General features: G+C 45.2%; 1 protein-coding gene across 1 annotated transcript; it reads left to right on the forward strand.

The window, feature by feature from the left end:
* Positions 1–86,931: 86,931 nt before the first annotated feature.
* Positions 86,932–90,731, forward strand: LOC139372752 (transcriptional repressor scratch 1-like). The gene is made up of 2 exons (XM_071112553.1): positions 86,932–87,673; positions 88,651–90,731. The coding sequence occupies exons 1-2, from the start codon at positions 87,559–87,561 to the stop codon at positions 89,382–89,384; spliced, it is 849 nt and encodes a 282-aa protein (XP_070968654.1). The 5' UTR covers positions 86,932–87,558; the 3' UTR covers positions 89,385–90,731.
* The last annotated feature ends 53,448 nt before the right edge of the window (positions 90,732–144,179 follow it).

Genomic DNA, 144,179 nt, shown 5'->3' on the forward strand with positions numbered 1-144,179 from the left:
GCATTAACATGTAATAACAAGCATTAACATGTAATAACAAGCATTAACATGTAATAACATGCATTAACATGTAATAACAAACATTAACGTGTAATAACAAGCATTAACATGTAATAACATGCATTAACGTGTAATAACAAACATTAATGTGTAATAACAAGCATTAACATGTAATAACAAGCATTAACATGTAATAACATGCATTAACATGTAATAACAAATATTAACGTGTAATAACAAGCATTAACATGTAATAACATGCATTAACGTGTAATAACAAACATTAATGTGTAATAACATGCATTAACATGTAATAACAAACATTAACGTGTAATAACAAACATTAACGTGTAATAACATGCATTAACATGTAATAACAAACATTAACGTGTAATAACAAGCATTAACATGTAATAACATGCATTAACGTGTAATAACAAACATTAACGTGTAATAACAAGCATTAACATGTAATAAAATATGTTAACGTGTAATAACAAACATTAATGTGTAATAACAAGCATTAACATGTAATAACAAACATTAACGTGTAATAACAAACATTAACGTGTAATAACATGCATTAACATGTAATAACAAACATTAACGTGTAATAACAAACATTAACATGTATTAACAAACATGAATGTGTAATAACATATGTTAACGTGTAATAACAAACATTAATGTGTAATAGCAAACATTAACGGTAATAACAAACATTAACGTGTAACAACAAACATTAACGTGTAATAACAAACATTAACATGTATTAACAAACATGAATGTGTAATAACACACATTAACGTGTAATAACAAACATTAACGTGTAATAACAAACATTAACGTGTAATAACAAACATGAATTTGTAATAACACACATTAACGTGTATTAACAAACATTAATTTGTAATAACACACAACGTGTAATAACATAAATATTCATGTATAATAACAAACATTAACGTGTAATAACAAATATTCATGTGTAATAACAAACAACGTGTAATAACATAAATATGCATGTGTAATAACAAACATTAACATGTATTAACATAAATATTATTGTGTAATAACAAACATTAACGTGTAATAACATAAATATTTGTGTGTAATAAACATTTATGTGTATCTGAAGAGGTGGTGTATGTCTTTGAATGTGGTTCTAGGTTGAGATATTTAATGTGCCGGTACAGTATTATATATGTAATCAAAACCACAAGCAGTAAACAGTAATAATTCCGCTTTATAAAATAATTTAAGTTTCATGGCTTCTCGCACACATCCACTGGCTTCTTCCCTTCATTGGAGAGAGAAAATATATAATACGTCTATAAGTACCCCAGTATATTATGGTTAGCGTTGGGACTGTGTAGAAATATTTACTCCTGTTGAGATGATGGCTTTGTTAGTGTCTTTCTCCTTCAGACCACCATCCAGCTCCGTGTGTGTCTGCCTGGGGAACCTGCATGGAGGGCTACACACACCAGCCAGCAGGACCTCCTTAGCCCCAGCCAATGCTTTTGGCCTCATTGGGGTGTTCCCATTGGCTTATCTAGTTCTGTACGCGTTATGATAGAGTCTGACTCTGTGCTGGGTTGGGGTGTGTGGGAGGTTTAGGCTCCTCCCCTACCCTTGTCATAATCATGTGATTTATAGGGGGTGTTGTTGATGCACAAAAGTTTTACGAGATACTGTTGTCATCCAATGAATAGATGCATAGTCCTTGTCTCCTGAGTTTTGTTTCTCAGTTCAGTCTCAACTTAAACTTTTCTATTGAGTAGTGAAATTGGGGATGCTAGGGTCAAGAATTGACCTGTTTACAGAGAGCATCCTCTGTGGTTTAGACCACCAGTACCTAACTAATTCCCATAACACACTCTGATCTGTTCAAATTCTTGGGTGATTTCTTTCACTTTTGTGTTCTCCTTCTCCCTGGTCGTGTATGTTCTGTTGTTCTGCTGGCTGGTGGTTGCCGCAATCCTCAGTAGCAGCACCAATCCCTGTAGTATTCTTATTGAGTGAAGTTTCTCTTCCTCCACTTGCTGAATCTGTTTCAGGAGATTATCGAGTTTGCTATTTGGGTCACAGCTTGTTCTCTGTCTCCTGTGTCCATGTGCTAGCAACCATGTTCTATTTTACCCTGTGATATGACTGGCTGGATATAGAAAAGCTAGAAAGGAAAAGATTTAAATCAGGAGCAGGAAGGAAGCCAGCCAGACAGTGCAGTATTTACTACCATGTTTCTTCTCTCTTCAGAGCAGAACTATCCATCATATCAGACACCTTCAACCCTAAGAACCAGCGGGTTTCCTCTGACTGGAGGGAAATCATTACTTGGGTAAACAATCATTAATTGAGTGGTTACTGTTAACATAATAACGGGGAATCTACAAGGATTCGATGGCAGTATGGTTGCAAAGACACACACACACACACACACACACACACACACACACACACACACACACACACACACACACACACACACACACACACACACACACACAGCAGAGTTTGTTTGCTGTGTAGAAATAGCAGTTAATACTCCGGATCCTGGGAGAGACTATGGTTCTGTTTGGAGGATAGGATAGGAGAGACTATGGTTCTGTCTGGAGGATAGGATAGGAGAGACTATGGTTCTGTCTGGAGGATAGGATAGGAGAGACTATGGTTCTGTCTGGAGGATAGGATAGGAGAGACTATGGTTCTGTCTGGAGGAAAGGATAGGAGAGACTATGGTTCTGTCTGGAGGATAGGATAGGAGAGACTATGGTTCTGTCTGGAGGATAGGACTAGGAGAGACTATGGTTCTGTCTGGAGGATAGGACTAGAAGCGACTATGGTTTCGTCTGGAGGATAGGACTAGGAGAGACTATGGTTTTGTCTGGAGGATAGGACTGGGAGAGACTATGGTTCTGTCTGGATGATAAGATAGGTTAGACTATGGTTATGTCTGTAGGATAGGACAAGGAGAGACTATGGTTCTGTCTGGAGGATAGGATAGGAGAGACTATGGTTCTGTCTGGAGGATAGGACTAGGAGAGACTATGGTCCTGTCTGGAGGATAGGATAGGAGAGACTATAGTTCTGTCTGGAGGATAGTATAGGAGAGACTATGGTTCTGTCTGGAGGATAGGATAGGAGAGACTATGGTTCTGTCTGGAGGATAGGACTAGGAGAGACTATGGTTCTGTCTAGAGGATAGGACTAGGAGAGACAATGGTTCTGTCTGGAAGATAGGATAGGATAGACTATGGTTCTGTCTGGAGGATAGGACTAGGAGAGACTCTGGTTATGTCTGGAGGATAGGATAGGACTAGGAGATACTATGGTTCTGTCTGGAGGATAGGACTAGGAGAGACTATGGTTATGTCTGGAGGATAGGACTAGGAGAGACTATGGTTCTGTCTGGAGGATAGGACTAGGAGAGAGTATGGTTCTGTCTGGAGGATAGGACTAGGAGAGACTATTGTTATGTCTGGAGGATAGGACTAGGAGAGACTATGGCTCTGTCTGGAGGATAGGATAGGCGAGTCTATGGTTCTGTCTGGAGGATAGGATAGGAGAGACTATGGTTCTGTCTGGAGGATAGGATAGGAGAGACTATGGTTCTGTCTGGAGGATAGGACTAGGAGAGACTATGGTTCTGTCTAGAGGATAGGACTAGGAGAGACTATGGTTCTGTCTGGAGGATAGGATAGGAGAGACTATGGTTCTGTTTGGAGGATAGGATAGGAGAGACTATGGTGCTGTCTGGAGGATAGGACTAGGAGAGACTATGGTTCTGTCTGGAGGATAGGACTAGGAGAGACTATGGTTCTGTCTGTAGGATAGGACTAGGATAGACTATGGTTCTGTCTGGAGGATAGGACTAGGAGAGACTATGGTTCTGTCTGGAGGATAGGACTAGGAGAGACTATTGTTCTGTCTGGAGGATAGGACTAGGAGAGACTATGGCTCTGTCTGGAGGATATGATAGGAGAGACTATGGTTCTGTCTGGAGGATAGGATAGGAGAGACTATGGTTCTGTCTGGAGGATAGGATAGGACTAGGAGAGACTATGGTTCTGTCTGGAGGATCGGACTAGGAGAGACTATGGTTCTGTCTGGAGGATATGATAGGAGAGACTATGGTTCTGTCTGTAGGATAGGATAGGAGAGACTATGGTTCTGTCTGGAGGATAGGATAGGAGAGACTATGGTTCTGTCTGGAGGATAGGATAGGAGAGACTATGGTTCTGTCTGGAGGATAGGATAGGAGAGACTATGGTTCTGTCTGGAGGATAGGATAGGAGAGACTATGGTTCTGTCTAGAGCAGGGGTGTCAAAGTCAAATGGACGGAGGGCCAAATAAAAAAATCAGCTACAAGACGAGGGCCGGACTGTTCGAATGTTCATTGAAAAATTTTTAAATGACGCATATAGTCTAGTGAACCTAATTGAACCTACTGAAAACCTAACAAATATATTACAATATGATCAGATAAATAAAGCAATATTTTCTTATGGCTCTGTCAGTAATCTTTAATTTTCAACAGACACAAAAGACAAATTTCCTTTATATAAATATCCCCATAACATGAACATTAAATGAAAGAAACCGGTATTCAAGGCACCATCAGTAGACTATATTTTCTATTTTAGCAAAAGTGGGCTAAATTTACTTCAAAGAAAAAACAATAATAGCAATTTTCTATCATCCACTCAACTGAAATATTTTTAAAATATAATTGGATTGAAATACAAAAAAATAAAGTGCAAAAATCTATTAATCAAAAACAACACTTTGTTTAAGGAGAAGTAACATGCAGTGAAAACAAATATTAAATTTTAACTTTTAAACTTGAACTGAGTAAAAACTCTAAATATGTGATTGCACAGTAATGTTCACTTGTTTGAGGTTGAGGGTGATACTTGGTGGTGTCCCATCTTTTCCACAAGTTCATCAATGTTCGGGGTAAGGCTCTGAGCTGAAGAAATCCTCAGAATTGAGTGGAGGTGTTCAGCAGTAAGTCGACTTCTGTGTGATGTTTTGTTCAGGTTCATCAAAGAAAACAGTTGTTCACACAGGTATGTGCTGCCAAACATAGACAACGTTTGAGCAGCCTGGATGCGCAGCGGGGGCATTGTGCCGGGGAGGAAACGGGCAAACTCCGCAGCACCCACTGCCGCATATTTTTCCCTCAGTGCATCATTGCATTGGAGGTCAATCAACTCCATTTGGAGGTTTGGTGGTGAGCTTTCCACGTCAACAGCAAATGGGTTACCGAGCAGTTCCAACCTGCTTTTTTGTGCTTCAAAGTCAGCAAATCGGCGTCGAAAGTCAGTGGTAAGCATACCTATTTTATCAGCCAACTGTGTGCTCGGGAACGCACTGGTAGAGAGCTTCTCTTTCATGGTCTGGCAGCTGGGAAAGTGGCTCAAATTTTCTTTCCGCATCTGCGTCTCCCACAGAGTCAGTTTGGTTTTAAATGCCTTCACTGTACTGTACATATCAGAGATGACACGATCCCGACCCTGCAGCTGCAAGTTTATTGCATTCAGATGACTCGTAATGTCACACAGAAAAGCCATTTCACACAGAAACATTTCGTCTCGGAGTTGTGTTGTGTCTTTCCCTTTGCTGTCCAAGAATAGACAAATCTCCTCACGAAGCTCGAAACATCTTTGAAGCACCTTTCCCTGGCTTAGCCATCGCACCTCTGTGTGATAAGGCAAATCACCATGCTCCGTTTCTAACTCCGTCAGAAATGCCTTGAACTGGCGGTGATTCAAACCTTTGGCTCTGATAAAGTTAACTGTGCGCGTGATGATGCTCATTACATGCTCCATTTTCAAGGCTTTACCGCACAACGCTTCCTGGTGTATGATACAATGATAAGCTGTCAGCTCACCTGTCGCGTTTTCCTCTTGCATCTTTTCCCGTATCTTCGCCACCAGTCCGCTCCTGTGTCCACACATCGCAGGTGCTCCGTCGGTTGTCAAACCCACAAGTTTTTCCCAAGGCAGCTCCATCTCATTTACACATCTTGACACCTCTTCATACAAATCATGCCCCGTAGTTGTGCCATGCATAGGACGTAAAGCCAAAAACTCCTCTGTCACGCTTAGGCTGGAGTCCACTCCGCGGATGAAAATTGACAACTGGGCAATGTCAGAAATGTCGGTGCTCTCATCCACAGCCAAGGAATATGCAATAAAATCTTTTCCCTTTTTCACAAGCTGCTCTTTTAGATTGATGGACAACTGGTCTACTCTCTCGGCAATGGTGTTTCTGCTCAGACTCACATTTAAAAAGAGTTGCCTTTTTTCTGGGCAAACTTCGTCACAAACTTTAATCATGCAGTTTTTGATGAAATCCCCCTCCGTAAATGGCCGGGCTGATTTAGCGATCTCTTCTGCCAAAATAAAACTGGCCTTGACAGCAGCCTGGCCTTGTGATTTGGCTTTTTTGAACAGAGCCTGTCGAGATTTGAGGCCTCGTTTTAATTCCTCTGCCTTTTGTAGCCTTTGTTCCATGTCCATATTCTTGTTTTTGTCCGCGTGTTTCGTTTCATAATGTCGTCTCAGATTATACTCTTTCAGTACCGCCACACTTTCTCCACACAGAAGACACACAGGTTTTCCAGCTACCTTCGTGAACATATACTCCGACTCCCACCTTGTTTGAAACCCCCGGTTCTCAGTATCCACCTTCCGTTTTGCCATTTTTGATGGGTATCTGAAAGTTAATTTTACTGTGATGCTGACGACTGCTGTGCCAATAAATATTGAAATGAAGCAGCCTACTGCTCGGTGCGTCACCTTTGCATTGTGGGAAATGTAGTATTGGTGCGTGTAAAAGATCTGCGGGCTGCCGGCTTGCTGCGGGCCGGTTCTAATAATAAATCAAGATCATCCCAGGGGCCGTAAAAAACCTTCTTGCGGGCCGGATGTGGCCCGCGGGCCTTGACTCTGACATATGTGGTCTAGAGGATAGGACTAGGAGAGACTATGGTTCTGTCTGTAGGATATTTTTTATTTATTTTTATTTTACCTTTATTTAACCAGGTAGGCAAGTTGAGAACAAGTTCTCATTTACAATTGCGACCTGGCCAAGATAAAGCAAAGCAGTTCGACAGATACAACGACACAGAGTTACACATGGAGTAAAACAAACATACAGTCAATAATACAGTATAAACAAGTCTATATACAATGTGAGCAAATGAGGTGAGAAGGGAGGTAAAGGCAAAAAAAGGCCATGGTGGCAAGGTAAATACAATATAGCAAGTAAAACACTGGAATGGTAGTTTTGCAATGGAAGAATGTGCAAAGTAGAAATAAAAATAATGGGGTGCAAAGGAGCAAAATAAATAAATAAATTAAATACAGTTGGGAAAGAGGTAGTTGTTTGGGCTAAATTATAGGTGGGCTATGTACAGGTGCAGTAATCTGTGAGCTGCTCTGACAGTTGGTGCTTAAAGCTAGTGAGGGAGATAAGTGTTTCCAGTTTCAGAGATTTTTGTAGTTCGTTCCAGTCATTGGCAGCAGAGAACTGGAAAGAGAGGCGGCCAAAGAAAGAATTGGTTTTGGGGGTGACTAGAGAGATATACCTGCTGGAGCGTGTGCTACAGGTGGGAGATGCTATGGTGACCAGCGAGCTGAGATAAGGGGGGACTTTACCTAGCAGGGTCTTGTAGATGACATGGAGCCAGTGGGTTTGGCGACGAGTATGAAGCGAGGGCCAGCCAACGAGAGCGTACAGGTCGCAATGGTGGGTAGTATATGGGGCTTTGGTGACAAAACGGATTGCACTGTGATAGACTGCATCCAATTTGTTGAGTAGGGTATTGGAGGCTATTTTGTAAATGACATCGCCAAAGTCGAGGATTGGTAGGATGGTCAGTTTTACAAGGGTGTGTTTGGCAGTATGAGTGAAGGATGCTTTGTTGCGAAATAGGAAGCCAATTCTAGATTTAACTTTGGATTGGAGATGTTTGATATGGGTCTGGAAGGAGAGTTTACAGTCTAACCAGACACCTAAGTATTTGTAGTTGTCCACGTATTCTAAGTCAGAGCCGTCCAGAGTAGTGATGTTGGACAGGCGGGCAGGTGCAGGTAGCGATCGGTTGAAGAGCATGCATTTAGTTTTACTTGTATTTAAGAGCAATTGGAGGCCACGGAAGGAGAGTTGTATGACATTGAAGCTTGCCTGGAGGGTTGTTAACACAGTGTCCAAAGAAGGGCCGGAAGTATACAGAATGGTGTCGTCTGCGTAGAGGTGGATCAGAGACTCACCAGCAGCAAGAGCGACCTCATTGATGTATACAGAGAAGAGAGTCGGTCCAAAAATTGAACCCTGTGGCACCCCCATAGAGACTGCCAGAGGTCCGGACAACAGACCCTCCGATTTGACACACTGAACTCTATCAGAGAAGTAGTTGGTGAACCAGGCGAGGCAATCATTTGAGAAACCAAGGCTGTTGAGTCTGCCGATGAGGATGTGGTGATTGACAGAGTCGAAAGCCTTGGCCAGATCAATGAATACGGCTGCACAGTAATGTTTCTTATCGATGGCGATTAAGATATCGTTTAGGACCTTGAGCGTGGCTGAGGTGCACCCATGACCAGCTCTGAAACCAGATTGCATAGCAGAGAAGGTATGGTGAGATTCGAAATGGTCGGTAATCTGTTTGTTGACTTGGCTTTCGAAGACCTTAGAAAGGCATGGTAGGATAGATATAGGTCTGTAGCAGTTTGGGTCAAGAAGAGGGGGATGACCGCAGCTGCTTTCCAATCTTTGGGAATCTCTGTTCAACCTCTCTCAGAAAGAGAGGTTGAACAGGCTAGTAATAGGGGTGGCAACAATTTCGGCAGATAATTTTAGAAAGAAAGGGTCCAGATTGTCTAGCCCGGCTGATTTGTAGGGGTCCAGATTTTGCAGCTCTTTCAGAACATCAGCTGAATGGATTTGGGAGAAGGAGAAATGGGGAAGGCTTGGGCGAGTTGCTGTTGGGGGTGCAGTGCTGTTGACAGGGGTAGGAGTAGCCAGGTGGAAAGCATGGCCAGCCGTAGAAAAATGCTTATTGAAATTCTCAATTATGGTGGATTTATCAGTAGTGACAGTGTTTCCTATCTTCAGTGCAGTGGGCAGCTGGGAGGAGGTGTTCTTATTCTCCATGGACTTTACAGTGTCCCATAACTTTTTTGAGTTAGTGTTGCAAGAAGCAAATTTCTGCTTGAAAAAGCTAGCCTTGGCTTTTCTAACTGCCTGTGTATAATGGTTTCTAGCTTCCCTGAACAGCTGCATATCACGGGGGCTGTTCGATTATAATGCAGAACGCCATAGGATGTTTTTGTGTTGGTTAAGGGCAGTCAGGTCTGGGGAGAACCAAGGGCTTTATCTGTTCCTGGTTCTAAATTTCTTGAATGGGGCATGTTTATTTAAGATGGTTAGGAAGGCATTTTAAAAAAATATCCAGGCATCCTCTACTGACGGGATGAGGTCAATATCCTTCCAGGATACCCCGGCCAGGTTGATTAGAAAGGCCTGCTCGCTGAAGTGTTTCAGGGAGCGTTTTACAGTGATGAGTGAGACCCATTACGGATGCAGGCAATGAGGCAGTGATCGCTGAGATCTTGGTTGAAGACAGCAGAGGTGTATTTAGAGGGGAAGTTGGTTAGGATGATATCTATGAGGGTGCCCGTGTTTAAGGCTTTGGGGAGGTACCTGGTAGGTTCATTGATAATTTGTGTGAGATTGAGGGCATCAAGTTTAGATTGTAGGATGGCTGGGGTGTTAAGCATGTTCCAGTTTAGGTCGCCTAGCAGCACGAGCTCTGAAGATAGATGGGGGGCAATCAGTTCACATATGGTGTCCAGAGCACAGCTGGGGGCAGAGGGTGGTCTATAGCAGGCGGCAACAGTGAGAGACTTGTTTTTAGAGAGGTGGATTTTTAAAAGTAGAAGTTCAAATTGTTTGGGTACAGACCTGGAGTGTAGGACAGAACTCTGCAGGCTATCTTTGCAGTAGATTGCAACACCGCCCCCTTTGGCAGTTCTATCTTGTCTGAAAATGGTGTAGTTTGGAATTAAAATGTCTGAATTTTTGGTGGTTTTCCTAAGCCAGGATTCAGACACAGCTAGAACATCCGGGTTGGCAGAGTGTGCTAAAGCAGTGAATAGAACAAACTTAGGGAGGAGGCTTCTAATGTTAACATGCATGAAACCAAGGCTGTTACGGTTACAGAAGTCGTCAAAAGAGAGCGCCTGGGGAATAGGAGTGGAGCTAGGCACTGCAGGGCCTGGATTCACCTCTACATCGCCAGAGGAACATAGGAGGAGTAGAATAAGGGTGCGGCTAAAAGCAATAAGAATTGGTCGTCTAGAACGTCTGGAACAGAGAGTAAAAGGAGGTTTCTGGGGGCGATAAAATAGCATCAAGGTATAATGTACAGACAAAGGTAAGGTAGGATGTGAATACAGTGGAGGTAAACCTAGGTATTGAGTGATGAAGAGAGAGATATTGTCTCTAGAAACATCATTGAAACCAGGAGATGTCATTGCATGTGTGGGTGGTGGAACTAATAGGTTGGATAAGGTATAGTGAGCAGGACTAGAGGCTCTACAGTGAAATAAGCCAATAAACACTAACCAGAACAGCAATGGACAAGACATATTGACATTAAGGAGAGGCATGCTTAGTCGAGTGATCAAAAGGGTCCAGTGAGTGGAGAGGTTGGTTGAGGGTCACGGCGATTTAGACAGCTAGCCAGGCCATCGGTAGCAAGCTAGCATAGGATGGAGTCTGTTGTTAGCCACCTCTTGCGTTCGGTCAGTAGATTAGTGGGGTTCCGTGTGGTAGAGGGGATTAATCCAAATCACTATGATGGATGCAGAACCAGGCCAGTACAGTGCAGCTCAGCTTGAATCAGCTGGGCTCAGTAATGTGGATATGGTACTGTGGTGCTCACCATAGGCAGGAGGTGCAACAGGGCGTCCCCGGTGAGGGAGCCCACGGCCAGGCTGACACAGAACTGGATGACGAGCTGGAAGACACTGCTGCAGGAGGTACACAGCAGCACCATAACGCCAACCAGGGCGGCCAGACAGATCAGCAGATTGGCTATGGAGGCATACACAAACTCTGTGGGGAGAGAGAATTAACATTAAGAGGTTACAAATATAATAACAGTGCCAGACTCAAGCCAATCAGTCAGTCAGTCAGTCAAGCCACAAAAGGTCTGTTAGATAATACAGTAAACATTGTATGATTATGCTTGAAATAGGCTCTCGTCCTACCGAATGCATTAGGCTCTAGTCCTACCGAATGCAATATGCTCTAGTCCTACCGAATGCAATAGGCTCTAGTCCTACCGAATGCAATGGGCTCTAGTCCTACCGAATGCAATAGGCTCTAGTCCTACCGAATGCAATAGGCTCTAGTCCTACCGAATGCAATAGGCTCTAGTCCTTCCGAATGCAATAGGCTCTAGTCCTTCCGAATGCAATAGGCTCTAGTCCTTCCGAATGCAATAGGCTCTCGTCCTTCCGAATGCAATAGGCTCTAGTCCTACCGAATGCAATAGGCTCTAGTCCTACCGAATGCAATAGGCTCTCGTCCTACCGAATGCATTAGGCTCTAGTCCTACCGAATGCAATAGGCTCTAGTCCTACCGAATGCAATAGGCTCTAGTCCTACCGAATGCAATAGGCTCTAGTCCTACCGAATGCAATAGGCTCTAGTCCTACCGAATGCAATAGGCTCTCGTCCTACCGAATGCATTAGGCTCTAGTCCTACCGAATGCAATAGGCTCTAGTCCTACCGAATGCAATAGGCTCTAGTCCTACCGAATGCAATAGGCTCTAGTCCTTCCGAATGCAATAGGCTCTAGTCCTTCCGAATGCAATAGGCTCTAGTCCTACCGAATGCAATAGGCTCTAGTCCTTTCGAATGCAATAGGCTCTAGTCCTTCCGAATGCAATAGGCTCTAGTCTTTTTGGAGCATTCATATTTACAAACAGAGGAAATGTATTTCTGCATAGTCTCTCTATAATTCCTTTATCATTAAATCATTAAATCAGTAGATTAGTGGGGTTCCGTGTGGTAGAGGGGATTAATCCAAATCACACAACAACAACAAAAATAAGAACAATAGATATAGTTATAGAGGCCCGAGAAGAAAACATAATAATAATAAAAATAAATAAATTGTCCGATTGTCTATTCAGATAGCAACCGGTAAGACAGCTAACGGTTAGCGGGCCGCAGATGGGCGTTCAGGTAACGTCGCGACGGAGGAGCCAGCCGGATCTCCTTCAGGTAGATAACGTCGGCAGTCCAGTTGTGAAGGCCCGGTGGGGCTCCGCGTAGGCAGTAAAACGGGTCCGGATAGGTGACTGCAGCCCAGGAGTGAATGATGGAACTCAGGAGTGATTGACGGAGCTGGCTAGCACCGGAATAATTGATGTTTGCTCCGGAATCGACGAAAGCCGATTGTCACACGGATTGCAGCTAGCTAGCTGTGAGATCCGGGTATGAATGTCCAGAGAGCAGTTGAAATCCAGGGACATGGAAAGAAAAATTGGTCCGGTATGTTCCGTTCCGAGCCGCGCTGCGCCGTACAAAACTGGCGATAGATTTTCGATAGATTTTCGAGCTAAAGGATAGCTGATGACCACAAACCGTGGTTAGCTGAATACTAACGATTTGCCAGTAAAGAAGCTAACTAGCTTCTGATTTGCTTCTGGATTAGCTTCTGGGCTAGCTCCTGGCTAGCTTCTGGCTAGTTTCTGGCTAGCTTCTTGGAGTTTCTGGCTAGCTTCTTGGAGGATTACAGGAGAGACTATGGTTCTGTCTAGAAGATAGGACTAGGAGAGACTATGGCTCTGTCTGGAGGATATGATAGGAGAGACTATGGTTCTGTCTGGAGGATAGGATAGGACTAGGAGAGACTATGGTTCTGTCTGGAGGATAGGACTAGGAGAGACTATGGTTCTGTCTGGAGGAAAGGACTAGGAGAGACTATGGTTCTGTCTGGAGGATAGGACTAGGAGAGACTATGGTTCTGTCTGTAGGATAGGACTAGGAGAGACTATGGTTATGTCTGGAGGATAGGACTAGGAGAGACTATGGTTCTGTCTGGAGGATAGGACTAGGAGAGACTATGGTTCTGTCTGGAGGATAGGACTAGGAGAGACTATGGTTCTGTCTGGAGGATAGGATAGGACTAGGAGAGACTATGGTTCTGTCTGGAGGATAGGACTAGGAGAGACTATGGTTCTGTCTGGAGGAAAGGACTAGGAGAGACTATGGTTCTGTCTGGAGGATAGGACTAGGAGAGACTATGGTTCTGTCTGTAGGATAGGACTAGGAGAGACTATGGTTATGTCTGGAGGATAGGACTAGGAGAGACTATGGTTCTGTCTGGAGGATAGGACTAGGAGAGACTATGGTTCTGTCTGGAGGATAGGACTAGGAGAGACTATGGTTCTGTCTGTAGGATAGGACTAGGAGAGACTATGGTTCTGTCTGTAGGATAGGATAGGAGAGACTATGGTTCTGTCTGGAGGATAGGATAGGAGAGACTATGGTTCTGTCTGGAGGATAGGATAGGAGAGCCTATGGTTCTGTCTGGAGGATAGGATAGGAGAGCCTATGGTTCTGTCTGGAGGATAGGATAGGAGAGACTATGGTTCTGTCTAGAGGATAGGACTATGAGAGACTATGGTTCTGTCTGTAGGATATGATAGGATAGACTATGGTTCTGTCTAGAGGATAGGACTAGGAGAGACTATGGCTCTGTCTGGAGGATATGATAGGAGAGACTATGGTTCTGTCTGGAGGATAGGATAGGAGAGACTATGGTTCTGTCTGGAGGATAGGATAGGACTAGGAGAGACTATGGTTCTGTCTGGAGGAAAGGACTAGGAGAGACTATGGTTCTGTCTGGAGGATAGGACTAGGAGAGACTATGGTTCTGTCTGTAGGATAGGACTAGGAGAGACTATGGTTATGTCTGGAGGATAGGACTAGGAGAGACTATGGTTCTGTCTGGAGGATAGGACTAGGAGAGACTATGGTTCTGTCTGGAGGATAGGACTAGGAGAGACTATGGTTCTGTCTGTAGGATAGGACTAGGAGAGACTATGGTTCTGTCTGTAGGATAGGATAGGAGAGACTATGGTTCTGTCTGGAGGATAGGATAGGAGAGACTATGGTTCTGTCTGGAGGATAGGATAGGAGAGCCTATGGTTCTGTCTGGAGGATAGGATAGGAGAGCCTATGGTTCTGTCTGGAGGATAGGATAGGAGAGACTATGGTTCTGTCTAGAGGATAGGACTATGAGAGACTATGGTTCTGTCTGTAGGATATGATAGGATAGACTATGGTTCTGTCTAGAGGATAGGACTAGGAGAGACTATGGCTCTGTCTGGAGGATATGATAGGAGAGACTATGGTTCTGTCTGGAGGATAGGATAGGAGAGACTATGGTTCTGTCTGGAGGATAGGATAGGACTAGGAGAGACTATGGTTCTGTCTGGAGGATTGGACTAGGAGAGACTATGGTTCTGTCTGGAGGATAGGACTAGGAGAGACTATGGTTCTGTCTGGAGGATAGGATAGGAGAGACTATGGTTCTGTCTGGAGGATAGGACTAGGAGAGACTATGGTTCTGTCTGTAGGATAGGACTAGGAGAGACTATGGTTCTGTCTGTAGGATAGGATAGGAGAGACTATGGTTCTGTCTGGAGGATAGGACTAGGAGAGACTATGGTTCTGTCTGTAGGATAGGATAGGAGAGACTATGGTTCTGTCTGGAGGATAGGACTAGGAGAGACTATGGTTCTGTCTGGAGGATAGGATAGGACTAGGAGAGACTATGGTTCTGTCTGGAGGATAGGACTACGAGAGACAGTACGAAGTGTTAGTCTCTGCAGTGCTGCATGGTTTTCAGAGGCCCCTCCATAGAGGAAATTATTTTATGATTTAAAGCTCCGTTTCCCCACTTGAGGCATGAAATGTAAGTTCATGTTACGGTTGGGGCTGATTTATTTTATTGCTCTTGAGCTTTTCATGTATTTTCGTCTCTCTGCATTCAGATGGAATTGTAGGGGTCTGTCAGATGGTGCGAGTGAGTGAGTGAGTGACACAGGAAATCATATAAAATTCTAATATCCAACAGCCTTATGAAGGAAATATTGCATTTGTCATTCAATATCTAAAAGTGTAAAAGACACTATTATGTCACCCTCATGTTGATTTACCATGATAATGGCTGCCATACTGGCGCTTCTTCTATGTAGTGCTCACCCCCTACAACAATCACCTGTATCATAAACAGCTGAAAGGTTTGATACCTTTTTACATGGTACAATTGTGTTCTGTTTTTAATCCACTGGTAGCTTCCTCTACTTACTGATTAATCATGACAATGATGACAAATGTGACGTTGACTGAATAATAAACAATAATATTTCCGGACAACAACACAAGTTCTTGACAAGGTAATGTGGGAACACACTGTCTCAATTTGTCCGATGTAATTACGGAAAATGACTGCATCTGTTTTCAAGAGGAGCTTGTAAGATCCATGGCACCCCAGGTGGTCACATAATTAAAAGCATATTTCTTCATACTTACAGACCCTCAGCGAACAGCTGTTTCGAGAACTTGCAGGGATTTCAAAATAGGCCATGCCTTTAAGAGTGTGTGTGTGTGTGTGCGTGCGCGTGTGTGCGTGCGCGTGTGTGCTCTGCTGACTAAAGGTGGGTCTTTTGGAAATGGACTTTTCTCTCATTATACACAGTGGCTTCAGAAAGTATTCATACCCCCTGACCTATTCCACATTTTGTTGTGTTACAGCCTAAATTCAAGATGTATTAAATATATATTTTTCTCTCACACATATACACACAATACCCCATAATGACAAAGGGAAAACATGTTTTAAGAAATGTTTGCAAATTTATTGAAAATTAAATACAGAAATATCAAATTTGCATAATAATTCACACCCCTGAGTCAATACATTGTAGAAGAAGCACCTTTGGCAGTGATTACAGCTGTGAGTCTTTCTGAGTAACTTTGTAAGAGCTTTCCACACCTGGATTGTGCAACATTTGCCCATTATTATTTAACAATTATTTCAAATTGGTTGTTGATCGTTGCTAGACAACCATTTTCAGGTCTTACCACAGATTTTCAAGTAGATTTAAGTCAAAACTGTAACTCAGACACTCAGGAACATTCACTGTCTTCTTGGTAAGCAACTCCAGTGTAGATTTGGCCTTGTGTTTTATGTTATTGTCCTGCTGAAATGTGAATTTATCTCCCAGTGACTGGTAGAAAGCAAACAGAACCAGGTTTTTGCCTGTGCTTAGCTCCATTCGGTTTATTTTTTATAATGAAGAACTCCCCAGTCATTAACCATTACAAGCATACCCATAACATGATGCAGCCACCATTATGCTTGAAAATAAGGAGAGTGGTAAGCAATAATGTGTTGTATTGGATTTGCCCCAAACATAACACTTTGTATTCATGACATAAAGTGTATTGCTTTGCCACATTCTTTGCAGTATTACTTTATATGCCTTGTTGGAAACAGAATGCATGTTTTAGAATATTTGTATTCTTTAATTTGTATTCCTTTTTATTATATAATTGTATTAATTATTTTCACTCTGTCGATTAGGTTAGTATTGTGGAGTAACTACAATGTCATCGATACATCCTCAGTTTTCTCCTATCACAGCCATAAACTCTGTAACTGTTTTAAAGTCACCTTTGGCCTCATATTGTATTGACATGATGAATGCACCGAGCTGACTGTTTAAACTACTAGCACACAGCTCGGACACCCATCCATACCCCACAAGACATGCCACCAGAGGTCTATTCTCAAGCCCCAAGTCCAGAACATACTATGGTAGGTGCACAGTATTACATAGAGCTATGACTACATGAAACTCCGTTCCACAAGTAACTGATGCAAGCAGTAAAATGTGATTTCAAAAATGAATACAAATACACCTCATGGAACAGTGTGATGAGACACACAAACAGACATGGATTTTGTGTTGTAGATATGTGGTAGTGGAGTAGTGGCCTGAGGGCACATACTTAATGTGTTTTAAAATATGTTGTGAATCTATTGTAATGTTTTTTAAATTGTATAATTGCCTTCATTTTGCTGGACCCCAGGAAGAGTAGCTGCTGCCTTGGCAGGAACTAATGGGAATCCATAATAAATCCCAGGAAGAGTAGCTGCTGCCTTGGCAGGAACTAACGGGGATCCATAATAAACCCCAGGAAGAGTAGCTGCTGCCTTGGCAGGAACTAATGGGAATCCATAATAAACGCCAGGAAGAGTAGCTGCTGCCTTGGCAGGAACTAATGGGAATCCATAGTAAACCACAGGAAGAGTAGCTGCTGCCTTGGCAGGAACTAATGAGAATCCATAATAAACGCCAGGAAGAGTAGCTGCTGCCTTGGCAGGAACTAATGGTAATCCATAATAAACCACAGGAAGAGTTGCTGCTGCCTTGGCAGGAACTAATGAGAATCCATAATAAACGCCAGGAAGAGTAGCTGCTGCCTTGGCAGGAACTAATGGGAATTCATAATAAACGCCAGGAAGAGTTGCTGCTGCCTTGGCAGGAACTAATGAGAATCCATAATAAACGCCAGGAAGAGTTGCTGCTGCCTTGGCAGGAACTAATGAGAATCCATAATAAACGCCAGGAAGAGTTGCTGCTGCCTTGGCAGGAACTAATGAGAATCCATAATAAACGCCAGGAAGAGTAGCTGTTGCCTTGGCAGGAACTAATGGGAATCCATAATAATCCCCAGGAAGAGTAGCTGCTGCCTTGGCAGGAACTAATGGGGATCCTTTATAAATACAAATGCAAATGGTGAAATCCCTGAGCGGGTTCGCTCCTCTACGGCATCTGAGTTAGGAAGGACACCTGTATCTTTGTAGTGACTGGTTGCATTGATACACCATCAAATCAATAGAATACAGTATATACTTATGATATGAGTAAAGCAGTATGTAAACATTATTAAAGTGACTAGTATTCTATTATTAAAGTGACCAGTGATTCAATGTCTACGTACATCTCTGTACACCACATATCAGCTGTAATGGCTGTAATGGAGTAAATGCAAAGGTATCAGGGCTGGGGTTAGGGTTAGGGATGGGGCTGGGGTTAGGGTTAGGGATGGGGCTGGGGTTAGGGTTAGGGTTATGGATGGGGCTGGGGTTAGGGTTAGGGTTAGGGATGGGGCTGGGGTTAGTGTTAGGGATGGGGCTGGGGTTAGGGCTAGGGTTAGGGATAGGGTTAGGGATGGGGCTGGGGTTAGGGTTAGGCCTAGGGTTAGGGATGGGGCTGGGGTTAGGGTTAGGGCTAGGGTTAGGGATGGGGTTAGGGTTAGGCATGGGGCTGGGGTTAGGGTTATTTCTTGGGATGGGGCTAGGTTTAGGGTTAGGGATGGGGCTGGGGTTAGGGTTAGGTTTAGGGATGGGGCTGGGGTTAGGGTTAGGGATATGGCTGGGGTTAGGGATGGGGCTGGGGATGGGGTTAGGGATGGGCCTGGGGTTAGGGATGGGCCTGGGGTTAGGGATGGGCCTGGGGTTAGGGATGGGGCTGGGGTTAGGGTTAGGGATGGGACTGGGGATGGGGCTGGGGTTAGGCCTAGGGTTAGGGATGGGGCTGGACTTAGGGTTAGGGATGGGGCTGGGTTTCGGGTTAGGGTTAGGGATGGGGCTGGGGTTAGGGTTAGGGATGGGGCTGGGGTTAGGGTTAGGGATGGGGTTAGGGTTAGGGATGGGGTTAGGGTTAGGCCTAGGGATGGGGCTTTGGTTAGGGTTAGGCCTAGGGTTAGGGATGGGGCTGGGGTTAGGGTTAGGCCTAGGGTTAGGGATGGGGCTGGGGTTAGGGATGGGGCTGGGGTTAGGCCTAGGGTTAGGGATGGGGCTGGGGTTAGGGATGGGACTGGGGTTAGGCCTAGGGTTAGGGATGGGGCTGGGGTTAGGGTTAGGCCTAGGGTTAGGGATGGGGCTGGGGTTAGGGTTAGGCCTAGGGTTAGTTATGGGGCTGGGGTTAGGGTTAGGCCTAGGGATGGGGCTGGGGTTAGGGTTAGGCCTAGGGTTAGGGATGGGGTTAGGGTTAGGGATGGGGCTGGGGTTAGGGATGGGACTGGGGTTAGGCCTAGGGTTAGGGATGGGGCTGGGGTTAGGGTTAGGCCTAGGGTTAGGGATGGGGCTGGGGTTAGGGTTAGGCCTAGGGTTAAGGATGGGGCTGGGGTTAGGGTTAGGCCTAGGGTTAGGGATCATATCAAATCAAAGTTTATTTGTCACGTGCGCCAAATACAACAACCTTACAGTGAAATGCTTACTTACAGACTCTAACCAATGGTGCGAAAAAAAAGGTGTGTGTGTGTGTGTGTGTGTGTGTTGGTAAGTAAAGAAATAAAACAACAGTAAAAAGACATTTGAAAAAAGAGTAGCAAGGCTATATACAGACACCTGTTAGTCAGTCTTATTGAGGTAGTATGTACATGTAGGTATCATTAAAGTGACTATGCATATAAGATGAACAGAGAGTAGCAGATGCGTAAAAAGAGGGGTTGGCGGGTGGTGGGACACAATGCAAATAGTACAGGTAACCATTTGATTACCTGTTCAGGAGTCTTAAGGCTTTGGGGAAAAAACTGTTGAGAAGCCTTTTTGTCCTAGACTTGGCACTCCGGTACCGCTTGCCATGCGGTAGTAGAGAGAACAGTCTATGACTGGGGTGACTGGGGTCTTTGACAATTTTTAGGGCCTTCCTCTGACACCGCCTGGTGTAGAGGTCCTGGATGGCAGGCAGCTTTGCCCCTGTGATGTACTGGGCCGTACGCACTACCCTCTGTAGTGCCTTGCGGTTGGAGGCCGAGCAATTGCCATACCAGGCAGTGATGCAACCGGTCAGGATGCTCTCGATGTTGCAGCTGTAGAACCATTTGAGGATCTCAGGACCCATGCCAAATCTTTTTAGTTTCCTGAGGGGGAATAGGCTTTGTCGTGCCCTCTTCACTACCGTCTTGGTGTGTTTGGACCAATCTAGTTTGTTGTTGATGTGGACACCAAGGAATTTGAAGCTCTCAACCTGCTCCACTACAGCCCCCTCGATGAGAATGGGGACGTGCTCGGTGCTCCTTTTCCTGTAGTCCACAATCATCTCCTTAGTCTTGGTTACGTTGAGGGAGAGGTTGTTATTCTGCCACCACCCGGCCAGGTCTCTGACCTCCTCCCTACAGTGCCTTGCGAAAGTATTCGGCCCCCTTGAAGATGTATCCAAATCCGGCTTTAAACTTCTTCACAACAGTATCTCGGACCTGCCTGGTGTGTTCCTTGTTCTTCATGATGCTCTCTGCGCTTTTAACGGACCTCTGAGACTATCACAGTGCAGGTGCATTCATACGGAGACTTGATTACACACAGGTGGATTGTATTTATCATCATTAGTCATTTAGGTCAACATTGGATCATTCAGAGATCCTCACTGAACTTCTGGAGAGAGTTTGCTGCACTGAAAGTAAAGGGGCTGAATAATTTTGCACGCCCAATTTTTCAGTTTTTGATTTGTTAAAAAAGTTTTAAATATCCAATAAATGTCGTTCCACTTCATGATTGTGTCCCACTTGTTTTTGATTCTTCACAAAAAAATACAGTTTTATATCTTTATGTTTGAAGCCTGAAATGTGGCAAAAGGTCGCAAAGTTCAAGGGGGCCGAATACTTTCGCAAGGCACTGTATATGCTGTCTCGTCGTTTAATATTTTTAAACCATCCATAGGGGACTATCCAAATAAAATGTTATCCAGCTCTCTTAAATTCAGTATGTGAGATTGATATTGACAATATTTGCACCAACAAGATGGATTTAGTTCTGTGAAGAAGCAGGAAGAGAACAACCCCTTTGGTCTGTAAAGCCTTCCACAGTGGTGATGTCAGAACACTGTTAACATCTTTTCGTCAGGACGGAAATTAACATCTAAATCAAATCAAATCTAATCAAATGTATTTATATAGCCCTTCGTACATCAGTTGATATCTCAAAGTGCTGTACAGAAACCCAGCCTAAAACCCCAAACAGCAAGCAATGCAGGTGTAGAAGCACGGTGGCTAGGAAAAACTCCCTAGAAAGGCCAAAACCTAGGAAGAAACCTAGAGAGGAACCAGCCTATGTGGGGTGGCCAGTCCTCTTCTGGCTGTGCCGGGTGGAGATTATAACAGAACATGGCCAAGATGTTCAAATGTTCATAAATGACCAGCATGGTCAAATAATAATAATCACAGGCAGAACAGTTGAAACTGGAGCAGCAGCACGGCCAGGTGGACTGGGGACAGCAAGGAGTCATCATGTCAGGTAGTCCTGAGGCATGGTCCTAGGGCTCAGGTCCTCAGAGAGAGAGAAAGAAAGAGAGAATTAGAGAGAGCATACTTAAATTCACACAGGACACCGGATAGGACAGGAGAAGTACTCCAGATATAACAAACTGACCCTAGCCCCCCGACATATAAACTACTGCAGCATAAATACTGGAGGCTGAGACAGGAGGGGTCAGGAGACACTGTGGACCCATCCGATGACACCCCCGGACAGGGCCAAACAGGAAGGATATAACCCCACCCACTTTGCCAAAGCACAGCCCCCACACCACTAGAGGGATATCTTCAACCACCAACTTACCATCCTGAGACAAGGCCGAGTATAGCCCACAAAGATCTCCGCCACGGCACAACATCTCTCTTTCATGCTGTGCATATTCGATATTTCCATAAATGAAACACTGGGTAGCCTACATTGTAGAAGATCAATCTCATTGTTTAATTCCAAGAGTATATTAACACTTTTTGTAAAACAATTATTCATGCAGAATACATTGAATATTGTTTTTGTGCTTTGGCCTGTGAGTCACAACAGAATAATTTTTTTATAAATAATTGTGAGCATGTGGTGGAAGTTGGACAAATGGTTTGTTCATCCCTCAGCTGGTCAATTGTGGGCTACAACACAAGTGAAGAGACATACAGAGAGAGAAAAACTACAGAAAGAGAGAGAGAGAGGGAGAGAGGGGGAGAGAGAGGGAGAGAGAGAGAGAGAGAGAGGGAGAGAGAGACCGAGAGAGAGGGAGAGAGAGAGAGAGAGCGAGAGAGAGAGAGAGCGAGAGAGAGGGAGAGAGAGAGAAAGATAGGAGCAAGAGAGAGAAAGATAAGAGAGAGAGAGAAAGAGAGAGGGAGAGAGGGGAGAGAGAGAGAGAGAGAGAGAGAGAGAAGAAGCGCTCGAGGTCTTCTGATTCTCCAACACTAATCCTGTGCCAATTAGTTTGAGCCCAGGAGGGCCGGGTGTAATGGCGCAATACGGAATTATCACGTTCCTCTTTTACACTCTATTCCGCCATCAAATTAAATATGAGGAGACCCGTGAACAATGTCTTATTAAAATCAACAATTGATCTCCTCTTTGTTCGCGCCGCTTGTTCAATTAAACAAATGTGTACATCAAAAACGTGCTTGGCTTCGCAGCTTCGCGAAAGTCACCGGGTTCAAGAAGAATTATATCCTCGCGCTGCGCTCCGTTTCTCTGAGCTCTTTATTCTCTTCTTTGTAGCTTTGAAGATTCCAGCTGAATCACCGGGAGCCCTTTGTGAAGGCCACGACAAATTACAATAATGAGTGCCGTGTCGTGTCACAATGCAATGTTTATAATAGATAAAGCCACAGTACTGTGTGTTGTGACTGATATGATTTCTTGCTCACTGCTTTGACAGAGAAGACTAGGCTTAGGGGGGTTGGAGGTGTGGAATGGGGGAATAATGTTATTTTCAATAGGTGGAGTGGGAAATAATGATTTTTTCAAGAGTCTTGGATATCCTAAATTGTTAATTGTCTTCCTTTGTAATGGGAAGAAAACAGGTCCTCCTCTACTCATATTGAGGACTAGCCTTGAGCCAATACTCTAAAGTGAAACAAAAAACAGGTGAAACCTACGGTATTTAATGTGTGTGTTCATTTCTTTCAGAATGATCTCGGGGATACTCTATGTAGAGAATTAACCGTCTGGCAAAATCTGGCACATTTACAGAAATGTGGATCCATGTCTATTGTCATGTGGATCAGAAATGTGGATCCATGTCTATTGTCATGTGGATCAGAAATGTGGATTGTCGTGGTAATTTCCTGTATTACTAAATGAGGAGAGTTTACAAACCACACACAAGTCAGAGCTACATTTTGAAGTCCATCTTTAATTATATGAGCTTCACCATAGCCCTTTGACTCTCAGATCAATTCAGTGTCTATAAATGAATTCTCTGAGAGTGTTTACAAAATAACACTTAGTCTCTTTTATAGCCAAGATATACCCCTCTCAACTCACATGACGAACCACAGATCTTAGGAACTTCACAAAGGGCCTTTTTCTTGAGAGAGGAGTATCCCATAGCCAGATAGCATTAGCTATAAATTATCATTCAGTTTGGTCTCTTAGACTAGGTTCTACTTCTCGTTCTTGGTACTTCATAGAACCAAAACATTAGGTTTAGGTAGAATAGTTATAGACACATTCAAATATGAAGACATCGTTCAAACCTGACTTCTCCCTTTCTGATATTCTGCATATTACCAGACATGTAAAAGACAAGCCTGACCTCTCCCTTCTTTGGGCCCCAAGTGACTTTTCCCTGGAGAAGAAAGGAAAATGCAACTGCCAACAGTATAGTCCAAAAGAAGACATTCTAATGAGACGTATAAAGTAAATAAAACATCTTATTTATCTATGTTACCTAACTAATTCTGATTCCGCTATGACAGGATCCATGTCTATTATCATGTGAATCCATGTCTATTGTCATGTGAATCAGAAATGTGGATCCATGTCTATTGTCATGTGGATCAGAAATGTGGATCCATGTCTATTGTCATGTGGATCAGAAATGTGGATCCATGTCTATTGTCATGTGGATCAGAAATGTGGATCCATGTCTATTGTCATGTGGATCAGAAATGTGGATCCATGTCTATTGTCATGTGGATCAGAAATGTGGATCCATGTCTATTGTCATGTGGATCAGAAATCTGGATCCATGTCTATTGTCATGTGGATCAGGAATGTGGATCCATGTCTATTGTCATGTGAATCAGAAATGTGGATCCATGTCTATTGTCATGTGGATCAGAAATGTGGATCCATGTCTATTGTCATGTGGATCAGAAATGTGGATCCATGTCTATTGTAATGTGAATCAGAAATGTGGATCCATGTCTATTGTCATGTGGATCAGAAATGTGGATCCATGTCTATTGTCATGTGGATCAGAAATGTGGATCCATGTCTATTGTCATGTGGATCAGAAATGTGGATCCATGTCTATTGTCATGTGGATCAGAAATGTGGATCCATGTCTATTGTCATGTGAATCAGAAATGTGGATCCATGTCTATTGTCATGTGGATCAGAAATGTGGATCCATGTCTATTAACCTAGGCAACACTTTATTTGGATAGTCCATCTGTAGACGCTCTACAGACGGTAACTTTTCAACAAACTATCTACTAACACTAACCCTAACCTTAACCCTTACCCTAACCCTAACCCTTATTCTAACCCTAAATGTAACCTTAGCAAGCAGTTGCTTATCAACATATTGATAGTATGACCATCTGTAGAGCATCTACAGATGGACGATCCTGAACCATCCAAATAAAGTGTGACCTAATAACCTGAAAGTACAACTCCAAAGCCTTGTTTGTGCTATAAAGGCAACCCTGTTGATCCTTTGAGCCTGGAGCTGAAAATGGAAACGTGCTCTGTCACATAGAGGGTAGCCATGTTTTGGAGGCACTAGGATAATGTTTTGGAGGCACTAGGATAACGTTTTGGAGGTAATATGAGAACGTTTTGGAGGCACTAGGATAATGTTTTGGAGGCACTAGGATAACGTTTTGGAGGCACTAGGATCATGTTTTGGAGGCACTAGGATAACGTTTTGGAGGCACTAGGATCATGTTTTGGAGGCACTAGGATAACGTTTTGTAGGCACTAGGATAATGTTTTGGAGGCACAAGTAAAACGTTTTGTAGGCACTAGGATAATGTTTTGGAGGCACTAGTATAATGTTTTGGAGGCACTAGTATATAGTTTTGGAGGTACTAGGATAATGTTTTGGAGGCACAAGTAAAACGTTTTGTAGAAACTAGTATATAGTTTTGGAGGCACTAGGATAACGTTTTGGAGGCACTGGTATAATGTTTTGGAGGCACTAGGATAACGTTTTGGAGGCACTAGGATAACGTTTTGGAGGCACTAGGATAACGTTTTGGAGGCACTAGGATAACGTTTTGGAGGCACTATGAGAATGTTTTGGAGGCACTAGTATAACGTTTTGGAGGCACTAGGATAACGTTTTGGAGGCACTAGGATAACGTTTTGGAGGCACTATGAGAATGTTCTGGAGGCACTAGTATAACGTTTTGGAGGCACTAGGATAACGTTTTGGAGGCACTATGAGAATGTTTTGGAGGCACTATGATAACGTTTCGAAGGCACTATGATAACGTTTCGGTGGCACAAGTATTACGTTTTGGAGGCACTAGTATAACGTTCTGGAGGCACTATGATAATGTTTTGGAGGCACTATGATAATGTTTTGGAGGTACTAGTATATCGTTTTGGAGGTACTAGGATAACGTTTTGGAGGTACTAGTATAACGTTTTGGAGGCACTATGAGAATGTTTTGGAGGCACTAGTATAACGTTTTGGAGGCACTATGATAACGTTTCGGAGGCACTATGATAACGTTTCGGTGGCACAAGTATTACGTTTTGGAGGCACTAGTATAACGTTCTGGAGAACACTATGATAATGTTTTGGAGGCACTAGTATAATGTTTTGGAGGTACTAGGATAATGTTTTGGAGGTACTAGTATAAAGTTTTGGAGACACTATGATAATGTTTTGGAGGTACTAGTATATCGTTTTGGAGGTACTAGAATAACGTTTTGGAGGTACTAGTATAACGTTTTGGAGACACTATGATAATGTTTTGGAGGTACTAGTATAACGTTTCGGTGGCACAAGTATTACGTTTTGGAGGCACTAGTATAACGTTCTGGAGGCACTATGATAATGTTTTGGAGGCACTAGTATAATGTTTTGGAGGTACTAGGATAATGTTTTGGAGGTACTAGTATAACGTTTTGGAGACACTATGATAATGTTTTGGAGGTACTAGTATATCGTTTTGGAGGTACTAGGATAACGTTTTGGAGGTACTAGTATAACGTTTTGGAGGCACTATGATAATGTTTTGGAGGTACTAGTATAACGTTTTGGAGGCACTATGATAACGTTTCGGTGGCACTATGAGAATGTTTTGGAGGCACTAGTATAACGTTCTGGAGGCACTATGATAACGTTTCGGTGGCACAAGTATTACGTTTTGGAGGCACTAGTATAACGTTCTGGAGGCACTATGATAATGTTTTGGAGGCACTAGTATAATGTTTTGGAGGTACTAGGATAATGTTTTGGAGGTACTAGTATAACGTTTTGGAGACACTATGATAATGTTTTGGAGGCACAAGTAAAACGTTTTGTAGGCACTAGGATAATGTTTTGGAGGCACTAGTATAATGTTTTGGAGGCACTAGTATATAGTTTTGGAGGTACTAGGATAATGTTTTGGAGGCACAAGTAAAACGTTTTGTAGAAACTAGTATATAGTTTTGGAGGCACTAGGATAACGTTTTGGAGGCACTGGTATAATGTTTTGGAGGCACTAGGATAACGTTTTGGAGGCACTAGGATAACGTTTTGGAGGCACTAGGATAACGTTTTGGAGGCACTAGGATAACGTTTTGGAGGCACTATGAGAATGTTTTGGAGGCACTAGTATAACGTTTTGGAGGCACTAGGATAACGTTTTGGAGGCACTAGGATAACGTTTTGGAGGCACTATGAGAATGTTCTGGAGGCACTAGTATAACGTTTTGGAGGCACTAGGATAACGTTTTGGAGGCACTATGAGAATGTTTTGGAGGCACTATGATAACGTTTCGAAGGCACTATGATAACGTTTCGGTGGCACAAGTATTACGTTTTGGAGGCACTAGTATAACGTTCTGGAGGCACTATGATAATGTTTTGGAGGCACTATGATAATGTTTTGGAGGTACTAGTATATCGTTTTGGAGGTACTAGGATAACGTTTTGGAGGTACTAGTATAACGTTTTGGAGGCACTATGAGAATGTTTTGGAGGCACTAGTATAACGTTTTGGAGGCACTATGATAACGTTTCGGAGGCACTATGATAACGTTTCGGTGGCACAAGTATTACGTTTTGGAGGCACTAGTATAACGTTCTGGAGAACACTATGATAATGTTTTGGAGGCACTAGTATAATGTTTTGGAGGTACTAGGATAATGTTTTGGAGGTACTAGTATAAAGTTTTGGAGACACTATGATAATGTTTTGGAGGTACTAGTATATCGTTTTGGAGGTACTAGAATAACGTTTTGGAGGTACTAGTATAACGTTTTGGAGACACTATGATAATGTTTTGGAGGTACTAGTATAACGTTTCGGTGGCACAAGTATTACGTTTTGGAGGCACTAGTATAACGTTCTGGAGGCACTATGATAATGTTTTGGAGGCACTAGTATAATGTTTTGGAGGTACTAGGATAATGTTTTGGAGGTACTAGTATAACGTTTTGGAGACACTATGATAATGTTTTGGAGGTACTAGTATATCGTTTTGGAGGTACTAGGATAACGTTTTGGAGGTACTAGTATAACGTTTTGGAGGCACTATGATAATGTTTTGGAGGTACTAGTATAACGTTTTGGAGGCACTATGATAACGTTTCGGTGGCACTATGAGAATGTTTTGGAGGCACTAGTATAACGTTCTGGAGGCACTATGATAACGTTTCGGTGGCACAAGTATTACGTTTTGGAGGCACTAGTATAACGTTCTGGAGGCACTATGATAATGTTTTGGAGGCACTAGTATAATGTTTTGGAGGTACTAGGATAATGTTTTGGAGGTACTAGTATAACGTTTTGGAGACACTATGATAATGTTTTGGAGGTACTAGTATATCGTTTTGGAGGTACTAGGATAACGTTTTGGAGGTACTAGTATAACGTTTTGGAGGCACTATGATAACTTTTCTGAGGCACTATGATAACGTTTCGGTGGCACAAGTATTACGTTTTGGAGGCACTAGTATAACGTTCTGGAGAACACTATGATAATGTTTTGGAGGCACTAGTATAATGTTTTGGAGGTACTAGGATAATGTTTTGGAGGTACTAGTATAACGTTTTGGAGACACTATGATAATGTTTTGGAGGTACTAGTATATCGTTTTGGAGGTACTAGGATAACGTTTTGGAGGTACTAGTATAACGTTTTGGAGACACTATGATAATGTTTTGGAGGTACTAGTATAACGTTTTGGAGACACTATGATAATGTTTTGGAGGTACTAGTATATCGTTTTGGAGGTACTAGGATAACGTTTTGGAGGTACTAGTATAACGTTTTGGAGGCACTATGATAACGTTTCGGAGGCACTATGATAACGTTTCGGTGGCACAAGTATTACGTTTTGGAGGCACTAGTATAACGTTCGGGAGGCACTATGATAATGTTTTGGAGGCACTAGTATAATGTTTTGGAGGTACTAGGATAATGTTTTGGAGTTACTAGTATAACGTTTTGGAGACACTATGATAATGTTTTGGAGGTACTAGTATATCGTTTTGGAGGTACTAGGATAACGTTTTGGAGGCACTATGATAACGTTTCGGTGGCACTATGAGAATGTTTTGGAGGCACTAGTATAACGTTCTGGAGGCACTATGATAACGTTTCGGTGGCACAAGTATTACGTTTTGGAGGCACTAGTATAACGTTCTGGAGAACACTATGATAATGTTTTGGAGGCACTAGTATAATGTTTTGGAGGTACTAGGATAATGTTTTGGAGGTACTAGTATAACGTTTTGGAGACACTATGATAATGTTTTGGAGGTACTAGTATATCGTTTTGGAGGTACTAGGATAATGTTTTGGAGGTACTAGTATAACGTTTTGGAGGCACTATGAGAATGTTTTGGAGGCACTAGTATAACGTTTTGGAGGCACTATGATAACGTTTCGGAGGCACTATGATAACGTTTCGGTGGCACAAGTATTACGTTTTGGAGGCACTAGTATAACGTTCTGGAGAACACTATGATAATGTTTTGGAGGCACTAGTATAATGTTTTGGAGGTACTAGGATAATGTTTTGGAGGTACTAGTATAACGTTTTGGAGACACTATGATAATGTTTTGGAGGTACTAGTATATCGTTTTGGAGGTACTAGGATAACGTTTTGGAGGTACTAGTATAACGTTTTGGAGACACTATGATAATGTTTTGGAGGTACTAGTATAACGTTTCGGTGGCACAAGTATTACGTTTTGGAGGCACTAGTATAACGTTCTGGAGGCACTATGATAATGTTTTGGAGGCACTAGTATAATGTTTTGGAGGTACTAGGATAATGTTTTGGAGGTACTAGTATAACGTTTTGGAGACACTATGATAATGTTTTGGAGGTACTAGTATATCGTTTTGGAGGTACTAGGATAACGTTTTGGAGGTACTAGTATAACGTTTTGGAGGCACTATGATAACGTTTCGGTGGCACAAGTATTACGTTTTGGAGGCACTAGTATAACGTTCTGGAGAACACTATGATAATGTTTTGGAGGCACTAGTATAATGTTTTGGTGGTACTAGGATAATGTTTTGGAGGTACTAGTATAACGTTTTGGAGACACTATGATAATGTTTTGGAGGTACTAGTATATCGTTTTGGAGGTACTAGGATAACGTTTTGGAGGTACTAGTATAACGTTTTGGAGGCACTAGGATAACGTTTTGGAGGTACTATGATAACGTTTTGGAGGCACTAGGATAACGTTTCGGAGGCACTAGTATATAGTTTTGGAGGCACTAGTATATCGTTTTGGAGGCACTAGTATATCGTTTTGCAGGCACTAGTATAATGTTTTGGAGGCACTCTGATAACGTTTTGGAGGTACTAGTATAACATTTTGGAGGCACTAGTATATAGTTTTGGAGGCAATATGATAACGTTTTGGAGGTACTAGGATAATGTTTTGGAGGTACTAGTATATCGTTTTGGAGGCACTAGGATAATGTTTTGGAGGTACTAGTATATCGTTTTGGAGGTACTAGGATAACGTTTTGGAGGTACTAGTATAACGTTTTGGAGGCACTATGATAATGTTTTGGAGGTACTAGTATAACGTTTTGGAGGTACTAGGATAATGTTTTGGAGGTACTAGTATAACGTTTTGGAGGCACTATGATAATGTTTTGGAGGTACTAGTATATTGTTTTGGAGGTACTAGGATAACGTTTTGGAGGTACTAGTGTAACGTTTTGGAGGTACTAGTATAATGTTTTGGAGGCACTAGGATAACGTTTTGGAGGTACTATGATAATGTTTTGGTGGCACTAGGATATCGTTTTGGAGGCACTAGTATATCGTTTTGGAGGCACTAGTATAATGTTTTGGAGGCACTCTGATAACGTTTTGGAGGTACTAGGATAATGTTTTGGAGGTACTAGTATATCGTTTTGGAGGCACTAGGATAATGTTTTGGAGGTACTAGTATAATGTTTTGGAGGTACTAGTATAATATTTTGGAGGTACTAGTATAATGTTTTGGAGGCACTAGTATATCGTTTTGGAGGCACTAGGATAATGTTTTGGAGGTACTAGGATAGCGTTTTGGAGGCACTAGGATAACGGGGAGATTTGTAGATGTGAAGACTATGAAATGGCCCCTCTGAGACATGAAGTGAGAGAACACACACTCCCAGAGAGAGAGAGAGAGAGAGAGTGTGTGTGTGTGTGTGTGTGTGTGTGTGTGTGTGTGTGTGTGTGTGTGTGTGTGTGTGTGTGTGTGTGCGTGCATGTGAGTGTGCATTGCAAATGTGTGTGTGTGTGTGTGTGTGTGTGTGTTCACACTGCTATTAGGACCTGTCAGCTCCCTGAAGAACGCTGCCACAAGTTTCAACACTTCTGTCAACACTTCTGTCATCAACAGGGAAGGAGGGCTGGATTGTGTTTCCAGTATACAGCTCAGAGTGGTTAGAACAACGCCTCAGAGTCCAGTCTGTGGTGTTGATGTATGTTTGTCTTGTCTTGTAGTTCCTTCAGTCTGTCAAAGACAAACAACAGACTATAAATCCCTCACACATATTCAAACTGCTGTCACACCCAATGTATTGTTGGGTGTGACAACAAAACAAAAAAATCATAATTTCATACAACTCCATTCCACCTATGCAAGCCAGAAAAGGCAGAATACTGGCTATCACTAGTAATATAATATAACAAGATAGTAATATAATATAACTAGATAGTAATATAATATAACTAGATAGTAATATAATATAACTAGATAGTAATATCATTTAACAAGATAGTAATATAATATAACTAGATAGTAATATAATACATCTAGATAGTAATATAATATAACAAGATAGTAATATAATACATCTAGATAGTAATATAATATAACAAGATAGTAATATAATACATCTAGATAGTAATATAATATAACAAGATAGTAATATAATATCACTAGATAGTAATATCATTTAACAAGATAGTAATATAATATAACTAGATAGTAATATAATACATCTAGATAGTAATATAATATAACAAGATAGTAATATAATACATCTAGATAGTAATATAATATAACAAGATAGTAATATAATATAACAAGATAGTAATATAATACATCTAGATAGTAATATAATATAACAAGATAGTAATATAATACATCTAGATAGTAATATAATATAACAAGATAGTAATATAATATAACTAGATAGTAATATAATATAACTAGATAGTAATATAATATAACTAGATAGTAATATAATATAACTAGATAGTAATATAATATAACAAGATAGTAATATAATATAACTAGATAGTAATATAATATAACTAGATAGTAATATAATATAACTAGATAGTAATATAATATAACTAGATAGTAATATAATATAACAAGATAGTAATATAATATAACTAGATAGTAATATAATATAACTAGATAGTAATATAATATAACTAGATAGTAATATAATATAACTAGATAGTAATATAATATAACTAGATAGTAATATAATAAATCTAGATAGTAATATAATTTAACTAGATAGTAATATAATATAACAAGATAGTAATATAATATAACTAGATAGTAATATAATATAACTAGATAGTAATATCATTTAACTAGATAGTAATATAATATAACTAGATAGTAATATAATATAACTAGATAGTAATATAATATCACTAGATAGTAATATGATATCACTAGATAGTAATATGATATCACTAGATAGTAATATAATATCACTAGATAGTAATATAATATAACTAGATAGTAATATAATATCACTAGATAGTAATATGATATCACTAGATAGTAATATAATATCACTAGATAGTAATATAATATAACTAGATAGTAATATAATATCACTAGATAGTAATATAATATAACTAGATAGTAATATAATATCACTAGATAGTAATATGATATCACTAGATATGTCACGCCCTGACCTTAGAGATCCTTTTTTCTCTTTTTGGTTTGGTCAGGGTGTGATTTGGGTGTGCATTCTATGTCCTTTATTTCTACGATATTGTGTTTCTATGTGTTGGCCGGGTATGGTTCTCAATCAGGGACAGCTGTCAATCGTTGTCTCTGATTGGGAATCATACTTAGGTAGCCCTTTTCCCTCCTTTCAGTGTGGGTAGTTGACTTGTGTTTGTGGCACTTAGTCTTCGTAAGCTTCACGGTCGTTTTGTATTGTTTCTTGTTTTGTTGGCATCATTCCAAAATAAAGGATAATGTACGCTCACCACGCTGCGCTTTGGTCTTCCTTCAACGACGGTGGTGACAAGATAGTAATATAATATCACTAGATAGTAATAGACCGTAGTATTATCGATCGTAATATTATTATAATTATCGAGTATATTCCATTTGCAGAGGCTTTCATCCAAAGCGACTTACAGTCATGCGTGCATAAATTTCACGTATCGGTGGGCCGGGAATTGAACCCACAATCCCTTTACCTGCCCTTCCCCTAAGCGATTTGTGACTAGAGGGTTTGGTATCATGTACTATACTGAACCCTGTGAACCCTGATCCCATTGCTCTCTCCCTCACTCTCTTCATCTCTCCGTCTCTCTCACTCGTTCCCTCTCAAATAAAATAAAATACGATTGTTTTAGTCAAATCCGTCGAATACGACAGTGAAATGCTTACGTACGAGCCACTAACCAACAATGCAGTTAAAAAAAATAGGGATAAGAATAAGAAATAAAAGTAACAAGTAATTAAAGAGCAGCAGTAAAATAACAATAGCGAGACTATATAGAGCTTGCCGTGCGTTAGCAGAGAGAACAGTGGCTGATAACATATTCCAGTCTGTGCAAAACAGTTCTGCAGCTTAATATCTGCTTAATCTGCCCAATTGTTTTTATTGGTGGCTGAAGTCTTTGACAATTTTTAGGACCTTCCTCTGACACCGTCTGGTATAGAGGTCCTGGATGGCAGGAAGCTTGGCCCCAGTGATGTACTGGGCCGTTCGCATTACCCTCTGCAGTGCCTTGCGGTCGGAGGCAGAGCAGTTGCCGTACTAGGCAGTGATGCAACCAGACAAAATGCTCTCGAAGGTGCAGCTGTAGAACCTTTTGAGGACCCATGCCAAATCTTTTCAGTCCCCTGAGGGGGAATAGGTTTTGTCATGCCCTCTCACGACTGTCTTGGTGTTTGGACCATGTTAGTTTGTTGGTGATGTGGACACCAAGGAACTTGAAGCTCTCAACCTGCTCCAATGCAGCCCCGTCGATGAGAATGGCGTGCTAGGTCCTCTTTTTCCTGTAGTCCACAATCATCTCCTTTGTCTTGATCATGTTGAGAGAGAGGTGGTTGTCCTGGCACCACATGGCCAGGTTTCTGACCTCTCTATTGGCTGTCTCTTCGTTATTGGTGATCAGGCCTACTACGGTTGTGTCATCGGCAAATTTAATGATGGTGTCATGCCTGGCTGTGCAGTCATGAGTGAACAGGGAGTACAGGAGGGTACTGAGCACGCACACCTGAGGGGCCCCTGTGTTGAGGATCAGCGTGGCGGATGTGTTGTTACCTACCCTTACCACCTGGGGGCGGCCCATCAGGAAGTGCTGGATCCAGTTGCAGAGGGAGGTGTTTATTCCCAGGGTCCTTAGCTTATTGATGAGCTTCGAGGGCACTATGGTTTTGAACGCTGAGCTGTAGTCAATGAATAGCATTCTTACATTGGTGTTCCTTTTGTCCAGGTGGGAAACGGCAGTGTGGAGTGCAATAGAGATTGCATAATCTGTCAATCTGTTGGGGCGGTATGCAAATTGGAGTGGGTCTAGGGTTTCTGGGATAATGGTGTTGATGTGAGCCATGACCAGCCTTTCAAAGCACTTCATGGCTACAGACGTGAGTGCTACAGGTCGGTAGTCATTTAGGCAGGTTACCTTAGTGTTCTTGGTCACAGGCACTACTTAAAACATGTTGGTATTACAGACGCGGACAGGGAAAGGTTGAAAACATTGTGAAGACACTTGTAAGTTGGTCACCACATGCTCAGAGTACAAGTCCTGGTAATCCGTCTGGCCCTGCGGCCTTGTGAATTTTGACCTGTTTAAAGGTCTTGTTGACCTGTTTAAAGGTCTTATTCACATCGGTTGCGGAGATCGTGATCACACAGTCTCCTGGAACAGCTGGTGCTCTCGTGCATGTTTCAGTGTTATTTGCCTCGAAGCGAGCATTGATGTAGTTTAGCTTGCCTGGTAGGCTCGTGTCACTGGGCAGCTCTCGGCTGGGTTTACCTTTGTAGTCTATAATGGTTTACAAGCCCTGCCACATCCTACGAGTGTCAGAGCCGGTGTAGTACGATTCCATCTTAGTCCTGTATTGACACTTTGCCTGTTTGATGGTTCGTCGGAAGGCACAGCAGAATTTCTCATAAGCTTCCGGGTTAGAGTCCTGCTCCTTGAGAGCGGCAGTTCTAGCCTTTAGCTCAGTGCGGATGTTGCCTGTAATCCATGGCTTCTGGTTTGGCTATGCATGTACAGTCACTGTGGGGACGACGTCATCGATGCACTTATCGATGAAGCCAGTGACTGATGTGGTGTACTCCTCAATTCCATCGGAGGAATCCCGGAACATATTCCAGTCTGTGCTAGCAAAACAGTCCTGTAGCTTAGCATCTGCTTCATCTGACCATTTTTTTATTGATCTCGTCACTGGTGCTTCCTGCTTTAATATTTGCTTGTAAGCAGGAATCAGGAGGATAGAATTATGGTCAGATTTGCCAAATGGAGGGCGAGGGAGAGCTTTGTATGCGTCTCTGTGTGTGGAGTAAAGGTGGTCCAGAGTTTTTTTCCCTCTGGTTGCACATTTAACATGCTGATGGAAATTTGGTAGAACGGATTTAAGTTTCCCTTCATTAAAGTCCCCGGCTACTAGGAACGCCGCCTCTGGGTGAGCGTTTTCTTGTTTGCTTATTGCGGAATACAGCTCATTCAATGCTGTCTTAGTGCCAGTCTCAGTCTGTTGTGGTATGTAAACAGCTACGAAAAATACAGATGAAAACTCTCTAGGTAGATAGTGTGGTAATACAGTTTATCATGAGATACTCTACCTCTGGCGAGCAATAGCTCGAGCCTTCCTTAGATATCGTGCACCAGCTGTTATTTACAAAAAATACCTAGTCTGCCGCCCCTTGTCTTACCAGACGCCGATGTTCTATCCTGCCGGTACAGTGTATAACCAGCCAGCTGTATGTTGATAGTGTCGTCGTCAAGCCTCTTTCCCTCTCTTTCTACCTCCCTCTCTCTTTCCCTCTCTTTCTACCTCCCTCTCTTTTTACCTCCCTCTCTCTTTCCCTCTCTTTTTACCTCCCTCTCGCCCCCTTTTCCCCTTACCTCCTCCTGGTACTCCTGCCGTGACCATGACCATGTGACCATGACCATGTCAGCAATGTTCCCCCCAGCGAGGGTCCCCCCAGGAGGCTTGGGAGAATTTCACGAAAAAAAAAACAAGGGGCCAAGAGGGACTGAGGTATCGGCCCCCTCTGTACATTCCACTGCTTGCCTTCTTCCTTCTCCTCACGCGCCCTGCTGTCAGGCCAGATAACTCCCCAGGCAGGGCCTAGGGGGCTGGGGGAGACAGAGGGGGCTGCAGGAGGCCAGCTGGAGGCTTCTGGGTCCCTGGCCCCATCAGTCCTGTACTCTGTTCTGTACACCTCCATGCTTCTGCTGTGTTGCTGTTCCCCCTCAGGCCACACTCGCGCTGGGGATGTAGACGCAGATGCCTGGGGTGCCTGGGTCTCCCTGGGTCTCAATGTCCCTACGGCTCTCTCTCCATGGGACAGAAGGTCTACTGCTGTGACCTCCCAGCCACAGCAGAGACCGTGCTGCAGGCTGCTGCTGGCTCGTACTGGGGAATGACAGTTACCTCAACAGACCCTACAGATTAAATTAGGCAACACCATGAAGTTGAATAGAGGATACACTTACATGAGATGAACTCTCAAGTACATCTCTATAGGAAACACTGAATAATGAGAGTTGGAGTATATTCTGGATGTTTATCCCCATCCCAGAATGAACCGTAATCCCTAAAATACAAACTTAAACTAGACTGTGCCTTAGCCAGCAGAAATTGTTGATGCCCACTCTCGTCTCTATGTGATTGTTGTCATGCCCTGGAGTTTCTCCAATTACTCCAGATCACTTGAATTCATTATTTCCATGAATTTGAGCAATAATAATCAACATACGGTGTCAGAGCTGAGTATAGTGCTGAGAGGAGAGGAGCACAGTGCTGAGAGGAGAGGAGCACAGTGCTGAGAGGAGAGGAGCACAGTGCTGAGAGGAGAGGAGCACAGTGCTGAGAGGAGAGGAGCACAGTGCTGAGAGGAGAGGAGCACAGTGCTGAGAGGAGAGGAGCACAGTGCTGAGAGAAGAGGAGCACAGTGCTGAGAGGAGAGGAGCACAGTGCTGAGAGGAGAGGAGCACAGTGCTGAGAAGAGAGGAGCACAGTGCTGAGAGGAGAGGAGTATAGTGCTGAGAGGAGAGGAGCACAGTGCTGAGAGGAGAGCAGCACAGTGCTGAGAGGAGAGGAGCACAGTGCTGAGAGGAGAGGAGCACAGTGCTGAGAGAAGAGCAGCACAGTGCTGAGAGGAGAGGAGCACAGTGCTGAGAGGAGAGGAGCACAATGCTGAGAGGAGAGGAGCACAGTGCTGAGAGAAGAGCAGCACAGTGCTGAGAGGAGAGGAGCACAGTGCTGAGAGAAGAGGAGCACAGTGCTGAGAGGAGAGGAGCACAGTGCTGAGAGGAGAGCAGCACAGTGCTGAGAGAAGAGCAGCACAGTGCTGAGAAGAGAGGAGCACAGTGCTAAGAGAAGAGCAGCACAGTGATGAGAGGAGAGGAGCGCAGTGCTGAGAGAAGAGCAGCACAGTGCTGAGAGGAGAGGAGCACAGTGCTGAGAGAAGAGGAGAGGAGGACAGTGTTGAGAGGAGAGGAGGACAGTGCTGAGAGGAGAGGAGCACAGTGATGAGAGGAGAGGAGGACAGTGCTGAGAGGAGAGGAGAGGAGGACAGTGTTGAGAGGAGAGGAGGACAGTGCTGAGAGGAGAGGAGCACAGTGATGAGAGGAGAGGAGGACAGTGCTGAGAGGAGAGGAGGACAGTGCTGAGAGGAGAGGAGCACAGTGCTGAGAGGAGAGGAGCACATTGCTGAGAGGAGAAGAGAGGAGGACAGTGCTGAGAGGAGAAGAGAGGAGGACAATGCTGAGAGGAGAGGAGCATAGAGGTTGCTACCGACATAAAATACTGCAAGCCTGTGATCAGAAGGCATTAGAGCCTTTTTTTGATTCTATGTCATAGTTTGAGTCCTAAATCGTACCTTATTCATTACTTAGGGCTCTGGTCAAAAGTTGTGCACTATACAGGGAACAGGGTGAAGGTCCTGGTCAAAAGTAGTGCACTACATATGGAATAGGGTGCCATTTGGGACACACTTTATTTTCATTCTGAATGGGGATGAAGCCGTATTCAGACACCCATGGTACATGATGAAGATAGAAATGAGAATTATATCTTATTTTAAATATTCAATAGGCCCCATTGTTGACAGTCATCCAATAAATATATGTTTTCTTCTATATATTGCACCAATAAAGAATAAGAATATGATCATTACAGTATGAGAGAATATTCTGGTTCTTCACATTTATTTGGCCTATCTCAATGTTAACGTTTTAATTTTGTCCTTCAACAATGGAGCCACTGCCATCAATATGCACATGTTGGATGTTAATGGAGATCAGTGGAATGGTGGCGGTGGAGCACCACATAATGGGGCAGAATGAACAAAGACCTCCCCCAGCACTCTAGGCCTGTATTTGGGGAAGGGCGGTGGCGTAGGCTGGGGGCTGGAGGGGTGTTCATCACTGTCGAGAGGAACAAAGAGAACCTGTGGAGTGTTAAGAGGAGGGCTCCTTCACTGGGCTTCAGGAATATATTATAAACTAGATGTGCACACACACACACACACACACACACACACACACACACACACACACACACATAACACACACACACACACACACACGCATGCAAACAGATACACCACACGCACACAAACACACACTCACACAAATACACGAACGTACACATACAAACACACAAACACACGCAACACAAACACACGCTAACACACACACACACACAGGCACACACACACAAACACACACACACACATACAGACACCACCATCAAAGACAAAATGTTAGACCTTCATCTGAGATACGAGAAAGGAGAGATTGTGCGTCTTTAGTTTTTAAGGGGTGAGTCTGTGTAGATTGCGTGTTTTTAAGGGATGAGTCTGTATAGATTGCGTGTTTTTAAGGGGTGAGTCTGTGTAGATTGCGTGTTTTTAAGGGATGAGTCTGTATAGATTGTGTGTTTTTAAGGGGTGAGTCTGTGTAGATTGCGTGTTTTTAAGGGGTGAGTCTGTGTAGATTGCGAGTTTTTAAGGGGTGAGTCTGTGTAGATTGCGTGTTTTTAAGGGGTGAATCTGTGTAGATCATGTGTTTTTAAGGGGTGAGTCTGTGTAGATTGCGTGTTTTTAAGGGGTGAGTCTGTGTAGATCATGTGTTTTTAAGGGGTGAGTCTGTGTAGATTGCGTGTTTTTTTAGGGGTGAGTCTGTGTAGATTGCGTGTTTCTAAGGGGTGAGTCTGTGTAGATCGTGTGTTTTTAAGGGGTGAGTCTGTGTAGATCATGTGTTTCGTCACGCTAGTATAAAGGATTTGGAGACAGGTGTTGGAATACACAATAGGGTTTTTAACTTTTTATGGCTGCAGGGGCAGTATTGAGTAGCTTGGATGAAAAGGTGCCCATTGTAAACGGCCCGCTCCTCAGTCTCAGTTGCTAATATATGCATATTATTATTAGTATTAGATAGAAAACACTCTAAAGTTTTCAAAATGTCAAAATATTGTCTGTGAGTATAACAGAACTGATATTGCAGGTGAAACCCTGAGGAAAATCAAAACAGGAAGTGGCTTCTATTTTGAAAACTCCATGTTCCATAGCCTCCCTTTGCTCTATTTAAAGGGATATGATTCCTTTTCCTATCGCTTCCTCAAGGTGTCAACAGTCTTCAGACATAGTTTCAGGCTTTTATTTTGAAAAATGAGCCAGAAAGATAACATTGCGTCAAGTGGTCACATGAGTTTTGCTCGCGCAACAGTTTGGATAGGTATTGCTTTTCCCTCTCCTACTTTGAAAGACATTTGCGGTTGATATATTATAGATGATATATTTTAAAAACAACCTGAGGATTGATTATAAAAAATGTTTGACATGTTTCTGTGGACATTATGGAAACTATTTGGAATTTTCGTCTGCGTTGTCATGACCGCTCTTTCCTGTGGATTTCTGAACATAACGCGACAAACAAACTGAGATATTTTGGATATAAAAATAATCTTTATGGAACAAAAGGAACATTTGTTGTGTAACTGGGAGTCTCGTGAGTGAAAACATTGGTAGATCATCAAAGGTAAACAATTAATTTGATTGCTTTTCTGATTTTCGTGACCAAGCTTCCTGATGCTAAGTGTACTTAATGTTTTGTCGTGCGATCGATAAATTTACACAAACGCTTGGATTGCTTTCGCTGTAAAGCATCATTTCAAAATCTGACACGACAGGTGGATTAACAAAAGGCTAAACCGTGTTTTCCTATATTACACTTGTGATTTCATGAATATAAATATTTATAGTAATTTATTGAATGTAGCGCTATGCTATTCAGCGGTTGTTGATGACATTTATCCCGTTAGTGGGATTGCAGCCATAACAAGTTAATACACCCAAAACAAACATGTGTGCAAAAAGCACTGGGCTGTAGCCAAACAAAAGAGTGAGGCTAAACCTCGTTGAACGACACGGGACGATACCCATAATACACAATATATAAAGCACGCAGCATAACAGCTGCACCAACTCATAGATACTTACACCACCAACGGACATGGGACCAATAATTGACAAGACACTGGTAAACCAAGGGCACACTTATACAATTACTAATCACTGGGAATAGGGGGCAGGTGTGCGTAATGAAAGTTCCGGAGGGATCCGTGTGGCATGCCATAATTTGGGTTTAATAAAAAAACAATGACGCATTCCTGCGTCTGTCTCCCGATCCTTCAGGCCAACGTAACAGAATAGTCGACCATTGAGGGAGACACGGGAAATGGCCCGTCTGACGACCTGCGACTTCGGCAGCTGTCACTGGGTCATCCGACGTCACCACAACGGGTCCCTCCGACGACGCTGCTACTGGTCTGTCCTCCGACGCTGCTACTGGTCTGTCCTCCGACGCTGCTACTGGTCTGTCCTCCGACGCTGCTACTGGTCTGTCCTCCGACGCTGCGACTTCGGCAGCTGCAACTGGGTCATCCGACGTCACCACAACGGGTCCATCCTCCGACGCTGCTACTGGTCTGTCCGACGACGCTGCGACTTCGACAGCTGCAACTGGGTCATCTGACGTCACTACAATGGGTCCCTCCTCCGACGCTGCTACTGGCCCGTCCGACGACGCTGCAACTTCGGCAGCTGCAACTGGGTCATCCGACGTCACCACAACGGGTCCATCCGACGTCACCACAACGGGTCCCTCCGACGACGCTGCTACTGGTCTGTCCGACGCAACTTTGGCAGCTGCATCGGGTCCTGATCGACCCGAACTGTTGTCCTCAGATCATCCTCGAGGCCGGTGTCATCGCGCTGCTAGTGCAGCGTGGATCCCTCCGGGAACTTTAATCACGCACACCTGTCCCCTATTCCCACGGATTAGTACTTGTATAAATGTGCTCTTTGATTTCCATGGTCTTGTCGATTATTGCTACAATGGCCGTTGGTGCGTGTGAGTATCTGTGCTGTGTGTTTCGGCTTTCGTGCCATTGTGGTTTGCACAGATGATTACTGATCTCATCCTGTGTGTTCATCATTATGCGTGTGTGTTATTTATTCAATGTACTCCTCGCTCTTTTGTCAGGGTTTCAACCCTGTGTTTTGTTACACGTTTGTTTGGTCTTTGTCCCCGTGCCATGACACGGCACGCCGTAATTTGGGTGTAATAAAATATTACGCATTCCTGCGCCTGTCTCCCGAATCATTTATGTCTTTAGTTTTAAGGGGTGAGTCTGTGTAGATCATGTGTTTTTAAGGGTTGAGTCTGTGTAGATTGTGTGTCTTTCGTTTTAAGAGGTGAGTCCCCCCCAATTTTTTTTTGAGGATTCCCTGTTGGAGGATTAGTTTTGGAGGATTCCCTGTTGGAGGATTCCCTGTCGGAGGATTTGTTTTGGAGGATTCCCTGTTGGAGGATTCCCTGTTGGAGGATTTGTTTTGGAGGATTCCCTGTTGGAGGATTCCCTGTCGGAGGATTTGTTTTGGAAGATTCCTTGTTGGAGGATTTGTTTTTGAGGATTTGTTTTTGAGGATTCCCTGTTGGAAGATTCCCTGTTGGAGGATTCCCTGTTGGAGGATTCCCTGTTGGAGGATTTGTTTTGGAGGATTCCCTGTTGGAGGATTCCCTGTCGGAGGATTTGTTTTGGAGGATTCCTTGTTGGAGGATTTGTTTTTGAGTATTTGTTTTTGAGGATTCCCTGTTTGAGGATTCCCTGTTGGAGGATTCCATGTTGGAGGATTCCCTGTTGAAGGATTTGTTTTGGAGGATTCCCTGTTGGAGGATTCCCTGTTGGAGGATTCCCTGTTGGAGGATTTGTTTTGGAGGATTCCCTGTTGCAGGATTTGTTTTGGAGGATTCCCTGTTGGAGGATTCCCTGTTGGAGGATTCCCTGTTAGAGGATTCACTGTTGGAGGATTCCCTGTTGGAGGATTTGTTTTGGAGGATTCCCTGTTGGAGGATTTGTTTTGGAGGATTCCCTGTTGGAGGATTCCCTGTTGGAGGATTCCCTGTTGGAGGATTTGTTTTGGAGGATTCCCTGTTGGAGGATTTGTTTTGGAGGATTCCCTGTTGGAGGATTCCCTGTTGGAGGATTCCCTGTTGGAGGATTTGTTTTGGAGGATTCCCTGTTGCAGGATTTGTTTTGGAGGATTCCCTGTTGGAGGATTCCCTGTTGGAGGATTCCCTGTTGGAGGATTTGTTTTGGAGGATTCCCTGTTGGAGGATTCCCTGTTGGAGGATTCCCTGTTGGAGGATTCCCTTTTGGAGGATTTGTTTTGGAGGATTCCCTGTTGCAGGATTTGTTTTGGAGGATTCCCTGTTGGAGGATTCCCTGTTGGAGGATTTGTTTTGGAGGATTCCCTGTTGGAGGATTTGTTTTGGAGGATTCCCTGTTGGAGGATTTGTTTTGGAGGATTCCCTGTTGGAGGATTCCCTGTTGGAGGATTCCCTGTTGGAGGATTCCCTGTTGGAGGATTCCCTGTTGGAGGATTTGTTTTGGAGGATTCCCTGTTGGAGGATTCCCTGTTGGAGGATTCCCTGTTGGAGGATTCCCTGTTGGAGGATTTGTTTTGGAGGATTCCCTGTTGCAGGATTTGTTTTGGAGGATTCCCTGTTGGAGGATTTGTTTTGGAGGATTCCCTGTTGACGAAAATAGAAAGAGGAAAATGATGTGAACTCTTTTGATCATTCGCAGAAAATTGCTTGTAGATGCAAAACACAACAGTGAGCCCCCCCCCAAATGCATCCATGTTAATATAAATGCACACACACACGCACACATACACACACACACACATGAGCTACCTCAGACTAGTGCGTTGGAAACCCAGGGGGGGCTTGGGCTGGGGTGGGGTATGCCGTTGTGGGGTACACTGGGCGCTGGGCGGGGGGGTGGGGGGGGGGGGGGGGGCTGTGATTCCTGATATCAGCTCAGTCCCAGGCTGCCGTTCCACAGTCTATTTGCCTCTCACAACAAAGCCTTTTAGGGGCCAGCTCTAATCAGGCTTAGCTGGGAGCAGTGTCCTTATCTGAGACCGTCAGACCGCCGGCACTGCCAGCTTGTTCTCCACTGATAGCAACAGCCCCAACTAAATTCAATCTAGATTCCAAATAGACACGCCAAAAAATAATACACCCCTTATGATGATGATGAGAATAACTACTGCTTCAGCCCCCCCCGTCCCCCCGTCCCCCGTCCCTCCCTAAACCAGACCCCGGCCATGAATTCACATTTGGCCCAATCAGGACCATGTAAATCCACCAGTCAACAAAATAGATTTGCTATTCAAACTAATAATAAACCCATTCATTTGTTGATCACAGATTGTCTTCCTTTAAAATAGGAAGAAAGCATTTAGAATCAAATCGTTTTTCATTGTGACTTTAGCATGGTGTGTGATATCGCTCCTTAAGGTGGGGACTGCTGTGTCGGCTGGGCTATTGAGAGGCTGAACGAATGGGTGCTTCAGGGTAGTTAAGGTTCAGGACTCGTGGCGGCTGGGCTATTGAGAGGCTGAATAAATGAGTGCTTCAGGGTTGTTTAGGTTCAGGACTCTTGAGTGTTTGCACAAGTGGAACACCACCAGGCTAATGAATCCAGAGAAAAACAGGAGACAAGCAGAAAGAGAGAGGTATGAGGAGAGACGGAGTGAGAGAGAGAGAGAGAGGGCGATGAATGGAGAAGGAAATCATTAAATGCCATTCATAGTCTCCAGGATATCTTCTTACATCTCTGCTGGCAATCACACAATGGTCTGATTTCAGCCAGTCGTCAGTGACTCTTTCATTACCTGCATTTGAGAACAGTCAAAGTATATTACAATCACACTGGTAGGAATCACATCTTGAGAATGGTCAGTCATGAGCACTGCGTTTGTAATTATCATTATCTTATCGTAAAGGCATGTTATTATTACTTTTAAGTTCAAATGAAATAAATTCAAACCCTTTTCATGCAAGCTCAATGAAAATAGGCCATGTGCTCATCATCGATGCTACAGTTTGTCTTCCTGTAGAAGCTCTCTTGTTCCCAATTGGTGAAATGTGTGTGTGTGTGTGTGTGTGTGTGTGTGTGTGTGTGTGTGTGTGTGTGTGTTCGTGTTTGTGTGCGTGCATACAAACAAGGTGAAGCAATATTTATCATATATGCATATCAGATATTGTTCACATGCGAACCGTAATAAGACGATGCAATTAATATGACAAAGTCCATTAAAATGTTTATCTGCCTCCATGAAGATGATGCAGCAATGTGCAAGAGTAAATAGTTGAGTTCCAGGAAGCATTACCAAGCATTACATGGCATTATCCTACGCATGAATATCTTAAGAGTTACAAGGCAAAGCAATAACAAAGCATGAAGTATATTGGCATGATCAGAGAGACAGAGAGAGACAAAGAACGCCACAGCCCATAGCTCATGGGAGAGTGGAGATATATCTCACACCAGCGCAAGTCAGGAACAAAGAGAAACAAACAATGAATCTAACACCCTTTCATAACCATTTGACCAGGTTTAGATTCAAAAATCTGATTTGTTGACCAATAGTAATGTTGCGGTAATCTCCAAATCAGACATCAGACCTACAGGATTGTCAAGACAACAGAACCTACTGCTTCTCAGAGGTGTGACAGAACCAGGGATGTGGAGAGCAACATAGATAAAGCTGAATTCCGGAGAAGACAATAAAACCTTGGCATAGATTTTAAAGAGTCACTCCAGGGGCTGGGCCGCCCTAGTTGTGTGTGCGTATTGCATGCACGCATGTATGTGTGTTGTGCACGTGTGTCTCTTCCTAACTGACGTGTGGAAATTCGTGGAAAATGTGTCTCAGCAGAAGCAGGTGCTCAGTTGGCAGATCCTCCTACTCTGTACCATCATTGAAATTCCCCTAAAAGATCAGGCAGAGCTGTCACCCAACCCAAGCGTGCTAGAGGTGCCACAGACCTCTGGTAGGAGTCTGAAGCATGACCGAGAAGAAAAGGGGGGGCGGGGGGGGGGGGGGGGACTGCTCACATTGTATATCTAGAGAAGAAACGGCATTAACTATTAGCACAGCATCTTGAACACTGCATACACAATTGGGAGGTCAAGTGCACTTCAGCGTTAATAAAAATGTGGATATGTGTGTGTGTGTGCTACGTGCGTGTGTGTGTGCGCTCATGCATCTGTTTGTGTATGTGGATGACGTTTGGGATCCACCTTGTAAGTTATTCAGTCTTTGAAGGCACTTGTTCCTTTCACCTGGCATTACCTCTCTGGGATGATTTGTCCAGAAGAACAGAACAGACATGACTAGATTATAAAAGAAGTGTGTTTATTTCACACAGTGATCTATGCACTGCCTCCCTGAGCATGTCAGGATATTAGAGTTTCCATAGGCTGGACCGACAGATAACAACGGCAAGGACTGAGATAGCAATCAAGCCATTCTTCAGATACAATGAGAGAGAGAGAGATTACACACCTCTCCTGTTATGATTGTGACACTTCAATACTACTGTTTACGAGCCTGCTGGCCCACAGACCCGGTTACAAATAATGATCAGGCCAGGGAGTCCATCAGCGCCAGGGAGTCCTCTCATGAACCATTGTTCAAACATTGACGAGTGATTGGTCTTCACCTTTGACTTCCCGGGGGCTCAGGTTCAGTGTTGACCCCAGGGGAGGTGAGGGGGGATAGGGGTTGTACGGGTCACGGCTGCCCATGACCTGGAACTCTGGATCTACTGGTCTGGAGGTGACAGCTCATTAACAATACAATCTGACTGACTTCTCTGTGTCTGACCGTTCCTTCCCTTCCCTCCCCCTGCTTCCTCCATCCTCTCCACTCAAGTAGATCTGACTGACCGCTCTGTGTCTGACCATTCCCTCCCTTCCCTCCCCCTGCTTCCTCCATCCTCTCCACTCAAGTAGATCTGCTGTGATACCTCATGTATTGGAGGAAGCACAAGGTCAAAGAGGTGGAGAGAGAGCAGCTCCTCTTTATGCAAAGATGAAATGAAGCAGCTCCTGGATCAACACTCCTGTGGAAATGAGAGAGAGAGAGAGAGAGAGAGAGAGAGAGAGAGAGATAGAGAGAGAGAGAGAGAGAGAGAGAGAGAGAGAGAGAGAGAGAGAGAGAGAGAGAGAGAGAGAGAGAGAGAGAGAGCTAGATAAGTAGATAAGTAAGAGAGAAAGAGAGAGAGGGAGAGAGTGTCTGAGAGAAAGAGAAAGAACAGAGAGGGGTTGAGGGGTTGAGATAGAGAAAGGAGAGACAGGAAAGGGTTGAGATAGAGATAGGCAGAGCTAGAGATTGAGGAGAGAGAGAAAGTGGAGAGAGAGTGGGGGATAGAGAAATAGATAGAGAGAGAAAGGAGAGGGTGAGCTAGGTAGAGAGAGAAAGAAAAAAGGGATGAGAGAAAAAGAGAGCCTTCCTCCTCTCCTCTCATCCCTCCTGCCTGACAGAACGACAGGTTCCATCAGCACTTCTCAGTCCCGGAGGTGCCAGGAGATTTCCCCCAACAAACAGTAGTGTCATCAGCAGAAAAAAGTCCTAAACAAAGAGAGAGAGAACCCTATTCTGCAGCTCACAACAGTAAAAAAGGCCTGAACAAAGGGAGAGAGAGAACCCTATTCTGCAGCTCACAACAGTAAAAAAAGGCCTGAACAAAGGGAGAGAGAGAACCCTATTCTGCAGCTCACAACAGTAAAAAAAGGCCTCGACAAAGGGAGAGAGAGAACCCTATTCTGCAGCTCACAACAGTGTAAAAAAAAGCTTATCGTATTGCATACAGAATTCAATGAGCTCTGATGCATTGCTTCAGCAAATTGGTAGGAGGCGTAAGGTGGTAAGGGAGGGGGAAATTCTTTATGAATAAATGTGCATATGTCCCAGAGGCATTGGCCTTCAATGGATGTACTGTACTGGCCCTGGCTCGCTGTGTGTCTGTATAAGCAGGACAGGAGGACCAGACATGGGACAGGACCTTCCTCCTCATGTCTTCTGTTAGAATACCCCCTTTTACGATGTCCGTATTAGGACAGCCTCAATCTCAGCAGGACTTTAAGGCTGTCCTAATATAGACACTGTACACTTTGGTAATTATTGTAGATAACTCCATAGTATGTTCTTACTTTAAATGCTAAAAATACTGTGTGACTTCATCAGTATAATTGTTATATTGATATCTTCTGAAAACATTTGGTGATTAGCGTTTGAGGACTGGTACCACCAAGTTCAACCCATGACGTCATGAACAGATTAATGAACAAGAATAGCAACATTATCACATTAAACCCAGTTGTGCCTTTTGTTGAAATACTGGTAGTGCAACAAAAAACACTGGTTACTTAAAGGGGCAATTTGCGATTGTTACATCCATTCTATCCTAAACACCCAGAACATAACTCCATCCTCAGGCTTGTTTAACTATGTCTGACACTGATGTGACAAGGGTTTTCACCTGCACAGTCTAGATACCTCGAATAACCTGATTGCTGGTTATTTGTTGCTGAGTGGCCCATATAGCCTGCTCTCCCAAATCTTCCTCATCTTCTCTCTCCTCGTTTCTCTTCTTCTCTCCTTTCCTCCCCTCTCCTCCCTTCCCGTCCCCTCTTCTCCCCTCTTCTCCCCTCTTCTCCTCTCTTCTCCTCTCCTGCCCTCTCCTTTCCTCTCCTGCCCTCTCCTCTCCTCTCCTCTCCTCTCCTCTCCTCTCCTCTCCTCTCCTCTCCTCTCCTCTCCTCTCCTCCTCCCATTGCCATTCAAGCTGCTCCCCTCTTCCTCTCTCTCTCTTCTGTGCTTAATTATACTATGAGCTGACCTCGACAGAAAGCCCACAGTGGGGGCTTCGTCTGTTATTAACCTCTCTCTCTACTAGCAGTAACCACGTCACGGTCCACATTGACACCATCAACACCGTCCTCTGTTAAGGAATACTAATAGTATATTAGCGGCACACAGAAAACACTTACCCTTTATACCGTGAAAGCACCAGCGTGAACCGGTACCCCTGCTGTTCATGCAAATGTTCACTGTGGCTCCCTGTTTAGCCTGGATATATATCCATTACTGGCCTCTATGAGGCAACTTCTACACACACAGCAGTTATTAACTTATCATTTGATTAGATTGTCCTGTTGGAGGAAAGGCCCATACTGTTGCTCTTTTAGTAGGCCTTCTGGTGCCTGAGTAAAATACGTCAAACTGCCAGCCTTTCATTAGCCTGGGTACCAGTCTGTTGTACCATCATGCCATTCTTTGCCACTCCATGTTTGGTATCACAAGGCATGGAGTGGCATGATGACACAAACAGTCCAATATCCACACTTGAATTCTATAGAACCCCCAATATATTGCTTCATTCTAAGTAGCGTGGACAGAATAAAACCAGCCATTTTAAGGTGTGCTGATGCTCCTAACTAGAAGAGTGCTGGGTGGAATTCTGATTGGACAAAACATTAAGACCTGCTCGTTCCATGACATCTACTAACCAGGTGAATCCAGAGGAAAGCAATGATTCCTTACTGATGTCACTTGTTAAATCCACTTCAATCAGTGTAGATGAAGGGGAGGAGACAGGTTAAATAAGGATTTTTAAGCCTTGAGACAATTGAGACATGGATTGTGTATTTGTGTCATTCGGAGGGTGAATGGGCAAGACAAAAGATTGAAGTGTCTTTGAACTGGGTGTTGCAGTAGGTACCAGGTGCACTGGTTTGTGTCAAGAGTCAAGAGCTGCAACGCTGCTGGGTTTTCATGTTCAACAGTTTCCTGTGTGTATCAAGAATAGTCCACCACCCAAAGGAAATTCAACCAACTTGACACAACTGTGGGAAGCATTGGAGTCAACATGTGCCAGCATTCCTGTGGAATGCTTTCGACACCTTGCAGAGTCTATGCCTCGACAAATTGAGGCTTTTCTGAGGGCAAAAGTAGGTGCGCGGAGGGGGCGGCAATTAGACAAGGGGTGCCGGTCTGTAGATTTGTGACCAACAACTGGTGCACGAAATCTAATATTAAGGAAGTGTCAAGGTTTTGCATGCCTGAGGTAGAGTATCTCATGATAAGCTGTAGACCACACTATTTACCTAGAGAGATTTCAGTGACTCGGTCAATGAAGAAGTGGTTAGCTGGTCAGGAGTCTTATGACTTGAGGGTAGAAGCTGTTAATATTAAGAAGCCTTTTGGACAACTGTCACAACTGTCTTGGTGTGTTTGGACCATGATCATTTGTTGGTGAAGTGGACACCAAGGAACTTGAAGATCTCAACTTTCTCCACTACAGTGCTGTCGATGAGAATGAACAGGGAGTACAGGAGGGGACTGAGCACGCACCCCTGAGGGGCCCCTGTGTTGAGGATCAGCATGCGGATGTGTTGTTACCTACCCTTACCACCTTGGGGCGGCTCGTGAGGAAGTCCAGGATCCAGTTGCAGAGTGAGGTGTTTAGCCCCAGGGTCCTTAGCTTAGTGATGAGTTTTGAGGGCAAATATGGTGTTGAATGCTAAGCTGTATTCAATGAATAGCATTCTCACATAGGGGTTCCATTTTGTCCAGGTGGGAAAGGGCAGTGTTGAGTGCAATAGAGATTGCATCGTCTGTGGATCTGTTGGGGCGGTATGCAAATTGGAGTGGGTCTGGGGTTTCTGGGATAATGGTGTTGATGGTGTCATTACCAGACTTTCAAAGCACTTCATGGCTACAGACATGACTGCTATGGGTCGGTAGTCATTTAGGCAGGTTATCTTAGTGTTCTTGGGCACAGGGACTATGGTGGTCTGCTTGAAACATGTTGGTATTACAGACTCAGTCAGGGACAGGTTGAAAATGTCAGTGAAGACACTTGCCAGTTGGTCAGTGCATGCTCGGAGTACACGTCCTGATAATCCATCTGGCCCTGCGACCATGTGAATATTGATCTATTTAAAGATCTTACTCAAATTGGCTTCAGAGAGCGTGTTCGCACAGTCGTCTGAAACAGCTGATGCTCTCATGCGAGAGTTGGAGCCGGTTTAGTACGATTCAATCTTATTCCTGTATTGACGCTTTGCCTGTTTGATGGTTCGACTGGAACATATTCCTCATGTGCATCCTGCTTTAGTTTGTGCTTGTATGCGGGAATCAGGAAGATAGAATTATGGTCAGATTTGTCAAATGGAGGGCGAGGGAGAGCATGGTACACATCTCAGTGTGTGGAGTAAAGGTGATCTAGAGTTTTTTTTCTTCTGGTTGCACATTTAACATGTTGGTAGAAATGAGGTAAAACGGAATTAAGTTTCCCTGCATTAAAGTCCCCGGCCACTAGGAGCGCCGCCTATGGATCAGCGTTTTCCTGAATGCTTTTGGCCATATACAGCTCATTAAGTGTGGTCTTAGTGCCAGCATCGGTTTGTGGTGGTAAATAGACAGCTACGAAAAATAAAGATAAACTCTCTTGGTAAATAGTGTGGTGTAAAAATAGATTTAAAAAAAATGATTTTGTGCACCAGCTGTTGTTTACAAATATACAGACCGCCAACGCTTGTCTTACCGGAGGCGGCTGTTCTATCTTGCCGATGCAGCGCAAAACCCGACAGCTGTATGTTATCTGTGTCATCGCTCAGCAAACAACTCGGTGAAACATAAGATATAAAACATTTTGTATGTCCCATTTGTAGGATATGCGCGATCGTAGCTCATCTATTTCGTTATCCAATGATTGTATGTTGTCTAATAGGACTGATGGTAGAGGGGGATTACACACTCGCCGTCAGATCCTTACAAGACACCCGATCTACGTCCCCGATATCTCCGTCTCTTTCTCATGCGAATGACGGGGATGTTGGCCTTGTCAGGTGTCTGAAGTAAATCCTTCGCATCCTACTCGTTAAAGAAAACATCTTTGTCCAGTACAAGGTGAGTAATCGCTGTCCTGATATCCAGAAGCTCTTTTTGGTCATAAGAGACGGTGGCAGAAACATGTACAAAATAAGTTACAAATAATGTGAAAAAACACACACAATAACACAATTGGTTAGGAGTCTGTAAAACGTAAGCCATCTCCTCCGGCGCCATTGTGTAATTATAGTAAAATTCTGTCAAATACAAACCCCTACGAGAGAGAGACAGAGAGAGAGAGAGACAGAGAGAGAGAGAGAGAGAGAGAGACAGAGAGAGAGGGACAGAGAGAGACAGAGAGAGAGAGAGAGAGAGAGAGAGACAGAGAGAGAGAGAGACAGAGAGAGAGAGACAGAGAGAGAGAGAGACAGAGAGAGAGGGACAGAGAGAGACAGAGAGAGAGAGAGAGAGAGAGAGAGAGAGACAGAGAGAGAGAGAGACAGAGAGAGAGGGACAGAGAGAGAGAGACAGAGAGAGAGGGACAGAGAGAGACAGAGAGAGAGAGAGAGAGAGAGAGACAGAGAGAGAGACAGAGAGAGAGGGACAGAGAGAGAGAGAGACAGAGAGAGAGGGACAGAGAGAGACAGAGAGAGAGAGAGAGAGAGAGAGAGAGAGAGAGAGAGAGAGAGAGACTTTTTGACTTTTTGTCTTTCTTTATTGAAACATTCTCAATTCATTTAAAACTCACCCCCCACTCCTAAAATAAAAAATAAAAAATAAAAATATATCCTGTACTGCATTCATGTACCATACTCATCTTTCCATCTACCACATGATACAAATCACCATACACAAAAACCCTCTCCTACAACCGTATATCCAAAACATCTTCCCCAGCAATACAGACAGCCCCCCCAACACACCATATCTCCTCAAACATCTCCACACATTTGATCATTTTATAGAACTCAAACTCAACCCTAAGGCGCGCAGAGACCATCCCATTAAACAGTAGTAAAGGGTCTGTTATCCCCCCACCTTTAACCCTGTTCCTCCTTGTTAGCCAAATAGCTAACTTTGCCTGAGCAAACAGAAAATTCAACAAAACACATTTTTCTTTCTCCTTACTCGAATACCTGTATCCCATTATAAACATCCCAACAGCAAAAACCACCCCCAACCTGTCACACAGACATTCCAACAGAGACATTAATGGCATTAACCTGGTGCACACAGAAAACACATGAATTACAGTTTCTTTCATTTGACAGAAAGGACACCCCTGCCCAATGCCCGGATCAACCCGTGCCAACCAGCTGTTAGTGGCCAGGGCTCCATGAAGAACCCTCCACTGGAGGTCCCCTGACCTCTTTGGTACTGGGGGTTTGTAGAGCGCCCTCCATCTAAAACCCACCATACTCTCCGCCCCACATACCCCCTGCCACTGATGTGCCTTCACTCCTGTTAGGCTTCTAATGCTCCTAACCTTAACGCAGAGGTTGTAGAGGGCTTTACCTCCCACCCCCTCAAACTCCCCCAGGCTCGGAGTGTTAAAATCTAACAAGTCCTCCAGACCCCCTTGCCAGTCTCCAGTCTCTGCCGTCACCTGCAGTGGCGGGAACATTGGTGGCCCCTCTCCCTTTGGCCTCTCAAACACCCCCCTTACCGGCTCAGACAGTGCCTCCTGGACCTCCTCCAGGAATCTCTCCAGCAGCCTAAGAGACGTTATTCCTGTTTGTTGCGCCAAGACCTCCGGGGTTTTCCACCCCTCCTCTCCCAGCAGTCTCAGGTCACCCAGCCTTTGTAAACCCCCTGCCATCAGTTGCCTCTGCAGGGTGGCCGACTGAACCGATCTCAAAGGGATGGCTGGGTTGTGGAAGATAGGCTCCTCCCACACCCACTGCCCAGGCTCCACACCCCCTTCTCGTGTGGGCCTTAGCAGCTGCCAGGCCCTCAGCACCGCAGAGTAAAACTCTGAGAGACCTGCTGTACTCAGCCTCTCCAGCTTCATGAGGAACAGCTGCCGGTCCAACCCTAATCCGCCAGCTCTCCTCAGCAGCGCGCATGCTGGTTCCCTCCAGCCAACATCAGTGTGGTACAGCAGTCTCTGCACCGCCTTTAGTCGGAAAGCAGCCATCCTGCTCTCCAGCTCCACCAGGCCCTGTCCTCCTTCGTGGACGGTCATGTACAAAACTGCTGCCTTCAGCCAGTGATGTCCCGACCAAAAGAAGTCCACCAGCTTGCGTTGCAGGTCTGCAAGCAGACCGGCGGGGGGGTTGAGGACAGCCAGTTTATGCCACAAGGAAGATGCCACCAGGTTGTTGATTATCAGCACCCTCCCTCTATATGACACTTGGGACAGGAGCCACCTCCACCTGGCCAGTCTTGACACCACTGCCTGTGACAGCCCCTCCCAGTTCTTGCTGACCCACCTCTCCAAGCCCAGGTACACCCCCAACACTTTAAGCCCTTCACAACCCCACTGCAAACCCCCTGGAAGCAGAGGAGGAGCCCTATCCCCCCATGCCCCACATAACAGAGCTTTGCTCTTTCCCCAGTTTACCTTAGCTGATGAAGCTCCCTCATACACCTTCAGACTAGTCTCTAGTTCCTGCATATCTTGCCCATCCCTGACCATCATAGAAACATCATCTGCATATGCTGAGACTGCTATTCCTGTCACCACATCCATGCCTGTCCAGCACACTCCCCGCAGTCTCCTGCGTAGCAGTCCTAAAAAAGGCTCAATGGCTAGTGTGTACAGCTGCCCAGATAGAGGGCATCCTTGTCTAATGCCCCGTCTCACCCAGACTGGCCTACTGAGCCCCCCTCCCACCTTAACCATACATGACGCCCCAGCATACAACAGCTTCACACAGGTCACAAAACTCTTCCCAAACCCAAACACAGAGATCACATTAAACAGATACTCATGATCCACTCTATCAAAAGCCTTCTCTTGATCTAAAGAGACCAGTCCAAAGTTCACATTAGAACCTCTCGACAAGTCCAACATGTCCCTAATCAAGAACAAGTTGTCCGTGATTGAGCGTCCCGGTACACAATATGTCTGGTCCTTGTGTATTATAGAGTCCAGATGGGACTTCAGTCTGTTAGAGAGGACCTTGGCAAAAATCTTGTAGTCCGCACAGAGTAATGCCACAGGCCTCCAGTTCTTAAGTTCACACAAGTCCCCTTTTTTGGGCAGGAGAGTCAGAGCCGCCCGACGGCAGCTCATCGGCAACTCTCCTACCCCGACGCATTCACGCAACACGCAAAAGAAATCCTGTCCAATTGTTCCCCAGAATTTTTTGTAAAATTCCACTGGAAGTCCATCGACCCCAGGTGCACGACCGGGGGACATCTGGGTTACTGCCTCTGCCAGTTCATGTGACAACAGAGGAATGTCCATTTCATCCCTCTGTGCCCGAGAGAGCTTAGGGAGTCCTGCGAACAAGACCTGAGCACACATAGGATCACACATTTCTGCCCTATACAATTCAGTATAAAACTCCACAGTCCGCTCCCGCATCTCCCCCACCACAGAGGTCACCCGCCCATCAGACAGCCGTAGACAATGCATACCCTTGGCTTCACTGCTCTGTCTTTCCAAACCAAAGAAGAAGGAGCTGGGAGCATCCATCTCCTTGAGCATGGAGAACCTAGCTCTTACAAGTGCTCCCTTTGCTTTAACCTGGAAAAACTGCCCAGGTCCCTACGTAATTCGGCTAAGTTAGCCTGGTGGCCTACATTGCCTTGCCCCACCATCTCTACCTCCATCTCACTAATACACCGCTCTAGTTCCCCCAATACTCTCCTAGCCTCTGAGGATGAGAGAGCAGTATACTGTTGACAGAAAAGCCGAATTTGCACTTTCCCCACATCCCACCATTGACTCAGAGACTCATACTCCTCTCTTCGCTGCCCCCATCTTTCCCAAAAAGTCTGGAAACCTGAGCAAAAAGTGGCATCTTGTAAGAGCTTTACATTGAACTTCCAATAAGATGCCTGCCGGGGTCCTGGTGAAATAGACAGCCGAGCCATGGTTATGTGGTGATCCGAAAACCCCACTGGGAGAATGGTAGCACCCAGCAGCCTATTGCTCTGATTCCTGGACATGTAAAAACGATCAAGTCGAGCTGCACTCACCCTAGCCCCAAAAACCTTCACCCACGTATACTGTCTTGTGTTTGGATGTTTAGTTCTCCAAACATCCACTAGGTCAAACTGATTAAAGATATCCCTTAACACTCCCACTGACACTGAATGAGGCTCTTCCCCATTTCTGTCTTTTGTAAAAATCCATTGTACAGTTCCAGTCACCTCCGATCACCAGCGTCTCCTCAGGCGCTACTTGTGAGAGTTCCTGTCTAAGACTCCCAAATAGAACCCCTCTTTCTCTCCCTGTGTTAGGCGCATACACATTTATAAAGACAAAACACATGTTGTTAATTTCTGCTTTAACAACAAGCAACCTACCCCTACACACCTCCTTTGAGGAGCAAATTTTTACAGCCAGACCCGGTGCAAAAAGGACTGCCACCCCTGCACTAAGATTTGTCCCATGGCTCAACACACTTGCCCCTTTCCACCAGAGCCCCCAATCAACTTCATTCACCACATCACTATGCGTCTCCTGCAGAAACAACACCTGTACTTTTTTTTGTTTTACATATTCACCCAACACACTCCTCTTTCCCGCATCTCTGGCGCCATTTATATTGAGCGAGCCTACCCGAAGAGTCTCCATAAGAAGTGGGAGAAAAGCCAGCAGAGAAATAGACCAATAGCAAAGCTCAAAAAGCCCCAGTGTCAGTAAGAAATTAAACATTTAAACAGTGTCTGAAGGTAAACCTTTACGCACTGTTGTGACCCACTTCCTCAACCTAAACCGTTTCCTGGGTGAGAGGACACCATGCCCCTCATTTCTCATAGCATGTTGTACTGATCTTACAAACTTTCTAGGATCAGGAAAAAAAGCCTCAAGATTAACTTTTTTCCCCTTAGTCTCATTCAGGAACCTTGTCAGTTCTCTCAACGTGTACTTAGACCCCTCGGGTTGACTGGCTGTCAGCTCCGGGCCAATTGAAGAGGAGTCTGAAAAAAATAACTCCTCATCCTCTTCCTCAGACTCACTTTCCTCCTCTTCTCTATCTCCCACCCTGACCACCTGCCCTTTCTCTCTGGTTAGGGCCTCACCCACAGCAACAGGCAACATTTCCATGGTGCCTTTGTCCACACCCTTTTTCTTTTTCCTCTTGACACCCTCCTCCTCCCCCCCTAATCTCTTACACTTCCCCACTATACTCTCCTCATCCACTAGAATAACCTGACTAGACGCAGTATCATCTGCACCACCCTCCATAGCATGACTAGGGCCAGCCTCAGCTACACCACCCTCCATAGCATGACTAGGGCCAGCCTCAGCTACACCACCCTCCATAGCATGACTAGGCCCAGCATCATCTGCACCACCCTCCATAGCATGACTAGGGCCAGCCTCAGCTACACCACCCTCCATAGCATGACTCGGCCCAGCATTATCTGCACCACCCTCCATAGCATGACTCGGCCCAGCATCATCTGCACGACCCTCCATAGCATGTCTAGGCCCAGCCTCAGCTACCCCACCATCTCTTGCCTGACTAGACCCAGCCTCTGCTTCTCCACCATCTCTAGCCTGACTAGACCCAGCCTCCACTACCCTACCATCTCTAGCCTGACTAGACCCAGCCTCTGCTTCTCCACCATCTCTAGCCTGACTAGACCCAGCCTCCACTACCCTACCATCTCTAGCCTGACTAGGCCCAGCCTCATCTACACCACCATCTCTAGACTGACCAGGCCCAGCCTCTACTATCTGCATCTCCTTACCCCCTGCATTTTGACCTCGATTTCCCCCACCTGCCGTTGTACCCTCACCTTGTCTATGGCCTTTATGTGGGCACGCAAAACTCTTGTGCCCCAAATCCCCACATTCAAAACACAGTAGACTATCTGTGCTGGCAAAACCGGCATAGAGCCCCTCCCCATGCCTCACTTTAAAATGCACATTTAGCTGTTGCTCATTATTGTTCAGAAACATAAACACTTGCCTCCTGAACGAAACAACGTGCTTAACGACATCTGCCTGAAAACCTGCTGACAGTACACGGAAACCGCTAGCAAACTTACCAAAACGACTCAGCTCTTTCCTAATTTGATCATCCGTAATAAACGGAGGCAAATTTGCCACTACAACTCTTGTTGAAGGGGTAGAGAGAGGTGAAATTGACACCAACACATCCCTTACAAATATTCCGCTAGCAATTAGCCTACCGACCAAATTAGCCCTTTTCATGAACACAACCACAGCTTTGTTCATTCTAGAAGCAGAATGTATAAACTCAGCTCCTACCTGTTCACCGACCGCGAGTAGAACCTCCTCCACCTTAACTCCTTTCTCAGGAACACACCTGAATCCATGCTGTATCGACAGCGTCTCCTCCGCGCTAGGCTGAGAAGCCATTGCGCACACTACACCTTCCAACCCCCAGGAAAGTTACTCTGTCCTCTTCCACCCTAACTTTGAAAAAAAAAAAACTTTGGATACCGCTAAAAACAAATATTTCATTAACCCTCCACCATAGAAAATAACATGTAAATAAAAGAATCAAGAAAGTTAGTTAGGATAGAGCTTTCCACACCAAACACTAAAACTCCAAAAAACTCCCAGCATGCACCGAGAGAGAGAGAGAGAGAGAGAGAGAGAGAGAGAGAGAGAGAGAGAGAGAGAGAGAGAGAGAGAGAGAGAGAGACTGATAAAAGGCTTTGATTTGAGAGAGGGGAAGGTAGGGAGGGAACCAGGATATGGCCAATTGAAGGCAAAGTAAACACAGGCCCTCTCACAGCCCACCCTTTCTGGCAGTCAATGAGGGGAACAATGTCCACTCTCCAAGACCAGGCTCAATACACCCTGCCGGCCCAGCATTCACAAACCTCAATGAGACTCACAGGGTGGGGGAAGGATGAGCCAGCGCTGGAGAAAAGGAAGTGGTGAAAAAGCCATAGAAGCCACAAGAGGGGCCAATAGACGCTGATGCTAGCAGGTGGATGTTGCTTCATTCAGACCCAATAGAGATGGGGGGAGGGGGGAGCATTTCCTCTGTTGAGAGGGTGATCAGGATGATCTGAAATCAGGTCCCTATTGAAATGGCCTCTTCTACGCTGACGTTTTGGCTCCCTCACCCCCGGCTAGACACATATAACACACACACACACACACACACACACACACACACACACACACACACACACACACACACACAAACACACACACACACACAAACACACACACACACACACACACACACACACACACACACACACACACACACACACACACACACACACACACACCTCCTCCTCTCCCTACATCTCTCTCCCTTCTCCTCCTCTCTCTCCGGCAGCACCTGGCACTCGGCAGCACAGCAGGGCGATGAGCTCAATAGCAGCGGAGTGAAGCAGTTAAGCGTCATTATATCTATATTCCAGCGCCATGGTAAAGCAAGGCCCCACACACTGCTCACACTGTCATTAACAGGCCAAGGACTCAAACAGCAGAGGGAGGGAGGCTGGGCAGGGACAGTGACAGGGACAAGGACAGGGACAGGGACAGGGACTCTGAAAGACTACATGATACTAACTGAGACTAAAAGACCTCCCTACTCCGGTCCACCACCCACCACCCGGAATAAAGAGACCAACCATGGGACTTATAGGTGTTCCTGTGCCTCCTGAGTGGGCTGTGCTGTGCTGTTCTTTAAGGCCTGTCTCCCACCCTCCCACAGCGCTGTGCTGTTCTTTAAGGCCTGTCTTCTACCCTCCCACAGCGCTGTGCTGTTCTTTAGGGCCTGTCTTCCACCCTCCCACAGCGCTGTGCTGTTCTTTAAGGCCTGTCTTCCACCCTCCCACAGCGCTGTGCTGTTCTTTAAGGCCTGTATTCCACCCTCCCACAGCGCTGTGCTGTTCTGTTCTTTAGGGCTTGTCTTCCACCTTCACACAGTGCTGTGCTGTTCTGTAGGGCCTGTCTTCTGTAGGGCCTGTCAAATGTATTTATATAGCCCTTCGTACATCACCTGATATCTCAAAGTGCTGTACAGAAACCCAGCCTAAAACCCCAAACAGCAAGCAATGCAGGTGTAGAAGCACGGTGGCTAGGAAAAACTCCCAAGAAAGGCCAAAACCTAGGAAGAAACCTAGAGAGGAACCAGGCTATGTGGGGTGGCCAGTCCTCTTCTGGCTGTGCCGGGTGGAGATTATAACAGAACATGGCCAAGATGTTCAAATGTTCATAAATGACCAGCATGGTCGAATAATAATAAGGCAGAACAGTTGAAACTGGAGCAGCAGCACGGTCAGGTGGACTGGGGACAGCAAGGAGTCATCATGTCAGGTAGTCCTGGGGCATGGTCCTAGGGCTCAGGTCCTCCGAGAGAGAGAAAGAAAGAGAGAATTAGAGAGAGCCCTCACACAGTGCTGTGCTGTGCTGTTCTGTAGGGCCTGTCTTCAACCTTCACACAGTGCTGTGCTGTTCTGTAGGGCCTGTCTTCCACCTTCACACAGTGCTGTGCTGTTATGTAGGGCCTGTCTTCCACCTTCACACAGTGCTGTGCTGCTCTGTAGGGCCTGTCTTCCACCTTCACACAGTGCTGTGCTGTTCTGTAGGGCCTGTCTTCCACCTTCACACAGTGCTGTGCTGTTCTGTAGGGCCTGTCTTCCACCTTCACACAGTGCTGTTCTGTTCTATAGGGCCTGTCTTCCACCTTCACACAGTACTGTTCTGTTCTGTAGGGCCTGTCTTCCAACCTCCCACAGTGCTGTTCTGTTCTGTAGGGCCTGTCTTCCACCTTCACACAGTGCTGTGCTGTTCTGTAGGGCCTGTCTTCCACCTTCACACAGTGCTGTGCTGTTCTGTAGGGCCTGTCTTCCACCTTCACACAGTGCTGTGCTGTTCTGTAGGGCCTGTCTTCCACCTTCACACAGTGCTGTTCTGTTCTTTAGGGCCTGTCTTCCACCTTCACACAGTGCTGTGCTGTTCTTGTGCGCAAGATGAAGGAACGTTTTGACAGAGATACAAGTGAGATGGGAGATATCAGTGGTGATATTACACAAAGAAACCCAAAGGAGAATGATGTAATTTATTTGGCAACAAATACCCATTTCTCATTGAAGCGCTTAGCGTCAGTGCTTTTCTCTGTCTGAATTCAGAGATTGAAAAGGAGGTTGGAGCCCGAAAAGGCTAGAAAGTAGTTGGACGGTTCAAAGAAGTTGGACGGTTCAAAGTAGTTGGACGGTTCAAAGAAGTTGGACGGTTCAAAGTAGTTGGACGGTTCAAAGAAGTTGGACGGTTCAAAGTAGTTGGACGGTTCAAAGAAGTTGGACGGTTCAAAGTAGTTGGACGGTTCAAAGAAGTTGGACGGTTCAAAGTAGTTGGACGGTTCAAAGTAGTTGGACGGTTCAAAGTAGTTGGACGGTTCAAAGAAGTTGGACGGTTCAAAGTAGTTGGACGGTTCAAAGTAGTTGGACGGTTCAAGGAAGTTGGACGGTTCAAAGTAGTTGGACGGTTCAAAGTAGTTGGACAGTTCAAAGTAGTTGGACGGTTCAAAGATGTTGGACGGTTCAAAGTAGTTGGACGGTTCAAAGTAGTTGGACGGTTCAAAGTAGTTGGACGGTTCAAAGAAGTTGGACGGTTCAAAGTAGTTGGACGGTTCAAAGTAGTTGGATTGTTCCACACATTGAGTGCATTTTGTGTAGTGTAACTTTTATTTGATTGAAGGTTCCATGTGGTCTATATTATTAAAGGGAACTTAATTTAATATAACAGGCTTTTAAAATGTATATTGGTGCACAAATTCTACTTAAAATATCGAAGGGACGCAAAAGGCACTCTATTTGAGGAACAACCCAGTTCCTATCTGAAATAAAACTCTGAAAGAAACTGTCTCTAAAACGGTCAAGACAAAACCGATGGAGCTGCTGAGGCTGTACTGGAGATCGAACTCATCAACATCACCACAATCTATTGTTACTGTTTTTGTTTTTGTCACTGAAAACGGTGTTGAAACATAAAAGTGCCCAGGATGACTTTGTGATATCTGGGCCCAGATTCATAAAACGTCTCAGGATAAGAGTTCTGATCTAGGGTTAGTTTTACCCTTTAGATCTTAGTCAGATGCCACGGGCAGTTTATGACAGTGTATTACTCTTAGATATGTTATGAATATGGGCCTGGACTCCAGACCTGGGTTGAAATACTATTCAGATATCCTTTATTAAAAAATATATAAATACTTTATATATTTGGAAATACAGTTGGAAAGAATGTGAAAATACTCAATTACAATGACTCAAATACACTCTAATGAATTAACCCAGGTATTTGAAATAATTATTTGAAAATCATTTTAAATACTATTTGGTCGACTATTTTGTTTTTACTTATAGTCATTCAAATCTTTAAAAAACATAGTATTTAAATAAGAAGTATTCAAATACACGTATTTGAACCCAGGTCAACAAGAGCTTGTAGCTCTCAGTGTGTCCGTCCCCCCCAGTGGTAAACTTTCATGTGGATCATCTGTGACTCTCTTCCCAATTATAAAGTGGACATGGAGTGGGGTTAGTGACTGAGTGTGTGTATGTGTGTGTGTACATGTGTGTGCGTCTTAGTGTGTGTGTGTGTGTGTGTGTGTGTGTGTGTGTGTGTGTGTCTGTGTGTGACACACAGAGAGATGTTCCCCTCCCATCAAGGTGCCCGTTAAAAAGATCAGAGGGGGATTCCCTTGCTATAATGGTACGTGTGTGCGTGTGTGTGTGTGTGTGTGTGTGTGTGTGTGTGTGTGTGTGTGCGTGCGTGCGTGCGTGCGTGCGTGCGTGTGCGTGTGCGTGTGTGCGTGTGTGCGTGTGTGCGCGTGTGTGTGTGTGCGCGCGCAGGGGAGGTGTGTATAAGCGTATGTTAATCAATGCCGTTAATGTAGCAATGAATTAGGAGTTTAGATGTCACGGCAGGGTTAACACAGCTGATCCATAGCACAAACCAGAGGGGCCACCCCAGGACCCCCCCCATTCCCTGGATCACAGGTTCAAGCCCGTATGGGAGCTAATTATGTCAAATTGGGAAAGTGTTGGGAAGTGCCGGGCATGTGGGGTCTCCCCGAGCACCATCACCCCCTGCCGTCAGGCTCCAATGGTGTCCACAGCGTTCGCACCTGCTCCGCACGGCAGCCAGGCTGCTGCCTGTGAAGACTGATAGATAGTGGTGAGCCCCATGGTCAATTACAGACTCCCCTCCCACCTACTCCACCCTGTATTGATGGACCAAGGGGGCCACAGGCTTTGTGACTGTGGATCATCTGCTGGAAATTGTCTCCCCGCCTCCCCAGCACCTGCACCAGTTGGGTTGGGGTAGGTGGGAGAGGTGGTGGGGGTACCGTTGGGGATCGGTGCTGTGTCGCCCTTCACACACACACATGCCTCTGAAATTAACAGGAGGTCTGGGATATAGAAGAGGGGCCTGCAATCTGCCACATGTGTCCCCCTCTGTTTATTATTCTGTAATTAGCCCTTTGTCAGTCTGCTGGGGGGGTTTACGTTTCCCCCTCCAGCCCCCATCAGGGGTGTCTGTGTTGAAAGACACACAGACAGTTCAAAACAAACAAGCAAGCACCCCTTTCTCTCTCTGTGGAGGGACAGAGGACGTAACGTACCAACAGCAATGACTTGGAGGAAGGGAGGGATGGAGGAATGGAGGGATGGATAGATGGAGGGATGGTGAGCAACCCCCCTCTCCCCACCCCCCCACCACGCAGCCATTTGGACAGGCTTTAAGAAACAAGCTGTCTGCTGTGTCTGCTGCCTGCCTGCTTTCATGTCTAGATGTATTTCAGCCTTTTGGAAGTCATGCAATGTGTCTGTGCTGAAACCAGCTGGTGCCATTCAACCTGTACTGGCCTCATAGGACATTGTATTTAGACAGACTTAGTCAATTTAAACAATTACAGCACTGAATATGCTTATTGGGGTGTTTATTGGGGTGTTTATTGGGATGTTTATTGGGGTGTTTATTGGGGTGTTTATTGGTGTGTTAATTGCGGTGTTTATTGGGGTGTTAATTGTGATGTTTATTGGGATGTTTATTGGGGTATTTATTGGGGTGTTTATTGGGGTGTTTATTGGGGTGTTTATTGGTGTGTTAATTGCGGTGTTTATTGGGGTATTTATTGGTGTGTTAATTGTGATGTTTATTGGGGTATTTATTGGGGTGTTAATTGTGATGTTTATCGGGGTGTTTATTGGTGTGTTAATTGCGGTGTTTATTGGGGTATTTATTGGGGTGTTAATTGTGATGTTTATTGGGATGTTTATTGTGGTGTTTATTGGGGTGTTTATTGGGGTGTTTATTGGGGTGTTTATTGGGGTATTTATTGGGGTATTTATTGGGGTGTTAATTGGGGTGTTTATTGGGATGTTTATTGGGGTATTTATTGGGGTGTTTATTGCGGTGTTTATTGGGATGTTTATTGGGGTGTTAATTGGGGTGTTAATTGTGATGTTAATTGTGATACCTACTTGCCAGTACTGGTACTAAACCTGCACTTGCTTCAGTAAATATAAATCTGTCTCAGATAACAGTATGTTTTAATAGGTCTGGACCATGGAAAGTGATGTTTAAAATGGGTCTCTCGGCAATGAGAAGGGTGAGTGAAAATGAGTGAACACTACCAACTGCAGTTGTGTGTGTGTGTTTGTGTGTGTGTGTGAATGAGGGTGTATGTGTATGCGCATTTGGTTGTGTGTGTGTGAATGTGTGTGTGTGGGTGAGAGAAAGGGGCAGTAAAACCACCTCCCCTGTTGTCGTGCATGAGGACAAAACTGGAGCACTTTGTTGTTGGAGAGCTAGGGAGAACCTGAGTGGCGACGCAGCCCTCCTTTCGTAGCATCTCATCTTTAAAGGAGGGAGGGCGGTAGGTCCCTCACAGTCTGGGGAGAAGAGGCAAAGCAAGGAGTTTAGTGGAAAAGCTGCTTATACATCTGAATTAACAGACTAAACCACAGGTTCATCACGGACCCATGTTATTATTATCCCCTGAGATAAGATAGAGCTGTAAACATGTCAGATGAATACAGCAATGGACGAGATGTTTTAAACATGACCGGCACTTTCTATTTCTGACATTCTACTTTGTAGTATATTATTATCTCTACCAATACTCTCTCTGTCACAGGCATGTCTGTCCTCTCCTGGTACTGTCTATACAAACACCAACCTAAGTGACTGTAGTCAGACATCTTCCATGGTGGTGTATAGGCCATGGCAACCGCTAAAAGACAGTCATGCTGATTGTTCATCAGAATGAACACACACACACACACACACACACACACACACACACACACACACACACACACACACACACACACACACACTAGGGAGGAAAACTATCGTGGCAATAAAATAATGATAGCAGCTTTAATGGCGTTTCAGCATGTTTCATTATGAATATCAGAATATGAAAGCCTCCAGGGTGCATTCTGGATTTCTGTAACAAATGAAATGCAAATTGCATTTTGAAAACAGTCCCCTCTCTGTGTTGCACCTAATAACAATTGGATACAAAAGTACAGATAGCCTTCTGTCCACACATCATTGGGGTCATGTGCTGCAATCTGAACCTTGACAATAAAGTAGAACGCTACTCAGCTTTTCCAGTATTCTAACATTAGTCAGTGAATACAGTTGAAGTTGGAAGTTTACATACACTTAGGTTGGAGTCATTAAAACTCCTTTATCAACCACTCCACAAATTCCTTGTTAACAAACTATAGTTTTGGCAAATCGGTTAGGACATCTACTTTGTGCATGACACAAGTCATTTTTGTTTACATAATTGTTTACAGACAGATTATTGAACTTATAATTCACTGTATCACAATTCCAGTGGGTCAGAAGTTCACATACACTAAGTTGACTGTGCCTTTAAACAGCTTGTAATATTCCAGAAAAGTATGTAATGTCTTTAGAAGCTTCTGATAGGCTAATTGACATAATTTGAGTCAATTGGAGGTGTACCTGTAGATGTATTTCAAGGCCTACCTTCAAACTCAGTGCCTCTTTGCTTGACCTCAAGGGAAAATCATAAGAAATCAGCCAAGACCTCAGAAAAAATTGTAGACCTCCACAAGTCTGGTTCATCCTTGGGAGCAATTTCCAAATGCCTGAAGGTACCACGTTCATCTGTACAAACAATAGTACGCAAGTATAAACACCATCGGACCTTGCAGCCATCATACCGCTCAGGAAGGAGACGCGGTCTGTCTCCTAGAGATGAACGTACTTTGGTGCAAAAAGTGCAAATCAATCCCAGAACAACAGCAAAGGGCCTTGTGAAGATGCTGGAGGAAACACAGTAAAACGAGTCCTATATCGACATACCCTGAAAGGCCGCTTGGCAAGGAAGAAGCCACTGCTCCAAAACCGGCATAAAAAGCCAGACTACAACTGCACATGTGGACAAAGATCGTACTTTTTGGAGAAATGTTCTCTGGTCTGATGAAACAAAAATAGAACTGTTTGGCCATAATGACCGTTGTTATGTTTGGAGGAAAAAGGGGGAGGCTTGCAAGCCGAAGAACATCATCCCAACCGTGAAGCACGGGGGTGGCAGCATCATGTTGTGGGGGTGCATTGGTGCAGGAGGGACTGGTGCACTTCACAAAATAGATGGCATCATGAGAAAGGAAAATTATGTGGATATATTGAAGCAACATCTCAAGACATCAGTCAGGAAGTTAAAGCTTGGTCGCAAATGGATCTTCCAAATGGATAATGATCCCAAGCATACTTCCAAAGTTGTGGCAAAATGGCTTAAGGACAACAAAGTCAAGGTATTGGAGTGGCCATCACAAAGCCCTGACCTCAATCCTATAGAAAATGTGTGGGCAGAACTGAAAAAGTGTGTGCGAGTGAGGAGGCCTACAAACCTGACTCCGTTACACCAGCTCTGTCAGGAGGAATGGGCCAAAATTCACCCAATTTATTGTGGGAGGCTTGTGGAAGGCCACCCGAAACGTTTGACCCAAGTTAAACAATTAAAAGGCAACTTTACCAAATACTAATTGAGTGTATGTAAACTTCTGACCCACTGGGAATGCGATGAAAGAAATAAAAGATTTCTCTATTTTTCTGACATTTCATATTCTTAAAATAAAGTGGTGATCCTAACTGACCTAAGACAGGGAATTTTTACTCTGATTAAATGTCAGGAATTGTGAAAAGCTGAGTTTAAATGTATTTGGCTAAGGTGTATGTTAACTTCTGACTTCAACTGTATAAGACAAATGTGTCACACCATGTGTTTGAATGCGATAGTTACTGGTAGGGCAGTATTGCAGTAGGTGTTCAATATTTATATTAGTAACTGACACTGAAGGCAATATTGGATTGCTCAGAGGTCAAGGCACAGTCCATGTTGTGGTCACGGGATGCATTCCAAATGGTGCCCTTTTCCCTATATTCTGCACAACTACCCCAAGGGGCCTGGTCAAAAGTACTGCACTATATAGGGAATAGGGATGCCATTTGGGATACAACATTTTTTAGTCTGTGACCCTCTTGTCTGTCTGCGGGGATTAATGTTGGGCTGGCATGTCCATGCAGACGTTATACATGCAGATGTTATACATACAGATGTTATACATGCAGATAATTTACATGCAGATGTTATACATGCAGATGTTATACATGCAGATGTTATACATGCAGATAATTTACATGCAGATGTTATACATGCAGATGTTATACATGCAGATGTTATACATGCAGATGTTATACATGCAGATGTTTTACATGCAGATCATTTACATGCAGATAATTTACATGCAGATGTTATACATGCAGATGTTATACATGCAGATGTTATACATGCAGATGTTATACATACAGATGTTATACATGGAGATGTTATACATACAGATGTTATACATGCAGATGTTATACATGCAGATGTTATACATACAGATGTTATACATGGAGATGTTATACATGCAGATGTTATACATGCAGATGTTATACATGCAGATAATTTACATGCAGATGTTATACATGCAGATCATTTACATGCAGATGTTATACATGGAGATGTTTCACATGGAAATGTTAGGGGTGCATGCAGTAAAATAGGTATGTCTGATGGAGCATGTCTCCCCATGTCCTCCCTCCACAGACAGACAGGCCGTGTCACCTCAACCATCTGGAGGGAGGGAGGGGGAGGATGGAGCATGGAGCATGGGAGGGAGGGAGATATATATATATATATATATATATATATATATATATATATATATATATATAAACTCAGCAAATAAAGAAAGATCTCTTTTTCAGGACCCTGTCTTTCAACGATAATACGTAAAAATCCAAATAACTTTACAGATCTTCATTGTAAAGGGTTTAAACACTGTTTCCCATGCTTGTTCAATGAACCATAAACAATTAATGAACATGCACCTGTGGAACGGTTGTTAAGACACTAACAGCTTACAGAGAGTAGGAAATCAAGGTCACAGTTATGAAAACTTAGGACACGAAAGAGGCCTTTATACTGAAAACAAAACGTGCCTTAGGCATGTTACAAGGAGGCATGAGGACTGCAGATGTGGCCAGGGCAATAAATTGCAATGTCCGTACTGTGAGATGCCTAAGACAGAGCTACAGGGAGACAGGACAGACAGCTGATCATCCTCACAGTGGCAGACCATGTGTAACTACATCTGCACAGGATTGGTACATCCGAACATCACACCTGCGGGACAGGTACAGGATGGCAACAATAACTGCCAGAGTTACACCAGGAACGGACAATCCCTCCATCAGTGCTCAGACTGTCCGCAATGGGCTGAGAGAGGCTGGACTGAGGGCTGTAGGCCTGTTGTAAGGCAGGTCCTCACCAGACATCACCGACAACAACGTCGCCTATGGGCACAAACCCACCATCGTTGGACCAGACAGGACTGGCAAAAATTGCTTTTCACTGACAAGTCACGGTTTTATCTCACCAGGGGTGATGGTCGGATTCGGATTTAACGTCAAAGGAATGAGTGTTACACCGAGGCCTGTACTCTGGAGCGGGATCGATATGGAGGTGAAGGGTCCGTCATGGTCTGGGACGGTGTGTCACAGCATCATCGGACTGAGCTTGTTGTCACTGCAGGCAATCGCAACGATGTGTGTTACAGGGAAGACATCCTCCTCCCTCATGTGGTACCCTTCCTGCAGTCTCATCCTGACATGACCCTCCAGCATGACAATGCCACCAGCCATACTGCTCGTTCTGTGCATGATTTCCTGCCAGACAGGAATGTCGGTGTTCTGCCATGGCCAGCGAAGAGCCCGGATCTCAATCCCATTGAGCACGTCTGGGACCTGTTGGATCGGAGGGTGAGGGCTAGGGCCATTCCCCCCAGAAATGTACGGGAACTTGCAGGTGCCTTGGTGGAAGAGTGGGGTAACATCTCACAGCAAGAACTGGCAAATCTGGTGCGGTCCATGAGGAGGAGATGCAGAGCAATACTTAACGCAGCTGGTGGCCACACCAGATACTGACTGTTACTTTTGATTTTGACCCGACCCCCCCTTTGTTCAGGGACACATTATTCAATTTCTGTTAGTCACATGTCTGTGGAACTTGTTCAGTTTATGTCTCAGTTGTTGAATATTGTTATGTTCATACAAATATTTACACATGTTAAGTTTGCTGAAAATAAACGCAGTTGACAGTGAGAGGACGTTTCTTTTTTTGCTGAGTTTATATATATATATATATAGAGAGAGAGATAGAGAGGGAGAGAGATATCTATATATAAAGAGAGAGGGAGGGAGATATATATATATATATATATATATATATATATATATACACTCCCGTTCAAAAGTTTGGGGTCACTTAGAAATGTCCTTGTTTTTGAAAGAAAAGCAATTTTTTTGTCCATTAAAATAACATCAAATTGATCAGAAATACAGTGTAGACATTGTTAATGTTGTAAATGACTATTGTAGCTGGACACAGCTGATTTTTTATGGAATATCTATATAGGCGTACAGAGGCCCATTATCAGCAACCATCACTCCTGTGTTCCAAAGGCACGTTGTGTTAGCTAATCCAAGTTTACCATTTTAAAAGGCTAATTGATCATTAGAATCCCCTTTTGCAATTATGTTAGCACAGCTGAAAACTGTTGTCCTAATTAAAGAAGCAATAAAACTGTCATTCTTTAGACTAGTTGAGTATCTGGAGCATCAGCATTTGTGGGTTCAATTACTGGCTGAAAATGGCCAGAAACAAAGGACTTTCTTCTGAAACTCGTCAGTATATTTTTGTTCTGAGAAATGAAGGCTATTCCATGCGAGAAATTGCCAATAAACTGAAAATCTCGTACAATGCTGTGTACTACTCCCTTCACTGAACAGCGCAAACTGTGTGTAACCAGAATAGAAAGAGAAGTGGGAGCACAACTGAACAAGAGGACAAGTACATTAGAGTGCCTAGTTTGAGAAACAGACGCCTCACAAGTCCTCAACTGGCAGCTTCATTAAATAGTACCCACAAAACACCAGTCTCAACTTCAACAGTGAAGAGGTGACTCCGGGATGCTGGCCTTCTAGAGTTCCTCTGTCCAGTGTCTGTGTTCTTTTGCCCATCTTAATCTTTTATTTTTATTGGCCAGTCTGAGATAGGGCTTTTTCTTTGCAACCCTGCCCAGAAAGCCAGCATCCCGGAGTCGCTTCCTCTCTGTTGTTGAGACTGGTGTTTTGAAAGAACACAGCCTGTTTGATTCCCTAACAGAAGACCGTGAGGCTCATAGCTGCTGAACTAATTAGCCAAACCCCAAATCAAAAGTAGCACACCGTGTAGGGAACAGGGTGCCATTTGGGATGCAACGTCTGTCTGTATCCTAGCCACAGGAAAGCCACAGTGATTACTGGGGGGGAGAGTGAATACAGGAGGGACCACAGTGACTACAAGGGGGGGGGGAGTGAATACAGGGGGGGCACAGTGATTACAGGGGGGAGAGTGAATACAGGAGGGGCCACAGTGACTACAGGGGGGAGAGTGAATACAGCGGGGGCCACAGTGATTACATGGGGAGAGTGAATACAGGAGGGGGCACAGTGATTACAGGGCACCACAGTGATTACATGGGGAGAGTGAATACAGGAGGAGGCACAGTGATTACAGGGCACCACAGTGATTACATGGAAAGAGTGAATACAGGAGGGGGCACAGTGATTACAGGGCACCAGAGTGATTACATGGGGAGAGTGAATACAGGAGGGGCCACAATGATTACATAGGGAGAGTGAATACAGGAGGGGACACAGTGATTACATGGGGAGAGTGAATACAGGAGGGGGCACAGTGATTACAGGGCACCACAGTGATTACATGGGGAGAGTAAATACAGGAGGGGGCACAGTGATTACATGGGGAGAGTGAATACAGGAGGGGCCACAGTGATTACATGGGGAGAGTGAATACAGGAGGAGGCACAGTGATTACAGGGCACCACAGTGATTACATGGAGAGAGTGAATACAGGAGGGGGCACAGTGATTACAGGGCACCAGAGTGATTACATGGGGAGAGTGAATACAGGAGGGGCCACAATGATTACATGGGGAGAGTGAATACAGGAGGGGCCACAGTGAATACATGGAGAGAGTGAATACAGGAGGGGGCACAGTGATTACATGGGGAGAGTGAATACAGGAGGGGGCACAGTGATTACATGGGGAGAGTGAATACAGGAGGGGGCACAGTGATTACAGGGCACCACAGTGATTACATGGGGAGAGTGAATACAGGAGGGGCCACAGTGATTACATGGGGAGAGTGAATACAGGAGGGGCCACAGTGAATACATGGGGAGAGTGAATACAGGAGGGGGCACAGTGATTACATGGGGAGAGTGAATACAGGGGGGGCCACAGTGATTACAGGGAGGGACACCGTGGTTACAGGGGGGCCATAGTGAGACACCGCCACAGGCTGCAAACTGTTTAGGGGACAACAAGGGCCCTTACAACGCCACAGACCACAGACTGTTTAGAGGACAATAAGGGCCGTTACACTACCACAGATCACAGACTGTTTAGGGGACAACAAGGGCCCTTACAACGCCACAGCTGACAGACTGTTTAGGGGACAACAAGGGCCCTTACAACGCCACAGCCGACAGACTGTTTAGGGGACAACAAGGGCCCTTACAACGCCACAGCCGCCAGACTGTTTTGGGGAAAACAAGGGCCCTTACAAAGCCACAGCCGACAGACTGTTTAGGGGACAACAAGGGCCCTTACAACGCCACAGCCGCCAGACTGTTTAGGGGACAACAAGGGCCCTTACAACGCCACAGCCGACAGACTGTTTAGGGGACAACAAGGGCCCTTACAACGCCACAGCCGCCAGACTGTTTAGGGGGCAACAAGGGCCCTTACAACGCCACAGCCGACAGACTGTTTAGGGGAAAACAAGGGCCCTTACAACGCCACAGCCGCCAGACTGTTTTGGGGAAAACAAGGGCCCTTAGTGAATTAACCAATGGATGGATTAGAAACTAGCTGCACACAACGATCAACATGACAAAGTAAAAAAATGGACACCTTCATTAGTTCCTTCCAGTATTAATGATTCACTCTCGTTAAAAACACTGTCAATTAAATGTCATAAAGCGTCACACGACAGTGTTCTGTGTACCACTACTTCACGTTTCCCTATTGGTTGTAAGATATTAGACCTATACATTACCTGACAGACGACGAGCAGTAATAGTAGCCCTGTGTCGGTCCCAATGTCTCATAATATGGGCTCACGTTAGCCCTAATGCACTCCCAAGTCCTAATAAGCCTAACACGGAGTGAACAGGGCTGCTGATAAGGCATCAGGCCCTCACCCTCGACCTGTTTTGTTGAGAGATAGAGAGAGAGAGAGAGAGAGAGAGAGAGAGAGACAGAGAGGTTATCAGTGCGAGAGACCACCTACACCACCATCCCTACGTATCTGATGACTGCCACTTGACACTGATAGACTCTGTGTCCCCCATTTAGAGGATAATGAGATTGTCTCTCGCTGCACAAAACACCACTGACCATAGAGCAGCTGAGAGATAAGAGAGAGAGAGAGAGAAAGGAAGGAGGGAAGGAAGGAGGGAGGGAGGGAGGGAGGGAGGGAGGGAGGGAGGGAGGGAGGGAGGGAGGGAGGGAGGGAGGGAGAGGAAGGAAAGGAGGAAGGGAAGGAGGGATGGAGGGAAAGGGAGGATAGAGAGAGAGACAGAGAGAGACAGAGAAGGAAAGAGAGCGAGAACACAGCCTATTTGACTCCCTAATTGAAGACCGTGAGGCTCAAAGCTGCTAAACTAAATACCCAAACCCCCACCTCACCTCACCTCACATACCCAAACCCCCACCTCACCTCACATACCCAAACCCCCACCTCACCTCACATACCCAAACCCCCACTTCACCTCACATACCCAAACCCCCACCTCACCTCACCTCACATACCCAAACCCCCACCTCACCTCACATACCCAAACCCCCACCTCACCTCACATACCCAAACCCCCACCTCACCTTGCATACCCAAACCCCCACCTTACCTCACCTCACCTCACATACCCAAACCCCCACCTCACCTCACATACCCAAACCCCCACCCCACTTCACCTCACATACCCAAACCCACAACCCACCTCACCTCACATACCCAAACCCCCACCTCACCTCACATACCCAAACCCCCACCTCACCTCACATACCCAAACCCCCACCTCAACTCACATACCCAAACCCCACCTCACCTCACATACCCAAATCCCCACCTCACCTCACCTCACATACCCAAACCCCCACCTCACCTCACACACCCAAACCCCCACCTCACCTCACCTCACCTCACATACCCAAACCCCCACCTCACCTCACATACCCAAACCCCCACCCCACCCCACCTCACCTCACATACCCAAACCCCCACCTCACCTCACCTCACATACCCAAACCCCCACCTCACCTCACATACCCAAACCCCCACCTCACCTCACCTCACATACCCAAACCCCCACCTCACCTCACATACCCAAACCCCCACCTCACCTCACCTCACATACCCAAACCCCCACCTCACCTCACATACCCAAACCCCCACCTCACCTCACCTCACATACCCAACCCCCCACCTCACCTCACCTCACATACCCAAACCCCCACCTCACCTCACATACCCAAACCCCCACCTCACCTCACATACCCAAACCCCCACCTCACCTCACCTCACATACCCAAACCCCCACCTCACCTCACATACCCAAACCCCCACCTCACCTCACCTCACATACCCAAACCCCCACCTCACCTCACATACCCAAACCCCCACCTCACCTCACATACCCAAACCCCCACCTCACCTCACATACCGAAAACCCCCACCTCACCTCACATACCCAAACCCCCACCTCACCTCACATACCCAAACCCCCACCTCACCTCACATACCCAAACCCCCACCTCACCTCACCTCACATACCCAAACCCCCACCTCACCTCACATACCCAAACCCCCACCTCACCTCACCTCACATACCCAAACCCCCACCTCACCTCACCTCACATACCCAAACCCCCACCTCACCTCACCTCACATACCAAAACCCCCACCTCACCTCACATACCCAAACCCCCACCCCACCTCACATACCCAAACCCCCACCTCACCTCACATACCCAAACCCCCACCTCACCTCACATACCCAAACCCCCACCTCACCTCACCTCACATACCCAAACCCCCACCTCACCTCACATACCCAAACCCCCACCTCACCTCACCTCACATACCCAAACCCCCACCTCACCTCACATACCCAAACCCCCACCTCACCTCACATACCCAAACCCCCACCTCACCTCACATACCCAAACCCCCACCTCACCTCACATACCCAAACCCCCACCTCACCTCACATACCCAAACCCCCACCTCACCTCACATACCCAAACCCCCACCTCACCTCACCTCACATACCCAAACCCCCACCTCAACTCACATACCCAAACCCCCACCTCACCTCACCTCACATACCCAAACCCCCACCTCACCTCACCTCACATACCCAAACCCCCACCTCACCTCACCTCACATACCCAAACCCCCACCTCACCTCACATACCCAAACCCCCACCTCACCTCACATACCCAAACCCCCACCTCACCTCACATACCCAAACCCCCACCTCACCTCACATACCCAAACCCCCACCTCACCTCACATACCCAAACCCCCACCTCACCTCACATACCCAAACCCCCACCTCACCTCACATACCCAAACCCCCACCTCAACTCACATACCCAAACCCCCACCTCAACCTCACATACCCAAACCCCACCTCAACTCACATACCCAAACCCCACCTCACCTCACATACCCAAACCCCACCTCACCTCACATACCCAAACCCCCACCTCACCTCACCCCAAACCCCCACCTCACCTCACATACCCAAACCCCCACCTCACCTCACATACCCAAACCCCCACCTCACCTCACCTCACATACCCAAACCCCCACCTCACCTCACATACCCAAACCCCCACCTCACCTCACATACCCAAACCCCCACCTCACCTCACATACCCAAACCCCCACCTCACCTCACATACCCAAACCCCCACCTCACCTCACATACCCAAACCCCCACCTCACCTCACCTCACATACCCAAACCCCCACCTCACCTCACCCCAAACCCCCACCTCACCTCACCTCACATACCCAAACCCCCACCTCACCTCACCTCACATACCCAAACCCCCACCTCACCTCACCTCACATACCCAAACCCCCACCTCACCTCACACCTCACATACCCAAACCCCCACCTCACCTCACATACCCAAACCCCCACCTCACCTCACATACCCAAACCCCCACCTCACCTCACATACCCAAACCCCCACCTCACCTCACCTCACATACCCAAACCCCCACCTCACCTCACATACCCAAACCCCCACCTCACCTCACCTCACATACCCAAACCCCCACCTCACCTCACCTCACATACCCAAACCCCCACCTCACCTCACCTCACATACCCAAACCCCCACCTCACCTCACATACCCAAACCCCCACCTCACCTCACATACCCAAACCCCCACCTCACCTCACCTCACATACCCAAACCCCCACCTCACCTCACATACCCAAACCCCCACCTCACCTCACCTCACATACCCAAACCCCCACCTCACCTCACATACCCAAACCCCCACCTCACCTCACATACCCAAACCCCCACCTCACCTCACATACCACATACCCAAACCCCCACCTCACCTCACATACCCAAACCCCCACCTCACCTCACATACCCAAACCCCCACCTCACCTCACATACCCAAACCCCCACACCTCACCCCAAACCCCCACCTCACCTCACATACCCAAACCCCCACCTCACCTCACATACCCAAACCCCCACCTCACCTCACCTCACATACCCAAACCCCCACCTCACCTCACCTCACATACCCAAACCCCCACCTCACCTCACCTCACATACCCAAACCCCCACCTCACCTCACATACCCAAACCCCCACCTCACCTCACATACCCAAACCCCCACCTCACCTCACATACCCAAACCCCCACCTCACCTCACATACCCAAACCCCCACCTCACCTCACATACCCAAACCCCCACCTCACCTCACATACCCAAACCCCCACCTCACCTCACATACCCAAACCCCCACCTCACCTCACATACCCAAACCCCCACCTCAACTCACATACCCAAACCCCACCTCAACTCACATACCCAAACCCCACCTCACCTCACATACCCAAACCCCACCTCACCTCACATACCCAAACCCCCACCTCACCTCACATACCCAAACCCCCACCTCACCTCACATACCCAAACCCCCACCTCACCTCACATACCCAAACCCCCACCTCACCTCACCTCACATACCCAAACCCCCACCTCACCTCACATACCCAAACCCCCACCTCACCTCACATACCCAAACCCCCACCTCACCTCACATACCCAAACCCCCACCTCACCTCACATACCCAAACCCCCACCTCACCTCACATACCCAAACCCCCACCTCAACTCACATACCCAAACCCCACCTCAACTCACATACCCAAACCCCACCTCACCTCACATACCCAAACCCCACCTCACCTCACATACCCAAACCCCCACCTCACCTCACATACCCAAACCCCCACCTCACCTCACATACCCAAACCCCCACCTCACCTCACATACCCAAACCCCCACCTCACCTCACCTCACATACCCAAACCCCCACCTCACACATACCCAAACCCCCACCTCACCTCACATACCCAAACCCCCACCTCACCTCACATACCCAAACCCCCACCTCACCTCACATACCCAAACCCCCACCTCACCTCACCTCACATACCCAAACCCCCACCTCACCTCACATACCCAAACCCCCACCTCACCTCACCTCACATACCCAAACCCCCACCTCACCTCACATACCCAAACCCCCACCTCACCTCACCTCACATACCCAAACCCCCACCTCACCTCACATACCCAAACCCCCACCTCACCTCACCTCACATACCACACATACCCAAACCCCCCTCACCTCACCTCACCTCACATACCCAAACCCCCACCTCACCTCACATACCCAAACCCCCACCTCACCTCACATACCCAAACCCCCACCTCACCTCACATACCCAAACCCCCACCTCACCTCACATACCCAAACCCCCACCTCACCTCACATACCCAAACCCCCACCTCAACTCACATACCCAAACCCCACCTCAACTCACATACCCAAACCCCACCTCACCTCACATACCCAAACCCCACCTCACCTCACATACCCAAACCCCCACCTCACCTCACATACCCAAACCCCCACCTCACCTCACATACCCAAACCCCCACCTCACCTCACATACCCAAACCCCCACCTCACCTCACCTCACATACCCAAACCCCCACCTCACCTCACATACCCAAACCCCCACCTCACCTCACATACCCAAACCCCCACCTCACCTCACATACCCAAACCCCCACCTCACCTCACATACCCAAACCCCCACCTCACCTCACCTCACATACCCAAACCCCCACCTCACCTCACATACCCAAACCCCCACCTCACCTCACCTCACATACCCAAACCCCCACCTCACCTCACCTCACATACCCAAACCCCCACCTCACCTCACATACCCAAACCCCCACCTCACCTCACATACCCAAACCCCCACCTCACCTCACATACCCAAACCCCCACCTCACCTCACATACCCAAACCCCCACCTCACCTCACATACCCAAACCCCCACCTCAACTCACATACCCAAACCCCACCTCAACTCACATACCCAAACCCCACCTCACCTCACATACCCAAACCCCACCTCACCTCACATACCCAAACCCCCACCTCACCTCACATACCCAAACCCCCACCTCACCTCACATACCCAAACCCCCACCTCACCTCACATACCCAAACCCCCACCTCACCTCACCTCACATACCCAAACCCCCACCTCACCTCACATACCCAAACCCCCACCTCACCTCACATACCCAAACCCCCACCTCACCTCACATACCCAAACCCCCACCTCACCTCACATACCCAAACCCCCACCTCACCTCACCTCACATACCCAAACCCCCACCTCACCTCACATACCCAAACCCCCACCTCACCTCACCTCACATACCCAAACCCCCACCTCACCTCACATACCCAAACCCCCACCTCACCTCACCTCACATACCCAAACCCCCACCTCACCTCACATACCCAAACCCCACCTCACCTCACATACCCAAACCCCCACCTCACCTCACCTCACATACCCAAACCCCCACCTCACCTCACATACCCAAACCCCCACCTCACCTCACCTCACATACCCAAACCCCCACCTCACCTCACATACCCAAACCCCCACCTCACCTCACCTCACATACCCAAACCCCCACCTCACCTCACATACCCAAACCCCCACCTCACCTCACATACCCAAACCCCCACCTCACCTCACATACCCAAACCCCCACCTCACCTCACCTCACATACCCAAACCCCCACCTCACCTCACATACCCACACCCCCACCTCACCTCACATACCCAAACCCCCACCTCACCTTGCATACCCAAACCCCCACCTCACCTCACATACCCAAACCCCCACCTCACCTCACATACCCAAACCCCCACCTCACCTCACATACCCAAACCCCCACCTCACCTCACCTCACATACCCAAACCCCCACCTCACCTCACATACCCAAACCCCCACCTCACCTCACCTCACATACCCAAACCCCCACCTCACCTCACATACCCAAACCCCCACCTCACCTCACCTCACATACCCAAACCCCCACCTCACCTCACATACCCAAACCCCACCTCACCTCACATACCCAAACCCCCACCTCACCTCACCTCACATACCCAAACCCCCACCTCACCTCACATACCCAAACCCCCACCTCACCTCACCTCACATACCCAAACCCCCACCTCACCTCACATACCCAAACCCCCACCTCACCTCACCTCACATACCCAAACCCCCACCTCACCTCACATACCCAAACCCCCACCTCACCTCACATACCCAAACCCCCACCTCACCTCACATACCCAAACCCCCACCTCACCTCACCTCACATACCCAAACCCCCACCTCACCTCACATACCCAAACCCCCACCTCACCTCACATACCCAAACCCCCACCTCACCTTGCATACCCAAACCCCCACCTCACCTCACATACCCAAACCCCCACCTCACCTTGCATACCCAAACCCCCACCTCACCTCACATACCCAAACTCATTTCACTGACAAAGAACCTGAGAGCAACAATAATAAAGAAGTGTTAGTGAAAAGATGGAAGTGGGCGAACGGACGTGTCTTATTGGTGGAAAAGGAGCATAGCTCCTAATAGAATTCCACATGCTGTCTTCCTCAGGTAGAGTAGGAGGAGAGAGAGCAGGCAATAAAGGGCTGGAAGGGAAGAAGCTGACTAATTGAAAAGAGCCAAGCAGAGCGGAATCTGATACCGCCGCCGCATCGTTTGCTCCTCTCTCTCTCTCTCTCTCTCTCTCTCTCTCTCTCTCTCTCTGTCTCTCTCTCTCTCTCTCTGTCTCTCTCTCTCTGTCTCTCTCTCTCTCCCCTCTCTCTCTCCTCTCTCTCTCTCTCTCCTCTTTCTCTCTATCTCCTCTCTCTCTCTCTCTCTCTCTCTCTCTCTCCTCTCTCTCCTCTCTCCCTCCTTTCTCCCCCACTGAAGCCCATCGGCAGCCTCGTGTGATTCCAAAAGGCATGGAGGAGCGAAAAGCGGAACGAACAGAGCAAGGCAGGCTGGAAAAACTGTTGCTCACACGCTGATGTGTACTCTTCCCTGTGTGGACAACACGCTGTGACGGAGTGCCTTTGTGCTCTCATTTGAAGGGTTGATGCTGCCTTGGGCTCAGGCTCAGATCCTTCTATTCTCCCCCATTGGTTTTGGCTTGACTGATGCAGTGCTGCACAGCCTCCATGCCAAACCCCTCTAGGTCACACACACACATATTCATTCCATTCACACATTATGTACAAGAGGAATTTTTATTTTATTTTTCAGAAAAGCGTGAAGGATATGAATTATTTTGGCATGCACTTAGCCAGGCAGACACACACACACACACACACACACACACACACACACACACACACACACACACACACACACACACACACACACACACACACACACACACACACACACACACATAAACATACACCAGCCAAAAACATAAACACCTTCTCTCCCATAAAAACATGAACACATATAATCACACCTATCCATACACTGAGCAGTGGTGGCTTTTTGACTTTGAGCCAAGCGCTGCTCTCATCTCCATGTTTATGTATGTCTCCACTAGCTGGGCAGTCAGAGAACAAGTGACACAGTGAGGTAGAGTCAGGACTCAGCTTACAGGTTCCAGGGCCCTGGGTGACACTGCTGTGAGGCTGCACCACAAGGTTCTAGGTTATAGGTTATAGGTTCCAGGTTCCATTCTGGGGCCCTGGCTCAGCCTGCCTAGGACAGGTGGGGAAGGGAGTGTTTGGGAAGGGAGGGGTGGGGTGGGGACTGTTGGCTGTCTGCACAGGGTTTTCTGCTCCAGCAATAAAAATGCTAATCAGGTCCGATTCCCCTGATGACATGCTCTATGTAAAACAGGTTATAGTTCCCAGCTCCACATGTGTACTCTCAATTTACCAGTTGTCCTTTCTTTATTCTCATCTCTTGATGTGGTCTTCATTAAGATGCGATCGACTGGATGTTTGTACACCCCTCCCTCTCTCTCTCTCTTCCTCTGTCTATCTCAGGCTAATGACAGCGGCTGGGCTTTGTGTGTGTGTGTGTGTGTGTGTGTGTCATCCAGCTACACTCTAGCTTTCACACTGATATAATGGGGAGCCTTTTCGGTCTGATAAGAGGAGTTGTGTGGTTGGTAATTAAAGGTCAGAGGAGCCAGGAGATTAAAGAATCGTCCCGTAGAAGTGGGGCGATAGTCAACAGCGTCTCTCAACAACCTTTTTGTGCCTTGTTCGTTATCTTAATATCTCAGTATTAACAGCAATCATTTAAACATTAAACACCAAGGTTTTTGTTAATGTTAATGTTGTTAATGTTAGACTCAACCTTTCTTCCACAATCCCCTTTTATTTTCCCAGGACAAAACAGACCTGAATGGGGAAAACAAACATTAATCTGCATAATGTCTCCTTTGTCCCCATTTCAGCCTCTTTAACTTTCACATTTAATTAGTTTCAGGCCCTGGCAGGGTGATATACAGGGGGTTTGGGAGAACCCCCCCCCCCCCAAACATTGGGGGGTAGGGGGCTGGTGGGAGTCCCATCCCCAGAGACCTGTTATGACAAATAAGATGAATGTCACCCCAGTCTCCAGACTGCCCCAGATTAGACTGATAGGTGATTTTCTCAAGAGAAGGCCCATATATAAAACGCTACGCCATATCTCTGTGGTGGGCATTTGGGATGGGGCGGACAAAGAGTCATATGGACATGGGAGTATTAGGACACACACACACACACACACACACACACACACACACACACACACACACACACACACACACACACACACACACCAAACCCCCCCTCATGTGGTCCTAATGACCACTCATGCATGGGGGGCAGGGGTGAGGGGTCAGAGAGGGGCCCCAGCAGGGGGTACCCCCATCTTCAGGGGCGCTGAAGCGATGGATGAGATGGGGAACCTGGCAGTCAGATACTCCTGGCAGACAGGACGCATGTGTTGTGTGGGATGAAACCCATATGATCAGCTTAGATAGACAGAGTCTAGACTGCTTGATATGCAATAGATGTTACCCTTAGGTTAATACGCCTGCACCCCATTATCATAAACAGATAGAATTTTAAATAGTTTGTTTACTTAACATATATAGGACTCTAAATTCAATGCCACCCAGAGTCACTAGATACCTGTCTGGAAATGCCAGAAAAGTCAACCGTATGACGTTTGTCAGCACCGGTAAAGCAGAGTGTGTATTTTCTGCCGGTGAAATTTTCAGATGCCACTCTGAGGTAAATGAATGTCTCCTCTATTCTGCTGCCTGCTCACTGCAGCAGCTCTCTGGCACACTTAGACATCCAATAGTCTGAAAGCAATTTACTTCAACACTTCAGTGAACCCCCAGACAGGCTGATGCATGGCCTCTATATCCCTAAAGTCTTATAGAATCACAAATCAAGGCAACAGGGACAGAGCAGCAACAGTGTAAAACAGAAAGAAGAAAAAAATAACAGGAAGATAGTAGTTTTGTTCCACAAAAATAATTGCCCAAAACTTTTACAAAAGATACAGTGTGGACTCAACAAAAGCTCATTATAATTGTGTTTGTGTGTATTCGGATGCAATGTAATATTTTTTTGCCGTTGCGTCATCATCCAATTTCTTACAGCTATTAAATGAGGGATTCTAATGAGGATTCTCGTTCATTTGAAATAGTTCTGCTAACTTGTTAGTTGTGCCTGTTTATCTGAGGTCACTGATGACACTGCTCTATCCATTTTACAGAAGGCATGTAACGCATGATGTCAGATCTTTACATTTAACATTACATCACAAACCGTAAACCATTCCTACCTCCAATCCAAAAGTCATTTGGAATTTTTGGATGTCTGACACCAACTTTTTCTCAGTTACATATTTATGAAATCTATATGTTTTAGGGGGCATCAGAGGACCAATTCCACCTCTCTAGATATACAGTATAATATCTGCATGGTTGTGAGAGAAGGTAAGTTACTTTACCCAAAGAAAAGGATTCAGCAAAATTTCAATATAGCTCTACTTCAAGGTGGGAGACAATACGGCGGCCTCTAATATTTCATGATCCCCCCCCCGATCCCTTTACTGGCTTATAGCGCTGACAAAGCCTCTAAGTCTGCATTACTGGCCCATACAATACTATATTCTGACCATGGAAGGGACATTTTCTGATGAGATTTTAAGGCTGGAATGTCTGTTTTAAATCTTCTTGAGGTGACAGTGGCATCTATAGGCATTCATAATATAGTGGGAGGCTGTAGTGATGACTCAATGCTTTGGTAGAGGAGGTAGCTGTCCTTATCTTATAGATAAATATATACCAAATGGTACCCTATTCCCTATATATAGTGCACTACTTTTGACCAGGGCTCTGGTCTAAAGTAGTCCACTATAGAGAGAATAGGGTGCCATTTGGGATGAATCCATAGATTAAGTTTTAGTTCCAAAGTGTGGTTATTGGTCTATAGTACAGTTATCATGTCTTCCATACTAAAGCTCGTTGAATTTCCCTATAACCTTAAATGGACCATGTCTTTTATATCCAGTACTCTACCCCAAAACAATGTTTTGTTTGCTTAGTGAAGCCGCATTTATGCATTTTATGCATTTCATAAATAATTAGGGTATCACCATACATCATGAACCGACGGTATCAATATACATATGTTAATTAACCCATGGTTCTGTCAGCTGAGCCCATCGTTAATGTGTCTCTCTCACACACACACACACACACACACACACACATACAAACACACATCTCTCATTAAACAGCCGTGGGCCTCGCCCACCAGACACCAACCCCTCCATCAAGGTGCTCTCTCTGCCCTGGACCTTGCCTGCATCCAGCTGCCATGCCTGGGTAGTGGCAGGCAGACGGGCAGGCAGACGGGCAGGCAGACGAGCAGGCCAGAAAGGCTCTGCAGCTGCCTTCTCTCCCAGGATCAGGACCACACCAACCATGTCCAGGTGGAGACCAAGCCAAGGGAGGGGAGGTGGAGCTGGGGTGGAGAGGGGTTCGGTGGAAGGAGGTGGTGGTGGTGGGTAGACCAGATGATGAAACGTACAGGAGGGAGTCCGAGGGTCAAGCTTGGGGTAGACAGGTAATGGATGAAAGGGGGTCAATTACATCATGTTATTGTAATGTTGTTGTAATGTTATTGCAATGTTGTTGTGATGTTATTGTAATGTTATTGCAATGTTGTTGTAATGTTATTGAAATGTTATTGTGATGTTGTTGTAATACTATTATGATGTTGTTGTAATGTTATTGTAGTGTTGTTGTAGTGTTATTGCAATGTTGTTGTAATGTTTTTGCAATGTTGTTGTAATGTTATTGTAGTGTTGTTGTAATGTTGTTGTAATGTTATTGTAATGCTTTTGTAATGTTGTTGCGATGTTATTGTAATGTTGTTATAATGTTTCTTGTCGTAGAAGATGTGTTCAATTAACACCAATGCGTTGTGTGTTTTCTCTCTCGTTAGGCTGGACAATTAAGGGTTAGCTATTCGGAGAGGAAGTTGTGTGAAATCCGAAGGACTGGATTTATAGCAGATAATTGGGCTTAGAGAGCTCCTCTCACCCACTTATAAAAAAGGGAAAACAAATCCTCTTATCTTTGTAATGAAGAACTGACGTGGAAGATGAATCTTTTTTTCAGAGCTGTGTTGTTTACACAGTATAAACATGATGGAAATGACCACAGTAAGACTAAATGAAATAAACAGGATATGGGTGGTTGGGTCGACATAGTGAGGTTGTTTTGTTAATCAGTCCCAGCCATGTTCATCTCTTCCCAAAGTCTATTGTTTTCAGCTGGATCCAGTAACATTGTCTGGTTCACAAATGGCACCTTGTGCCCTTTATAGTGCACTACATTTAACCGAGGTCCATGGGAATCTGGTCAAAAATAGTGCACTATTTCGGGAGTAGGGTGACATTTGGTACTAACCTATTGTCAATTTGTTAACATTTTTCATTGAATTTCTAATAATTATAGAAACAAAATGATTGACAAACTCATTGCTGTGGAGTAATTTCCTTTCTCCACCAAGTTTATTGGTGTATTGACTAACACCAACTAGTGTTCTGCTTTGCACTGTGCACATAGACATGTCTGCCTGCAGATACTCTGCACATCTGCTGCTGATCAAGTTCTGGATTTTTAATTAGGTTTATTTTAGCATCTACTACAGGGATCTACCATATCGCTGGAGAGAATGCAGGTGCCTTGCCTATCTGTCTAATGTATCTATATTTTCACTAACACATCATGACACAAACCACTTGACCTTCTCTTTGTCCTCTGTAAAATGTTCCAGGAGACGTTCTGTTTACATTTGCCGAATGACAAAACGAGTTAATTTGAATATCTATTGTTTAAAACTCACACGAGAGAATTAAATGTCAATGAGTTCTTCTGATTTGGGTTTTGGGTGTTGACTACTATTATGCAAATTAGAGACGCGCAAGCTTCTATATTTGTCATGCCTTTTTTAAGCTGAACTCAGCAGTTCCCGGGAATTTTCTGTGCGCTAGGTGAGGCACAAGCAGAATGGACTGTTTTCTCTTGTCTTTTTTCTTCCCTTCCATAAACAAGTCAGGTCACCCCTTCCCGGCTATCCTCAGGCATGGTATTGTGGAGTTTGTTAACGGCAAAGATGCAAGGTGATTTTATGCCCTGTTTCCGCAGGGTTGTGGATTGAGCTTGGTTGTTTTAGTCCCCTACATTCGGTGTGTTAGACAGGGGTCAGGTGTGAATCAACAGAGGTTACGAACTGCTATAATCAGCATGAAAAGCAGAGGCTATATCCCCGATGCAAAATATTTAATTTAAACAATCACCTTCACACATACGCTAAAATAGACAGATTATGGTTACGTAATTCTGATGAAGGCTAACATAGATTTACAGTAGGCCTATTCTTATTTCTGTCCAACGTAAGCATAACCTACAGTGGGCCTACACAGGCAATAATAGTAGCCTAATAGGTGCGTAGCCTATGTGTATTAAAGTCGTATCAAAACTGGTAGGTTATAGCATATCCGGACTGCAGTGCACATGTGACCCATACAATTGCACGGGGCACGCGGGGGACTAACCGGGCGCTGACACAAACACAAAGGCGTCCTGCTGCAGGAAAGAACAAAAAGAACACGATGTCAAACAACCAAGGATACTACTGCTCCTGGATCTCCGTTAATTGCGCACATATGGCCCCTGCAGGAATCATTGAGGAAAAATACCTTCTGGTACCCAGCTCCTGTGATTTGCATAAAGAGAACACCATTGGCTTATAGAGTGTGATGTAAAAAAGTGACCTGCAAGCCTCGGGCAACAGCCAACATTTGATTTTGTGGTTAGCGTTAGCGTTGGTTTGAAAACGTTGAGTGAGCGGGGGTTTGTAAAAGTTATTACTGTGGTGGAAGATGCAGTCTTTTATTTTCAAAACATGAAGCTCCTAAGCTCATCCTTACTGGCCAAATAAAAATTAATTTACGTCAACTTATTGTCCCCTAAAAAAGTATCCTAAACATGTTCATAATACTGTATAGCTAAATCAATATGTCGGTGTAGTAAGAACATAGAACACAAATTAAATGATAGACCTACAGGACTATTAAGATAATAGTATATAGCCTACTGTTTTTATCTGTCAGTGTTGCATTTATTGTGATGATTTACTGAAAATAAATAATGGTCAACATAATAATAATACAACATAATCGTTATAAACGGAAGGGAAAAAAAAGAAATCGTGGACGACTCACCAAGTCCATAAATCATCCTAGTTCAACGTTGGTCCCGGGAGATATCTTTTGATGGATTAAATTAAGCACTTCCATCTCCATCTCGCACATGATCGCAGCCATATAAATCCCAACAGCTGATCAACCGACTTCAGAAAGCCCAAGACCTTCAACAGAGTTCAGCACAGAGAGAGAGCGAAAGGGGGGAAAAGCCGGAGCTAGCTGAGAGGCAGCGTTTTCATGAGTGACTTTTCTGCCATCCTCTATTACAATGAGTGGTAAATATTTACGTGGGAACTGTCAAATACTCCATTAATAAAGGGACGCTCTGTGAAGTTTAAAACGAGCCAAATCCTGGGAGCAGTTATCAGACTCTTTTCTAGGGTCGACCTGTGAGGAGACTGAGTACAGCTGCACGAGGAAGACAGAGAGCGAGAAGAGCGAAGGAACGGATCTCTCACTGTCTCACAGCGGGGGTGCTGTCCAGTGCTGAAGCCTGCCTGCCTGCCTATACATGCACGCGGCACTGAAAAGGAGCTATCCAGTGCTGAAGTTGCATTTCTTACCAGCGGAACACGGCGCTGTCGCACGTAAACCAGCAGCTCAACAAGGACTAGCAGCGTGAGGATTCGGAAGGGATCTCAAGCTTTTCTCCCTGTGCTGGCATCTGATCACACACAAATCGTCTTGCTGAAGAGCGATTCAGCCCGTATATACAGCTAGTCCCTTTTCAGCCCGCCTTGCATGAGGAGTGACCCATTGAACCACTGGACGAGTGTTGTTTTGTGCAGCGTAGAACCATGCCAAGATCTTTTCTGGTCAAAAAGGTTAAGCTCGATGATTTCTCATCTGCTGATCTGGAGAGACATTATGGCAGGTCGAGGACCGACCTCAGCCTCCGCTTTCATGAAAAAGGTAAAGCTGTTAGAATCTCTGACTTTTATCGGCATGCACAATGTTTATCTTTTATTGCTTGGTATTCTATGTGTAGGCTATACTAAGTGCTTATTTGTAGTCTATTTGCGTGTGGATAAGCTTGTTGCACATCAAGCTTTGATGACCCGCGGTCACATCCTATTCAATACAGTCACATTTTTCATTTTTGTCGACTCTGCACATTTCCCGAGGCAGGGATATTTCAAGTGCTCTACAGCGGAGCACACAAGGTTAAAACCCTGTTGAGCTACATATACCCACAAGTGTGCAACAGACGAGTGTGCAATATACTGTAGATTAGAATACGGCTTTATAGTGTATTCCTTTGGATCATTAGTCCAAGCCCACTACCATAGCCACACACAGAGACAGAAAGGATAGATAGAGAGAGAGAGTCTGTTTGCCTCTAAAACGAAGGCTTGATCATGTTTCAAGACATTATTTACGCTCTAGAAAATACAGTGCGTGCACTTGCATTTGCATAACCAGACTGTATTTTTTCCGGAAGTACATTTATAGAATATTCATCCACATTCCTATCTCTTGGTCATGGAGTACCCTGGATGGACCTGGATGTAAGTGAGACTATGTGTACGTTCAGTGGTGCACATCGACCTATATTCTGAGAAAGGCAAATGCAATTATAACTGAAGTGATAGTATTCCCCTTGCGCCTTTGTCCTTAAATGGGATAGCTCACTAATTGAAACTGAGAGATATTGATTTTTTTGGGTGAAGTGATGTAGAAACAAAATACCTTCACAAGAAGTCAATGTCTTTCAACCCACCTCTGCTGGAACTGTAAATGACTGAAATAATAGGCTGCAGAGCTCACGCACTGTGAGTCACAAAGGAAGCCTTGCAACTAGGGAGAATTACACTGTTGCATCAGTTAACATCAGTAGGCCAAATCACATGAATAATTTAATCCGTCTGTTGTTCTTTTCAACGCTACAGGGTACATCAGTGACTACATGACCCCGTCTGTCTACGACGGCGAAAGTGACAATGGCATCCACAGCGAAAAAGGCCCCTCTCCCAGCCCCATCTACAATGGCATCCATAGCGACTACGGAGCACCAGACTCGGACCAGCCCGACAGCCCCCATTCCGAGATCTCCTCCGGCTACATCAACGGAGACACCGCAGTGAGTGAGGGCTACACGGTAGACGCCTTCTTCATCACGGACGGAAGGTCGAGGAGAAAAGCCATCAGCAGCCCCAGGACCATACAGCGTCACACATGCAACGAGTGTGGAAAGACGTACGCCACGTCCTCCAACCTGAGCCGGCACAAGCAGACCCACCGGAGTCTGGAAAGCAAGATGGCCAAGAAGTGCCCCACCTGTGGGAAGGTGTACGTGTCCATGCCCGCCATGGCCATGCATCTGCTCACCCACGACCTCAAACACAAGTGTGACATATGTAGCAAGGCCTTCAGTAGACCTTGGCTGCTGCAGGGACACATGCGGTCTCACACCGGCGAGAAGCCCTTTGGATGCGCACACTGCGGAAAGGCGTTCGCCGACCGCTCTAACCTCCGCGCTCACATGCAGACGCACTCCGCCTTCAAGCATTACAAGTGTAAGAGATGCAACAAGACCTTTGCTCTAAAGTCCTACCTTAACAAGCACTACGAGTCCGCCTGCTTTAAGGGAGAGTTCTCACCTATGAGCTCCATTGACGACTGACTTCCAGTACCCATGAACATGTAATGAAACTTCTTCCAACGGCATCCCTATACTATTCCCTAGACAACCTGTTCCATGGTGACAGCACAGGTCTTATACCCTCCTGCAGCAAACAGCATCACTAAGGACATGTTGGATTACTCGTGTAGCCTATACCCAAACTTTTATTTCCATTGGCTATCCTCCCTTGATTGTTATAACAACAACAATTTGTTCAAGTATTATGAGGTGAAATATCATATGTTTGCCAAACTCACAGGACATTGAAAATGTCAAACCTTTTAAAGTGTTAATGGACACAAAAGTGTTCAAGGTTGAGGTAAACCTATTTATTTATTCACTTATTTATGTAGGCCTATCTATTTATTAATTTATTTTTTACTTCCAGTTTGTTTAGAGTCTTCATTTGCACTTTAATTTACTTTTTATTTTGCAAGCCTTCGTCGTGAATATGCCAAAGCATTTGACACTTTCTAAATATCCTCTTATTTTATTTGCCACTTTATAAACCTATTGCATGCAAAAAAAAAAAAAAAAAAACGATAATACTGAAATCTATGCCAATTTAATGAAGCTTTGGATTTTTGCCAAAATCTAGATAGCATCTGGCGGCAATATTTCTTGGGAGTCTTATCATAAAAAACTATAGAGCAATAATGCATGGTATTAGTAACGCGTAATAATAATGACATCATCTTTCTATCCAGTCCTCTTAGTAGTCATACACATTGAATATCAGGGAAAAGCCAGTGAGTGTGGTATTTAATGGATAAACCCATGGGGTGGGATAGGGAGTGGGTTCTTTTGTAAATGGTTACGCAACTGCCTGACACGTCTTAGAGCGTAGACTTCTGGTGCTGATGGAAGAGTTCCAGAACAATCCAGAACATCTCACCACCAAGTCTGTGGAATGAACGCCCGAGGCCCAAACGTTGGCGGAGCTGCCCCGTATCACATCTCTCACAGGGGGGCAAGCTTAGGGGTCACTTCTGAGATCCCTTGCACTGCACCAGAGCTCAAAATGATCAACACAATAAGATGACCTTATTCTAGCCATGATAAAGTCCATTCATCGTATTAAAGCACTTCCTTATACTACGAACGTTTCAACTTTTTAAAGATAGTAGCACAAGTATAGATTCAGGTAGAAAGGCCTTGTATTAGCTATAGGCTAACCGCTGTTTTTGTACAATGCTGATCAAAGGAACATAACTGTTTATTACAAGATGCCTTGTACATAACCCTTTGATGAATCTAATATTTCTACAAACTGTAAAGAATCAAATTAATCTTATTTCTGGAGTTATTTTCCCTGGGATTTTTATGCCTAGTATTTGAACTATTTAAAAGCACAATGGCAGCAGACATTTTTGTCTCACTTCATAATAAAGAATGAATAAAGACTTAACACAATACGGTCCATGTTTGTCTAAACCTTTTAGAGAAATCAGATGAGTAGACATATATATATATATATATCGTGTTTAAATGATGAATTCCTGTAGTGTTTGTCTGTGATGATATATTGTGGTCTAATTTGGCGTTGGACTGGGAGTAAGGTTTCAGACAGTGGGTCACGTCAGGAGCACGCGTCGTAATGCAACAGCATGTTTCTGCAATAACAAGCACTGTTGAATGCTCTTGTTGACACTGCGAGGCAGACTTCAGTGACGCGAAACGATCATCTGTTGATCAAAAAGTCTGCGTTTTATACTGCATTGCACACCATGTGCTTTAGGGGGAATAGTTTGAGGTCATCACATATTCTGTTTTTTAATCCTAAACATATATTTAATTAATTATTATTTATCCGACTTCTCTTTTCATAAATGTTGGGTTTTGCAAAGGGGGCCACGGTGACTTCAAAAGAAATATCTGCATGGATGAAAGCTCTGGACAAATCAAGATGGTTATCTCTTCCAAAAAATATATGAAGTAACTGAAACTGAAAAGAGTCCTAATCGAACGAATTCTGCAGTTTCCCTTTTATACTGAGCAACATTTGAGCACTTTCACCGAAGGGGTCATGCATGTGGAGGTCAAGAGCGCTTTATTTACTAATGGAATAGCCCTTAAAGTTGAAATGATTACCATCGAAGCCTGCAGCAGGTTTGTTTTGGTAATGTCAGGAGTACAACTTTAACCTTCAGCAGACACGCCGCTCTGTGACTGGGGCAGAATACGCCTGCAGGCTTCCTCTCCAAGGTCCTCGCTGAAACCGTTATCTGTCCGCGGCTCTACATCGCTTCAAAGTGACTCCTACTGATTGACTGCAAACAACACATTCATTACTGGGTAGTTAATGTGGATGTTGTACTTTTGACGGAGGAGGGAGGGAGGGAGGGAGGGAGAGAGAGAGAGAGAGAGAGAGAGAGAGAGAGGGAGGAAAGATAGAGAGAAGGAGAGAGAGAGAGAGAGAGAGAGAGAGAGAGAGAGAGAGAGAGAGAGAGAGAGAGAGAGAGAGATAGGGAGAGATTTACATGTTTTTGAATGGTGTGATGATGAGGAAATGTAAGGTTGGTGGTTGGTATGGTGATGAGCAATTTGAGGAAATGATGAGCAATGCAATGTAGACACTGGAGTTTGAGCACCAATCCCTGAGCAGAGCCCTGCTCCTCCCTAGCTGGAGAATGAGCACCAAGCCCTGAGCAGAGCCCTGCTCCTCCCTAGCTGGAGAATGAGCACCAAGCCCTGAGCAGAGCCATGCTCCTCCCTAGCTGGAGAATGAGCACCAAGCCCTGAGCAGAGTCATGCTCCTCCCTAGCTGGAGAATGAGCACCAAGCCCTGAGCAGAGCCATGCTCCTCCCTAGCTGGAGAATGAGCACCAAGCCCTGAGCAGAGCCATGCTCCTCCCTAGCTGGAGAATGAGCACCAAGCCCTGAGCAGAGCCATGCTCCTCCCTAGCTGGAGAATGAGCACCAAGCCCTGAGCAGAGCCATGCTCCTACCTAGCTGGAGAATGAGCACCAAGCCCTGAGCAGAGCCATGTTCCTCCCTAGCTGGAGAATGAGCACCAATCCCTGAGCAGAGCACTACTCCTCCCTAGCTGGAGAATGAGCACCAATCCCTGAGCAGAGCACTACTCCTCCCTAGCTGGAGAATGAGCACCAATCCCTGAGCAGAGCACTACTCCTCCCTAGCTGGAGAATGAGCACCAATCCCTGAGCAGAGCACTACTCCTCCCTAGCTGGAGAATGAGCACCAATCCCTGAGCAGAGCACTACTCCTCCCTAGCTGGAGAATGAGCACCAATCCCTGAGCAGAGCACTACTCCTCCCTAGCTGGAGAATGAGCACCAAGCCCTGAGCAGAGCACTACTCCTCCCTAGCTGGAGAATGAGCACCAATCCCTGAGCAGAGCACTACTCCTCCCTAGCTGGAGAATGAGTACCAAGCCCTGAGCAGAGCACTACTCCTCCCTAGCTGTGTTGCAGCATCATGAGTCACAACCTTTATTATGCTGGAAGACCAAAAGTGCAGTCTCCCCACCACTCCCTGAGGCTGTGTGCCAGTTTCAAAATGTCTAATGATGATGCCACACGATGATGTCACTAGCTACTTAGATTCCACATCATACACACTCACGCATTGCCTCATTAAAGTCACATCTTTGACGGTGTGTACGTGTGTTGTGTGTGTGTGTGTGTGTTTGTGTGCGTGTGCATGTGTGTGGATTCTAGTGTGTGTGTATTACATCACCGTCACTCAGACCACAAACCTGAAAGATTCAGATTCTGATCATTGAGATCTCTTCTCCTTATTGGCCAAGGTAAAGGGCAGTGTACCCAGTGCAATAAGCCACTGGCTCTATCTCTCACCACCACCACTTCCTCCTCTCTCTCCCTCTCTTTGTGTCTGTATCTCAATTAAATTCAAAGGGCTTTACTGGCATGGGAAACAGATGTTTACAAATCTGTCAAATCAAGTGAAATAGATCATAAACAAAAGTGAAATAAACAATCAAAATGAACAGTAAACATTACACTCACAAAATGTCCAAAGGAATAGAGACATTTCAAATGTGGTGTGCAAATACAAAATTATCTCTCCCTCTCTCTGTGTCTTTCTCTGTGTCTTTCTCTGTGTCTCTCTCTGTGTCTCTCTCTCCCTCTCTCTGTGTCTTTCTCTGTGTCTCTCTCTGTATATCTCTCTCTCCCTCTCTCTGTATATCTCTGTGTCTCTCTCTGTATATCTCTCTCTCCCTCTCTCTGTGTCTTTCTCTGTGTCTCTCTCTGTATATCTCTCTCTCCCTCTCTCTGTATATCTCTGTGTCTCTCTCTGTATATCTCTCTCTCCCTCTCTCTGTGTCTTTCTCTGTGTCTCTCTCTGTATATCTCTCTCTCCCTCTCTCTGTATATCTCTGTGTCTCTCTCTGTATATCTCTCTCTCCCTCTCTCTGTGTCTTTCTCTGTGTCTCTCTCTGTATATCTCTCTCTCCCTCTCTCTGTGTCTTTCTCTGTGTCTCTCTCTGTATATCTCTCTCTCCCTCTCTCTGTGTATTTCTCTGTGTCTCTCTCTGTATATCTCTCTCTCCCTCTCTCTGTGTCTTTCTCTGTGTCTCTCTCTTTATATCTCTGTGTCTTTCTCTGTATATCTCTCTCTCCCTCTCTCTGTGTCTTTCTCTGTGTCTCTCTCTGTATATCTCTCTCTCCCTCTCTCTGTATATCTCTGTGTCTCTCTCTGTATATTTCTCTCTCCCTCTCTCTGTGTCTTTCTCTGTGTCTCTCTCTGTATATCTCTCTCTCCCTCTCTCTGTGTCTTTCTCTGTGTCTCTCTCTGTATATCTCTCTCTCCCTCTCTCTGTGTCTTTCTCTGTGTCTCTCTCTGTATATCTCTCTCTCCCTCTCTCTGTGTCTTTCTCTGTGTCTCTCTCTGTGTCTTTCTCTGTGTCTTTCTCTGTGTCTCTCTCTGTGTCTTTCTCTGTGTCTTTCTCTGTATATCTCTCTCTCCCTCTCTCTGTGTCTTTCTCTGTGTCTTTCTCTGTGTCTTTCTCTGTGTCTTTCTCTGTGTCTTTCTCTGTATATCTCTCTCTCCCTCTCTCTGTGTCTTTCTCTGTGTCTTTCTCTGTATATCTCTCTCTCCCTCTCTCTGTGTCTTTCTCTGTATATCTCTCTCTCCCTCTCTCTGTATATCTCTCTGTATATCGCTCTCTCCCTCTCTCTGTGTCTTTCTCTGTATATCTCTCTGTATATCTCTCTCTCCCTCTCTCTGTGTCTTTCTCTGTATATCTCTCTCTCCCTCTCTCTGTGTCTTTCTCTGTATATCTCTCTCTCCCTCTCTCTGTGTCTTTCTCTGTATATCTCTCTCTCCCTCTCTCTGTATATCTCTCTGTATATCTCTCTCTCCCTCTCTCTGTGTCTTTCTCTGTATATCTCTCTGTATATCTTTCTCTCCCTCTCTCTGTGTCTTTCTCTGTATATCTCTCTCTCCCTCTCTCTGTGTCTTTCTCTGTATATCTCTCTCTCCCTCTCTCTGTGTCTTTCTCTGTATATCTCTCTCTCCCCCTCTCTGTGTCTTTCTCTGTATATCTCTCTCTCCCTCTCTCTGTGTCTCTCTCTGTATATCTCTCTCTCCCTCTCTCTGTGTCTTTCTCTGTGTCTCTCTCTGTATATCTCTCTCTCCCTCTCTCTGTGTCTTTCTCTGTGTCTCTCTCTGTATATCTCTCTCTCCCTCTGTGTCTTTCTCTGTGTCTTTCTCTGTATATCTCTCTCTCCCTCTCTCTGTGTCTTTCTCTGTGTCTTTCTCTGTATATCTCTCTCTCCCTCTCTCTGTGTCTTTCTCTGTGTCTCTCTCTGTCTCTCTCTGTGTCTTTCTCTGTGTCTCTCTCTCTCCCTCTCTCTGTGTCTTTCTCTGTGTCTCTCTCTCTCCCTCTCTCTGTGTCTTTCTCTGTGTCTCTCTCTCTCCCTCTCTCTGTGTCTTTCTCTGTATATCTCTCTCTGTATATCTCTCTCTCCCTCTCTCTGTGTCTTTCTCTGTGTCTCTCTCTCCCTCTCTCTGTGTCTTTCTCTGTATATCTCTCTGTATATCTCTCTCTCCCTCTCTCTGTGTCTTTCTCTGTATATCTCTCTGTATATCTCTCTCTCCCTCTCTCTGTATATCTCTGTGTCTCTCTCTGTATATCTCTCTCTCCCTCTCTCTGTGTCTTTCTCTGTGTCTCTCTCTGTATATCTCTCTCTCCCTCTCTCTGTATATCTCTCTGTATATCGCTCTCTCCCTCTCTCTGTGTCTTTCTCTGTATATCTCTCTGTATATCTCTCTCTCCCTCTCTCTGTGTCTTTCTCTGTATATCTCTCTCTCCCTCTCTCTGTGTCTTTCTCTGTATATCTCTCTCTCCCTCTCTCTGTGTCTTTCTCTGTATATCTCTCTCTCCCTCTCTCTGTATATCTCTCTGTATATCTCTCTCTCCCTCTCTCTGTGTCTTTCTCTGTATATCTCTCTGTATATCTTTCTCTCCCTCTCTCTGTGTCTTTCTCTGTATATCTCTCACTCCCTCTCTCTGTGTCTTTCTCTGTATATCTCTCTCTCCCTCTCTCTGTGTCTTTCTCTGTATATCTCTCTCTCCCACTCTCTGTGTCTTTCTCTGTATATCTCTCTCTCCCTCTCTCTGTGTCTCTCTCTGTATATCTCTCTCTCCCTCTCTCTGTGTCTTTCTCTGTGTCTCTCTCTGTATATCTCTCTCTCCCTCTCTCTGTGTCTTTCTCTGTGTCTCTCTCTGTATATCTCTCTCTCCCTCTCTCTGTGTCTTTCTCTGTGTCTTTCTCTGTATATCTCTCTCTCCCTCTCTCTGTGTCTTTCTCTGTGTCTTTCTCTGTATATCTCTCTCTCCCTCTCTCTGTGTCTTTCTCTGTGTCTCTCTCTGTCTCTCTCTGTGTCTTTCTCTGTGTCTCTCTCTCTCCCTCTCTCTGTGTCTTTCTCTGTGTCTCTCTCTCTCCCTCTCTCTGTGTCTTTCTCTGTGTCTCTCTCTCTCCCTCTCTCTGTGTCTTTCTCTGTATATCTCTCTCTGTATATCTCTCTCTCCCTCTCTCTGTGTCTTTCTCTGTGTCTCTCTCTCCCTCTCTCTGTGTCTTTCTCTGTATATCTCTCTCTCCCTCTCTCTGTGTCTTTCTCTGTATATCTCTCTGTATATCTCTCTCTCCCTCTCTCTGTATATCTCTGTGTCTCTCTCTGTATATCTCTCTCTCCCTCTCTCTGTGTCTTTCTCTGTGTCTCTCTCTGTATATCTCTCTCTCCCTCTCTCTGTGTCTTTCTCTGTGTCTCTCTCTGTATATCTCTCTCTCCCTCTCTCTGTGTCTTTCTCTGTGTCTCTCTCTGTATATCTCTCTCTCCCTCTCTCTGTGTCTTTCTCTGTGTCTCTCTCTTTATATCTCTGTGTCTTTCTCTGTATATCTCTCTCTCCCTCTCTCTGTGTCTTTCTCTGTGTCTCTCTCTGTATATCTCTCTCTCCCTCTCTCTGTATATCTCTGTGTCTCTCTCTGTATATCTCTCTCTCCCTCTCTCTGTGTCTTTCTCTGTGTCTCTCTCTGTATATCTCTCTCTCCCTCTCTCTGTGTCTTTCTCTGTGTCTCTCTCTGTATATCTCTCTCTCCCTCTCTCTGTGTCTTTCTCTGTGTCTCTCTCTGTATATCTCTCTCTCCCTCTCTCTGTGTCTTTCTCTGTGTCTCTCTCTGTGTCTTTCTCTGTGTCTTTCTCTGTGTCTCTCTCTGTGTCTTTCTCTGTGTCTTTCTCTGTATATCTCTCTCTCCCTCTCTCTGTGTCTTTCTCTGTGTCTTTCTCTGTGTCTTTCTCTGTGTCTTTCTCTGTGTCTTTCTCTGTATATCTCTCTCTCCCTCTCTCTGTGTCTTTCTCTGTGTCTTTCTCTGTATATCTCTCTCTCCCTCTCTCTGTGTCTTTCTCTGTATATCTCTCTCTCCCTCTCTCTGTATATCTCTCTGTATATCGCTCTCTCCCTCTCTCTGTGTCTTTCTCTGTATATCTCTCTGTATATCTCTCTCTCCCTCTCTCTGTGTCTTTCTCTGTATATCTCTCTCTCCCTCTCTCTGTGTCTTTCTCTGTATATCTCTCTCTCCCTCTCTCTGTGTCTTTCTCTGTATATCTCTCTCTCCCTCTCTCTGTATATCTCTCTGTATATCTCTCTCTCCCTCTCTCTGTGTCTTTCTCTGTATATCTCTCTGTATATCTTTTTCTCCCTCTCTCTGTGTCTTTCTCTGTATATCTCTCTCTCCCTCTCTCTGTGTCTTTCTCTGTATATCTCTCTCTCCCTCTCTCTGTGTCTTTCTCTGTATATCTCTCTCTCCCCCTCTCTGTGTCTTTCTCTGTATATCTCTCTCTCCCTCTCTCTGTGTCTCTCTCTGTATATCTCTCTCTCCCTCTCTCTGTGTCTTTCTCTGTGTCTCTCTCTGTATATCTCTCTCTCCCTCTCTCTGTGTCTTTCTCTGTGTCTCTCTCTGTATATCTCTCTCTCCCTCTCTCTGTGTCTTTCTCTGTGTCTTTCTCTGTATATCTCTCTCTCCCTCTCTCTGTGTCTTTCTCTGTGTCTTTCTCTGTATATCTCTCTCTCCCTCTCTCTGTGTCTTTCTCTGTGTCTCTCTCTGTCTCTCTCTGTGTCTTTCTCTGTGTCTCTCTCTCTCCCTCTCTCTGTGTCTTTCTCTGTGTCTCTCTCTCTCCCTCTCTCTGTGTCTTTCTCTGTGTCTCTCTCTCTCCCTCTCTCTGTGTCTTTCTCTGTATATCTCTCTCTGTATATCTCTCTCTCCCTCTCTCTGTGTCTTTCTCTGTGTCTCTCTCTCCCTCTCTCTGTGTCTTTCTCTGTATATCTCTCTGTATATCTCTCTCTCCCTCTCTCTGTGTCTTTCTCTGTATATATCTCTGTATATCTCTCTCTCCCTCTCTCTGTGTCTTTCTCTGTGTCTCTCTCTCCCTCTCTCTGTGTCTTTCTCTGTGTCTCTCTCTGTATATCTCTCTCTCCCTCTCTCTGTGTCTTTCTCTGTGTCTCTCTCTCCCTCTCTCTGTGTCTTTCTCTGTATATCTCTCTGTATATCTCTCTCTCCCTCTCTCTGTGTCTTTCTCTGTGTCTCTCTCTCCCTCTCTCTGTGTCTTTCTCTGTGTCTCTCTCTGTATATCTCTCTCTCCCTCTCTCTGTGTCTTTCTCTGTGTCTCTCTCTCCCTCTCTCTGTGTCTTTCTCTGTATATCTCTCTCTCCCTCTCTCTGTGTATTTCTCTGTGTCTCTCTCTGTATATCTCTCTCTCCCTCTCTCTGTGTCTTTCTCTGTGTCTCTCTCTGTATATCTCTGTGTCTTTCTCTGTATATCTCTCTCTCCCTCTCTCTGTGTCTTTCTCTGTGTCTCTCTCTGTATATCTCTCTCTCCCTCTCTCTGTATATCTCTGTGTCTCTCTCTGTATATCTCTCTCTCCCTCTCTCTGTGTCTTTCTCTGTGTCTCTCTCTGTATATCTCTCTCTCCCTCTCTCTGTGTCTTTCTCTGTGTCTCTCTCTGTATATCTCTCTCTCCCTCTCTCTGTGTCTTTCTCTGTGTCTCTCTCTGTATATCTCTCTCTCCCTCTCTCTGTGTCTTTCTCTGTGTCTCTCTCTGTGTCTTTCTCTGTGTCTTTCTCTGTGTCTCTCTCTGTGTCTTTCTCTGTGTCTTTCTCTGTATATCTCTCTCTCCCTCTCTCTGTGTCTTTCTCTGTGTCTTTCTCTGTGTCTTTCTCTGTGTCTTTCTCTGTATATCTCTCTCTCCCTCTCTCTGTGTCTTTCTCTGTGTCTTTCTCTGTATATCTCTCTCTCCCTCTCTCTGTGTCTTTCTCTGTATATCTCTCTCTCCCTCTCTCTGTATATCTCTCTGTATATCTCTCTCTCCCTCTCTCTGTGTCTTTCTCTGTATATCTCTCTGTATATCTCTCTCTCCCTCTCTTTGTGTCTTTCTCTGTATATCTCTCTCTCCCTCTCTCTGTGTCTTTCTCTGTATATCTCTCTCTCCCTCTCTCTGTGTCTTTCTCTGTATATCTCTCTCTCCCTCTCTCTGTATATCTCTCTGTATATCTCTCTCTCCCTCTCTCTGTGTCTTTCTCTGTATATCTCTCTGTATATCTCTCTCTCCCTCTCTCTGTGTCTTTCTCTGTATATCTCTCTCTCCCTCTCTCTGTGTCTTTCTCTGTATATCTCTCTCTCCCTCTCTCTGTGTCTTTCTCTGTATATCTCTCTCTCCCTCTCTCTGTGTCTTTCTCTGTATATCTCTCTCTCCCTCTCTCTGTGTCTTTCTCTGTGTCTTTCTCTGTATATCTCTCTCTCCCGCTCTCTGTGTCTTTCTCTGTGTCTCTCTCTGTATATCTCTCTCTCCCTCTCTCTGTGTCTTTCTCTGTGTCTCTCTCTGTATATCTCTCTCTCCCTCTCTCTGTGTCTTTCTCTGTGTCTCTCTCTGTATATCTCTCTCTCCCTCTCTCTGTGTCTTTCTCTGTGTCTTTCTCTGTATATCTCTCTCTCCCTCTCTCTGTGTCTTTCTCTGTGTCTTTCTCTGTATATCTCTCTCTCCCTCTCTCTGTGTCTTTCTCTGTGTCTCTCTCTGTCTCTCTCTGTGTCTTTCTCTGTGTCTCTCTCTCTCCCTCTCTCTGTGTCTTTCTCTGTGTCTCTCTCTCTCCCTCTCTCTGTGTCTTTCTCTGTGTCTCTCTCTCTCCCTCTCTCTGTGTCTTTCTCTGTATATCTCTCTCTGTATATCTCTCTCTCCCTCTCTCTGTGTCTTTCTCTGTGTCTCTCTCTCCCTCTCTCTGTGTCTTTCTCTGTATATCTCTCTGTATATCTCTCTCTCCCTCTCTCTGTGTCTTTCTCTGTATATATCTCTGTATATCTCTCTCTCCCTCTCTCTGTGTCTTTCTCTGTGTCTCTCTCTCCCTCTCTCTGTGTCTTTCTCTGTGTCTCTCTCTGTATATCTCTCTCTCCCTCTCTCTGTGTCTTTCTCTGTGTCTCTCTCTCCCTCTCTCTGTGTCTTTCTCTGTATATCTCTCTGTATATCTCTCTCTCCCTCTCTCTGTGTCTTTCTCTGTGTCTCTCTCTCCCTCTCTCTGTGTCTTTCTCTGTGTCTCTCTCTGTATATCTCTCTCTCCCTCTCTCTGTGTCTTTCTCTGTGTCTCTCTCTCCCTCTCTCTGTGTCTTTCTCTGTATATCTCTCTCTCCCTCTCTCTGTGTCTTTCTCTGTGTCTCTCTCTGTATATCTCTCTCTCCCTCTCTCTGTGTCTCTCCCTCTCTCTGTGTCTTTCTCTGTATATCTCTCTCTCCCTCTCTCTGTGTCTTTCTCTGTGTCTTTCTCTGTATATCTCTCTATCCCTCTCTCTGTGTCTTTCTCTGTTTCTTTCTCTGTATATCTCTCTCTCCCTCTCTCTGTGTCTTTCTCTGTGTCTTTCTCTGTATATCTCTCTCTCCCTCTCTCTGTGTCTTTCTCTGTATCTTTCTCTGTATATCTCTCTCTCCCTCTCTCTGTGTCTTTCTCTGTGTCTTTCTCTGTATATCTCTCTCTCCCTCTCTCTGTGTCTTTCTCTGTGTCTTTCTCTGTATATCTCTCTCTCCCTCTCTCTGTGTCTTTCTCTGTGTCTTTCTCTGTATATCTCTCTCTCCCTCTCTCTGTGTCTTTCTCTGTGTCTCTCTCTGTATATCTCTCTCTCCCTCTCTCTGTGTCTTTCTCTGTGTCTCTCTCTGTATATCTCTCTCTCCCTCTCTCTGTGTCTCTCTGTATTTCTCTCCGTGTCTCTCTCTGTCTCAGTCTCTGTCTCTCTCTCTCTCTCTCTCCGTGTCTCTCTCTGTCTCAGTCTCTGTCTCTCTCTCTCTCTCCGTGTCTCTCTCTCCCTACATCTGTGTCTCTCTCTGTCTCTCTCTGTGTCTCTCTCTGTGTTTCTCTCCGTGTCTCTCTCTGTCTCAGTCTCTGTCTCTCTCTCTCTCCGTGTCTCTCTCTCCCTACATCTGTGTCTCTCTCTGTCTCTCTCTGTGTCTCTCTCTGTGTCTCTCTCTGTATATCTCTCTCTCCCTCTCTCTGTGTCTTTCTCTGTGTATCTCTCTGTATATCTCTCTCTCCCTCTCTCTGTGTCTTTCTCTGTGTCTCTCTCTGTATATCTCTCTCTCCCTCTCTCTGTGTCTTTCTCTGTGTCTCTCTCTGTATATCTCTCTCTCCCTCTCTCTGTGTCTTTCTCTGTGTCTCTCTCTGTGTCTTTCTCTGTGTCTTTCTCTGTGTCTCTCTCTGTGTCTTTCTCTGTGTCTTTCTCTGTGTCTCTCTCTGTGTCTTTCTCTGTGTCTTTCTCTGTGTCTTTCTCTGTATATCTCTCTCTCCCTCTCTCTGTGTCTTTCTCTGTGTCTTTCTCTGTATATCTCTCTCTCCCTCTCTCGGTGTCTTTCTCTGTATATCTCTCTCTCCCTCTCTCTGTATATCTCTCTGTATATCTCTCTCTCCCTCTCTCTGTGTCTTTCTCTGTATATCTCTCTGTATATCTCTCTCCCTCTCTCTGTGTCTTTCTCTGTATATCTCTCTCTCCCTCTCTCTGTGTCTTTCTCTGTATATCTCTCTCTCCCTCTCTCTGTGTCTTTCTCTGTATATCTCTCTCTCCCTCTCTCTGTATATCTCTCTGTATATCTCTCTCTCCCTCTCTCTGTGTCTTTCTCTGTATATCTCTCTGTATATCTCTCTCTCCCTCTCTCTGTGTCTTTCTCTGTATATCTCTCTCTCCCTCTCTCTGTGTTTTTCTCTGTATATCTCTCTCTCCCTCTCTCTGTGTCTTTCTCTGTATATCTCTCTCTCCCTCTCTCTGTGTCTTTCTCTGTATATCTCTCTCTCCCTCTCTCTGTGTCTTTCTCTGTGTCTTTCTCTGTATATCTCTCTCTCCCGCTCTCTGTGTCTTTCTCTGTGTCTCTCTCTGTATATCTCTCTCTCCCTCTCTCTGTGTCTTTCTCTGTGTCTCTCTCTGTATATCTCTCTCTCCCTCTCTCTGTGTCTTTCTCTGTGTCTCTCTCTGTATATCTCTCTCTCCCTCTCTCTGTGTCTTTCTCTGTGTCTTTCTCTGTATATCTCTCTCTCCCTCTCTCTGTGTCTTTCTCTGTGTCTTTCTCTGTATATCTCTCTCTCCCTCTCTCTGTGTCTTTCTCTGTGTCTCTCTCTGTCTCTCTCTGTGTCTTTCTCTGTGTCTCTCTCTCTCCCTCTCTCTGTGTCTTTCTCTGTGTCTCTCTCTCTCCCTCTCTCTGTGTCTTTCTCTGTGTCTCTCTCTCTCCCTCTCTCTGTGTCTTTCTCTGTATATCTCTCTCTGTATATCTCTCTCTCCCTCTCTCTGTGTCTTTCTCTGTGTCTCTCTCTCCCTCTCTCTGTGTCTTTCTCTGTATATCTCTCTGTATATCTCTCTCTCCCTCTCTCTGTGTCTTTCTCTGTATATATCTCTGTATATCTCTCTCTCCCTCTCTCTGTGTCTTTCTCTGTGTCTCTCTCTCCCTCTCTCTGTGTCTTTCTCTGTGTCTCTCTCTGTATATCTCTCTCTCCCTCTCTCTGTGTCTTTCTCTGTGTCTCTCTCTCCCTCTCTCTGTGTCTTTCTCTGTATATCTCTCTGTATATCTCTCTCTCCCTCTCTCTGTGTCTTTCTCTGTGTCTCTCTCTCCCTCTCTCTGTGTCTTTCTCTGTGTCTCTCTCTGTATATCTCTCTCTCCCTCTCTCTGTGTCTTTCTCTGTGTCTCTCTCTCCCTCTCTCTGTGTCTTTCTCTGTATATCTCTCTCTCCCTCTCTCTGTGTCTTTCTCTGTGTCTCTCTCTGTATATCTCTCTCTCCCTCTCTCTGTGTCTCTCCCTCTCTCTGTGTCTTTCTCTGTATATCTCTCTCTCCCTCTCTCTGTGTCGTTCTCTGTGTCTTTCTCTGTATATCTCTCTATCCCTCTCTCTGTGTCTTTCTCTGTTTCTTTCTCTGTATATCTCTCTCTCCCTCTCTCTGTGTCTTTCTCTGTGTCTTTCTCTGTATATCTCTCTCTCCCTCTCTCTGTGTCTTTCTCTGTGTCTTTCTCTGTATATCTCTCTCTCCCTCTCTCGGTGTCTTTCTCTGTGTCTTTCTCTGTATATCTCTCTCTCCCTCTCTCTGTGTCTTTCTCTGTGTCTTTCTCTGTATATCTCTCTCTCCCTCTCTCTGTGTCTTTCTCTGTGTCTTTCTCTGTATATCTCTCTCTCCCTCTCTCTGTGTCTTTCTCTGTGTCTTTCTCTGTATATCTCTCTCTCCCTCTCTCTGTGTCTTTCTCTGTGTCTCTCTCTGTATATCTCTCTCTCCCTCTCTCTGTGTCTCTCTGTATTTCTCTCCGTGTCTCTCTCTGTCTCAGTCTCTGTCTCTCTCTCTCTCTCTCTCCGTGTCTCTCTCTGTCTCAGTCTCTGTCTCTCTCTCTCTCTCCGTGTCTCTCTCTCCCTACATCTGTGTCTCTCTCTGTCTCTCTCTGTGTCTCTCTCTGTGTTTCTCTCCGTGTCTCTCTCTGTCTCAGTCTCTGTCTCTCTCTCTCTCCGTGTCTCTCTCTCCCTACATCTGTGTCTCTCTCTGTCTCTCTCTGTGTCTCTCTCTGTGTTTCTCTCCGTGTCTCTCTCTGTCTCAGTCTGTCTCTCTCTCTCTCTCTCTGTGTCTCTCCCTCCCTACATCTGTGTCTTTCTCTGTGTCTCTCTCTGTATATCTCTCTCTCCCTCTCTCTCTCTCCCTCTCTCTGTCTCTCTCTGTGTCTCTCTGTGTTTCTCTCCGTGTCTCTCTCTGTCTGTCTCTCTCTCTCTCTCTCTCTCTCTCTCTCTGTGTCTGTCTCTCCCTACATCTGTGTCTCTCTCTGTCTCTCTCTGTGTCTCTTTCTGTGTCTCTCTCTGCCATCAGTCACGAGACGACAGACAGTGACACTTTGATTAAACTAGCTGTGATGCGGAGGTTATGCTAGCTGGCATGGTTCCCACACCACAGAGGCCCCATGCATGTCCCGGGCCCCAGCTCCATCCGGCTTCATAAAGATATTGTTAATCATGAAACTGCTCACGTTATGTCACATACCATTGCCCTCCCAAAAAGGGCATGATTAATGAAATGATTCATCACACTCGCAATATTATCTAAATTAATCCATTCATTCTTGTAAATCAGTTGTTCGCTCACACTGGACGGCTGAGTACATCACATCACTGGGAGGGAATATCAATTTCACTGTTTCACGCAAGTGTCGCCATGGCTTGCTGGCTCCCACTGGGAATTTCTGCAGTGACAATCAAAGTTTCTGAGATGTTTTATCTTCATTATTATTATTGGTGGCAGCCTCTGTCTTTACTTCAGCTGAGATGCACCTCAGATTGGTGACCTTTGACCGGGTACAGCTTGAGGTAGGTAATGTGTACCTCGGCATTAAACCTGAGGGTCATTATGCTGGGAAAAGAGAGAGAGTGAGAAAGAGAGCGAGAGAGAGAGAGAGAGAGAGAGAGAGAGAGAGAGAGAGAGAGAGAGAGAGAGAGAGAGAGAGAGAGAGAGATAGTGGGGGTGCTTGTCTTGCTGTTGTTGTTTTCTCCTAAGGCGTAGGGTAATTGTGCTGGGAGGACTGCATCAGCACAAGCCATTACTTAAACTGCAGACAGGTGCAGGTAGGCCGATCTGTGTGTATGTTGACACACAGATACACACACAGACACACACACAGACATACACGTTTAATAGATTAGATTTCTATTTCTGCTTTCTACTCTTTCTATTTCTATTTCAGTCCTATGATTCCCCCCTATTGTTGTGACGTCATCAACAAGACATTTCAGTCCTATGATTCCCCCCCCTATTGTTGTGATGTCATCAACAAGACATTTCAGTCCTATGATTCCCCCCTATTGTTGTGACGTCATCAACAAGACATTTCAGTCCTATGATTCCCCCCTATTGTTGTGATGTCATCAACAAGACATTTCAGTCCTATGATTCCCCCCTATTGTTGTGATGTCATCAACAAGACATTTCAGTCCTATGATTCCCCCCTATTGTTGTGATGTCATCAACAAGACATTTCAGTCCTATGATTCCCCCCCTATTGTTGTGACGTCATCAACAAGACATTTCAGTCCTATGATTCCCCCCTATTGTTGTGATGTCATCAACAAGACATTTCAGTCCTATGATTCCCCCCCTATTGTTGTGATGTCATCAACAAGACATTTCAGTCCTATGATTCCCCCCCTATTGTTGTGACGTCATCAACACGCCATATGTCCTGTCTGGTGTTAGAACAGCGCGGCGTGTTTCCATGGTCAGGTTGGAAGAGAACAGATCGTTTTAAATGCGTTGTTCCCTATGTTCCGGTGTGTAAATGGCTCGCTCACAGGACACACGCACCATGGATGTGGGAGGTGACATCACACATTGGGCTGGCAGCTTTGAGGTGTCTGGCTTCAGCCTTCAGGCGCAGCTGGGTTCAAACCAGGATGTACATAAACCTTAGATTGGTGATGCTATTGGCCATTGAGAGACTTTGAAGCCACTGGTCGGTAGGAGCAGTCCTCCATAGGAATGAATGGAATTCTACAGTACTTCAATTAAATGTTTCAAGGACACAATTACATGTATTTAATTATTTCTGTTGTATTAGTGGGGACAGTATCATTAGTCATCTCTATAACATTATGCTATAATTAAGCAATTAAAAAAATATATATATAAATACGAATTCAATTGTAATGTTTAAGGTGTCTGTAATATAATAAACACATCAGAAATTAATGTAGACATTAATAGAACTGGAGATGGCAGCTTCAACAGAGCCCCCCCCCCCCCCCCCCCCCCTATCATTCATCTACTGCATACAACAAACCTGATTTACCTGTGTTTTATATACTGTACATTTACACATGGAAGTTGTTGGAATAATACATGGAGATGGCGGCTTCAACAGAGCCCCCCCCCCCCCCCCCCCCCCCCCCCTCCCATCATTCATCTACTGCATACAACAAACCTGATTTACCTGTGTTTTATATACTGTATATTTACACACGGAAGTTGGAATAATACTGTGAAATTGTGAAAATCATGCTAATGCCGTTTTAGTGTAAGAGCTGTTTGAAAACACTGCCTGCTCTGCTGGGGTGGAGTTTTGGTCTGCCGGACGACATCACCAGGCGCTATAAGTTAACAGACCAATAACAGAGAGTTTCAAACCTAACAAATAGTTTGAATAACAGCTCGTTTTCAGGTTACTTATCCATCCAATTGGCCACCTCACTTAGACCACTCCCAGACAGTCCTAGCTAAATTGTTGCTTGAGCAATGTATTATTTGCTAAGAAGCTATTTTTGTTTATTTTTGACCATTTTAATTTACAAAAATAAAAGAACAGTAAGGTTCATAACCGTTACCCAGAAAGGATGTGATATTGAGATCTGTTACCCAGAAAGGATGTGATATTGAGATCTGTTACCCAGAAAGGATGTGATATTGAGATCTGTTACCCAGAAAGGATGTGATATTGAGATCTGTTACCCAGAAAGGATGTGATATTGAGATCTGTTACCCAGAAAGGATGTGATATTGAGATCTGTTACCCAGAAAGGATGTGATATTGAGATCTGTTACGCAGAAAGGATGTGATATTGAGATCTGTTACCCAGAAAGGATGTGATATTGAGATCTGTTACCCAGAAAGGATGTGATATTGAGATCTGTTACGCAGAAAGGATGTGATATTGAGATCTGAAGGGCTGCATTGAACCTTTAAAGACATTGAGTGTTTGCTCTAGTCTACCTAGAGCGTCAGATGGTTGGGCAAGCTGAATCAAACACAGCTATTTGCAATGGTGTCGAATAGTATTTGAACCCAGGTCTCTCTTCAGGAGTGCCACTCCTGCTCAGTTTAGATCTGAGCTGAGCGGAGGAGATGTAAAAAGTGTCTCTGGACTAAATATCAGGGGTAGCAACTGGTGCGTTTCCTACTACCTGTCTCTACTGGTGTGTCTATTTTCTGTGGTTCAGTGTGATTTTGGCTCTGTGTGCTCGCACAACCCAGGACCGTCTTCACCTCCTCTCCTGATGTCCAGTATTTCTACCACCCAGACACCTTTACCTCACTAGCTACCTCTATTATTAGATTTTTAAAAAATTATATTAGATTTTAGTTGAGTCATAATTTCCACAGGGCAAGTGCTATAGCTAGAACTAGATTTCCAAAAGCATGAGAAATGCATCTGTCAGGGGTGTGTGAGTGTGTGTGTGCGCGCGCACGTTTGTGTGTGTGTGGTGGGGGTGGTGCTGACCCAGTTTGGATGACATGCAGCTGAAAGCAGCTTGCTAAGGCTGGCAGACCAGAATGTGCATTTTTTTAACAGCGGCTGAGGCATCATTCAGCCCCCGCTCCCCTTCTTTACAGCATGTTTACCATAGAGTTACACAGCAGACACAATCAAGCTCCACTCCTCGCTGAACCACGGAGGCTTAATTGTGAGAGATGAACTGAAAACTGCACTCAGCCGACTCCTTTTGATTGGTTATTTGCTGTGGTTAAAGAGGCTTCTGGATTAGCCCGGAGGTTCCATGCCTAATCAGTCTGAAGTGAACCAGCGGTCCCTGCTGCTTCTTGGTGACTGTCAACTCTGTCTTGCTGCGTCTCCGCGCCTGTTGCTCATACACTGTACTGTGGTATGAGACCAGGTCATTTCAGGTTTATCCAGTGTTTATCTCTAACACAGAGATGGCAGGGAAGACCAGAGAACGGAAGGTAGTGGAACTTGGTGAAGTACACAGATGGTGTTACAGTAGTGGGCAACATGGATAAATGGTTTCTCTAACAGGCTGAATAGAACTAATAATGCAATGAGAGGACGGGTGTTTGTGTTTAAGTTCCTCTGTGTTGTTAGCTAATAAACAGGCAGGGAGACAGTGAACGGCAGGCAACGCGGGCGCCCGGGCCCTGCAGTGACTTCAGGTAGCGGAGGCGCCGGGCCCTGCAGTGACTTCAGGTAGCGGAGGCGCCGGGCCCTGCAGTGACTTCAGGTAGCGGAGGCGCCGGGCCCTGCAGTGACTTCAGGTAGCGGAGGCGCCGGGCCCTGCAGTGACTTCAGGTAGCGGAGGCGCCGGGCCCTGCAGTGACTTCAGGTAGCGGAGGCGCCGGGCCCTGCAGTGACTTCAGGTAGCGGAGGCGCCGGGCCCTGCAGTGACTTCAGGTAGCGGAGGCGCCGGGCCCTGCAGTGACTTCAGGTAGCGGAGGCGCCGGGCCCTGCAGTGACTTCAGGTAGCGGAGGCGCCCGGGCCCTGCAGTGACTTCAGGTAGCGGAGGCGCCGGGCCCTGCAGTGACTTCAGGTAGCGGAGGCGCCCGGCCCTGCAGTGACTTCAGGTAGCGGAGGCGCCGGGCCCTGCAGTGACTTCAGGTAGCGGAGGCGCCGGGCCCCGCAGTGACTTCAGGTAGCGGAGGCGCCCGGGCCCCGCAGTGACTTCAGGTAGCGGAGGCGCCGGGCCCCGCAGTGACTTCAGGTAGCGGAGGCGCCGGGCCATGCAGTGACTTCAGGTAGCGGAGGCGCCCGGGCCCTGCAGTGACTTCAGGTAGCGGAGGCGCCGGGCCCTGCAGTGACTTCAGGTAGCGGAGGCGCCGGGCCCTGCAGTGACTTCAGGTAGCGGAGGCGCCGGGCCCTGCAGTGACTTCAGGTAGCGGAGGTGCCGGGCCCTGCAGTGACTTCAGGTAGCGGAGGCGCCCGGGCCCTGCAGTGACTTCAGGTAGCGGAGGCGCCGGGCCCTGCAGTGACTTCAGGTAGCGGAGGCGCCCGGCCCTGCAGTGACTTCAGGTAGCGGAGGCGCCGGGCCCTGCAGTGACTTCAGGTAGCGGAGGCGCAGGGCCCCGCAGTGACTTCAGGTAGCGGAGGCGCCCGGGCCCCGCAGTGACTTCAGGTAGCGGAGGCGCCGGGCCCCGCAGTGACTTCAGGTAGCGGAGGCGCCGGGCCATGCAGTGACTTCAGGTAGCGGAGGCGCCCGGGCCCTGCAGTGACTTCAGGTAGCGGAGGCGCCGGGCCCTGCAGTGACTTCAGGTAGCGGAGGCGCCGGGCCCTGCAGTGACTTCAGGTAGCGGAGGCGCCGGGCCCTGCAGTGACTTCAGGCAGCGGAGGCGCCGGGCCCTGCAGTGACAGGTCACACAGTGGCTCATCGTCGGGCTTCTAAGCGGAGCATGGCTGCCTGGTGAATTTGCCTCCCTCCCTCCCTCCCTCCCTCCGTCTGCCTCTCCTCTCCTCTCCTCTCCTCTCCTCTCCTCTCCTCTCCTCTCCTCTCCTCTCCTCCATACCAAACAGCAGTATATTGTGATGGAAATATCATGCATATTCAATGAGCAGAAAAGAGCAGGGACTTGCAACAACAGGCTTTGATCTAAATGAGTCTGTGAAAAAGCGGATTCCTTGGGTTAGAACCGTTGGGTGCAAAATAAAGGCCAGGGAACTTTTAATGGCTTGGCTTGCTTTTTCACAGCTGTTGCTTTGCTCACTGCAGTGGTGCCTCTTGTGACAGTCACGTACAGGGTAAATAAACAAGCATTCAGCAGCACGAAGCCGTCTGAGAGAGCAGGGGTCTGGGCAGGTACATGTATTCTTATCTGTGATATACAACTACAGCAAAATGTTAAAGAGTGAAATGACGTTGCCACAAGCAGCACCACAGATATTGAGATGAGCGAGATGCAAGACTTTGCTCTCACACAGTCACACACAGTATCTACGCATATTCAGGGGTTTGCTTCATGCTGATCACAGCTTGGTAGTCAAGGGCACCAATACAGCATAGAGGTTTCAACACTCTTAGTTATTGTGGAAATTGGCCCACTATGCTGTTTAACTTCTGCATTTACGTCATATCGCTGAGTCTATAACTTTAGTGTTAAATATAGTTATAATGTTCTACGAGGCCTGGGGAAGGGAAGAACCACAAACCATTGATCCGATGCTCTCTCATTCGCGTGACTGGATCTTCAGATGACATGGAGTGTGATGAGAAGAAAAGTGAAGTGAACAAAAAGGTGGATTAAAGAACTCAGTCAGACAATTTAATGACATAACATCATTGATTTGGCTTGCCCAGGCTGCCCAGGCCCTGTATGTAGGCCAACCAAGCAGGCCCTGCTGTATGTAGGCCAACCAAGCAGGCCCTGCTGTATGTAGGCCAACCAAGCAGGTCCTGCTGTATGTAGGCCAACCAAGCAGGCCCTGCTGTATGTAGGCCAACCAAGCAGGCCCTGCTGTATGTAGGCCAAGCAAGCATCAACAGGAGCAGCTCCAAATTCTGTTAACCATCTGTTATGCAACACTGTGGCAGATTAATACTAACAGTCTGTTTGGTCCGTCTGTCTGGTCTGTCAGGTCTGTTTGGTCTGTCTGTCTGGTCTGTCAGGTCTGTTTGGTCTGTCTGTCTGGTCTGTCAGATCTGTCTGTCTGGTCTGCTTGGTCGGTCAGTCAGGCAGTCAGTCAGTCAGTCAGTCAGTCAGTCAGCCTCTGTCTGTCTGTCTGTCTGTCTGTCTGTCTGTCTGTCTGTCTGTCTGTCTGTCTGTCTGTCTGTCTGTCTGTCTGTCTCACAGATACACTCCTGTTTATAACCCAACACTAATAAAACCTGGAACCTTTGACTGCATGGCTTATCAGGTTGCACAATCAGTCCTCGCGGACGGTGGATCTTTGATGTCAGGCCACCTCCCTCTGAGTTTCTATTTTCAAAGTGGGGAGCGACGGACGGACGGACGGACGTTGTATGTTGGAAACAAGCCTGTCGTCTGTTGCTGACTACGTCGTCAAGCATGTCCTTTAGCGGTTGATAGGATGGGGTTCACGTCTTATCAAATGTTCCTGTAGTGTTGGGGACACGTTGAAAGATATGGAAGGAGGGTGGAGGATGAGGCATATAGGAAGGCTATTCTTATTGATATGGAGCGGACGGGAGGGAGGGGGGGGGGGTGGTGGTTTACGGGGGCTTTTGGAGTTGTGTGACAGATATGAAGAATGCCAATAGAATGGAGATAACAACGTATTGATAACTATAGAAACATCAGGGGGAAAATCATTTCCTCCTTGCTACTTGGTGAGATAAATGGGTGCTCACGGCATGCCGGCGTGGCGTCGGCGGGGCTATGATCAAAGTGGACGGTTAAGGAGTGTCGTCGCGGCGTCACAGCAGGCTAACACCACAGGCTTCATTGTAATTAGGCTGGCGGTTCGTGAGATGAGCACAGGGCAAGGCAACGGTGGGTTTGTGTAGGCGTGTATGTGTGGGGGTTAGGAATGTGTGTGTGTGTGTGTGTGTGTGTGTGTGTGTGTGTGTGTGTGTGTGTGTGTGTGTGTGTGTGTGTGTGTGTGTGTGTGTGTGTGTGTGTGTGTGGAGGAATCTGAGCTCGGAGCTTGCTTTTCGATGGAGGCAGGACTGGAGTGAAGGGAGAGAGAGAGATATATACAGAGAGAGAGAGAGAGTGTATGTTTCATCCTTCCTCCCCTCTGACAGGTGTTATGTAACAGAGTTGGGGCTGGAGTGCTAACACATCCGGTAGCCTGGCAGGCCTGTTACTGTTACTGGAGAGAGAGAGGTAGAGAGGTAGAGAGAGAGAGAGAGAGAGAGAGAGAGAGAGGTAGAGAGAGAGAGAGAGAGAGAGAGAGAGAGGGGGGGGGGGTAGAGAGGTAGAGAGAGAGAGAGTGAGAGAGAGAGAGAGAGAGAGAGAGAGAGAGAGAGAGACTGATGGGTAGGTACGATTCGGCACTACTCTCAGGGCAGCCCTTTCAAATAATGTAAAGTGTTTTGAGCACCCAACCAATTATTATTAAATCTCACAGACAAATATGAGTCATTTAGTCATAGTAAAAACCTTAGCCTGAACGTTCTAAACCCATGAATTACTCTGTCAAAAAAACTTAAGCTCTCTTAGCTCAGAGAGCCTTGTTAAATGTCAAACAGTAAATCTGTATTCACATTTCATATTATTTCCTTATTTCTTCACAAATTAAGCCTTTGCTCTATCATGGCACCAATCCAATCTCCTTTCATAATCACTCAACGATTATACTCCACTGAAAAATATAATAATAGTCATATTTGGGTTCATAATTCTCCTACCAACAACCCATCTCCACCACCATAACCCAGTCTACTGTAGGGTCGATCTCCACCACCATAACCCAGTCTACTGTAGGAAGATCTCCACCACCATAACCCAGTCTACTGTAGGAAGATCTCCACCACCATAACCCAGTCTACTGTAGGGTCGATCTCCACCACCATAACCCAGTCTACTGTAGGGTCGATCTCCACCACCATAACCCAGTCTACTGTAGGGTCGATCTCCACCACCATAACCCAGTCTACTGTAGGAAGATCTCCACCACCATAACCCAGACTACTGTAGGGTCGATCTCCACCACCATAACCCAGTCTACTGTAGGGTCGATCTCCACCACCATAACCCAGTCTACTGTAGGGTCGATCTCCACCACCATAACCCAGTCTACTGTAGGGTCGATCTTCACAACCATAACCTAGTCTACTGTAGGAAGATCTCCACCACCATAACCCAGTCTACTGTAGGGTCGATCTCCACCACCATAACCCAGTCTACTGTAGGAAGATCTCCACCACCATAACCCAGTCTACTGTAGGAAGATCTCCACCACCATAACCCAGTCTACTGTAGGGTCGATCTCCACCACCATAACCCAGTCTACTGTAGGAAGATCTCCACCACCATAACCCAGTCTACTGTAGGGTCGATCTCCACCACCATAACCCAGTCTACTGTAGGAAGATCTCCACCACCATAACCCAGTCTACTGTAGGAAGATCTCCACCACCATAACCCAGTCTACTGTAGGGTCGATCTCCACCACCATAACCCAGTCTACTGTAGGGTCGATCTCCACCACCATAACCCAGTCTACTGTAGGGTCGATCTCCACCACCATAACCCAGTCTACTGTAGGGTCGATCTCCACCACCATAACCCAGTCTACTGTAGGGTCGATCTCCACCACCATAACCCAGTCTACTGTAGGAAGATCTCAATACATATGCATGAGTAATGCAGAAATTAATATGCATGATGTGTCAGTGCATATGTTACTGCTCTGAAAAAGAAGATAAGGTATTATCAGTGCTTGATATTAAATTCCCAGTATCAACTATTTGCCTAATTCCTCCCTTATCTGACGTTATCCCCTGTAGCATCAGATAGGAATCCTATTCACTGCATCAACATTTTTTCTCTCACTCCGTGAAACCATCTTCCAGGAACCAGCGTTTTTTGTCCAGTTTTTGTCCTCAAAACGACACTGTGATATTATTTAATTTTTATGTCATAGTTTTTGATAGTTGTGTTGGTACAGTTGAAGTCTGAAGTTTACATACACCTTAGCCAAATACATTTAAACTCAGTTTTTCACAATTCCTGACATTTAATCCTAGTAACAATTCCCTGTCTTAGGTCAGTTAGGATCACCACTTTATTTTAAGAACGTGAAATGTCAGAATAATAAAAGAGAGCTATAAGTTGGGTGAGTTTTGGCCCATTCCTCCTGACAGAGCTGGTGTAACTGAGTCAGGTTTGTAGGCCTCCTTTCTTGGACACGCTTTTTCAGTTATGCCCACACATTTTCTATAGGATTGAGGTCAGGGCTTTGTGATGGCCACTCCAATACCTTGCCTGTGATGTCCTTAAGCCATTTTGCCACAACTTTGGAAGTATGCTTGGGGTCATTGTCCATTTGGAAGACCCATTTGCGACCAAGCTTTAACTTCCTTACTGATGTCTTGAGATGTTGCTTCAATATATCCACATAATTTTCCTTCCTCATGAGGCCATCTATTTGTGAAGTGCACCAGTCCCTCCTGCAGCAAAGCACCCCCACAACATGATGCTGCCACCCCCGTGCTTCACGGTTGGGATGTTGTTCTTCGGCTTGCAAGCCTCCCCCTTTCAGGTTCTGTCGATATAGGACTCGTTTTACTGTGGATATAGATACTTTTGTACCTGTTTTCTCCAGCATCTTCACAAGGTCCTTTGCTGTTATTCTGCGATTGATTTGCACTATTCGCACCAAAGTACGTTCATCTCTAGGAGACAGAACGTGTCTCCTTCCTGAGCAATATGAAGACTGCGGTCCCATGAAGTTTATACGTGTGTGCTATTGTTTGCTTGGAATTTTCCAAGCTATTTAAAGGCACAGTCAATTTAGTGTATGTAAACTTCTGACCCACTGGAATTGTGATACAGTGAATTATAAGTGAAGTAATCTGTCTGTAAACAATTGTTGGAAAAATGACTTGTGTCATACACAAAGTAGATGTCCTAACCGACTTGCCAAAACTATAGTTTTTTAACAAGAAATGTGTGGAGTGGTTGAAAAACAAGTTTTAATGACTCCAACCTAAGTGTGTGTAAACTTCCGACTTCAACTGTACATGATAGAAATATGTTACCAACAAGTTACATAACAAAACATATTTTATACAAAATATATAATGTAGAGTATATGTTTCAGAGGTTGTAGCCCCCCAGAGGTTGTAACCCCTTCCCTTATTCCACATTTTGTTACGTTACAGCCTTGTTCTAAAATTGATTTAAAAAAAAAACATCCTCATCAATCTACATACGATACCCCATAATGACAAAGCGAAAACAGGTTGTATACATTTTAGCAAATTCATAAAAAATACAAAACAGAAATACCTTATTTAAATAAGTATGCTAAGAGACTCAAAATTGAGCTCAGGTGCATCCTGTTTCCATTGATTATCCTTGAGATGTTTCTATAACTTGATTGGAGTCCACCTGTGGTAAATTCAATTGATTGGGCATGATTTGGAAAGCTACATGCCTGTCCATATGAGGTCCCACAGTTGACAGTGCATGTCAGAGGAAAAACCAAGCCATGAGGTCGAAGGAATCAAAACTCAGAGACAGGATTATGTCGAGGCACAGATCAGGGGAAGGGTACCAAAACATTTCTGCAGCATTGAAGGTTCCCAAGAACACAGTGGCCTCCATCATTCTTAAATGGAAGAAGTTTGGAACCACCAAGACTCCTAGTGCTGGCCACCCGGCCAAACTGAGCAATCGGGGGAGAAGGGCCTTGGTCAGGGAGGTGACCAAGAGCCTGATTCTCACTCTGACAGAGCTCCAGAGTTCTTCTGTTGAGATTGGAGAAAATTCCAGAAGGACAACCAGCTCTGCACATTCCAACAATCAGGCCTTTATAATAGAATGGCCAGTCGGAAGCCACTCCTCAGTAAAAGGCACATGACAGCCTGCTTGGAGTTTGCCAAAAGGCACCCAAAGGACTCTCAGACCATGAGAAACAAGATTCTCTGTTTTGATGAAACCAAGACTGATCTCTTTGGCCTGAATACCAAGCGCCACGTCTGGAAGAAACCTGACGCCATCCCTACGGTGAAGTATGGTGGTGGCAGCATCATGCTGTGGGGATGTTTTTCAGCGGCAGGGACTGGGAGACTAGTCAGGATCAAGGGAACAATGAATGGAGCAAGTACAGAGAGATCCTTGATGAAAACCTGCTCTAGAGCGCTCAGGACCTCAGACTGAGGCGAAGGTTCACCTTCCAACAGGACAACGACACTAAGCACACAGCCAAGACAATGCAGGAGTGGCTTCGGGACAAGTCTCTGAATGTCCTTGAGTGGCCCAGCCAGAGCCCAGACTTGAACCCGATCTAACATCTCTGGAGAGACCTGAAAATTGCTGTGCAGCAACACTCCCCATCCAACCTGACAGAGCTTGAGAGGATCTGCAGAGAAAAATGGGAGAAACTCCCCAAATACAGGTGTGCCAAGCTTGTAGCGTCATACCCTAGAAGACTCGAGGCTGTAATCACTGCCAAAGTTGATTCAACATAGTACAGAGTAAAGGGTCTGAATACTTATGTAAATGTGATAGTTCAGTTTTTTATATTTAATACATCTGCAAACATTTCAAAAAACCTTTTTGCTTTGTCATTTTGGGGTATTGTGTGTAGATTGATGAGGATATAAACTATTTAATACATTTCGATTAAGGCTGTAATGTAACAAAATGTGGAAAAAGTCAACGGGTCTGAATACATTCTGAATGCACTGTAAAGTACACATATATTGGTATATATTCCATATATATTGGTATATATTACACATATATTTATATATATTTGTATGTATTCCACATATATTTGTATATATTCCACATATATGTGTATATATTTCACATATATCTGTATATATTCCACATATTTGTGCTAGTTTCACGTGTACTGTATATATGTCATATGTGAAGACTCAAATGGCAATGTGTTATACTATATTTTACATAGTATATTTAGATGTAGAGTATGTGTTTCAGTTGTCCTGTCCTTTCAGTTGTTGTGAGTTCTCTCTCACCATTCGACACACCTCTTGTTCTCAGCACACCTTTGAGCACAACACTCCCTGTGTTGAACGCTGCTCTTCGGTGCATAGCAGCAGGGATACATCATTGATGGGAGAGCGTTCAGAAACTCAGGGTGACCTGAGTACTGCGAACAGTAACAAACCGGGTGTTGGCTTGGTTCCGCTTGTCGCTCGTATCTGTGTTTTTCAGGTCCACCGGCTCTCTCTCAACGATGTGACGGGGAAAGACTGAGCGAGAGAGTCTCTGTTGCTATTTCAGCACTTTCTACACACATCAATGCAACAGTCCCTGATGGGGAAGATCAGGCATATCGTGTTCCTCGCACACAGGGACGCACATACTTGAACACACACTCGTACACACGCACATGCAGGATAACACACACACACACACAGTCACACACACACGTACGCACTCACAGTCACACACACTCACGCACACGTACTGAACGTACATACAAAACATGCATGCCTGCACAATATGTGTCATTCACTCTGTTTTTCTCTACTTCTCTCACACATGGTCACCTGGTCACAGAATCACACACATAACATACACTTGAACATATATCAAATAAATACATACAGTACCAGTCAAAAGATTGGACACCTACTCATTCAAGGGTTTTTCTTTATTTGTACTATTTTCTACATTGTAGAATAATAGTGAAGACATAAAAACTACGAAATAACACACATATGGAATCATGTAGTAATCAAAAAAGTGTTAAACAAAACAAAATATATTTAATATTTTAGATTCTTCAAAGTAGCCAACCTTTGCCTTGTTGACAGCTTTGCACACTCTTGGCATTCTCTCAACCAGCTAACCTTGGAATGCTTTTCCAACTGTCTTAAAGGAGTTCCCACATATACTGAGCACTTGTTTGCTGCGTTCCTTCACTCTGCGGTCCAACTCATCCCAAACCATCTCAATTGGGGTGAGGTCGGGTGATTGTTGAGGCCAGGCCATCTGATGGTGCACCATCACTCTTCTTCTTAGTCAAATAGCCCTTACACATCGTGGAAGTACGTTTTGGGTCCTTGTCCTGTTGAAAAACAAATGATAGTCCCACTAAGTGCGAACCAGATGGGATGGCGTATCACTGCATAATGCTGGTTAAGTGTGCCTTGAATGCTAAATAAATCACCAACAGTGTCACCAGCAAAACACTGCCACATTATTACACCTTCTTCATGCTTCACGGTGGGAACCACAAATGCGGAAATCATCTGTTCACCTACTTTACTCACAAAGACACGGCGGTTGGAACAAAAAAATTATAATTTGGACTCAGACCAAAGGAGAGATTTCCACCAGTCTAATGTCCATTTCTTGTGTTTCTTGGCCCAAGTAAGTCTCTTCATATTATTGGTGTCCTTTAGTACTGGTTTCTTTGCACCAAATCGACCATGAAGGTCTGATTCACACAGTCTCCTCTGAACAGTTGATGTTGAGATGTATCTGTTACTTTAACTCCATGAAGCATGTTTTTGGGCTGCAATCTGAGGTGCAGTTAACGCTAATGTACTTATCCTCTGCAACGGCTGGCCATGCTTTCCCCCTGGCTATCCCAAACCCCAGCCAACAGCTCTGCAACCCCCGCAGCAACTGTCCCAACCCCCCCCCCCCCCCCCCACCTCCCCTCCCCTTCACCCAAATCCAGACAGCTGATGTTCTGATAGAGCTGCAAAATCTGGATCCCTACAAATCCGCTGGGATAGACAATCTGGGCCCTCTCTTCCAAAAATTATCCGCCGCCATTGTTGCAACCCCTATTACTAATCTATTCAACTTCTCATTTGTATTGTCTGCGATTCCTAAAGATTGGAAAGCGGCTAAGGTCCTCCCCCTCTTCAAAGGGGGAGACACTCTAGACCCAAACTGTTACAGACCTATATCCATCCTGCCCTGCCTTTCTAAAGTCTTCGAAAGCGAGGTGAACAAACAGATCACCGACCATTTAGAATCCCACCGTACCTTCTCCGCTGTGGAATCCGGTTTCTAGGCTGGTCATGGATGCACCTCAGCCACGCTCAAGGTCCTAAACGATATCATAACCGCCATTGATAAAAGACAGTATGGTGCAGCCGTCTTCATCAACCTGGCCAAGGATTTTGACTCTGTCAATCACTGCATTCTAATCTGCAGACTCAACAGCCTTGGTTAATCTAATGACTACCTCGCCTGGTTCACTAACTACTTCTCAGATAGAGTTCAGTGTGTCAAATCGGAGGGCCTGTTGTCCAGACCTCTGGCAGTCTCTTTGGGAGTGCCACAGGGTTCAATTCTCGGGCCGACTCTTTTATCTGTATATATCAATGATGTCGCTCTTGCTGCGGGTGATTCTTTGATCCAACTCTATGCAGATAACACCATTCTGTATACTTCTGGCCCTTCTTTGGACACTGTGTTAACAAACCTCCAAATGAGCTTCAATGCCATACAACACTCCTTCCGTGGCCTCCAACTGCTCTTAAATGCTCGTAAAATGAAATGCATGCTCGTCAACCGATTGCTGCCGGCACCCGCACGCTCATCCAGCATCACCACTCTGGACGGGTCTGACTTAGAATATGTGGACAACTATAAATACCTAGGTGTCTGGCTAGACTGTGTACTCTCCTTCCAGACTCACAATAAGCATCTCCAATCCAAAATTAAATCTAGAATCGGCTTCCTATTTCGCAACAAAGCATCCTTCACTCATGCTGCCAAACATACCCTCGTAAAACTGACTATCCAACCAATCCTTGACTTCGGCGATGTCATTTACAAAATAGCCTCCAACACTCTACTCAGCAAACTGGATGCAGTCTATCACAGTGCCATCTGTTTTGTCACCAAAGCCCCATATACTACCCACCACTGCAACCTGTATGCTCTCGTTGGCTGGTCCTCACTGCATATTCGTCGCCAAACCCTTTGGCTCCAGGTCATCTATAAGTCTTTGCTAGGTAAAGCTCCACCTTATCTCAGCTCACTGGTCTCCGTAGCAACACCCACTCATAGCACGAGCTCCAGCAGATAAATTTCACTGGTCATCCCCAAAGCCAACACCTGCTTTGGCCACCTTTCCTTCCAGTTCTCTGCTGCCAATGACTGGAACGAATTGCAAAAAACACTGAAGTTGGAAACTTAAATCTCCCTCACAAACTTTAAGCATCAAAAAAGTGCAATCGCAGCTTACCGATCGCTGCAGCTGTACACAGCCCATCTGTAAATTGCCCATCCAACCACCTACATCATCCCCATATTTGTTTTTGTTTTTCTGCTCTTTTGAACACCAGTATTTCTACTTGCACATCCTCATCTGTACATCTATCACTCCAGTGTTAATTGCTAAATTGTAATTACTTCAACTATTGGCCTATTTATTGCCTTACCTCCTTACTTCATTTGCACACACTGTATACATATTTTTCTATTGTGTTATTGACGTTTGTTTATGTGTAACTCTGTGTTGTTGTTTTTGTCGCACTGCTTTGTTTTATCTTGGCCAGGTCGCAGTTGTAAATGAGAACTTGTTCTCAACTGGCCTACCTGGTTAAATATAGGTTAATATATATATATTAAACAGAGGTAACTTTGGGTCTTCTTTTCCTGTGGCAGTCCTCATGAGAGCCAGTTTCATCATAGCGTTTGATAGTTTTTGCGACTGCACTTGAAGAAACTTGAAAAGTTCTTGAAATTTTCCGCATTGACTGACCTTTACTTATTTGATCTGTTCTTGCCATAATATGGACTTGGTCTTTTACCAAATAGGGCCATCTTCTGTATACCAAGCCTATCTTGTCACAACACAAATGATTGGCTCAAACGCATTAAGGAAATAAATTCCAACACCTGTTAATTGAAATGCATTCCAGGTAACTAAGACATAAAGCTGGTTGACAGAATGCCAACAGTGTGCAAAGCTGTCATCAAGACAAAGGGTGGCTGCTTTGAGGAATCTCAAATATAAAATATATTTAGATTAGTTCAACACTTTTTTGGTTTCTACATGATTCGTCAAGACAATGTTATTTAATTGTCTTGACGTCTTCACTATTATTCTACAATGTAGAAAATAGTTTCAAAAATAAAGAGCACCCCTGGAATGAGTAGGTGTGTCCAAACCTTTGACTGGTATGACATGTATAAACTACAGGAGGTTGGTGGCACCTTAATTGGGGTGGACAGGCTCGTGGTAATGACTGGAGCAGAATAAGTGGAATGGTATGAAATACCTCAAACACATGTGTTACAACCTGGCTCAACATTGTAATGGGAAACCACCCACTGAGTAAAGGAATAAAAACATGAATTTACTCCATAAATAAAGTAAACACTCACAACAATAATCAGGTGAGGCATGAAGGTCAGTAAATTAGGTGTCAACTGCCAACATCACAATGAAACAACCAAAGGTATGCATGGAGGGAGGAATCTCTTGCTGAATGGGGAAACAGTGGCTTTACGCTGCAGCTGAGCTTTCACAGGTGTGCCCCATCAGCACTGACTACCCTCCCAGCTCCTCCCACCAATCTCCTGTAGGAAGTAAGCACAGCAAAAACCCAGTAGACAAAGCAGGGAGGGGCCGTCGCACATGGTTTCTATGTGTTTGATACCATTCCATTGGCTCCGTTCCAGACATTATTATGAGTCGTCCTCCTCTCAGCAGCCTCCACTGGTATAAACAGACCATGTGCACACAGGGATAACATGCTCCCATCCTGTAAACACATTATTAATACACATTATTAAACAGGGTACCTGCATCATTGTAGATCTAAGCCGGATACCCCAATTAACACCTCCCACACCTTCTATCCCCAGTGCTGCTGTGTCTCTGGTATTTCTGATTACCAGGCAGAAGCTCCCAGTGTTTCCTCTTCAAGGTGAGTAGTCTCTGAGGATTTGACTTTCAGCTCAGCCGGTTAAAATAAGGGCTGCCTGCATGCCGCAGTATATTACAGCCCCAGAAAAGTTAGTGTGTGTATGTGTGCGTGTGCGTGTGCGTGTGTGTATTTGTGTGTGTGTGTGTGTGTGTGTGTGTGTGTGTGTGTGTGTGTGCGTGTGCGTGTGTGTGTGTGTGTGTGTGTGTGAAAAGAGGGGTGGAAAAACCCAGATGATGATTCACCTCCAGAGCTGAGGGATACCCTGTAGAGGGAAGACTTAAGCCTGCTGACAGAGCCTGCCGATTGGGCCTCTTGGAGTCGACGTGGCCTAGTGGAGCTGGTAACTGGCTCCTATTGATCACAGCCTCCTGGTGGGGTGCTGGAGGCCCAAGGGTCAGAGACCAGGCTCACAGACAAAGGTAATCTCCACAGGCTGCAGGGGACCATGAGTTATTACACCTCCACCTCCACCACCATCACCACCACCACTACCACCATCTCCACCACCACCTCCACTTCCACCACTATCACCTCCACCACCTCCACCACCACTACCTCCACCACCACCACCACCAGCACCTCCACCACCACCACCTCCACCACCTCCACCACCACCACCTCCAACACCACCACCACCACCTCCACCACCGCTTCCACCATTATCACCTCCACCATCTCCACCTCCACTTCCACCACTATCACCTCCACCACCACCTCCACCTCCACCACCACCTCCACCACCACCCCCTCCACCACCACCTCCACCTCCACCACCTCCACCATCACCACCTCCACTATCACCACCTCCACCACCTCCACCACCTCCACCTCAACCAACAGCACCACCTGCACCAATACCACCTCCACCACCTCCACCATCACCACCTCCACCACCTCCACCACCTCCACCACCTTCACCACCACCACCTCCACCACCATCACCTCCACCTCTAACACCTCCACCACTACCTCCACCAACACCACAAACACCTCCTTCACCACCTACACCTCCACCAACACCAACACCTCCACCTCCAACATCTCCACCACCTCCACCTCCAACACCTCCACCACCTCCACCACCTCCACCTCCACCTCTAACACCTCCAACACCTCCACCACCTCCACCACCTCCACCACCTCCACCACCACCTCCACCTCTACCTCTAACACCTCCAACACCTCCACCACCACCTCCACCATGAGAAACAAGATTCTCTGGTCTGATGAAACCAAGATTGAACTCTTTGGCCTGAAAGCCAAGTCTGGAGGAAACCAGGCACCGCTCATCACCTAGTGCATACCATCCCTACGGTGAAGCATGGTGGTGTTAGCTTTGGCAATATTTTTCAACGGTGGGCACTGGGAGACTAGTTAGGACCGAGGGAGAGATGACTGGTACAAAGTACAGAGAGATCCTTGATGAAAAACTGCTCCAGAACGCTCAGGACCTCAGACCGGGGTGAAGGTTCACCTTCCAACAGGACAACAACCCAAGCGCTCAACCAAGACAGTGCAGGAGAGGCTTCAGGACAAGTCTCTGAATGTCCTTGAGTGGCCCAGCCAGAGCCCGGACTTGAACCCGATCTAACATCTCTGGAGAGACCTGAAAATAGCTGTGCAGCGACGCTCCCCAAGAATAGGAGAAACTCCCCAAATACAGGTGTGCCAAGCTTGTAGCATCATACCCAAGAAGACTCGAGGCTGTAATTGCTGCCAAAGGTGCTTCAACAAAGTACTGAGTAAAGGGTCTGAATACTTATGTAAATGTGATTAAAAAAAACGATTTCATCAATTTTAGTATAAGGATGTATAAAAATTGAAGGGGTCTGAAAACTTTCTGAATGAACTGTACATGTGGACCCTGACCTGTCAGAGTCTGATATGAGCAGTGACAGTAAATCTCATACATCTTTTTGTCGTTTACTAGATACGAAACTTTATGCAGAAGTTTTTCAGATACTAGCTATAGCCTGCTTATGATACTAGCTATAGCCTGCTTATGATACTAGCTATAGCCTACTTATGATACTAGCTATAGCCTGCTTATGATACTAGCTATAGCCTGCTTATGATACTAGCTATAGCCTACTTATGATACTAGCTATAGCCTGCTTATGATACTAGCTATAGCCTGCTTATGATACTAGCTATTACCTGCTTATGATACTAGCTATAGCCTGCTTATGATACTATCTATAGCCTGCTTATGATACTAGCTATAGCCTGCTTATGATACTAGCTATAGCCTGCTTATGATACTAGCTATAGCCTGCTTATGATACTAGCTATAGCCTGCTTATGATACTAGCTATAGCCTACTTATGATACTAGCTATAGCCTGCTTATGATACTAGCTATAGCCTGCTTATGATACTAGCTATAGCCTGCTTATGATACTAGCTATAGCCTGCTTATGATACTATCTATAGCCTGCTTATGATACTAGCTATAGCCTGCTTATGATACTAGCTATAGCCTGCTTATGATACTAGCTATAGCCTACTTATGATACTAGCTATAGACTGCTTATGATACTAGCTATAGCCTGCTTATGATACTAGCTATTACCTGCTTATGATACTAGCTATAGCCTGCTTATGATACTAGCTATAGCCTGCTTATGATACTAGCTATAGCCTGCTTATGATACTAGCTATAGCCTGCTTATGATACTAGCTATAGCCTGCTTATGATACTAGCTATAGCCTGCTTATGATACTAGCTATAGCCTGCTTATGATACTAGCTATAGCCTGCTTATGATACTAGCTATAGCCTGCTTATGATACTAGCTATAGCCTGCTTATGATACTAGCTATAGCCTGCTTATGCATAAACACATCTGAAACATGAAGATATAATATGTTTATTCAACCTATTAGCCTGTATAATATGTTACAGTAGTAATCCTCTAGTCTATAAAAAAAATATGCCTTTTAGTTTGTATTTTCCTCTGCTGGCTGAGTCCCAAACGCCACCCCATTCCCTACATAGTGCACTACTTTTGACCAGAGCCCATTACACTACATATACTACATTGTAACAATATTGAGGATGCTGCTGGAAGAGTCAAATAGTCTTCTTACTCCCAGACCACCCATGGTGGTAAATAGATTACTGGTAAGAGCCCAGCCGAAATTTGACCCTCCTGCAGAGCTGTGCAACCACATACCGAAACCCCCCCCCCCGCACACACACACACACACACACACACACACACACACACACACACACACACACGTACACACAGAGACCCCCCCCCCCCACACACACACACAAGGCAGACTAACTAGAGCTTACACCTCCCACTGGCTGGCAGCATGATGGATCCATGGATAGACTCTATTAGGTCAGTTTAGTCTGTGTGATGTGTCTTGTTGACTTACATTATGGAGAAAGCCTGCTGCTGTCTCTAATTTGCTTCCAAGAGTACATCTTCTCTCTATACCCCTTCACTCAGAGCGCTGAGATTACAGTGAGTTTCCATATTTCTCTATTCAAGGAAACAAAAACACAATCAGCATCACGGATAATACACAGACATATCAGTAATGTGAATATTGTAACAAACCTGGCCCAGGCCTGTTACGATCCAAAAGGGATGAACCCCTTATTGGAGTAGTAGTTTCCAGCTGGGAGACTCTGGTTCTAGACACACAAAAGGTCATTACACTGTCAGCATTCTCTACAATCGTTACATTGTCATGCATTTCCTTACATCATAATCATATAATAAGTAGTATTTCTCAAAGGAGCTTCGTCTCCAGTCTCCAGCGTCATCATACCGGGAAATCTACTCTTGGCGATAATCCCAGGACTCTTTTGTGACAAGCCTCAACCTCATCTAATACACACGTTTACATAAAAACAAAAAAACACAGAGATGGAATTAAGTAGATCTTCCAGTCAGAGCTCCAGCCTTAAGAGTGGAGGCTCATCAGTCTGTTTAATCATCCTGCTGAAATAAAGGCATGGAGACAGGCGTTTGGAGGCCCTCCACCACCCCGCTGAGCGTTCATCCCAGTTCACCACCATCAGTTATCCATAAATTAACTACTGCCGCTGCATATACTGTAGGGGAGAGAGAGAGAGAAGCTAGTCTCTGTACTTTATGGATGGCTCATCAAAGGTATATACTCACAGGCCTAACCCACTCACCAAACACTTTGACATTCTCCCATCTGCCAAGTATTGTGATAATGCAGTGGCTTGTGCAGCGCGTGGAACATTTTATGTCTAGTGACTCAAGCTAATGTACCTTAATTGCGGTCGAGGGCTTTTTTTACATGATATATTTGGTGGGTCTGAAGCGTCTTTGTGTAAGATGAAACTCGGGGGCTAGCTACTGAGTGAAACAGGGCGGTCTGTGACTCAACAGAGTTCGATGTGCATACGGTGTCCATATTAGGACATTCTCAGTCTGGACACCATAGTGCAAAAACAAATCATCAACAAAACTATATGAATCTGAACAGTTTTCAGCCCGAGGAAAATACATCTGTACTGTAACTGTATAAAGACTACAATATGTAAATTCTACAAAGACTTAACATCATTGATCTTAGCCTATATCATTGAATTGATTTTTACTCCTAGAAGCCATCCCATATTTCCGGTTGTTTAAAGCCTCACCTAAACTGTGGACTTGCACTTTCAACATGGCCCCTGCTTCCCCTCCCCTTAATCTCTGACGGAGTGTAATTCATTAATCATGTTATACACATTTCATACAGCACCAAACAGCTGCCAGCTGCTCTATGATACACTACTAGTGTGTGTGTGTTCCCCTACTAGTATAATTCCCTCCACTTCAGCATGTATCCATAACTGCAGGGTGGAAGCTATCTGATACCATACCACTCACAATCAGAATAACTTTGCCTAGCTACCGGCTACTCTCAAAAATAACTTTGCCTAGCCACCGGGTACTCTCAAAAATAACTTTGCCTAGCCACCAGCTACTTTCAAAAATAACTTTGCCTAGCCACCGGGTACTCTCAAAAATAACTTTGCCTAGCCACCGGGTACTCTCAAAAATAACTTTGCCTAGCCACCGGGTACTCTCAAAAATAACTTTGCCTAGCCACCTCTCTACCTCTCTCTCTCTATCTCTCTCTCTCTCTCTCTCTCTCTCTCTCTCTCTCCTCTCTCTCTCTCTCTCTCTCTCTCTCTCGCTCTCCCACTCTCTCTCTGTCTCCCTCTCTCTCTCTCTCTCTCTCTCTCTCTCTCTCTCTTTCTCCTCTCTCTCCTCTCTCTCCCCTCTCTCTCTCTCTCTCTCTCTCTCCTCTCTCTCTCTCTCTCTCTCCCTCTCTCTCTCTCTCTCTCTCTCTCTCTCTCTGTCTCTCTCTCTCTCTTCCTCTCTCTCTCTTCCCCTCTCTCTCTCTTCCTCTCTCTATCTCACTCTCTCTCTGCAACAGAGCTTTGTGGGTGATAAAATAACACTGATGATATAATCTACAAACAGACAGTGTGGGCGGTGTAGGATAGTCATAGTGTAGCCTGCAGTTTGTAGCAGACAGCAATTCTAGACAGTGGTGTCTCTGATATTACACACAGGCAAGGTGAGAGATATACTTTTTGTGCAGCAGGCAGACATAACACACAATCACTGTAGTCTGAGGAACACACACAGACAATCCACACACACAGCAGTGTAAGAGTTAGGCAGTAGGCTTGTAGTGGTGTAGCCCAGCCGGTCTGATTTGTGGCTTGTGGAGGGGCTCTATTATCTGTGGTTACTTGACGCTGCCCGGGGCCATAAATCACGACGGGGTGTGAAGACATGCCGCTCAACCTGCCAGAGGGAAAGCTGTGAAGGTCGCCAGGGCCCCTGTGACAGGGCCATCCACATGGGGGAACATTAAAAGAGCATGTCGGACAGATTTAGAGCAAAGTGGGCAGCAGGCTGAGAGTGTGTGTGTGTGTGTGTGTGTGTGTGTGTGTGTGTGTGTGTGTGTGTGTGGGGTGGGGGGGGGGGGGGTGTTTGTATGTGTGTGGGACTGTGATTTGTGAGCTCCACAGGAAGTTGTAAGGCAGCATTTTCAGAGGTCCATTTTTCTAAGGTTAGAGATGAAAAACCTTCATGGCATTATTCCGAAGCCCTTTATCCCATTCTGCCTACATGGAGACGCTTCAAATCACTGACATTTATCAATAGAGCACGATAGCCTCTGCAACCTGTGGAAAGTGGAAACCTAGTGGGTGGAAGAAGCAGTCACATTACCACTACAGAAGGCATGTGGAGGACGTCGTCATGGATGTATATTTGTATCAGGTTTGAATGCAATCGGGAATGTGTGTGTGTGTGTGTGGGGGGGGGGGGGGGGGGGATTATTCTATCCTTGTGGGGACCTAACATCCCCAAAAGGAGAAGAACACTGGGGAGGAGAGGAGAGAACCACTGGGAGGAGAGGAGAGGACCACTGGGAGGGGAGGAGAGAACAACTGGGGAGGAGAGGAGAGGAACACTGGGGAGGAGAGAACCACTGGGGAGGAGAGAACCACTGGGGAGGACAGGAGAGAACCACTGGGGAGGATAGAACTACTGGGGAGAAGAGGAGAGGAACAGTGGGGAGGAGAGGAGATAACACTGGGGAGGAGAGGAGAGAACAACTGGGGAGGAGAGAACCACTGGGGAGGAGAGAACCACTGGGGAGGACAGGAGAGAACCACTGGGGAGGAGAGAACTACTGGGGAGAAGAGGAGAGGAACACTGCGGAGGAGAGAACCACTGGGGAGGAGAGAACCACTGGGGAGGAGAGGAGAGGAACACTGGGGAGGAGAGGAGAGGAACACTGGGGAGGAGAGGAGAGGACTACTGGGGAGGAGAGAACCCTGGGGAGGAGAGGAGAGGACCACTGGGGAGGAGAGGAGAGGACCACTGGGGAGGAGAGGAGAGAACCACTGGGGAGGAGAGGAGAGGAACACTGGGGAGGAGATGACCACTGAGGAGGAGAGGAGAGGTACACTGGGGAGGAGAGGAACACTGGGGAGGAGAGGAGAGGACCACTGGGGAGGAGAGAACCATTGGGGAGGAGAGGAGAGGAACACTGGGGAGGAGAGGACCACTGGGGAGGAGAGGAGAGGAGCACTGGTAGAGGCTGAGAGTACACTTTCCCTAATTCTAATCAAGGAGGCAGAATCAGACCCCACTCAGCTAGATACCTACACATACCTGTTACTGTAATGTAATTGTGTCTGTGTCTGTGTCTGTCTTTGTCTATGTCTGTCTGTGCCTGTGTCTGTCCGTGTCTGTCTGTGTCTGTGTCTGTCCGTGTCTGTCTGTGCCTGTGTCTGTCCGTGTTTGTCTGTGCCTGTGTCTGTCTTTGTCTATGTATGTCTGTGCCTGTGTCTGTCCGTGTCTGTCTGTGCCTGTGTCTGTCCGTGTCTGTCTGTGTCTGTTGCTGTCCGTGTCTGTCTGTGTCTGCATGTGTCTGTATGTGTCCGTGCCGGTGTCTGTCTGTGTCTGTGTCTGTGTCTGTATGTGTCGGTGTCTGTATGTGTGTGTCCATCTGTCTGTGTCTATCTGTCTGTGTTTGTGTCTGTGTCTGTCTGTGTGTGTCTGTGCCTGTCTACGTGTGTGTCTTTGTCTGTCTGTCTGTGTCTGTCTGTGGGTGTCTGTCTGTCTGTATGTCTGCCTGTCTGTTTCTGTGTATGTGTCTGTGTCTGTCTGTCTGTGTCTGTATGTCTGTGTTTGTGTCTGTCTGTCTGTCTGTCTGTCTGTCTGTCTGTCTGTGTGTGTCTGTCTGTCTGCCTGTGTCTGTCTGTCTGTGTGTGTGTGTGTGTGTGTGTCCATCTGTCTGTGTCTGTTTCTGTGTGTCTGTATGTGTCTGTCAGTGTGTGTCTGTCTGTGTGTGTCTTTGTCTGTGTCTGTCTTTCTGTGTGTGTCTGTCTGTGTATGTGTCCGTCTGTGTCTGTGTCTGTCTGTCTGTTTCTGCGACTGTGTCTGTGTCTGTCGGTGTGTGTCTGTCTGTGTCTGTCTGTCTGTCTGTGTGTGTATGTCTGTCTGTGTCTCTGTCTGTGTGTGTCTGTCTTTCTGTGTATTTCTGTGGGTGTCTGTGTCTTTCTGTGGGTGTCTGTGTCTGTGGGTGTCTGTCTGTCTGTGTCTGTGGGTGTCTGTCTGTTTCTGTTTCTGTGTTTTTGTCTGTTTCTGTGTTTTTGTCTGCCTGTCTGTTTCTGTGTCTGTGCCTTCGTCAGTGTCGGTGTCTGTGTCGGTGTCTGTCTGTCTGTCTGTCTGTCTGTCTGTCTGTCTGTCTGTATGTATGTGTCTGTCTGTGTGTGTGTGTGTCTGTCTGTCTGTCTGTCTGTCTGTCTGTCTGTCTGTCTGTCTGTCTGTCTGTCTGTCTGTCTGTCTGTATCTGTGCTCATGGAGTCACTACGTTCATGTTGTTGTTACATATGGTTTTACCAAAGACAGTATTATGATGTGATGTCTTGAGACAGGGATTGTCAATCTCAATGGTTTTAACACCACATCAACACCTGACATACAGATTAAATCAATCGTTTGTATGCTATAACTGCATGCATTATTTTTCAGGATGTCAGTCTCAATTGCCAGCTGATTGAATATGTAACGTTATTACATACAATGGTCTTTAATCATCACAGCCAGATTATTTTGGGATCTGGCACTTGCAGTCTCAACACTCCTAACACTGCTGTTAAATTAGATACATGTTTGGGTCTCCCAGGACAACGTGACCAATGCATCTTGGTGCCATAGAGGTTTATTAGTGCATCCTTATCGATTCACCACACACACACACACACACACACACACGCACGCATGCACGCACGCACGCACGCACGTACTCACACACACACACACACACACACACACACACACACTGCCATTACGGCTCTAATGCCTTATTGTCACACACAATGTCCACAGCAAGCATTTTGCTTCCAGTGTGAATTCTCCCATAATTCACCTGTCCTCTGAGTACCTGTAGTAAACTGTGAGCTCATCAAATAGACCTTCATATAATATATTATTCACTGCAAACGGAGTCCCAAGCTGACCAAGCTGCTCCTTCAGGTGACAGGCAAGGATAGTTATTGCCTGTTTAACTTGTGGTCAAGAAGAAAAGCAGCATAAATCTGGCTTCATTATGACATGCTATTGTATAGTTCTAACATGTTAACTGTAGAACCGGTTCACACGGGCCACTAGGTTTATTACCCAGAAAACCAAATATGTTTTATTCGATCTGGCCTGGTGTTGTGTCTGTGGTTTTGTAAGATCACACTCTAGAATTTTCTATTTCGTACCTCTGATATTAAACTCTGAATTGTTGAGGAAGAGCTTGTATCTTTTCATTGTATGGTCTACACCTGTTGTATTCTGTCATGTGACAAATACGCTTTGATTTGACTGGAAGTTCAGAGCCTTAGCTCTGTGGGCAGTCTATTCTCCTCCAATGTAATGTACTGTTCTGTCTTGTTTTTGACCTGTATTCTCTCCACACTAACATACCCTGCTCCAGATTCGGCTGCAGTAGTACCAGGAATCGATTACACATGGAACGATGGACACCACCGCTTGGCAAATGGAGCTCTGCTCCACGCAGGGAAGGAAATTGCTGCATCCCCTGGGGTCACTTACTGAGAAGGGGAAAGCGGCTGACTCGACAGATCCTCCCAAAACTAACTCCGCTACCTGTACAACCACTCCCAAAACTGAAAATGATTATATTTAGATGTCTGGTTGTTTAAATGGCATAGAGAGGCTAAGCTAGAAACCTCAGTCTGAGTTAGTGCCTAAAAAACAAACCCCAAGATTGAAGACAGGCAGTTTCATTTGTGCGCTGAACGCATTGCTTGAACCAAATGTATGCTGATAGCTTACCCTATTTAGACGATAAGCAGTGTGTGATCTATTAAAAAGGTGTATCTGTAGAAATATCAATGTTTATGCAGAAAACACACACCCTTGCCACACCTGGTTTAATGCAGTACATTTTCGCTTCTACAGTGCCTTGCAAAAGTATTCCCCTTGGCATTTTTCCTATTTTTTTGGATTAACACCTGTAATTTAAATGGATTTTTATTTGGATTTAATGTAATGGACATACACGAAATAGTCCAAATTGGTAAAGTAAAATAAAAAAAATACCTTGTTTAAAAATAAATCTAAAAAGTGGGGTGCGTGTATACTGTATATATTCACCCCCTTTGCTATGAAGCCCCTAAATAAGATCTGGTACAACCAATGACCTTCAGAAGTCACATAATTAGTTAAATAAAGTCCACCTGTGTGTAATCTAGGTGTCACATGATCTGTCACATGATCTCAGTATATATACACCTGTTCTGAAAGGCCCCAGAGTCTGCAACACCACTAAGCAAGGGGCACCACCAAGCAAGTGGCACCATGAAGACCAAGGAGCCACTCAAACATGTCAGAGACAAAGTTGTGGATAAGTACAGATCAGGGTTGGGTTATAAAAAGATATCCATAACTTTGAACATCCCACAGAGCACCATTAAATCCATGATTTAAAAAAATTAAGAATATGGCACCTCAACAAAGCTGCCAAGAGAGGGCTGCCCACCAAAACTCACAGACCAGGCAAGAAGGGCATTAATCAGAGAGGCAACAAAGAGACCAAAGATAACCCTGAAGGAGCTGCAAAGCTCCACATGGGAGATTGGAGTATCTGTCCATAGGACCACTTTAAGCCTTACACTCCACAGAGCTGGGCTTTATGGAAGAGTGGCCAGACAAAAGCCATTACTTAAAGAAAGAAATAAGCAAACACATTTGGTGTTCGCCAAAAGGCATGTGGGAGACTCCCCGAACATATGGAAGAAGGTACTCTGGTCAGATGAGACTAAAATTGATATTTTTGGCCATCAAGGAAAACAATATGTCTGGCACAAACCCAACACCTCTCCTCACCCCGAGAACAGCTTCCCCACAGTGAAGCATGGTGGTGGCAGCATCACGCTGTGGAGATGTTTTTCATCGGCAGGGACTGGGAAACTGAACAGAATTGAAGGAATAATGGAAGGCACTAAATACAGGGAATTATTGAGGGAAACCTGTTTCAGTCTTCCAGAGATGTGAGACTGAAACGGAGGTTCACCTTCCAGCAGGAAAATGACCCTAAGCATACTGCTAAAGCAACACTCAAGTGATTTAAGGGGAAACATTTAAATGTCTTGGAATGGCCTAGTCAAAGCCCAGACCTCAATCCAATTGAGAATCTGTGGTATGAATTAAAGATTAATGTACACCAGCGGAACCCATCCAACTTGAAGGAGCTGGAGCGGTTTTGCCTTGAAGAAGGGGCAAAAATCCCAGTAGCTAGATGTGCCAAGTTTATAGAGACATACCCCAAGAGACTTGCAGCTGTAATTGCTGCAAAAGGTGGCTCTATAAAGTATTGACTTTGGGGGGGTGAATAGTTATGCACACTCAAGTTTTCTGTTTTTTTGTCTTATTTCTTGTTTGCTTCACAATAAAAAATATTTTGCATCTTCAATGTGGTAGGCATGTCGTTTAAATCGAATGATACAAACCCCACCTCAATTTTAATTCCAGGTTGTAAGGCCACAAAATAGGAAAAATTGCAAGGGGGTGAATACTTTCGCACGCCATTGTACCTCTTATTCATAGAGAAGATTCTAAATCCACGTAGTTCGACTGAATCAACAGTTGGAAAACCCTATGTTAATGTTTCTATGTGCTGTCGTTCTGTGCTCTCAACACGTTTACACCAGGGGCACAATCACAACACCGAGAGAGGAGTGGAGAATAAACCCTTACTGATTGACACACCACCACCTTCTTCTTCTTCTTCAACTGTATGTGAATTCAGCTTGTCTGTGCCATGTCAACTCCTTGTCACTCATTGCCATGCCTGGGTTTTTGTCATCTATGCCGTCCACTGTATAGGGCATATGGGGACATCCCTAAGGACATACATTCAGACCGACACGACAGGCCCTCAAGATGATTTGACAGCATCTCGGTAAACCTCCAGAGCATTATGAGTAATAACAAAATGATGAACTTTGAGAGAAGAAGAAAGCCACAGTGATCATATGCACAGGCTTGCCTTGTTTGCTCTGAGGCTTTGAATCTAAGCAATGTCCCCTCTGATCCTAACGATCCAGATGTTATTGCTGTACAGTATGTTTTATACATGTCTTATTATCATTTCAGCCAAGACCAAATATAGACTCGGTACAACAGTGTCATTTACAGTGCATTCTGAACAAATTCAGACCCCTTGACTTTTTCCACATTTTGTTACGTTACAGCCTTATTCAAATAAAAAATGATCTCATTAATCTACACACAAAACCCCATAATGACAAAGCGAAAACAGGTTTTTAGAAATGTTTGTAAATGTAATAAAAAATAACAAGCAGAAATACAACAGTGTAATTTCGATCTGGCCTCTCCTGCCTACATGCTATTTTGCTCATGAATCTATACCCTTCTAATTTGAATGACCTCCCCTGGGGATATTTACTATGAGGCTGGGTTTGCGAGATACATCTTCATTAAACCCAGAGAATGCCAACAGGTGTGGTTCCCATGGGGGAAAAATTCTATTGGGGAAGGTTCCTGTGGGGCAAAGATTCTATTGGGGAAGGTTCCTGTAGGGGAAAGATTCTATTGGGGAAGGTTCCTGTGGGGCAAAGATTCTATTGGGGAAGGTTCCTGTGGGGGAAAGATTATATTGCGGAAGGTTCCTGTGGGGGAAAGGTTCCTGTGGGGGAAAGATTCTATTGGGTAAGGTTCCTGTGGGGGAAAGATTCTATTGGGGAAGGTTCCTGTGGGGGAAAGATTATATTGCGGAAGGTTCCTGTGGGGGAAAGATTCTATTGGGTAAGGTTCCTGTGGGGGAAAGATTCTATTGGGTAAGGTTCCTGTGGGGGAAAGATTATATTGGGTAAGGTTCCTGTGGGGGAAATATTCTATTGGGGAAGGATCCTGTGGGGGAAAGATTCTATTGGGGAAGGTTCCCGTGGGGGTTGCCACGGAAGCCAAGAAGGGGAGGGAGGTGTGTCAAATCAAATCAAATCAAATTGTATTGGTCAGATACACATGGTTTGCAGATGTTAATGCGAGGGTAGCGAACTGCTTGTGCTTCTAGTTCCGATCGTGCAGTAATATCTAACAAGTAATCTAACAATTTCACAGCAACTACCTTACACTACAAGTGTAAAGGAATGAATAAGAATATGTACATAAAGATATATGAATGAGCGATGGCTGAACGGCATAGACAAGATGTAGAAGGTGGTATAGAGTACAGTATATACATATTAGGTGAGTAATGTATGGTATGTAACATTATATAAAGTGGCATTGTTTAAAGTGACTAGTGATACATTTATTATATCAATTTTTTTTTATTAAAGTGGCTAGAGATTTTAGTCAGTATGTTGGCAGCAGCCACTCAATGTTAATGATGGCTGTTTAACAGTCTGATGGCCTTGAGATAGAAGCTGTTTTTCAGTCTCTCGGTCCCAGCTTTGATGCACCTGTACTGACCTCGCCTTCTGGATATTAGCGGGGTGAACAGGCAGTGGTTCGCGTGGTTGTTGTCCTTGATGATCTTTTTGGCCTTCCTGTGACATCGGGTGGTGTAGGTGTCCTGGAGGGCAGGTAGTTTGCCCCCGGTGATGCATTGTGCAGACCTCACTACCTTCTGGAGAGCCTTGTGGTTGTGGGCGGAACAGTTGCCGTACCAGGCGGTGCGACAGCCCGACAGGATGCTCTCGATTGTGCATCTGTAACGTTTTTTTCCCAACCCCCTGAGGGGCCTTCAGCACCACGCTGTCTGTGTGGGTGAACCATTTCAGTTGGTCCGTGATGTGTACGCCAAGGAACTTAAAACTTACTACCCTCTCCACTACTGTCCCGTCGATGTGGATAGGGGGCTAGGGTATCAGGTATGGTGGAGGTGATATGATCCTTGACTAGTCTCTGAAATCATTTCACAGAAGTGAGTGCTATGGGGTGATAATCTTTTAGCTCAGTTATCTTAGCTTTCTTGGGAACAGGAACAATGGTGGCCCTCTTGAAGCATGTGGGAACAGCAGACTGGGATAGGAATTGATTGAATATGTCCGTAAACACACAAGCCAGCTGGTCTGCACATGCTCTGAGGACGCGGCTAGGGATGTCGTCTGGGCCGGCAGCCTTGCGAGGGTTAACACATTTAAATGTTTTACTCACATTGGCTGCGGTGAAGGAGAGCCCGCTGGTTTTGGTGACGGGCCCTGTCAGTGGCACTGTATTGTCCTCAAAGAGAGCAAAGAAGTTGTTTAGTTTGTCTGGGAGCAAGACATCTTGGTCCGCGACGGGGCTTGTTTTCTTTTTGTAGTCCGTGATTGACTGTAGACCCTGCCACATACCTCTCGTGTCTGAGCCGTTGAATTGCAACTCTACTTTGTCTCTATACTGACGCTTAGCTTGCTTGATTGCCTTGCGGAGGGAATAGCTACACTGTTTGTATTCGGTCATGTTTCTGGTCGCCTTGCCCTGATTAAAAGCAGTGGTTCGCGCTTTCAGTTTGGCGCGAATGCTGCCATCAATCCACGGTTTCTGGTTGGGGAAGGTTTTAATAGACGCTGTGGGTGTGTGTGTGTGTGTGTGTGTGTGTGTGTGTGTATGTGTGCTCAAACACACATGCATGTGGGGGTCTGGGAGAGGAAGTGTGTCCATCTGATGAATGGGCATGTGCCTGAACTCAATTTTATACACAATTGTAGTCTCTCCCATTCATTTCTAATGACCGGTCATTTTTGACCGGGAACACCACAGGTGTACAAAAGTTAAATCAAACACCCAAAATGTAACGCGAATCATCCAAATGTATTTTGTGTGTTGAGATGTCCTGTGTGGACAAAGTCATGGAACCTTTATGACAATCAGATTAAATGAAGTACATTTTTCAGAGAGAAAACTTGTAAATTGGTCCAATTTGACCAAAACACAGCAGGAGGGTTAATAGAAGCAGAGGTTAAACCAAAGGGGAAGGGGAATTCCATCCCTTTAGTGGGCATTGGACATATTTCAGTTGAAGAATGATCTGGTAAAAGAGGAGTTCTTTGGCCCCTTTCCTATGTCCACCCCTAAGATGAGACGCCAAGTTCAATGTTTCAAGATGTAAAAACCATGGACCACACCCTTCCCTGCCTCAGTCATTGATTTACAGAAGTGTGTGTGTGTGTGTGTGTGTATGTGTGTGTGTGTGTGTGTGTGCTATAGAGATGTCCCTGTGCAGTGCAGTACATTAATCTTGCATGTACCTAAAGAATATAATGCTGCAAGGCTGAATAATGCAAGGTGCACAAGAGCTGCTGAACACACCAACAAGTGCAGAGCTAGTTAATGAAGGAGAATGTGTGTATGTGTGTGTGTGTCATCTTTTAAATCATGCCTTGCCCAGTCAGGACAAAACTGGGTCAAGCTCTGTGGTTCACCAGAAAGTCTGTGGGATAAAGACAATTAGAGGAGAGAATGTCTGGGGTTGGCAGGTCTACCTCACCCTCTCTCTCTCTCTCTCTCTCTCTCTCACCCTCTCCCTCTCCCTCTCTCGCTCTCTCTCTCCCTCTCTCGCTCTCTCTCTCATCCTCTCCCTATCTCTCTCTCTCCCTCCCTCCCTCCCTCCCTCAGCCAGCCACATCTCTATATGTAAAAAATAACCCTTTACTTTATTCCACTACTCCACCCGAAGGTATTTTATTACTGTATGAGAGAGACAGCGTCTGTGCTAGATGGAAATCATGATGAATAATCAGATTGTCAGTGATTCACAAACATCTGTATTTATATTTAGGAATGTTATTGTGTTCTCCTCTGGCCTCCCGCTGCTGAGGAAAGTTAGTCATTAAAGGGAGAGGAAGGGATGCTGACAGCTAACAAGGCAGAGAGAGAGACAGAGAGAAAAGGGGAAGAGGGAAAGGAGGGAGGGAGGGAGGGAGGGAGGGAGGGAGGGAGGGAGGGAGGGAGGGAGGGAGGGAGGGAGTGAGGGAGAGAGAGAGGGGGAGAGGGAGAGAGAGAGAGAGAGAGAGAGAGAGAGAGAGAGACAGAGAGAGAGAGAGAGAGGGAGAGAGAGAGAGAGAGAGAGAGGGAGAGAGAGAGAGGGGGGGTGAAAGAGAGAGGGGGAGAGAGAGAGAGAGAGAGGAGAGAGGGGGGGTGAAATAGAGAGGGGGAGAGAGAGAGAGAGAGGAGAGAGGGGGGGTGAAAGAGAGGGGGAGAGAGAGAGAGAGGAAAGAGGGGGGGTGAAAGAGAGAGGGGGAGAGAGAGAAAGAGAGAGAGAGAGAGAGAGAGAGAGACAGAGAGAGAGAGAGAGAGAGAGAGAAATAATGCAGCTCTCGTTCCTCAGGAGAGGCATCCTTCCTCCATCGCTCCTCCGGATTCACTGATGTAGAAAGAAGAGAAGAGGAGGAGAGGAGAGGAGGAGAAGAGGAGGAGAGAAACACCTGGACTAGAGTGGCATCTACCAGATGAGGTGTGTGACTGGCAGCTTGCCGCAAACAACAACAATTTTATTATTAACATATATATATATATTTATATGACATTTGTTTTCTTCAGGGAAAACCATTGAGATCAGGGTCTTATTCACAAGAGTGACCTGCTCACGCTAACACAACAATCAATACAACAAAAATACAATCAATACAATATAATACTAAACATCAATCAATACAATATAAAACTAAACATCAATCAATACAATATAAAACTAAACATCAATCAATACAATATAAAACTAAACATCAATCAATACAATATAAAACTAAACATCAATCAATACAATATAAAACTAAACATCAATCAATACAATATAAAACTAAACATCAATCAATACAATATAAAACTAAACATCAATCAATACAATATAAAACTAAACATCAATCAATACAATATAAAACTAAACATCAATCAATACAATATAAAACTAAACATCAATCAATACAATATAAAACTAAACATCAATCAATACAATATAAAACTAAACATCAATCAATACAATATAAAACTAAACATCAATCAATACAATATAAAACTAAACATCAATCAATACAATATAAAACTAAACATCAATCAATACAATATAAAACTAAACATCAATCAATACAATATAAAACTAAACATCAATCAATACAATATAAAACTAAACATCAATCAATACAATATAAAACTAAACATCAATCAATACAATATAAAACTAAACATCAATCAATACAATATAAAACTAAACATCAATCAATACAATATAAAACTAAACATCAATCAATACAATATAAAACTAAACATCAATCAATACAATATAAAACTAAACATCAATCAATACAATATAAAACTAAACATCAATCAATACAATATAAAACTAAACATCAATCAATACAATATAAAACTAAACATCAATCAATACAATATAAAACTAAACATCAATCAATACAATATAAAACTAATCACAATATAAAACTAAACATCAATCAATACAATATAAAACTAAACATCAATCAATACAATATAAAACTAAACATCAATCAATACAATATAAAACTAAACATCAATCAATACAATATAAAACTAAACATCAATCAATACAATATAAAACTAAACATCAATCAATACAATATAAAACTAAACATCAATCAATACAATATAAAACTAAACATCAATCAATACAATATAAAACTAAACATCAATCAATACAATATAAAACTAAACATCAATCAATACAATATAAAACTAAACATCAATCATACAATATAAAACTAAACATCAATCAATACAATATAAAACTAAACATCAATCAATACAATATAAAACTAAACATCAATCAATACAATATAAAACTAAACATCAATCAATACAATGTGAAATGAGATAGCAGCACAGTGAGAAAAACATTACATTCCTCAGCCACAAGGCCCTCAATCAATTCCTCCAACTGCCCAAGCGGCAACAGAACATCCAATTGTAATGAGTTTTGTAAATTGTTCCAGCAGTGAGGTGAATTAAAACTGAAATCGTATTTACCTATTTCGGTGGAGACCAGAAGAACCTCAAGAGTTAACCAACCCTATAAACTACACTACAACAACAAAGTTAGGTAAGTCGGAAGTTTGTGTAGGAAAGCTTTGTAAACAGCGAAGGAGTAATGAATTCATCTACGGGACTTTAATGAGGACCAGCCAACCTTTTGATATAGGATGCAGTGATGAGTATTCAAACTGACGTGATGAAGCGAAGGGCTCTATGTTAGACGGCATCCAAAGGTTTAAGGATAGTGGCTGTTGTATTCTGGTAAATGGTGTCACCGTAGTCAAGAACTGGTAGGAAAGTTGACTGTACGATCTACTTCCTGCTGTTTAGGGAGAGGCATGGATGTGTGTAGAAGAGCAATGGAGAAAACATCCATCTGTACTCTCTATCTCTCTCCGTACGCCACCACTACTACAACCCCATCTTACCACTAACTGCTGCTGGAAGGACCAGTTGACAAGACTTTAAATAATAATGGAAGCAGATATATGTATATTTTAAGAGATGTGTGGCTGGCCACTAGATCGACAGGAAGTGGAGAAGAAGGAGGCTATGTTATGGTGTGCGTATGTGTGTGTGTGTGTGTGTGTGTGTGTGTGTGTGTGTGTGTGTGTGTGTGTGTGTGTGTGTGTGTGTGTGTGTGTGTGTGTGTCTTACGCACGTGTCCCCTCTCTGCTCTACTCTCTGTTGCTGTTGGCAGTGGTGTTGCTGTTGGCAGCGGTGGAAAAAGTACCCAATTGTCATACTTAATAGAAGATATCTTAATAGAAAGTGATTCAAGTAAAAGTGAAAGTCACACAGGAAAATACTACTTGAGTAAAAGTCTAAAAGTATTGTTTTTAAATATACTTAAGTATCAAAAGTAATTGTAAAAGTATAAATCATTTCACATACTTTATATTAAGCAAACCATTTTTCTTGTATTTTCTTGTTTTATTATGTATGGATAGCCAGGGGCACACTCCAACACTCAGACATCATTTACAGATAGCCAGGGGCACACTCCAACACTCAGACATCATTTACAGATAGCCAGGGGCACACTCCAACACTCAGACATCATTTACAGATAGCCAGGGGCACACTCCAACACTCAGACATCATTTACAGATAGCCAGGGGCACACTCCAACACTCAGACATCATTTACAGATAGCCAGGGGCACACTCCAACACTCAGACATCATTTACAGATAGCCAGGGGCACACTCCAACACTCAGACATCATTTACAGATAGCCAGGGGCACACTCCAACACTCAGACATCATTTACAGATAGCCAGGGGTACACTCCAACATCAGACATAATTTACAGATAGCCAGGGGCACACTCCAACACTCAGACATAATTTACAGATAGCCAGGGGTACACTCCAACACTCAGACATCATTTACAGATAGCCAGGGGCACACTCCAACACTCAGACATCATTTACAGATAGCCAGGGGCACACTCCAACACTCAGACATCATTTACAGATAGCCAGGGGCACACTCCAACACTCAGACATCATTTACAGATAGCCAGGGGCACACTCCAACACTCAGACATCATTTACAGATAGCCAGGGGCACACTCCAACACTCAGACATAATTTACAGATAGCCAGGGGTACACTCCAACATCAGACATAATTTACAGATAGCCAGGGGCACACTCCAACACTCAGACATCATTTACAGATAGCCAGGGGTACACTCCAACACTCAGACATCATTTACAGATAGCCAGGGGCACACTCCAACACTCAGACATCATTTACAGATAGCCAGGGGCACACTCCAACACTCAGACATCATTTACAGATAGCCATGGGCACACTCCAACACTCAGACATCATTTACAGATAGCCAGGGGCACACTCCAACACTCAGACATCATTTACAGATAGCCAGGGGCACACTCCAACACTCAGACATCATTTACAGATAGCCAGGGGTACACTCCAACATCAGACATAATTTACAGATAGCCAGGGGCACACTCCAACACTCAGACATCATTTACAGATAGCCAGGGGTACACTCCAACATCAGACATAATTTACAGATAGCCAGGGGTACACTCCAACACTCAGACATCATTTACAGATAGCCAGGGGTACACTCCAACATCAGACATCATTTACAGATAGCCAGGGGCACACTCCAACACTCAGACATCATTTACAGATAGCCAGGGGCACACTCCAACACTCAGACATCATTTACAGATAGCCAGGGGCACACTCCAACACTCAGACATAATTTACAGATAGCCAGGGGCACACTCCAACACTCAGACATCATTTACAGATAGCCAGGGGCACACTCCAAAACTCAGACATCATTTACAGATAGCCAGGGGCACACTCCAACACTCAGACATCATTTACAGATAGCCAGGGGCACACTCCAACACTCAGACATCATTTACAGATAGCCAGGGGCACACTCCAACACTCAGACATCATTTACAGATAGCCAGGGGCACACTCCAACACTCAGACATCATTTACAGATAGCCAGGGGCACACTCCAACACTCAGACATCATTTACGGATAGCCAGGGGCACACTCCAACACTCAGACATCATTTACAGATAGCCAGGGGCACACTCCAACACCCAGACATCATTTACAGATAGCCAGGGGCACACTCCAACACTCAGACATCATTTACAAAATAAGCATGTTGTGTTTAGTAAGTCAGCCAGATCAGAGAGTGTAGGGATGACCAGGGATGTTCTCTTGATAAGTGTGTGAAATTGAAAAAATGTCTGTCCTGCTAAGCATTGGAAATGTAACTAGTACTTTTGGGTTTCAGGGAAAATGTATGAAGTAAAATGTACATTATTTTCTTTAGACATGTAGTGAAGTGTCGTGTCTTTACTATCATTACATTGAAGACTTAGTTTTTATCAAAGATTCCCGTAATTAGTATTATTAGATTAAACTGAATAATCATGTAACTGTAATTAACTAGGAAGTCGGGGCACCAAGGAAAGTATTCAGATTACAAAGTTATAATTTCCCAATAGAACCTTTCAGATATTTTCATATCTGATCAATAGTCTGCTGATTAATTATTTATTTATTTTACCTCACGTTAGTCTCATTCCAAACGTCATAAATGGATGGTTATCTGCACGAACCCAGTCTTCACTATGAGTCATCCTTTCAGCATGACAATGATCCCAAACACACCGCCCGAGCAACGAAGGAGGGGCTTCGTAAGAAGCATTTCAAGGTCCTGGAGTGGCATAGCCAGTCTCCAGATCTTAACCCCATAGAAAATCTTTGGAGGGAGTTGAAAGTCCGTGTTGCCCAGCAACAGCCCCAAAACATCACTGCTCTAGAGGAGATCTGCATGGAGGAATGGGCCAAAATACCAGCAACAGTGTGTGAAAACCTTGTGAAGACTTACAGAAAACGTTTGACCTCTGTCATTGCCAACAAAGGGTATATAACAAAGTATTGAGATAAACTTTTGGTACTGACCAAATACTTATTTTCCACCATAAATTGCAAATAAATTCATTAAAAATCCTACAATGTGATTTTCTGGATTTTATTTTCTCATTTTGTCTGTCATAGTTGAAGTGTACCTATGATGAAAATTACAGGCCTCTCTCATCTTTTTAAGTGGGAGAACTTGCACAATTGGAGCATGACTAAATACTTTTTTGCCCCACTGTATATATTTACGCTCAGTGTGTCATCTTGATCGCTGGTGAAAAGTCTTTATTTTGTAGAATTGTCCGTCTCTCTCCCTCTCTCTCTCTCTGTCTTGATTAGAGGGGATAGTTCAAAGTGACATTCGTTATAGAATGCATGTTTCGGCGGTTGTCGTTCTTCGAGTTCAATGATACCGAATTCCTAGCTGCAGACTAGTAATTAATGTCAAAGACTTGTTCTCATTCTGTCGGTATCGATAGTCTAAGAGTTTAAGCACGTGGTATGGTTAAAATATTCAGCAATGGTCTGCAACCTTTAGCCATCTCGTAATTGAGGTAAGCTCGGTCGACAACCTTTGTCCCCCTCCTAATGGAGAAAAACATGGTCTGGTGATAATTTCTCAAAGTTGGGTTTTATTCGGAATGGCAGAAAAGGGCTGTCCCAGGATGTCTGACCCTAACTGGGCTCAGGGGCGTTCCTCTGATTTAGTTCAAATCCAATTCCCTTTTTGAGTTTTCCTTCATTAAACAGTCCAAAATCACATTGTAAAATTGTATAAACAGTATCATACTCACTCATTCATCTTATACAACAATTAGATGTAAACCTTATATCTGGGGCTATTATATAAACAGTGTTATGGTAATGTGGCCACACCGTCTCCCATGAGCTTCCCAAGTTGTGACAAACGGACCAGTTCGTAGCTGGATTCTTCACCGATCTTTTACACTTTCTCTGGAACATGAAATTTGTTCGTACCTCAAGTTCTGTGAGGTGGAAGGATTTCCTTTGTCTCCATGAAAAACTACTCTCTATAACTGTGTGTCCATGAGGTCTTCTCAGGAGTTTATGACCT

The sequence above is a fragment of the Oncorhynchus clarkii genome, chromosome 18 (genome assembly GCF_045791955.1).
Source record: "Oncorhynchus clarkii lewisi isolate Uvic-CL-2024 chromosome 18, UVic_Ocla_1.0, whole genome shotgun sequence".
Lineage (NCBI taxonomy): Eukaryota > Metazoa > Chordata > Actinopteri > Salmoniformes > Salmonidae > Oncorhynchus > Oncorhynchus clarkii.

Coding starts and splice junctions, on each gene's coding strand:
- LOC139372752 (XM_071112553.1), top strand. CDS start 87,559: ATGCCAAGATCTTTTCTGGTCAAAAAGGTTAAGCTCGATGATTTCTCA. Junction 87,674..88,650: donor CCTCCGCTTTCATGAAAAAG/GTAAAGCTGTTA, acceptor TCAACGCTACAG/GGTACATCAGTGACTACATG.